This window comes from Scleropages formosus, chromosome 9 (assembly GCF_900964775.1).
Source record: "Scleropages formosus chromosome 9, fSclFor1.1, whole genome shotgun sequence".
Taxonomy (NCBI): Eukaryota; Metazoa; Chordata; class Actinopteri; order Osteoglossiformes; family Osteoglossidae; genus Scleropages; species Scleropages formosus.
Window position 1 is genome coordinate 21,272,621 of NC_041814.1, and position 142,855 is coordinate 21,415,475.

Sequence of the window (142,855 nt, forward strand, 5' to 3'; positions counted from 1 at the left end):
ACCGTGGAACTTTTATTTAGTCTATTTGGTGATTCTTGTCTATCTTGTTTCCTTTTGTCTATTTGGTGAGCAAATTCAAAACAGTATGAGTTGAAGGCAGGCTGAGCGCTAAAAAAATGATATTTTGGGCATTCAAACGGTTCTGCTTACTTAAATTATTGATTAATGTTAATTAGGTCAACTACTACAGTAGCTAGAGCTTCTAGCTCTCATTCATATTTAATATTTGGACTCACGCCTGTAGTAAAATCTTTGAAACACCACAGGGCACAAACAGATAAATGAAATAATATTTTATAAGAAGGCACTTAAAAACAGTAAATAATACAATATTTATAAAGGCAGCTAGGTGGGGATGACAGACATTTGTTTCTGCAATCTGATTAAGAGCACAGATTATATAAAATGTTAATTATATTCAAATGTTAATTGTTATTTGTCTACCAACAAAGAATTGAAAATAAAACGACAAACTTTAGCATGAACACTGATATACAGTTATACATGTCAAATGTGCCTGAGGAATTCGTAGTTTTTATATCTACCCTCGTTTCCTTCAGAGCCCCTGTGTGTTTACCTGTGTACACACGGTAAGTACAGTATGTGGACGCACTAAACTCATACATCAATTCTGTCCTGCGCATTATGTAAATTGGTTCAGGTTCGAAAGCTTCTTGGTTCAATCCCATGCAATTCCGAGCATCTGGCAGCTGAGATCCCACAGGTTCTGGGCCATTTCGTCGTCTCTGGCGGATCTCGCGCAGCTTGCAGGAGCGCAGTCGCTGCGACAAGTCGAGAAGGGGCACCACTTCAGGGACAGTTTTCTCACACGTGGCGTAGATGCTTTGCCAATGCTTTCACCCCGAGTGACTCTTCACTTCCATTCATATGAACTTTACACAGCTGGATGTTCTGCTGGCTCAAGTAACCGTAAGGACCTTGTTCAAAGGTGCGACGGCAGGACCCAGCCTGGGCTTTGAACGAACTAACTATGGACAAAGTTGAGTTACGACATGTCTCAGAGATACACATCTGGGACTACGATCATCTGCTCTTGACAAGTCTGCAAGGGAAACGTGGCGGCCGACGATCTGCGGTACTGTACCTGTAGTACCCTCCGCTCTCCTTCTCCAGCTCTGGTTCCACAGCACAGTAGATGGAGGTCTGCGCGCCCTGTACGGCTGTCTTGGTGAAAGGGCTGAAGACCTTCACGGCCAGCTGCAAGGGTGTGCTCAGGTGCCTCCACAACTCTGACTGCACCACTCCAGGGTGGAGGGAATACGCCGTCACACCCGTTCCTGATGCAGTAACAGAGCGGACACCAATTAAAGCGCTGCCACGCACAGTCTACACGGCACAGCGTGGGTCACTTGCAAACTCTACTGTGCCGACCTGTAAAAAATAAGACTTGTACAAAGTTCTAACAATGTCCGCTCTTTCATTTTATTTAGAGTTGTTTACGGTTCAGCTACTTCTACTTTCTACTGTCATATCACATTTATTCCTAATTTTTCTTCTATTTCCCACACTGCTCTTGCCGCATTCATTTTTTTTGCTGATTTCACTTTTAGTGTATCATTTTAAGGGACGCACTGAAGAGAGATCCAGATCTAAAGCTCTTATCACGATAACATGCTTGTTTAGCTGTCTTGGATCAAGACGTAAAGCGAGACGTGCCTTCTAGCCTCTTGGCCAGCGAGCGGGTATACAGGATGTTGGCCAGCTTGCTCTGTCCATACGCTTTCTTGGCGTCGTAGCTCTTCTCGCTGTTGATGTCGTCCAAGTTGATGGCGCCCCATGTGTGAGCCGTGGACGACACGTTGACAATTCTGGCCGGGGCGGAGCGCTTTATCAGGTCCATCAGCAGGTACGTCAGCAGAAAGTGACCTACGCATTAAGAAGGTCCAAAAATGCCGCCGTCACATGACCTTATTGCAGCCTGTTTATCGTCACCCTCTGTTTCCCTGTTCCATTTTCAATACTTGGTTTACTTTGCAAGTAAAACGCACGGAAGGGGACGGAAGAAGAGCAGACACACCTCGAGTTAGACAGCAGTTCCGTTCCGGAAACCCTCACTAACTAGTTTATGCAAGTCGAAACTGACCCCGCCCTTCATCCGCTAATCACAGCCCGTAGGCTATGCATACATGTGCGTTACTGTACAGTACACAGACATATCAGCGAACATGTTTAACATGTTATTTCTGTCAGTATCTTTCATATGAAGCACATATCGAAAATTAAGTTAAAAAACAATATTTTATTATATTATTGTTCGTTGTTCAATAATATATTAGTAGTGAGTAAGTCCAGTTCAGGGTGTGTGGAGTAACGCAGGTAAGCAACACAAAGTTTTTGTCATTTTTACTACCGAGCTTTTACGATAATTAGCATAAATCCAAGATTACATAAGTCACATATTAGGTAACCAGAAGCGTGTCTGTACGTATTTCATTTCCATGCATAACGGACAGAGTGTTGCGGAATGATATATATTTTCATATGCAATATTTTTTGTATTTTTTTTCTGCTTGTTAATTTTTTTTTTATTTTAAATGTATTTTTACATAAATATATGTTTTTTTGCAAAATTCATTCCCAATCGATTCCAACATATTAGGACATAACGTTTATATAAACAAAGTATATATTACTTATTATAAGTTCCCTTATTATCAGTAATGTGTTATCTATATGTATCCGGAAACGTAATATATATATATATATATCATTATTTATACAATAAGTAAAACTGCTATGAATACACAATAGTACCTAGAAAAATATAAAAAGAAATTATGTATATAAATTACGGCAGGGCACAGTTCTTATGATCGATTTGTTTATTAAAATCTTGTCCCTTCACAAAGAGAAGCAGTGCCACGTTCCTTCTGAAGTACAGAATTTTTAATATCATTAAGGTACTGTGTTAAGGTTAATCAGGGTAACTTCAGCATCTTCAGTTTAACTTCTGATTAATTTTCTGCAAGGGTCAAGAACGGATCCAGCTAATTTTGGCGACAGTCTGCTATTCGCACGTGGATTCCTTCTCATCAGGACTGAATCTCAGCAGCTGACTTTGCAAAGAACACACATACCCATACCTTACCCAAATGGTTGACACCAAACTGCATCTCAAAGCCATCTGCTGTCTTCGAATATGGACACATCATGATTCCAGCATTATTAATAAGTATGTTGATCTGCTTCTCTTCTGGATAAAATATTGGAAGGCATGTATTATTGGGGATATTGTGCACTTAGCAGAGGCTTTTCTCCAAGTATTGTACAAGTATTGTATTGCGCAATGTACTAAGACCAAGAAAGCAACACAAAAAATATTTAAAAAAGGAATATATTAGACAACATACAAAAGAGAAAACACTTTTAGTAAATCACTAAACAATTCAGCTGTATCATACACACACACACACACACACACACATTTTCAGAACCGCTCAGCCCATACGGGGTCACGGAGCCTACCCGGTAACACAGGGCGTAAGGCCGGAGGGGGAGGGGACACACCCAGGACGGGACGCCAGTCCGCCGCAAGGCACCCCAAGCGGGACTTGAACCCCAGACCCACCGGAAAGCAGGACTGTGGTCCAACCCACTGCGCCACCGCACCCCCTCAGCACTGTATCATACATTTACACATAATCTATTTTTTTACAGCTACACAGTAATCTTTGTTCACACTACAGGTACTTCCAAATTTACTTCCTTCCAGTGAAATTCAGTCCCATTTTTCATACTCATTTTATTGCTCCGATAGGTTATGTTCCATATTGACAAACTGAACAGGTATACAGTATATGCGTGAGGAAGGCACCGGCACAACAGAATCATACGGCAGACTTACCCTTATTAATTAATTCGGCAAAGTCCCTGATCGACTTTGTGTCGGATAAATCAAGTTTCATGACAACAACATTCTGGTTTCCAGAATCCTCTGTGATTTCCTTCTTGGCTGCCTCCGCTTTCTCCGCGTCTCTGCAGGCCAGGATGAGCCGGGCGCCTGGGAAACCAATGGGAAATAGATGAGCAGCAGGAGGTCAGACACTGACCTTTGACAGATAACTGAATTCACACAGATTTCCTGGGTTTGTCCGTGGAAGCAAAAACAAAGTTTTGCCCCACAGGATCACGTGTAAATGTTGAGGGGTTTAAAAAACCATGCCGGCGGGGTGCGGTTACCACAGGCATCCATCTGACTTCATAGGTTACGTATTGCGCACGGACAGAGAAGAATGTGGAAGTCGTACGCTTGCGGTCGGCCTGATTGTTGCACAATGAACTTGTTAGTTCACAGTACTTGTGGGTGAGGAACAGCCAAAGAGGCTGAACTGCTATTTGTGCAGTAATTACAGAGTAACACAGCATACATAAACCTAGAGTAGGTCCAGTGTGACACTTTGTCTTCAAAATATCAAATTAAAGCATGATTAAAAAAGCAAATGAGGGCATTGAAACAAGATTACTTGTTTGGATAAATACTTTTTCAGTAAATACATGGAAGAAGAATGATATTAAAATGTAATCTACTGTGATACATTAATTAATTCACTTTAATGAATTTGATGCTATCCTACCAGGTTATGCTGTCAGGATTTCACATCGTATCAAACTGATTCTGAGCTAAGAATCTTTATCTTCTAGCACTTTATCATTTTTTATAACAGAAAACAAACTATTTCAGACTCACCCTTATTAATTAATTCTGCAAAGTCCCTGATCGACTTTGTGTCGGATAAATCAAGTTTCATGACAACAACATTCTGGTTTCCAGAATCCTCTGTGATTTCCTTCTTGGTGCTCCGCTTTACCAGCTTTACAGTGATTTATACAGCAGGGAATTCTTACACCCATCCACTATTAATAAGCGCTTGTCCACTGCAGGGCAGCGGCCCAGAGCCTGTGCCAGAAACACGGGGTGTGGAGCAGGGTACCCCGTCGACCAGCTGCCAGTGAATCACTGGGAACTGCACAGTACAATATTATTTATTGAAAACTTTTAGAGATCATTCATAGTATAAACATTATAATGTTATGTCTAATGGTGGTGGTAATTAAAGTTGTTGAATTGCAGCCTGAAAGTTTTGGCCTGCCTGAAAATGTAATGGTTACAGCTGCTCCCTTTGGACCCAAAGGTTGCAGGTTTGAATCCCACTTTTGGCTGTAGTACTCTTGAGCAAGGTACTTATCCTAAAATGCTAAAGTAAAAACTACCCAGCTCTATAAATGAGTAAAAAATTGCAAGTAACTTAACATTTTAAGTCGCTTTGGAGAGAAGTGTCAGCTAAATGTGAAACATGTTCTTCGTGGATGAATTGTGGGTGATTATTATACGTCTTACCGAGTTCTCAGACATAATGAAGAATGATGTTAAAATTGGATGGGTGGAAGACGGAAACAAAAAAAATCTGTTATATACACTGCCTCTGATGGTTTTCACTAAATGCGTTTTACTTTTCTTGTGGGAAACAGATGAGGTTGAGAAACACGCAGGCTGGTAACACAGATCAGTCGCGTTTGGGGAGAAGTTCAACTTTTTGGAACGTGCAAAAGTGTTTATTTCTGTGATGTATTTTGTTGGCGTCGAAGGGGCAGGCACAGTACCTCTGTGCGCCAGGTCCCTGGCCGTCTCCTTGCCGATGCCTGTGTTCGCCCCAGTGATGATCACCGTCTTGTCATCAAGCCTCGCAGCTGAAGACCATCGGCCGCCCAGCAACTTCCTGACACATGGAAACACATGGAAAATTAATAACACTACTACTGTTAACCTTCAGGTGTGGGACAATGCATCCAAGCCAACTCACAGTGTAAGAGGACCAATTTTTCAGTGATTTATACAGCAGGGAATTCTTACAGGGTTAGTATCTTGATACCACAGCAGGATGGGATTCGAACCAACAACCTTCAGTTGTAGCTACAAGCTAACAGCTCAAAGCACATCAACACCTGCTAATACACCCTCCTACTGTGTGAATTACACATGAAAACTAAACTAAGGCATACAGTATGAGTATATCAATACAATAATTTTTCAAACGTCAATCGCTCCACTGCTGAGATGAAAGCTTTGCTTTCTTTCCCACCTGAGAACATTGCTCATTTTTGTCATGGGAAAATCTTCTCTCCGAGCGGACTCACCTTATTGAAATCATGGTTACAGGTAATGACCGGACCGGACCGGCTCCTCCAGCTGTAGACGCAGAACAAACCGGTTGATCGCTTCGCGTGCGGCTCCGAGTCCGAGCGCTTTCGACGCGGCGAAACAAAGTGTCTGCGCTCCCCGTCAGCCAATCAGAAACGTGCAGATCAGTCGATGAACCAGTCATATTTTAGCGCAGCGTTTCCTGCTGGGGCGGAAAAAACATTCTCCGTTAACCAATCAGGAACGCGAAGAAACTCCACTGGCCAATAGGAATTCCATTTTTTCCACCTCCACTCGCTCACTTTCGCTAACCGCTTGTCCCCGTCTGGGTCGTGGCGGTCCGGAATCCATCCTGGAATTCCTTCCCAGACCGGACATAAGTGAAATCTGGGGTTCGAATCCCTCTTTAGTGGTAATACAACTGTTCTAGTTAAATTACCCCGCTGTGTAAATGAGTGAATAAGCAGGTAGCCGCAGACCGCAAAGGCACTGACTGGAGAAACAAAAGTGTCGGTGAACAACTCGCTGTGACCGCGGCAAACTAGCATCAAGTTCCCGCTTCACTTTTGCTATGTTCTTAGATTCAGACAAAAATAAAGATCCAAGATGACAAATTTTCGTGTAACTCGCGATTTGTTCTTTGCGCTTCCCTGAGCATCAGAATAAGATTTAATTTTCATTGTTAATCTTTAAGATATAAATCCTCTAGGCTAGCGGTATGGTTCAGACATTCACTATTATAACATGCAAGTTATAACACTTAGGGAAACTTTTTTTAAATTTTTATGTGATATATCGATATCCAAGTTCTTTACGGAACCTAAGCGCTAGTAAATCAAGGGACATCTTTATAATGAAGCCTTTACCGATTATGGGCAGTAGAAGTGATTTCGAAACTGAAGGAATTGCCGCCCGCAGCCTTCTGGGGAGCGAAGGAATTCCTCTGGAACGTTCGCGCTGCACTGCGCGTCCTTCACCAGCAGATGTCGCTACTGCATGTTCGAAATTCCGCGATCATTCATTGACATTTATTCCGTCCCCTGACACTTTTCACAGTGCTAACCTACCTCCAATTGTATTTACGCATCTGAACAGCTAGGTAGTTTGTACTGGGGCAATTTAAGGCAAGCACCTTACTCAAGGGTATCACAGCTGGAGATGGGATTTAAACTTGCCACCCGTAGGTCTAGAGACAGCAGCACTAACTACTATGCTACCAGCTGTCCTAGGTGTCTAAATGTGTCGTGATCTTATCCGCAACTGTGCAGTAACATGTTCAGATTTTGAGATTTGCCATTACAGTACTGGGGGAGCGCAAGTGGGTTTGGCCTGTGCCTGCTTTCTGGTGGGTCTGGGGTTCGAGTCCTGCTTGGGGTGCCCTACAGCAGACTGGCGTCCCATCCTGGGTGTGTCGTCTCTCCCTCCGCCCTTGTGCCCTGTGCTGCCGTGTTAGGCTCCGCTTTGCCGCAACCCCGCTTGGGATAAGCGGTTGTAGACGTGTGTGTGTGTGTGCGCACGCATTACAGTACTCTAGCACTTTTGAGCTTGTGAACTATGAAGAGCAGAAATGATAAAACCCATCATTAACTGGTCGTCAATCCTGCATTGATTCCTGTTTCGTGCCTGAAACAAAAAGCAGTATCTGTGGTCTCTTTGTTTACCAAGCAGCTCATATGTATGAACACAATATCATTCTTACGAAATCAGCAGGGGGGTACGGTGGCGCAGTGGGTTGGACCAGGTCCTGCTCGCCAGTGGGTCTAGGGTTCGAGTCCCGCTTGGGGTGCCTTGCGACAAGCTGGCGTCCTGTCCTGGGTGTGTCCCCTCCCCCTCCAGCCTTATGCCCTGCATTGCCGGGTTAGGCTCCGGCTTCCAGCGACCCCGTATGGGACAAGTGGTTCAGAAACTGTGTGTGAAATCAGTGTCTTTTCTCCAGAACTCCCCTCTTATTGAATCCTCTTCTTTCAGATGGAGGGATGGGTAAGGATCATAATTTCCATAAACCATCATTCAGCTTTGGAGTTTGCTGCCGTCGACGTACAAGTGAAAAGAACGCAGCTGAGTTCTTCTTAAAGTTTTTATTAGTGATCAAGTTTTGCAGGAACCGCATGAGCTACGTCTGGAATCATTAAAGCATGTTTGATTTCATGAAAGAGCGCAGACGGCGGGCGGAGGATGACACGGCTCCTGGGCTTTCTCAGCCACCGGAGTCACGGCCTCATCTCCAGCGGATCCCCAGCAGGTGACAACTGACGGCCCAGAGCCTGCGGGCAGCGAGGTCGTCGCTGGCGGCCCTGGAGCACTTCGCCGGGGCGCATTCGCTGCAGGGGGAAACGCATGTCAGGATACGGGGATGTCCAAAACTCACAGTGGATTGAACGTCCTAGTCCGTTGGTCCTTTGGTTGGGCCTACCTGTAGTAACCGCCGGACTCCAGATCTGGGGTGAGGGTGCAGTACAGGGTCGTAAAGGCCCCCTCCACAGGGGTTTTGATCAGGAAGCTGAACGCATTCACCAGGATCTGCAAGGAGCTCTTCATGTGCCTGATCATTTCGGTGTGAACTGCACCCGGATCCACGGCATATACGCTCACCCCCGTTCCTGGCAGGTAACAGGCCACAATACATTTTTGAAAGTCTGACGGTGATTTGGTCGGTCTGCGCTGTTTATAAAAAATCTCAGTGATTCAGTACAATTCCACAGCAGGTACATGAGATTCCGACTGACTGCAGCATATAGCAGTGGGGCTGTACGGCGGAGCAGCAGGTAGCTCTGGTGCATCGCAGTGCCTGGTTCTGTGTTTGGTCTCTCTAAATCTGGCTCAGTGTGTGTGTGTGTGTGTGTGTGTGTGTGTGTGTGTGAGACTGTCCTGTGATAGACTGGTGTCCTGTCCAAGGTATACCCTGTTTAATACCCTATGCATCTACAATAGGCTCTGGATCACCACAACAATACACTGGACAAGTAGTTAGTGAGAATGAATGAATAAATGAATGAATGAATGAATGAATGAATGAACATCTGTGATGCACTCATCTCCTGAAAGCTTGTTAATATGTCAAGAGGCTAAAATCAGGACGGATATAATGACAAACGCGTGCCTTTACCCTTATTGCCCTCAGACTGAGACAAGCATTAGCGGAACTAAAGTTTTTGAGGGTTACTCTGGTCACGATGAAGACATGAGACTCTCACACCGCTGATGCATTTTCAATGGTGAGGAAGTCCAGAGCACCGCAGTGCGTTGCCGAGCGTATCCACTGGGCCTTTTCTTAAAAGAGCTGTTTTGTACCAAGATCTCCGCTGGTGCAACTGTAGCTAACCAGGGAGAAATTGAAATAATTCCCAACTGCCAAATGATCAAATTTTCCATGTATCTGTGTTACTGGAGACAGTGTGGGAGTAAACTGGTCGACGAGTAAATTCAGCGGGAATGTGGAAATGGCCAAGGCTTAGCTGGGTTGGGTCTGGTATATTCTGGCTGTAAAGGAGTTTTTTTAAGGACTTGCATCAAAGTGGCTGTTGTGTCAAGTCCCAAAAAGGACCATGTTGTTGTTACTTGAAGAGCCTTATCCTAAATTAATACAGAGAAAAATACAGCTGTACGAATATGTAAAAAGTTGAGTTGGGAAGTACCTTCTGAGATACTGAATACTGCAGTGTGCCCTACTTGGGCCAGCAGGTGGTATAGTGGTTACAGCTTTTACCTTGCAATCAAAGGGTCTGGGTTCAAGTTCCTTCTTCTGCTGTAATACCCTTGAGCAAGGTGTTTGCCCTGAACTGATGCAGTAAAAATTACCCAGCTGTATAAATGGGTAAACCATTTTAAGTAGAATACCATCTTTGTACTCTATGATGCTTTTGGAGAAAAAAAAATTGAGCATAAGGACTTAATTAGTATTTGGCTACTGCTACTACTGTAGGAATACTAAATACAACAGCAGTAATAATAATAATAATAATATTATTATTGAGGAGAAAAAAAAACAACTAGCATGGTACCCTCCAGCCTCCTGGCCAGCTCTCGGGTGAAGAGGACGTTGGCCAGCTTGCTCTGCACATAGGCCTTCACTGGGTGGTAGCTCCTCTCGCTGTTCAGGTCCTCAAAGTCGATCCGGCCCATGGAGTGCACGAAGGACGAGAGGTTGATCACCCTGGAGGGCGCCGATTGCTTCAGCATGTCCATTAGCAGGAAGGTGAGGAAGAAGTGCCCTGGGCAACAGGAGAGGGAGCATGAAGGCTCTTGGAGAAATCGAGATCTAGCGAGTCATCATATTGAGTGAGGAACGTACTACGCAGGATGGTACTCCGAGTCCACCAACACATTTTTTTAATTTTTTATTTTAATATCTGTCAGTTGAACTGGGCTTCCAACAAGCGTGTACCCTGCTTCATGTGGTCTGCCTCAGGGACAGGCTCCTGACCAGTGCAACCCTGGATAGACCAGTGGTCCTGATGGTACTGATCATGGATGGATGGATGGATGGATGGATGGAGGGACAAACAAATGAACTTTCACATCTTAACAATTCTCTTTTCCATATTTTTTTCCACTTGCACATTTTTGGTTTTGACATAGCAGTTCTTGAGATGGTCTTTCAAACAATTTTTGACTTCAATGTGTACTTACAGTACATTATGTGTGTTACAGTAACTCAGTGTTTCAGAGCTCAGGGCCTGGTGGACCGCAGGGTGTGCGGTTTTCCCCACTGCCACGAGTACTGAGAGTCCATACAGTCAGGGTCAGGGTGATGTTCTCAAGTGCCCCTAGGGTAGACTGAAAACCCACAAACACTGCGACTCACTGGGGTCAGGGCTGAGAGCTTTTACCACAAAGCTTTCCTCCCCAGTACCGAGTTTCATCTCTATCTAGCTGGAAAAATCTCGACGCGCTGTGATCCCACAAATATAGACGGTTTCTTGTAATAATTTCTGCATATATTCACTATTCTGACTCTGCAGTGAGCTGTCAAATAAATTAAAGACTATGGTTAATTTGTTTCATTTTAGAAACGTGGGACTTTGGGGTTCTGTCTTACTTACCTAGGTGGTTCACTCCAAACTGGGTTTCATACCCATCAGCTGTAGTAGAATATGGGCAAATAGCGACTCCAGCATTATTGATGAGAAAGTGCACTGCCTTCTCAGCTGCAGACAAACATACAAGTCATTTACGCATCGCTTGTCCTAAACGGATAGTCCCTCTTTCATTAGTGGCCAAATATGATAAATCGCAAGGTTAAGAATAGGACTGTATGCTGTCATCCAGTTGGCACGCTGATTATTTCTGCATCGTTTCGGCCAGAGCGTTTATAACTAATTTGGACGAATGAAAGATTCATCAGTCTGAACCTGAACGTACCATGAATTTCCACATCTGCGCCAAATGTGTTATCGATAAGGCTCCGGCCGTGTATGAAAGGTAGTTGACGCGCATGCAGTGCGGAAGAGGTCGGGGACGAGAGAAGGCTGGACGAGACCTACTGTTAAAGATGTGTTCCGCAAACTCGCAGATGGACTTGGTGTCGGCAAGGTCCAGTTTGCAGGGGACCACACCAGCGGAGCCAGAGTCCTCGGCGATCTCCCTCGCCGCCTCCTTCGCTTTCCTCACGTCCCTGCAGGCCAGGATCACGCGGGCTCCTGGTGAAGACAGTTGTTCGAGTCCACTCTCGTTCAGCGGACACTTTTCTCCACTGCAACTTACAATGTGAAGCTACTTATAAATATTTACCCATTTACACAGCTGGGTAATTTTACTGGAGCAATTTAGGGTAAGTACCTTGATCAAGGGTACTACAGGTAAAGGTGGGATTTGTATCTGCAACTTTCAAGGGTTCAAAGGTATCAGATCTAAATACCACGCTACCAGCTTCCCACACCACTACTGCCAATCGCATTACAGGCCCATCACTACGGCAAACAGTGTCCATCCTACACTCACCCCTCTTGGCCAGGTCCCTTGCGGTCTCCTTCCCTATACCAGTGTTGGCCCCGGTCACAATTGCCGTCTTCCCATCCAGCCGGACATCAGATGACCATTTCTTGCCGATAAGATTCCTTAAAATGACATTGGGATGTTAATAAATTTTTTTGGGGAAAAAATTTGCTTCGATGCTAGAAATTAAAATTTTTGCTGAATTTTTAATATGCGGACAGCGGAAAGAGAATAGTTTTATGTTCTAAATCAAGGCAACTAAAAGCATTCCCGTTCCATGCATGCTTATATAAATAACTGACATAAATAAGAAGCTGAGAAAATAGCCCCCTAGTGTGAAACTGAAACATTAAACAATGCTGAATACCTTCTGCATATGTTATAATAAAGGTGAAATATGTGAGCCGTCACTGTAAGCCTGCCGCCTTCCATACCTGATGGCGTTCATCTCTGTGTGCCCGCTGACAGTGCTCCGTCCACAAGTATGTCCTGCGGTGCGCGGCCCTGAGCTCGGCGATCCACGGAGGCACCCAGCACCAGTGTGAGATGTGTTCAGCTTTGCGGCTCAGATTAATACTGCTCCCTCAAAGAGGGGAATTGCGCAGTGGAATGAGTGTGCAAATGGCCTGGCAGTTCGGTGGGGAAGGGGCGGGGAAGGCCGGGCCGGGAACGCCAACAGACGTGACATGTGAGTACAGTGTCTGTTTGTGAAAGAATCTTGTCTTTGTGAAGCAGCAAATTTAGTGAGGACCGATAGTGAGGACTGTGATGTCCCATCCGGGGTGATTCTGGGATAGGCTCCACACTGGCGCCACCCTGACCGGGAGAAGCGGTTAATGACAGCGAGTGAGAGCATTACTGAAGACCAGCGCTGTCGCTGAGATCTCGTTAAAACACAAGCAAAATTGGGATAACTTGGCTATAAATTCTCTCACCTCCACATAGGGTGGTGTGTGTCTTCCTTAACCTTGGGTCCTCTACAAGGAGCCTTGGAGTTTGAGGGTTCTACGCAGTATCTTAGCTGTTCCTAGGACTGCATTCTTCTGGACAGAGACTTCAGATGTTTCTCCTGGAATCTGCCGGAGCCCCTCTCCCAGTTTGGGGGTCACAGCCCCAAGTGTGTGTGTGTGTGTGTGTGTGTGTGTGTGTATATCTATATAGTTATTTTTTTATTTCCAACAATGGGTGGTGGAGGTGTAAAAAAGTGCTTTGAATGTGTTTAGTTTTCATGGCGTCCTCTGCCAAGTGTGAATATTTTGGGATACGTTGTTAAAAACCTCCCCCAATAACAGACCTTTATTTCACAGTGTAGCCGCTTCAGCTCCTTTTTTTGCATGTTGACTGAGACTGATCCCAAAGGTGTGATCTTCTGAGAGTTTAATATTTACTTCATGCACATTTTGCAATTAAGTGATTCTATATGTAAAAAATAAATCATTGTTATATATAGTAATTAAATTAGCACTGTAATTAAAAGACACTGATAATTACTGTGGGAGGGCACGGTGGGACACCAAGTAGTGCTGCTGTCTCACAGCGCCTGGGTGGTGCAAGAGCATGAGGGTTGGATCCCTCCTCATTCTCTGTGGAGTTTGCATGTTCTCCCTGTATCTGTGTTGGTGTACTCTGGTTTCCTCCCACAGTTCCAAGACACGCTGTTCAGGGGCACTGGTGACTCTAAATCACCCGTAGTGGGAGTTGTTACAGAGAGAGTGTGTTCCACTGATGTATGGGTGAGTGACTCACTGAAAGTACTGTATATAGCAGTGTAATTCACCTTGGGAGAGTAAGGTGTGGGCTGAGAACTCTACATGGTGTTCACTGGAAGTAGCTTTACAGAAAAATATCTGGTAAATAATTCTACTACATGTGGTGTATGAATTTGTACCCCAGACCAATAACAATTTTAATCTGAATTTATTCAAACTCATTTCATGGATAGATCTATCTATCCATCAATACTTAATTTGGCTCAGCAGGCTGGGGGTGGATTTGCATGGTGATACAGTGGTGTCCGTCCGAACCACTCGCCCCACACGGGGCATGGGGAACCGGAGCCTAACCCGGCACACAGGGCGTAAGGCCGGAGGGGGAGGGGACACACCCAGGACGGGACGCCAGTCCGTCGCAAGGCACCCCAAGCGGGACTCGAACCCCAGACCCACCGAAGAGCGGGACCCGGACCAACCCACTGCGTCACCGCACCCCCATACAGCGGTGTACAAACAACAGTTACTCACAAAAGCGTACGAACGGTGAGAGAACACAGAACAAGTCGTGATAGGCAAGACAGTGGAGTAAATAAATAAATGATTAAATAAATAGATTGAGAATGGGGTGAGTAGTGCTAAAAAGGTAATGTCACCTAACAAATGAGCAAGCTTAACTGTTAGACAGGAGTACATATTCACATTTAACTTGCATTTATTCTCAGTATAATTATGTGTATCTTTTATTTGTAGCAGTTGTCAGAAAATTCGCATCTCTTACCAAAGGTGGCAGAGTTATACATTTTACCTACCTGGTACATAGACGAAAAGTATCCCACAAAAGAAGCCATGGTGACAAGATTACACAACCGCAAGTGATCAAAAATAGGAAAATTTTTAGGAAAATTGAAAAAAAACAACAAATATATATACAGATCATCGGTGATTATAAGTGTCTTATAGTAGATTGCAGTGTATATTGGGTAGCTTATTGTGTCAACGAAGAGCATCATTCACCCGACTTTTATAACAAATAAAATCAAAGTAGAGGCAGTAGGTGGCGTAGTGGTACAAGTTTGTATCCACACTCCTGCTCCAGTCCCTCTGATCAAGGTACTTACCCTGAATTGCTCCGGTCAAAATTACCCAGCTGTATCAATTGGTAAATAACCGTGATTTTTCGTAGGGCGCAATCAAAATGCTGCAAGTAATTTTTGAGAGAACAATAAATAAATAGAGTCGTCCGAATAACAGAACCACCGGAGGCCAGGGCAGCAGCAAAGTTCTCAAGGAGTTTTGGGCTAAAGGGGAAGCAGCCAGTTTCATGCAAACCAGTCATAATTTGTGACTGGCAGAAATACTGAGTTACTCTCTGCCTCCAGTCCCAGTAGACGGTCTGTACATCTTTGATGGCACAATCTGCTTCCAAGTGCACAAAAAAATATTCACGATCCAAACCATGATTGCTTGTTCCTTTTAAAGTGGGAAGTCAGAAGGGCTGCGTGCACATTTTTTTATACCGCTTCAACAGCTGGTAGCCATCTGAGGTCGTCTACGTATACAGCTCTACGCGCATTTCGGACAGTCAAAGCATTTCAAGCTAGAGATGCTTACCGTGTATGCGGTGGCATGAAACGCAAAGAGAAGTGTATGGAAACACGTCCACGTTCACACCTTAAGGTTGCGGAAGGAAACGCATTTAATATAAAACTGATCTCCAACAAGTAAAATTAAATATATTTACATTTATTCATTTAGCTGATGCTTTTCTCCAAAGCAATGACAAAATACACAATGCTTTATTAGAATTCAAACATTTCGTTGAAAATAATCCATGACAAAACTGAGCTCGGCCAGTATGTTGCTGGAGTCACACTGGGCTTTCTTGCTTAAATTCTTACACTTATATTTTATTTCTCACTATACCACACACCTTGTAATGCAGTTCAGGGATTTAAAAGCTGATCTTTCTTCATGACTGAAGGGGAAGCCGATGTTGTTCACGTGACGCTTACGAGAGCCGGGCTTCTCATGAGCTCTCAGTCACTAACACACACTCCTACACGCATTTCTGCAGGCTGCAGTCCAGCCGCTGAAGACCCGTAGTTAAAAAAAAAAAAAAGAAAAAAAAAAAAAAAAAAAAAAAGAAGCACTGCCTCCTCTCACAAATGACAGACACTTTGGAAGGCCTTGCGTCAACTATACATACAGCAAATTTTTAATTTGGAAATTAAACTCTGATACACCAGTCACTGTTGCCTGGTCTCTATGTCCTTTTCAATGTATTTTATGTTATTTCAGAAAATACCAAATTGCATGAAAAACACAAGACTAGTGAGAATGCAAGAACTCGAGCTGCTCGGAGGGTGGGAGGGGTGTGTGGCAGGCCTCCAGTTGTCAGCGGGTATCTCCCAGGGGGCATTTCTTTCCCGTTCCAACTTTAGGGGCTGTCGCTCTGTTAGGTTCCCTCATACCCCTCCATACTGTTAAACGTGTCGTTACTACTTTTCCCGCTCGATGCGTGTCTCTCCGCGCTCTTTTGCGCCATTCCTTGGCCCGACTTCCCCTCTCACCAGAAGAACAAGCTAATACATTTCAATTCCAGTTGGGAATGTACATCACGACACGCTTATTTCAATCTGGAACATTAGTCTGCCTTTTGAACAGGGCTTTTTCAATGCTCCTAAGTGCACACACGCGCACACGCAAAATCTAAGTTTAAACAAATGCATAGCATTTATACGAATACATCAACATACCCTGAACAGAAGAATATCTATATTACAAAAGGAGAGTAAATCCAGGTAGTACTGGCCGCATGCTGTCCTCAGGGCACCGGCTTTAGTTCTTTTTTAAAATTATTTTTACAGCAGTTTGTGCTGGGGCCACTCGTTGCTCTCCTCCTGGACAGGTAAGCTTCTCTGTGTGGCCGGAGGGTACCGGAGCGCCGGGTCTCGCAAGGGGGCGCCGGCGTCGGCTTTGCTCTGCGCCCTGAAGGCCCCGTCGCCAGATTCCTCCTGGACGGGGTTTCCGAAAGCCTCCTCCTGGGTCTCCCCGGCACCCTGGGAGCCCTGGCTGACGTACACGACGATGACGTCCCCGCTGAAGTTCATCACCTGCCCGCTGGAGATGAACGCCGTGTTGTTGTTCCCAGACACGCGGCCTGCAAAATCAGCGAGGCTCGTGAGTGACACCGAAAAAGCAGCCTAGCCGAACCGTCAATAGGTTTGGATTCTTGCAGATGGGGTCCTGCCTATGGGTTCTAGAGCAAAAGATCCAGCTGTCTACACAGACGAAAAGGCAGACGAGTATGGAAAGGACCTTCGGACAAAACTGGAGCAATAGGCACATCTTTCATTTAGCTCCCCATTTACACCCCAGTTCGGCATCTCCTCCTCCTTCGGAGCCCTTCTTAAAGCGTTTGAGGCCTGGAGTTATCGGCGGAGTACGACCACCCCCCACCCCCATTCAGCATTTGAATTCCATGGAAGACAAGACCTCCCAGGTCGTCATGGAAGAAATATTTTGCATATTATATGAAAACACCGCAGCAATGCAAGGCTCTGCTTTTCCTGTGGGAATCGGTCCGGTTCGGAGCGGCTCAGAGAGCATCGGATTGAATTAACCAGTTATTACCCAGTTACATGTGAAAATTCACTGCAACTGAGCATAAAACCGAAAAAGATTTAAAATCTGATCGAGATTCGATTTTAAAGCGGAAAAGGCGAATTCCGATTCGAAGGTCAGCCCCTTATTCCACGGGTCACACCGTGGGTTATTTTTAAACACTTCCGCCTGCACAGCCGTTTCCTTCCACTGATATTTCGACACTCGCCGTCTCTGTTCGACTCCCACTTCCCCAGCCGCACATCCACTTTGGCGCGGGGACCGACGAACCCCCCGAAGGAGCAGGCTCCGCGTCGATGAGCAACGGACCACGCACCCTTTACTCATCTGTCTGTGACTTGCAGCACTTTGCACATCCGTATGTGTATTTTTGGCTTTTTTCTTCCCCCCCCTCGAGAACCTGTAATGCAGACAGCGTTGATGTAATTTCTGCATGTGCTGTCACTGTCCACAGAAACATACCTAAGTCATTAGCAGTCACATGTACCTGTTTACTATTTACTCTGTCACACGCGGATATCCTGTAAGCAGCTCAATTTCTGACCCCCAGATCCAAACTTCAAGGTCCTGCAGATGCAGAAACCTTCAGTCCAGAGCTGCGCACTGTCCCTTTCCACAGGGTACTATACAAACACGTGACTGTTCCGCTGAACCGAGCTGTCAGATATTGGGGGGACTGGAAATATTATCAGTAGTACTCGATGCCATTACATACATACAGGGAAGGACACATCTGGTATTTCTGAACAGCTGCTGCACTGATAAATGAAGATTTCCCTTCTTTAGAGTTTCTGCAAAAAAAAAAAAATATATATTATCTATATATATATTTTGAAATATTATTTTATTTGCAAATGGTCCCCTAAGAATAAACTCATTTATTCACAAAGCAATATGAAATCCATTGTGCCCAGCATCATTGTCGTGATATCGTCAGATTTAGGAATAAAAGCATTTAATGTCTCACGACTCATTGCTCACCGACGGATTCAACCGAAAGAAGCGCAACCTCCGAATCGTCCAAAAACGGGTCTCTCGGCCACCGGCAAACAGACGGAGACCAACGACAGTCGGCCTTCAGCGCCTCTGCTCAGACATCGCCACATTTTTTTCAGATGATATAAACTATGGAGAGAACATGAATCTCGTGCTTCATATGTAGGTGACTGCTGTTCTTTCCACTTTTGACAACAGAGCATTACTAGTCTCATAAATGAAAAGCAAATCCATTTCCACAGATTTACTGGATTTATCATTTTATTAGGATGTCAAGCAAAAGCAAAAACAGAACCACGTTACACCATCACAAGAACCGACATACAGTAACATCTAACTGCTCTTTACATTTACATGTATTCATTCAGCTCACGCTTTTCTCAAAAGCAACTTACAATGTCAAGGTCACAGTTATTACATGCTTCCAATCAGTTCCCCTTTTATACAGCTGGGTAGTTTTACTGAAGCAATTTAGGGTAAGTACCTTGCTCAAGGGTACTACAGCCAGAGGTGGGGATCAAACCTGCAACCTTGGGGTCCAAAGGCAGGAGCACCAACCACTATGCTACCCGATACCCCATACTCTTCGAAATAAGCATACAGCTTTCCAGGATTTACAAGCGAGCTGCACTGCTTTGGGAATTAAACAGCATATTTATAGACGTACAGTCGGATAGGTACAGGAAAATTGCCGTGCTGCACAGTAATACGACGGCTGAGGGCGGGGAGACATTAATTTAAGAGCTCTGAATACATACTGCTTAAATGAGAATGCGGTCCTTTTCAAAGCACTTTGGAATTTGAGTCAAATATCTGCGTCCTGGACATCATCTCCCATTTTGAAGTGTTTACACGCTATAGTTACTTCGTTATCTGTTGTGGTCGTACTAAGATGCCCCGGGGACTTGGCTGGTTACTAAATTACAGGGAGGGACGTCACTGTGGCAGCCTAACTAGCACTGACGGAATACCGGTCCCAAAAACAGAAAATGATCCTGGAACTGCACTATATAAACTGGATGTTTATATAAAGGCAGTCATACAGTTTCCTTCCAAAGGGAAAACAACACCCTCACTTTGCAAAATAACAATAATTCATATCCGAAATTACATACGTATCATTTCACATGAGGTTTAAATTTAACGTCCGAACGCGCGCGAACGGTCCTGTCTCTTAACGTCCGAGTTTTATCCTAAAGGGGAGCAGTGAAGCCCGGCGCTGAAATTTCTGCGCGTCGCTGCATTCGGCGAACATTCCACTCATTTCTCGAGTTCGGGGCTCATTTACGACAACGATACGGCACTCCTTCGCCACAGTCGGCGCAGGGAGGACGAAAGTACTTCGCGGTAATGAAGACCAGGTTCTACAGATACTGTTGGTTCTGAGCAGCCAGTCTGCGATCGCACGGCACACAGTATTTGACAGTAATTATTCCATTCTTATGAGCCATAATACACTCGGACCACATCTCAGCTCCAAGGGACAAGGCAAAAGCAACGGTCTACACGCTCGCTCCTCGTCTTGCTGACGATAACGAGCTTCTCCGCTGCGACCCGAACCTTCGACTTTGAGCATCTCATAGCGAAGTGGCACCTGTGGGAGCACCTGTGGTACAAAATCCCCCCCGATGCGCCACAGTGACTATATTCTTCAATGGCGCTTGAGGAGCAGATTCAAAGAGCAATGAAAAAATTAACGCTAATTATATGAACAGTAGAGCAGTTGCCGGTTTACACGTCGCTACTGAGTGTAAACGTTTTAAGTCTGTGCTCTATCGATTTCGGCGATGGTTTTGTCAGACGTTCTGTGGTCTTCGCCAGGCGGTGGCCCTACGGCCGAGCGAAAGCGATCGAGGATCCGTCACTCACCAGAGGCCATCGGTGTGTCTAAACTTTGCGCGGCGTGCAGCGGCACGGGGTCATTCGAAATCCCGCAAGCGGGCAGCTTTCGCTCGCTGCCACCCTGGGGGGAGCGCCCCGCGTCCTCCTCGCACTCCAGGGACAGCAGGGGCCCCGTGGTGGAGTCCTCGCTGCAGCAGCAGGGCTCGTTCTGTCTGTCGTCCCCGTCCGTTCGGGTGCCGGGCCGTTCTCCGCCACGACCCGTCACTTGAACCCCGGGGTCCCGGCCGGGGTCGCACGACCCTTGCGGTTCCGCCCGGCAGTCCTCGCAGGGGGGCCGCTTCTGCACGGTCTCCGCTCCGCAGGAACAGACCCCGGGGGCCACCGCCTGGCTGCAGTCTTCGTTCTCGCCCACCTCCAAGGGGCCCCTCACGGGGAACGCGCAGCTGCAGGGTGCGGATCCGGAGTACGACGGAGGCTCGCTCTTGGCCTCTGCGGGCGCCAACCTGCAGCTTTCTCCAGCCACGGCGAGCTTGGCGGCCGGGGCACGGTCACCGGGGCCGACGTCCGAGGCGTCGTGGAGGTTCCCCTCGTGTAAAAGGCTGCGGTTCAGAGGCCCGCTGGGGCTGCTGTAAGGCGCCATCTCCTTCATCACACAAGACGCAAAATTAAAGAGGTTGCTCGCATCCACAAATCGCACACGCTTCCTGGACAAAGACGACTAAATTTGCGTTTGCACCCCGGTGGTCTCAATTTAACGGTAATTGTGTTACTACGCAAAGATGCCCACGACAATTTCATGCGCCGCTTTGCCCTGTTCTTCAGAAAATTTCGGAACATGCGATCTTACATAGCTGGGCTCCCTGCTGGAGGACAGCAAAGATGAATCGAACAGCAGTACCCGACTAGTCCTTACCTGCTGCACCCTGCTTTGCTTGAGGTTCTGCACACAGGTCCGTAAGTTTCCTGCAAAGAACCGCAAACAGACTTACGGTCTAGCTCCCTGGGAGGTACGTGTACATCTGCTGTAAGATGCGTGACTACTCATATTGCTACTGTGGTCGCAGTCAAAAGTTTGAGTACGCCTGGTTTGTTCACATTAGGCGTCGGCAAGTCCGCCGGGCAAACGAGCCGACGTGTCTTCTGCAGCAATTCCCAGAGTCGCAGGACACCTGCGGGCCGTTTCGCTCTCACTCTTCCGTCCAGCTCGTCTCATACAGGTACTGCCCAGGTTGCCAGATGTACTCACACTTCACTGGTACTGTATATCCCCAGAATTCACCATTACAATTAATACGGTTCTACTGTAAAACCAACAATGTGGATGAGTCCATTTACCTGAGAGAGGCTTTAACTTCTCCTTGCAGCAAAGCAAGAACAGGACGACCAGCGACACTAAAACTAACAGCGACAGCACAGCGACGACAACCCACAAACTGGAGGCACCTGCAGAAATCGAGAAATTAAGAAAGATGTTAACTGTAACACAGCATCTGCTCAAGTGACCATTAAAGGACCAATTTACATACTACATACAACCGACACGCTACATACATCACGTTCTCAATGTCCTCTAATGAAAGAATTCCTCCATAGCAAATCATATTTGCTTTTTAACATTTTGATTTAGTACTCCATTATTTGCTCATTATTTCACTTTCACACTTACTTAACCGATGTTACTTTTGCATACTAAGCTACTGAAGATAATTTACCCATTGAGCAGGATGGTGAATTGGATAAATTTGGCAATGGATAATTTTTTTTTTTTTTTTTTTTTTTTTAACTGTATTAGTTCAGGGTAAGTACGTTGCTCAAAGGTCCTACAGCAGGAGGTGGGTGTGCAGAACACAGAGACATGCACAACTGTGATTATGAAAATAACTCACATACCAGTAATGATGGCCCCACACTGAGAGTCACTTTTATCGCTGCCGGGCTGTTTTTCAGTTTTTCCGAGGACTTTGCAGCTGTCGAGGGGAGGGAGGTGCACATTTTATTATTTCTCAACGAGCTGGCCTTTTCTATTTTCATCAGCTCCGACTCTCCCGGGCGTCCGTCTGCCCGCTGCAAACGCTACGGCCGATAGGGAACGGTCTTTTCCAGGGGAAGTGGCCCGAGGATTAGTCACAGCACCGCAGTGCGGCGAGTCTGCGGAGGAGCCCGTCGAAGAGCCATGCGTGTGACCTGGAAATAGCACGGGACCGGCGTGTCGCGAGGCTAAGCGCCGAGTGCATCGCAGGCACTTGTTATTCATAAAAAAGCCACTTTGCGAGCAGCGTGTACAATAAACCCACGAGCTGCTCTCTCATGAGCTGCCAAACTCAATTTCAGTTTCCATATTCTCGGCAGAATACAGAAGCAGCACGGCGAATTATGTCGCTCAAAATGGCAACTTGTTCGCAGAAGGTTATGAGAAAGCAACCTATAAAGTTTAAAAAAGCAATTTACTGGACTTCCTAATGGGCTCTAGAACGCAAGCGGAACATGATGACCTCTGTGTATCAACTACACAATGCGCTCTGGTGCTTTAACACTCACGCATTCGCTTTATTGTGAACGGGTGTTTTTGGTGATGCCAAACGGCATGCGTTTCTGCTGCACAGACCCTGCACGTTATTTTGCGTAATAATGTCGGCTCGTTGCGTGAATATGCCATCATTGTGTTTTCGTCTGCCGTATTTTGTGAACGTAAGGCAACGAACATGGACACGTACCTCTAACCTGAAAGCTGTTGATTAAACTTTCGTACGGGATATTTTACTGGGGAAAATCCAGTTACGGCACCCTCAAGAGCACTATGGTATAGCCCTCTTATGGGACCTCCAGCAACCACCAGCTTCAAGTGCATATCCATAATCATTTTCTTACTGCCTGCTCTAAGCTACATGCACACACTGTCTGAACTGCTTGTCCCATACAAGGTCGCAGGGAGCCAGAGCCTATCCCAGCAACACAGGGCATAAGGCTGGAGGGGGAGGGGACACACCTAGCACAGAATGCCAGTCCATTGCAAGGCAGCCCAAGTGGGACTCGAACCCCAGACCCACCAGAGAGCAGGACCTGGTCCAACCCACTGCGCCACCACACCCCCTCTAAGCTACACAATGACAGATTAATAACCGTAAATCGTTGCACAGCCACAGTGTTTTCATGGCTGTGTTGAATAACCAATTTAAATATAATAATGATGAGTTTTTACCACAGCTCAACATTGACAAGTGATAAATAGGATGGGTGGATGGATGGATTTTCTTTACAGTATGATTTCTAGATTCTCTTTTAAAAGCAGTCAGTCAAAACACTTCACAACCAGATGTAACAATTAGACTGAAAAAATCATGTTAGCTTATGTCAAATAGTTGCATGTATTCTAAAAATGTATTATATAACTATGTAGTTTATGTGGTAGCTAACATGCAATTTTGGTGCCTTGATGACGTTGCTTGGCCCTCTATACAGAAGAGAAAGTATACTTACATATTTAAAAATGTGCCCAATATATACACACCGTATACACTATAACAGAAAATGTTTCATTGCATGCATTTAAAGATATTACAAAAATATGCCAAGTTGATTACAGGGATTTAAATAATATAATTAAAATATGCCACATAGAACTTGAGGGGCACTTTCAAATATCTGCAAATATACTAAAAATGTATTTTAAAAATGTGTGCCTTCTACATGAGTCATTTTGGGACATTTCAGGAAGAGTTACAGGTGAAGATGGTATGACGGCCGAACGCCGAACAGTGGAGGTGAAAGAATGTATGCAACTTATGGTTTCTGACAACCCAGGGAGATCTATCTTGGGGTTTGTCTTAGAAACTCTACATTCAAGTTACCATCATCGAAATCTTCAGAAACTGAGTATGGAGGAAAACTCACTCTGTCCAAGGCTTGCAGGGCTCAGTGGAGGAGATGTTGGAGTAATACCCATTTTTGCACGGCAAACAGGTCCCCGTACCCTTGCCCTCTTAAAAAGAGAAAGAAACGCAAATTAATAAAAGACAGCCGACAGCGGAAAGCAGGCCTTCTCAGAAAGAAGGAGGCCGAGCAGTGTTTCTTACCGTTCGTCACAAATCCAAATCCAGGCTGACACTTTTCTATCTTCACACAGAACTCGCAGTTGATGAGTGAGCACTGGTACCCTGGCTTACAGCGGCACGGGACCGCAGCAGTGCGGTTCACCCTGGATTCCTGGATGAAGCCCTTTACTAGGTAGAGGGACAAAGCCAAATTTCAGAAAGCACTTTCTTCGCAGGTCTACTTTAAAATATGTGTGTTTTCCGTTGTATACCCTACATACACATATATATTTATACATACAAACACACACACATACTGTGCACACACCAAAAACATCAATGGAAAATAATACAGTGCTGCTTGAAAGTGTGTGAACCCCTTGTATCCCTTACTTTTACCTCCAAATTGTAATTTAATGAGAAGCAGTCTTTCTCGTGTGACGTTTTGCTTGAGACTTTCATGTCTGCAGCTATGTCTCCTTCTCTCAACGTAATGCATAAATTGTACTTTTGCCGGGATGTGCGTCGCTTTGGACAAAAGCGTCTGCTAAACGAATAAATGCAAATGTAAATGCGCGTAGTAGGTGTGTAATGAGCGATTCGTATGTTGCTTTAGAGGAAATTATGTGTGTAGCAGAAGAGCAGTAGTAGTGCAGGTGCAAAAACAAGGGAACCCCAAGTGTCATTGGTTACACCAAGTAGATACGTAAAATCAGGGGTGTAAATTATAAGCGTTTGTTCATTTTATACGTTTATTTTCAGATTTAGAAGTTAATTTGAATATTTTGCATAAGAATAATGACCATCCCTATAGGGTTCACATACTTTCAGGCGGAACTCCATGTGTATATACTATATGAATGCAAAAGGATGCATGTTTGCTTTTTTTAACTGGGAAATGATAAAAGCAAATGAACTAGCGTAAGAAAATACATACTTATAAAATAAGTTTACAATAAAAAAACTAAACAGCTACACATATGTGCGAGTTCTCATTTTAACCATCAGACCAACAAGGCCTCATGGCAAACTGGAAAAATGCATAAATGAACATTGACCATTTTTTCCAAGTCTCTGAGACATATGGCCAGTATTATGCCTTTCTATCTCTACAGGATATGAAGGACATATGAATGACAGCCTTTGGGTACAACCTGGATCACAGATCTTCTGCAGCAAGCACTTCGACTCATTATTAGCGTACGGTAGGTACTCGTTCTGGCCGCACGGACGGCATTTCGTTTCCTCGTCAGCCGTGCATTGCGCAAACTGGTACGTTCCTAAGAGAGAGAAAGATGATCGTGGCTGTATGAGGAGACAAAGATTTCACACTCATCACACCCATCAGACAGGATGGTTATACCATCCTCATGTCACACTTGTTCGTGGCCTCCATGAGCAGTTACTGATGAAAAACTCAGCATCATCAACAATAACAGCACAGTACCTTTTTAAGTAAAAATATAACAACCACACACACTGTCTGAACCGCTTGTCCCGTACGGAGTCGCGGGGAGCCGGAGCCTAACCCATCAACTCAGGGCGTAAGGCTGGAGGGGGAGGGGACACACCCAGGACGGGACGCCAGTCCGTCGCAAGGCACCCCAAGCGGGACTCGAACCCCAGACCCACCAGAGAGCAGGACTCGGTCCAACCCACCGCGCCCCCCAATATAACAACCATAGATGCATTTTTAATTTATGGAGTAATAAGCATCATTTTGTTCTCAGTGTGTGTGGGCGTGAAGAAGACGTGTTCCTATTTCAGCCCCTTCCTCACTGAGCTCAAGAGCACAGACATGGAAATGTTCGTGAGAAAATACTTGGCCTGGATCCTTCTATTGCAAAACCTTGGCAACGCATTTTATGTATCAGCAGTACTTCTTTTCATATATTCTAAAGAAACACTTGATGTGGGAAATGTGAAGAATTTTGACACTCAAAGCAATTCTTTTTTTCTGCCAAAATATGCAAAGCTTGAGGTGTTCAGAAATTTTATTTATTTCCTGTCATTTCTGTAATTTTTTGGTCAGACAATCACAAGCGTGAGACATAACCATGTACAGAGGTGACGATCTCAAGAAATGTGGAACACGTTAGTTTATGCACTCAACCTCCCCCACCCAAAAAAAAACTGTCAGTACGCTATTTACAAGTATGAATACTTTGCCTATGTACAAACTCAGTTGTATCATTCAGCAAAAAATTAATATACTTGTATAAAAATTATAAAATAATAATAATATAAAATAATAATGATGGGGTGTGGTGGCTCAGCAGGTTTGACCGGGTCTTGCTCTGCGGTGGGTCTGGGGTTCGAGTCCTGCTTGGGGTGCCCTGACGGACTGGCGTCCTATCCTGGGTGTGCCCCTCCTCCTGTGCCCTGTGTTGCTGGGTTAGGCTCTGGTTTGCCATGACCCCACTTGGGACAAGTGGTTTCAGACAGTGTGTGTGATAATAAAATAATAATAGAAAAATGTAAAAAATTAACAACTGTTGAAAAGTGTAACAGGATAATACAGGTATTCCCCAACTACTTTGCTGTCATTGTGCATATTGTCTATTATCACTCAAGAAGCTCGACCTGAAGCTGCTCACCTGGGTCACACCTGCGACAGCATCTGTTATTAGCATACAGTCCCGAGGAGCACGTTGGTCTCGGGGATGCAACCTGAAACAAATTTAAACAGCATAATGATTCACTGATTCCTATAATTAAAACAAACAAGTTAAACACTAATAGATGCAGCAGCATTTCAGTGGTGAACTGATTGCAATGTAATTCCACTTCCCTGTGTTTGTTTTTGCCACCTTTATACCAATGCATATTAAATTGGCTTGTTTAAGTTACAAATTACTATCTCCTCTTGTTGAGCACTGTCTCCCTCCAGAAAACCTGAGGAGGCCGGCCGGTGGTCACAGACGCATCCCATGCTGACTGAAGATGATGACCAACTGCCATGTAGGATGAGACGTACCATGCTGAGCTGAGGATTCAAGCTACCATATAGCAACAATATCATTATTACTCGTAAACTGGCTTAAAATTGTTACTTAATCTAGAATGTCCAGGAGAGGTGGGCAACCACTGGCTCTTGGACCCCCAGAGGTTTTTTTCTCCCTCAATCTTCAGTTGGGAGTTTTTGTTCCTTTCCTCCATGGCCAGTAGGCATACTTATAGCGCTATAAAAGTATTATATTCTGATAGTCGGTAGTCAACTGTCGTCTTTGTTTCTTTATCTGATCCATTTGTTTTTCTTGCCTTATGCCTGTGTTAAAGCGCTGGCACTGCATGGGAAGAGCGCTCTATAAAAATACATTGAATTGAATTGAACTAAATTGATGGTTGCCTATCATAAAATAAAATAAGGCATTGCCAGTAGGCGTGTTGTCTCACTTTGCATATATTTCAGAATAATACGTAAATACTGCATTTATTGTGCAATTTATGTTAAGATTAAATACACATGCATTACAATTTCTGTGTATTGATCTGCGGTGTATTTCAGTATAGAAACTGTTCTAAATGTCTGCACGTATATGATATGTGCGCCAAGCAGGGTGGAGCGACAGTAACAGCGTGTCATTTTCTGATTACTTCACTGCTGATATGGCAAAAAAATTAAAACTGGCTGATGAAACATGCAGTACAACTGTATATATTTACAGAGCCTTTAACGGTTAAGATTCCAGAAAATATACTGTTTGGACACCAGGAACCTTAGATGTTCCTGTTCTCATACCACATTAAAAGCATGTCACAGGTTCTCATACCACATTAAAAGCAGTCCTTATTAATATAATTACATGTTGTTTATTTAACAATCCACAAAGACCAATGACTTGTCAACCCCGACTGTAGATTCTGTTCTTAATCATAGCTGTCTGAAAGCCAGAAGTGGTGCTGGAACGCCAATGACCTTGGGCTGTCTAGTCAGTCATGTTAACTTATCCGCAACGATCACATCACACTTGCAGCCATTACCATCAGCTTTACCTCATAATTACTGGGACAGATGGGAATGTAGTGGTTAGAGTTACTGCCTTAGGACCCAAAGGTTGCAGGTTTGATCCCCACCATTGGTTGTAGGACCCTTGAACAAGGTATTTACCCTCAATTGCTCCAGTAAAATTACCCAGCTGTATAAACATGTAAATAATTGTAACCTTAACACTGTAAGCTGCTTTGGAGAAAAGTGTCATCTTAACTAATAAATGTAAATTAACTATATCTCTTTTCATTATCAATACATTCATTAACATATAAAGATTAAAATTAGTTTTCACTGTACAGACGCATACTTATATTTTAAAATGGTGGTTTCATAAGTCATCTCCATTGACGAACGTTATGGAAATGTAAAAAAAATACCTAATACATGCATCACCCGAGGCTGGTTACTCTGTAGGAAAAGAAATGGATCAAAGTCGCATATTGTGTTTGCGATGCGGTAAACAAAGAAGGGCAAAGCCCTTCTGCATGTCATGGAATTCCAACTTATTTTTCCATCCTGTACGGTGTGTACAGGAAGAGTTGCCTTGGGAAATTTTTGAATACTTTCCGTGTTTTATGCAAATTACTCTCGAGATTCTAAACACACGTGTCAGTGTACTGCTCTGTACAGTTACCGCTGTAATAACGTTGTCCATCGGGCCAAACTGAAATTCTGCCATCCATTCCCCACATTCCATGGAACAATAAAGCGTCTGAGGGTCAGTGTTTAATGAAAAAACCTTTCCTTTAGGCTGGTTTGCATAACATTTGTTTTTCGCTAATTATTTCAATGCGGTACCAATAGCTAGAAATACTATCCCATGTGCACGCAAACTGTCAAAAAATTTTTGCCACAAGAAGTGCCTCGATGTTTCATTTCGCTCTACCCAACATAGATGATTATGTCAAAATACTGCAGTATGTATTTATTTATGAAAACGCTCTATTTGACTTCATTGACCGTTTAGCTTTTCCGTTCATTATCAATTAATTCGATATGGAAGTTTCATCAAGAGCTACTTCCTGCACTCTAATAACATTTCCACACGTTGCCTCTCTGGCTGAGAACGTCCTCCAAACGAACACACACAAAAATGCATATTTGTGCTTCTTGTCTGGTTCCCAGGGCATTTCCAAATAAAGGAAACCAGCAAGACAGCATATGTCTTATTGTTTCTGCTGCCCCAGAACTTCGAGGCCCCATTTTGTGACATACAACGTTTTCATTTGCTAAACATACAAAAGCATGGTGTGTGACGCCCTTAAATTACATGTTCTACATCTCCATGGTGCAACCTCAAGACCCCAGACCACCTTGTAAAACAATCTATTTTAGGAATCAGAAAAAAAAACTCATGCCACGAAACGGGTTGGACGTTGCAAACTGCACAGAGCAAGTTTACCCTGCAGTGAAACAAATTTTAGACCTGATGAAATGTGGAACCACCTGCTTTAATAATCCCCCCTTTCTCAGCTTGTCATTTACTTTCTCACTAACTCTGACGAGACGTCCAATTCTCCAGACTGTTTCGAATATCGCTCAGTAACCTCCAAAACATCTATACTCTTTACTGGATTAGTTTTATTTAGTTTTATCAAAATCATCTGTCTAAATACAGTAAGGATGTCAAAAGGGATTTTCATTACTTTCAGTACTTGGGCCAAACAACATTAATGTCTATAACACTCTGTAATTCATAGCTATACCATTGGATATTGCACTGGACCTGAGTAGATTGGTCCAGAACAGAAGTACAGCAGAGTTCCTTCTGTGTCTCAAACCAGCAACCTATAGGTTACAAGAACACTTGACTTCAATCTTTATACTTCCTGCTGTCCGTCTGTCCGTCCGTCATTAAACACTTGTCCTGCTCAGGGACGCGGTGGTCCGGAGCCTTTCCCGGAAGCACTGAGCATAAAGCTAAGGAGAGACACCTTGGATGGGATGCCAGTCCGTTACGAAAACATATATTTTATCATATTAAAATTATTCGACCCTTACTGATAGACCAGCAGTAACTTCCAGTAGCTGAAGCCAAAAAAAAAAAAAAGAAAAAAATCTCATCCAGCAATCCAGTGTGAAAACAGCCAATGGCTCCAGCCTGGGAAAGCTCAGCAGCACATGCTTCGATGGTTAGATGGACAGATTATTTGCATAACTGCCACAATGGTCTTTTCAACCCTGCCAAACACTGAAACATGAGATACGGTAATAATTATACATCTCACTCTGTTCAGTTTTACTGGAAGCCACACTAGGATTGCTTTTTCACAAGACCCATCTCTTCGCTTAAAGTTATTAAACTTTACATGTCAGCCCCTTCTGAGAGCACAATCTGGCCTCCAAATAAGCATTAAGATAACTAACATTGCACTGATGCCGTTCCCTAAGGCAGCCTAGGATGTTGTTTGTTCACTAAACTACTTATAATGATTTACCCACGTGTAGAGCGCAGCTATGTTTTTTTGACCGGAGCAATTCAGGGTAACCACCTCGCTCCTGGGTACTTAGCAGGGATTTAAACCCGGCACGGAGTTCCCACTATAATTTAAATGTGCGACTCTGTGATTCCACTGCAGGTAGAACAAGAGCTGGAGCTCAGGTACACACCGGCCCGCGATGTCATGTTGGAATGGAACATGAATGGAACATGCCATGGGCTTCGGCACCAACGCACCGAGCCCTGGGACGTGCTCAGGCAGGCTACCGCGGTGAAGCAACATCAGTGGGCACCGTTTCACCGCAGCCACACCAGGTGGGCAGCTGAGGAAGCAGCGATACGAATCACAGCCGAACACATTGCAGGTATATTTGCACAGTACTTATAAATACACTTCATCAATAACTTCTACAACCATAATTATCAAGACTGATGTACACAACGCCTCATTTAACTTCCTCGAAGAGGAACACACATACTACTGTATATAAATAGGTGGCTATATTTACCCTGCTGTATGGGTAAATAAGTGTAAACAGCATGGTACACAAACATGACACACTGGGTCTCCTTGGAGAGAAGCACCAGCTAAATTAATAAATGGTAATAAACATTGTGAGCCACTAAAACACCCGAAAGTCTCATATCTGACTGTGTTTTATTTCCAAACAACATTTTTTGGGCTGAAAGGTTAACAGCTGAAATCCCGAATTCTGTGTCTGCGCACATGTGTGTGTCTGTTGTGGTGAGAGTCAGAGTGTGTGTGTTTCTGTGGGACTGTGTTTAGGTGTGTGTGTTTGTCTAAGAACGTGTCAGGAGAGCAGAGGTAAACAGTGGACGAGCGGAGCAGCGACCAGGACCCACACGGAACACACGGAACGCCGCAGCCATCGCATCTCTCCAACCCGAACACACACACACACACACACACACACACACTTGTCTAGAAACACTGAGAAAAGCCTGGCCGCTGAAATCCCGACCACATCGATGAAATGTGAAAGCAGGAGAAACTGCGTTCGTTTTACAGCCCACAAACCAAAACACACAGCGCTCGAAAGAAAAGTCCCACTGACTGAGTCACTTACTGTCAGCGACCACACACACCTCAGCATATTTAACTTAAGTGCGTCCACGGCAATCACTTATTATTATTATTATTATTATTATTATTATTACTGTTGTTGTTGTTGTTATTTTTCGGGTACTGGAAAATGAGCCGCTCTCTGTAACTAACAGGAACAGACCTAATCATAATCTGTCACAATGTCACAGTAAAAACTAGAGTGTGTGACTGACTGTGCGCGCGTACGTACCTGTGCGCAGGCGGCGATCACCAGGTGTGAGATCCAGGCGCGGGGTATCCGCAGTGTGGAGGATAGCACCCTCATGTCCCCGTGTGCGTGTGCGTGTGCGTGTGTGTGTGTGTGTGTGACAGCGGAGCGGTGCGTCTCACCGCGTGTCCGACCTCGGCGATGATGTTGTCCGCGGAACGCTCGCAGCGGGGTGTCTGTTCCAGCACGCTGCCCGCACGGGTGTGTGTGTGCCAGCGCTGTTATCGCACCGTGCGCCGCGTGCGTATGTGCGTATCTGTGCGAGTGCGTGTGCGCGCCGCTGGCGGTGCCGCATGCCCCCTTCGGCGACCCTCAGCCACTGGCCGCTCCCGTCGACTGCGCGCGCGGGGCAACGCGCGCCAGTTAAAAGACCCACTGGAAAGACAGGGCTTCGCGCGGAGCTCCGCCCACTCCGCCACGCGCGCGCGCATACATCCACACGCAGCGCGTTCGGTTGGGAACACGAGCTACAGGCAGCGTTGACTGAGGCGCTAAAGTCGTTTACGTCCGTTTGTCCTCACGAGTAGTTTGCGTTCGCGATCGACAACCGCACACATGATTTATTCCTTCCTTCCATAATTCCTGTTGAAGGAAACCGGAGCACCTTGAGGACACCCCCACAACATGCAAACTCCACAAATCTGAGCGTTATTCGAACCCCTGGCCGTCGATCGCACGGTCCACCCGCTGCGCCACCGTGCTACCCCGATGCAGGGTCCCGGGGGCCCGTAGCCTATTCTGGAGGCGGGAACAGTGTCGCCCGTCACGGACACATTAAATGTCCATATAAGAAGTGCTGTTGAAAGTTACTATTGCATTCCAGGTACAAACTTATACCAGTATTTGCGTGAACAAATATCTCGAAAAATGCCTGGTTTGTCCACAAGGTAAATTCTTTTCCCGTCCTGGGTGTGTCCCCTCCCCCTCCGGCCTTACGCTCTGTGTTGCCGGGTAGGCTCCGGTTCCCCGCGACCCCGTATGGGACAAGCGGTTCTGAAAATGTGTGTGTGTGTGTAAATTCTTTTTTTTTTTTTTTTTTTTTTTTTTTTTGGGGGGGGGGCAGAGTTTTCCAAGGAAAGTATACGCCTGTGCTTGACAGCTGAGACACCCCGCCTACACACCGAAACACCCACACCCCCATCCATCCCACACGCAGACAAATGCCCATCATACGCACCAAGCCGCACGCGGGCACACACAAACACACACACACACACTGTGACACTCGCTCCCACTTCCTCACCTTGTGCACATGCCCATAATCGTACACATTCACACTCAGATCATAAACACTCTCTTGCTGTTTGCTGGTGCGGCTCCGGATTGTCACGTTTTGAATAACCGTCACCTCAGTTCTGAGCCTCCGGCTCGGGCCAGGAGGATTTTGTTTTTTTTCTTTTCCTCACTCTGCAGTTGGTATTCGCTTAGACCAAGATGCAAATCATTCCTTGCATGTGCAACGAGGGCCTCCTGCTGAGTCCACTTCCAGAACACTGTTTGCGGGACACGGTGAACGAAAGCATCTCACATCATGAGGAAAAATACTGGCTTTTTGGCATTCCCATGAGTTCCAGGGAAAAAGGATATATTTTATATTCAGCTCCAGTTAGAAAACAACTAATCATGCAAAATGTTGCACACTAAAGCCATTTGAACCACAAAGAGAGATATGTTAAAGATATACTGTTCTGTACAGGTTATATCAAAATGATGTTAAACTGGCAGATTTATTAAATCTCTATGCTTCCCTTTGTTTCATTCCACACAGTCCATCATCCATCCCCATGAGAAAAAAGAAATCATTTTGAACGAAAACGCAATGACTATTACCAAGTTCGGGTAAATTTCCTGGTGGATATTGGGCCTGTTTACTGACCTACCTGAAGCATGAGGTTAGGAACTAATCCTGTGATTATGAAGGATGGATTTAATTAGCTGGAGACAGTATTATATTTTCTGGTAGGCCACCTGGAACTTGTTTAACTGTGAAAGAAAGAAAGAAAGAAAGAAAGAGAGAGAGAGAGAGAGAGAGAGAGAGAAAGAAAGAAAGAAAGAAAGAAAGAAAGAAAGAAAAAATCACCAGGGCATGTATGTGATTTCGCAATACTGCTGTGTTCCAGACCATTTCTATGTGCCTAGCTTATATTACTCAATCAAGATTGGAACAAAAATCTGAAATATGACCTAGCATTCCACCCACTGAAAATACAGTTAGGGAGAACTGTTTGTGCAAGAAGGCTGCTTAGACAGAACCGATGATGATGTCACAGCCAGACTGGGCTGTTTGACCAATCAAGAAAGCAATAAACGTTTCGGTTAAATATTTTCATAATTTAATACATGTTTGAAGTGCATGTTTCACTTTCCGCGGGCAGCGGGTTTGGCCGGGTCCCGCTCCCCTCCTGGGTGCGTCCCCTCCCCCTCCAGCCTTGCACCCTGTGTTACGGGGTTAGGCTCCGGTTCGCTGCGACCCCGCTCGGGACAAGCGGTTTCAGATTTTGTGTGTGTGTGTGTGTGTGTGTGTGTGTGTGTCTCACTTTCCATAGAGGGGTGTATACTTTAAAGTTACCTGTGTAAATTCTCTGTGTGTACAATTTGTCTGTTATTTCCATAACAGCTTATTTGGGGTTAATTTTTTTTAGATGTTCACAGACAAAAGCTGACGTCAAATGTGTTTAATAACATGTGCCTACATGTGTTTTCGGTAGTGAATCATCAGCCTTTCTAGCTCAAAGGGACTTACGCATATGGGACATGGTGATATTTCCCAGCATGCATCTGAGCATTTTCTATAACCGCTCTGTTTTGCTGCAGCTGCAAAATGTGTTATGCATCTGTGCCCATTTGTGTTCAACGTCAACTCTGTGTTCGTGATACTTGTTAGCGTGACTTGACTGGGCTTAGAGTAGGAGCTGTCTTGCTCACACATTCCTCAATTCCTCATCATTTAGCTGAGAGTTTTGTCTAAGTCCAGTAAACAGATTAATACTCTGACACAAACAGGTACTGTATGCTTTGGTTACAGCTGGGAGAACAAGTGGCTGTATAATATATCACTTGTCCTGTTTTGATGACAATTTCCTTATTGATGTTCATCAGTTACCTGGAGCTGCCTGTCTATGCATATGAAGAGACAACATCTAATAGCAAACTAAATAAACAAATCTTGCCAAGCTTCTTTTTTTTAAATTTGATAGAAGATTGTTTCAAATATCTCTCAGTTTATTATGTACTTATTAATTGCAATAAATTTGAAATGTTGGCATATGATATTGATAGAAGGTATTGTTATGGGGGGGCACGGTGGCACAGTGGGTTGGACCAGGTCCTGCTCTCTGGTGGGTCTGGGGTTCGAGCCCCGCTTGGGGTGCCTTGCGACAGACTGGTGTCCTGTCCTGGGTGTGTCCCCTCCCCCTCCAACCCTACGCCCTGAGCTGCTGGGTAGGCTCTGGTTCCCCATGACCCCATATGGGACAAGCGGTTCAGAAAGTGTGTGTGTGTGTGTGTGTGTGTGTGTGTGTGTGTCGTTGTGGCTTGGGCTGTTGTTCTGTAATCCGATTAATCGATCCATCCGTTCATCCATCCATTTTCTGTGAAGGTTGCTGTGTGAAGAGGTGCTGCAGCATAGACCATACACTTCCCTTTTCACAGCAAGAAGTTCTTTCCACCTCCACCTGGTAGAACCCCAAGCATTCCGTGGGCAACCAGGCAATGTAGTCTCTCCATTGTGCTTTTGCCCAGTCCTATGGTTTCCCCCATGTCCTTCATCCCATAAGGTTTCCTCCATGTCCTCCATGCCGTGAGGTTTCCACCATGTTGGACATGCCTAGTAGGTGCCCACAAGGTATTCTAACTAGATGCCTGAACCACCATAACTGGGTCATCTGGTGGAAGGGGGACTGAAAGGGACTCTCTGACCACTGAGTCCCACCATCCTGTGGAGAAGCCTAATTTACTCCGCTTGTACCTGTAATCTTTTTTCACTCACTATTTAGAGCTCATGATCATAGGTGTTAAGTATGTAGGCTGAATGGCCGATCGCAGGCTTCATCTTTCTCCTGCTTCACCATTATAGTTCTCTCTACAGCAGCTGCTATACCAAGACGTTGGTCGACCTTGCGATTTGTACATTGATGGGAACCTGGGATCCCCAACGTGGATATGCTCCAAATTCTGCGTCTTAATATCCTGTCCATGAAACCACAAACTGACCAGAAGACAAGATACAGTACACTAATAAACAGGGTTGAACATGCAACTCTTCTACAGATAGGAGCGCAGATGGAATGCAGAAGCAGTCCTGGCTCCGCATCTCCAGCAGCACCTCTACAGAAGGTGCGGGAGGCAATGACCAAACAAGAGAGGTTTTATAGTATAGAGTCCAGTGTCACCACACCAAACTATCCAGTAAGACACCTTGGGATGCAGGATTCAGATCATTATTTCTTCATTATATTTGCTGTGACACCCATTACTGGCTAAGCACAGCTATTAGCGAGCGGTTATTATTCATGTTACACTTTTAACGATCGCAATGCTTTTTTCACTTACCGTAGTTATTAATGTAATTATTCTGCTTTCACTACATCTCCTTTCCAGTTACAGAAAATACTTAGATGCGAGATTTTTTCGTTTTGGTTCTTAGCATGATATATTAAGTGGATGCACACGGCACAAAAGTGTTGGCTATTTAAAAGTTTGCGCTGTAAACATTTATAAAATGAACCATGGACTGAAGCAATTAAATTCCCAGCAGTACCACGCTTAAGGATATGACCACAGCTGCCTTACTGGCACCGGGATCCTCTGCAGCTTTCTGGGAAGAAGTTGTGTTCCTCGAGCATTGGCCGCAACGATGAATGTGAAATAGGTGCGGTAGCTAAACATATTAATTAAACAAATACGTGTTTACTTTTAGTTGTCCGCTTTGTACGAAATTGAGCAAAAGAAAAACGTTGAGAAACAAAGAGACTGTCATCTGCTGAGCTCTTTCTCTTCCCTTGGCTAAACGCCTTATTGTCCACGTACGCTCATTGCTAACGTGCTAATGTGCAACGGAGCAAAGCTTCATTTCAGTTTGCAAAGAACCAGAGAAAGAAGCGTTCGGTCTTCCAACGCAGCACGAGAACATAAGACGGAGAAAACAATTGGAACGATCTGGAATAAAGTGTTTGTACAGCACAAGCCCTCACTTTCACCAAGGCAAAGGCGGAACAAGGCAGAGCAATCTGTGGCAAACCCGAAACTATACCCCAGCAGGGGAGCACAAGTAATGAATTGTGCATTTTCGGGAAATTGAGTGTCCGCCTCCCCCCCAAATAGGCGCTATTTGAATTTGCACACATGGATGCGTCTAAAAGAGGGAAGAAAAACAGAAGCCAAAGTGCGAAGGGTTGGTTGCTATTAAAAAGCCGTAGATCTGCTTTGCTGTGGAAGTGGCCGGGAGCCGGATTCCGCCTCGCAGTTTCAAAGGCCTGACTGGGCTCTTGTACGCAGGTCTAATAAAAACTATGGAAACGTAAAGACGGGTTGGGTTAGAACGTTCCAGCAGCGCCAGGGCTGTTTTCTCTTCCTGGGTTTGGATCGCTCCCCACATTTTCTGACTCATGGCTTTGAGAGATTGTAATGACTAAGCCTCCCACCCCCCCTCCTGCCCTTCGCCCGCTCTTTGTGGCATTTTCATGTACAGCGTGTTCAGTCTGCTGCAGACGCCAGAATCGGGGAGGATGCAGCAAAGCAAATGTTTTTTCAAAGAAAGGCTGGATGGAGACTTCTGACACACCCATCCTGCGGAGGAAAAAAAAAAAAAAAAAAAAAAAAAAAAAAATGTTTACCTTCGATTTCCATCCTAACAGGCCCCGTTGAGTGGCAGAGATTTTAGACATTCAAGGTTTTATTTTAGCCCCATTTGCATATTGTGCAACGCCAAAGAATTTATTTGTACATCTGGTATGCTATCAGCCATAAATGTTAAATATTAAGCTTAAAATGCAAATTTCATTGTTCTTGCTGGGTTCCCGATCAATAATTCACGTCCCTGATGTGATTATACAACTCATTCATCACAATTAGACAGGAAAATAATTGCGCACAGACTGTCCTAGAAACGTGAAGAACAAGAGACTCTTTTCTCCTACTTGTAAACTTTGGACCACTGTACTTTTACCGCTCTGCGAACACAAGAAAACATTGTAACACTCTGGGTCCATTTGCCAAGCATTCCGTTTTATTGCGAGTCTGCTTTAGCACCTGCTGGACTTTGCTGCTGCGCCTGGTTTGGCTCCTGTACACAAAAAAGCACAGTCCCATCACACTCCTTCTATGCAATAAACTGGCTTCCCAAGACTCTGCATTTGACTACAGGCCTCAGAATAACTTTACGCAAACAAATTCCACAGAGATGGAAAACATGAAGAAACAACACAAAAGCTGAGTACTTAAATACACAATTGTTCTGTTTTTTTATTCTTCTTGACATTAATCTCAAATGTACATATTATGGATACCGTTCTAATAAATCAGTGTATTATACAGTTATTTACTTTTACAACATATCCAAGAAAATAGAATAAAGAAACCCAATATAAACAACCACTTTTAGGAAAAAAGAAAATAGATATTTTTATAAGCTGGAAACACTGCAACACAGAACGTGGACCAGACGAGGGAATCTTACAGCTTTCTCTAAAGTGACAACAGTCCTACAAAACAAAAGCATCATTTCGCAAAGCAAATATTACAGAAGAAAAATCAACAGTTATTAAGTGAAGTGCAAATTTCTTTGGAGATTGGAATAAAGATGTAAAAGAAGACATACATAAGAAGCATGACAGACCCTAAGCAAACAAATAACGTAAAGGCAGAAGAAGTTCAAGTAGGATGCACCAGGCAATGGAGGATCATGGGGGGGAAACAAAAAAAAAAAAAATCCTTGGAAGGTCACTTCTTTCTCTGGAAAACATTGGCCAACATGGCACCAGAAGTGGTCAGCTGACCCATCTTGCTTAGGAACTTTGTCTTGGCGTCTTCTCCCACGAGGCTGGCGGCAATTGACATTGAGCTGGGGAGAGAATGAAGGGGAAAGCAAATTTGGCGATCGCAAGCCGGGTACTGCAGAAAGCGTGTGCACTAGGAGCGCCGGCGCTGACGACAGCATAAGATCCTGTCGTGCAGAACTTTACCACAGAGAGGGGTGGCATATAAATACCAGCTAGTTTTGGGTTTAGGAACAGTGCAAACAATTGTTAAAAGTGCAGTGCCAAGAAGACACGAGATAGGTTTCCAAGCAAATACTTGCTCATCCTGAGGAAAAGGCTGCTTATCGATTTAGGGGATGGCCAAATGAGAAATGGATGTCAGAACCGGAATGGATGAGACCGGAGACACTGAGAGCAAACAGCACTGGTCAGGAGTGAAAACTCATCCGATAACCCTTTATGCTGTTTTTACTTTGCCGCTAAAGGTGCAAAGGAGGAAGGCAGGGAGGCAGAGGATAATCCAGGCCTTTGATTTTGTGGTTTTTTTTGTTTAAACTTGGTTCAAGAGACCTCTTTAATGACTGAACAAGTTAATCACTCCCACTAGATGTTTTGCACGAAACAGAGAAATTCACTCTTATGAAATCTAAAGTACACCCTTATTCCAGGAATCCATGCTGTCTCCTGGAGAGAAGTGGAAAAGTGTTCCAGTGAACCTGGGGCTCAAGGTGTTGGGTCATAAGTTGCCTGTTTTCCATTCTTATAATCATAAATAACACAGATTTGACTGAAACAATGAACAAACTGTGAAGAGTTTAAAAAACTAAAATTCGGCTCTATAAATGAATAAATAATTACGAGACAGTGTAAAAACGTAATGTGATAAGCTGCTTTGGAGAAAAATTTCAGTTAAATTAACACTTATTCATTTAGCCAATGTTCTCTCCAAGGTGACTTAGAATGTTAATCTATCTACAATGATTTATCAATTTGTACAGCTGCGTAATTTTTTTTACTGGAGCAGTTTAGCGTTAAGTACCTTGCTCAAGAGTACTACAGCTAGAGGCAGGATTTGAACCTGCAACCTTTGGGTACAAAGGCAGCAGCTCTAACCACTCCGCTACCAGTTTTCAATAGCTATTACTTAAAAAAGAGTTAATAACCGATTTAGCGCGTTATATATAACAACATAATATGTAACTCACATATATGGTACTGACAAGTAGAAGAAGGCCTTACTGCTTGCTGTTTCAATTTATGCAACTACACATTACCAACGTTACTAACTTTCCTTTTAACCATAGATGCAGACACTGCACCCTTCCGCACAATAAAGGCACTTGCGACTGTCACATATGCGTTTGCCACAGTGATGAGGGACGCATCACTCAGTTCCGACAGCACCGTTATTAGGCAGACCAGCTGGGCTTGGGTGCAGACCACACTGGACGCAATCCTAGGCCTGGTGCTATCAACTGTGTCAACTTCTGTGACAAGGACCACACTTGATGCCGGTGGATGCAGCGGTTGGCTGAACTCACAATTACTGTTAAAGGTAAGCGTGGGCACATGGAAACAAATAAGTGTGTTCACCCTGTAGTAGTTAAACAGGAATTTAAATTTAGAGATGCTTAAAGATGTTTTTTGCTGGCGCTCCTCCAAGTCACTATCTGTAGGGGGGGCAACAGGGCTCTTGCAGATCATCCAAGGAGGGAGAAAATTACAGCTTCCAGCTTGATGCGATTTGCCGTAAAAACAGGGCTTTCGCCCCAGCGGTGTGCAATCGTTTCTGGGAAATGTCACAGGACACTGGAGCTGCGGGTGCGATGGTGCGAGTGAGTCGACCTTTGATTTTCAACTCCGCGTAAGCATTTAGACTCCTGGTTGCAACGCGGAGGAATACGAAAGGACGGCTCTCACCCTTGCGGCTCCTGGACACTCCTGTTTTCCACCTTCTGCTCGCATTCTTTAATCATAGAGCTCAAAATAACCTGCAACGAGAGATGCACAAGGTCAGGGGTTTAAATAAAGTGTTGGGCCCAGGATGAGCCTCCAACTCATAGTTTCTTGGAAGGAACCACGTGTTGTGTGCCTGGGCGCCTGATCAGCAGATTCTTAGCTGGCATTGAAAAGAAGTCATTTGATTATTTCACAAGTGTAAAAATATAACCCGTTACATTCATTCATCAAGAAGAGGGAATAATAAGGATGTATTATGATTCAACACACTGCCTTCAAGGAGAGATTATCATCTATGAAGAAATTAAGCATTGCAAAGAAAAAAAAATTACATTAACAAAAATAACTTGAGAAAAATAAGTGGTGAATGACAAAACTGTTCATTTTTATAATTTGAGTATAAATTGCAAAATGACAATGTGTATGCATGTATATCCTGCATGCAAACACTGCAGGACGCAGGCAGTACCGATGCGGACAGGACAACCAACCTCGTGTTCAGGAGAGAGGCTTTCCATGTCGGCCCGTAAACATTTCAAGCCAGGCATGAAGTGATTCACCATCAGTTCCTCCGAAATAACTGGATCATGGAAGTTAAAGGATTGCCAGTAAAATGATTTTACAGACGGTGACACCACATGTTTGGGGGAGAAGGAGCTGCAGTGGAGCCGGGAGAACGCAGAGAAGAATGAAAAATAAAGAGGGAATTTGCATGGCTTATCTGCTGCCAGGAATCTTGTTTTATTTCACGAAGGCAAATGTTAGCAAGTCGGTCCTGCTCAACTCGTATTCACCATGAATATTAAACCTAGGCTCAGACAGTATATGGAGGAAACAGCGCGTTATTCACGGGGCTGAAAACCAATGAAAGATGTTTGTGTGAGTGGAAAGCGGGGTGGGTAGAGGCTGGGAGGGGGTGCACAAAATGACATCAATTTTGGCACGATCAAGATCGTCACTCCATTTTCAAAAAAGCAGATGACACTGGTCTGTTCATTTAGAGGGACAGGATTTCTGTCTCCGCCGTGTTCCGTTCTGTTAACTCACACGGGCTGCATATGTGAGAACCGCAGAGGCTACGCCATCGTCCCTGCGGCTCGGTCGAATCCCTGCGACACAGAGAAGGGCCCCAGATTCTCTGCCCGATGAGCAGTGTGCTGAGCGTCCACGACGTGGGACCTAAGAGGCCTCCCAGCTAAAAAAAAAAAAAAAAAAACTCATCAAGTCGAAAACCTCACACAGCTGTGTGGGGACCAGCGCTGCCAGCGATGAGGGTCACCGAGGGGGCGCCCCGGACTCTGCTATGCTGTGGACGGCCCACGCAGGCCCCAGTGCTGGGAACTGAGACCAGTGGCTGAGTTTTCCGGCCTGGGAACCGCTCTCCCTCATTACTGAAGAACCTCACAGGGTGGTTAGCCGTGCATTTTAACGTCCGCCCTGCAATTTGGAGCACATAAATGCACAGCGTTTATTTTCCCTTTCCTGTAAGGGGATACGCAAACACTTCAAAGCGACACCAACACTTTTTAAAAAAAAAAAAAAAAAAAAAGTGCACGAAAAAATTTCAACCATCATCTCTCCAGACCTTTCATTTAAAATAAGGGAATTAGAAGTTACAGCAGCAGGTGGTCTGCTGGTTAAGGTACTGGTCATTAGATCAAAATGAGTCAAATTCCAGAATTTTTACCTATTTCAGCAAATTCTCAATGTATAAATAGCTAAAAGCGTAAAAATGTCAACTACGTAAACTCAGGAAAAAAGCCTCAGTAAAGCAAATAAAAAATGATGAACATTGATCAAAAATAACACGAACCCTTAAGTTGCTAAGTACATCTAAGACACTAAGAATACGAGACACTGCTTTATAACTGGGAAATCACAGACCCATATAATGTGTATTTATAGAAATGAATTTAGTACATAGCAAATATTTTAAAAATAGCTACTGAATTAGAAGTTGAAATGAATTAATCTTTTTATATGCCTTGATTCCTAATCCCACCTGCTCAGTTCTATTAGACAGCATAGTTAGGGGCAGCAGGTGGCGTGGTGGTTAGTGCTGTTGCCTTACAGTCTAGAAGTTCCTGCTTTGAATTCCCTTCCTGCTGTTGTGCCGTTGATCAAGGTAAAATTACCCTGAACTGGTACAGTAAGAGTACACTGATTTATACGTCAGGGTAAATTTGATTTTCTAACACTGTATGCCACTTTGTGCAGTCAGCAAAATAAAGATTAAAAATAATAATACATATAAACCTAATTCGCGACAAATCGTATTCTGGAATGTTTGATGGGGGTTAACTTGTGAACCCTGACCCTTGACCTCTGGGTTAGAGGCCTCAAGGATACAGCAGCAGGACAGGGCGCTGTAGGCCTCAAAGAGCTGAGTTGCGATGTCCAGTCTCTTGCTCTCGGAGGTTTGCATGTTGTTGCTCAGAGCCAGTTTGTGCAAATGAGGAAGGACAACTGGGAAAAGGAACATGGGGCAGTGTCAGCGCAACCTGGGGCGTCACTACGCATGATTTCAGAAGCACAAGCTCCCGATACAACGCTTCAGTGACACCACGCACAATACTGCAGTAACACCCTATTTATACCAGTTATTTAGTTGCAAAACAAAGAAGCAAAGAGAAGAAGCTCTTCTTCTGTAACCTGTCTGCAGTGTATCACAGCAGATCACTGTTAATTAGTCTTTTCTTCAGTGAACATCTGTGGTAAGGGCATGTAAATAAAGTAAAACTAATCATAAACTGGTTTTCAGAAAAAAACACACACACACACACACACACACACACACACACACACACACACACACACACACACACACACACACACTTTCAGAACCGCTTGTCCCATACGGGGTCGCGGGGAACCGGAGCCTACCCGGCAACACAGGGCGTAAGGCCGGAGGGGGAGGGGACACACCCAGGACGGGACGCCAGTCCGTCACAAGGCACCCCAAGCGGGACTCGAACCCCAGACCCACTGGAGAGCAGGACTGTGGCCCAACCCACTGTGCCACCGCACCCCTCAGAAAAAATATACAAAAAAAATTTCAAAGGAACTACCTTGCATATAATGTATGCTAACACACTACTTTTATTAACTTGTAACAACTCTGTTTCCAGTTGTGTTATGTCATTATGTGAAACGTATCATAAGGACTGCAGGCCTGAAGTTAGAGACAAGGAATTACAACCTCAACGTGGTAATACCTCTGGAATACTCTGTTTACCCTTATTCTAGTTTAAAAAAAGGAAATATAATGAAGTCTACAAAAAATAAATCAATCAGATTTTCACCTATGATTTGATTCAAAAGATATATATTTAATGAACTTCAGTAAAAAAAAAAAAAAACAACATCTCTACGTAATTACTGAGTATTTGTCCTTAAATGCAAATTTTTACAGCAAATAAAACTCAACTGTTAAAATGCATGAAACTGTACAATTGCTTTGGATAACAGCTAAAACAAATAGTATGGCAAAAGCACAGGGAGATGCACAGTGCTGGAGTAAGGAGACAGCGACACTTACACTCATCCCGGAACCTGGGTTCTGTGTTAGGACCCACTCTCCCAAGGGTCCGAATGATCTCCATGTGCAAGGAATGCTGGTCTTGGTACTGGGGGTCCTCCAGAAAGGACGCCAGCTGCATTTTCACCCTTTCCAGAAGCTGAAGAGGAAGCAGATTGTTATGACTCCTTTAAGTAATGTTCAAATGATCAGGTATGCCACTGTGGGGGGGTAACGCACCTCCTTTTGAGTTACTGTCTCCATAATTGTGCCAAATGCAGGAATTGTTGATATCCTCACAGAGCTGAATGAGGGGGGGGGGGGAGAAAAAAAATCATTTTGCCAGTTTGAATGAACTTTTTGAAATACAAAAAGACAACATAAAAGCTCAAACAACAACAAGAACAATATGAACAATAAATGACGCTAAATGGTAGTTTCTATGTTTCTGGTAGCAAGCGAGGATGGATTGTGTGAGGAATGCAGTGGAACTCAGCGATGCGTCAGTAGAACACATCCAAGAGAATGCTGAAGGAAGAGGCTGGTGTTGAAACCCATGTTTGCGTTTCACTCACAATTCGGGACCACTGCACAAGGTTACTAGGGCCGGGGCTACTCGCTTGGCAATTAAGGCTTCGCTCATGCCTCGAAGGATCAGCTGCAACCAGTCAAACGCAAGAGAGAGACGGGTGGGTGAACACAGACACGGGTCACGCAACACTGGGGAGGCTCCCTGACTTTAAAAAGGGTTGTGACGGGATGGCGGGGGTCATGGCCTGGCCCGATGGAGGTCAGGACCCACCCGGAAATGGGATCCGACACCTAACCATGCAGCTGCCCAAGCAAGCGGGTTAGTGAAGGCTCTGCTCAGAAGGAACGTTAGATGGTTTGCATCTCAGACAAGGACCGTCGCCCATGCCTTGGATTCAAAAGGAAGGACTGATCCGCACTTGCGATTTTCAAGTCTAAACTACAGAGGAAGGCTTAACAGAAAGTTACGTACAGTACCAGGCAAAAGTTTGAGCACACCTGTGCAATACTTGTATGGGATAACATCACATATGGGACTGGACAGAAGAGGGAAAGCAAAGCAACCCACAGGTGTCCTGCATCTCGGGGGCTGCTGCAGAAGAGCCGTGAATACATGATGGCTGGTTTCCTGCTCAAACTTGTCAGCTGAACACCGAATATGAAAACAAACTAGCTTCCTGCAGATAAACTCAAACTTTTAAGTGGAACTCTACGTTCAGATTACTGTGTATTCTGAGATTTCTCCACTCGGTGTAACCTTTACTGAGCCACAAAAGGCTCATTTCCAGGGGAAAGAAAAGAATTGCAGCGATCTGTGCTGCTCATATGTATTTCAAGCGAGGAATTATAAATATATTCCTGCTTGAATTTTAAAGCGATTAAAAATAACATTAGTGGAGTGGATGAGTAAATTGCCCGGATAAGTAAAACATACCCTCATAATTTCAAATATAACTAATGTTATATATGATAATAGTGGAGTACTTAAAAGGCCTACAGCACAGACCAAGTTTGGGTGTACTGAATTCCTTCCGGTAGGGCACAGTTCTTATTCCTGCAGTCCGAGAAAATAATCAGAATCGATGAGAGAAAAAAGCTAGATTTCCTTCCTGGGAAGCCAAGGCTAAGGCGAGGTGCGGGATGGAAAGATGCCAGAAGTCCACTTACATTTCCGGGTCGCTGGAGAGAGTGATAAGTGCCGGCACGACTCTCTGAGCTACTAGTGTTTCATTGACCCCCTTCACCAGCAGCTGATGGGCCAGAGCAGGGGGCGACATCACAGCGACGCGCAGAAAGAGCGAGCGCAGCGCCACAGCACGGTGCGGAGAGGAGGACAAAATAAACAACGGTAAAAACCACACGCAGAAAGCAGACACAGGTAACACAAGCAAAAGAGAAGCAAACGTACAGTACACAACATCATAGGGCAAAAAACAACAAGAGAAGCCAAGCAGATACTACTTCTCAAATGCAAGGGGAAGATACTATTTCGCTGGATTCTATAAGCACCTCTGTAGAAACTGACTTGACTTGGGGGTCGGAGCTGTGAGAAAAACAAGGGCCATACTGTAGCGATGAGTCTTACTGGCATGTGTTGTATTTCTAACCCTTAAACTCTATACGTACAGAACATGTTACTTCCAATCAAGTTCCCCGACACTGTGCGTTTCACAAATTCTCGTACACCAATTTTACCTTAGGAAATACTCTTAGAGAGAAGCCAACAGCTCTGACATGAGAGGGAACAGGTCTAAGAAAGGAGCGGGTCCAACATGATCATAGTGGGTATTAGTGAGGTCCTAAACACCTGTTCATCTGAATACATAAACACACTAAAACATATTCTATGTAAAATTGCTTTGGACACACTTTCAGAGTTCATACCATCACTGAAACCCAGTTTGTTTTTAAAATATTTACAAAAACATATGAAACTCAGTGAAACTGTACCATGTGGATCGGGAGTCTATCACACTTCGCAGCGTACACTTAAAATGCTCAGTTTCACTAACTGCAAATTTGGGCCGAACCTCTTACCTCAAACATGCGGGCTGCGGTGCAGCGCACAAGCGCTGAGGTATGAACCACCCCGTACCAGAGCACCGTTAATAGCAGCTCATGGTACGCCGGATTGGCGCTGGAAATGGACACAAGCTCGTTACTCTTAAACCACCCCTCTGGAATGTCATAAAGTCACCAAGGACATGTCCACAAAGGTACATGGAATAAGGTAAGGCAGCACCACACCATGCGTCAAAGTGCAGACCTGCCACTGCTGGATCAACATGTGTTTTAAGTGGAAATTGCGCCCCTACTGGACTACATAGGAATTACTGCAGTGTTGAGAAAGTGCCACTGTAGCCTTTCGTGTCTGCACTTATGCATTTAGCGGATGCAATTCTCCAAAGCGACTTACAGTATTAAGGTTACAATTATTTATCCATTTTACACAGCTGGGTAATTTTACTGGAGCTGCTATTTAGGGTAAGTACCTTGCTCAAGAGTACTAGAGCCAGAGGTGGGGCTCTGACTACTACGCTACCGGACCACCTGACCACCACCGAATGATGTTGCTGGTCCAAAGATATGACAGATCTGATCAGTGACCACTGTTTGGTCGCAGAGGAACCGCTCATGCTGATTTATACCCCAGCTCCACGAAGGATGCCTTCAAGCTGTCCAGAGGTGCATGAGAGAGGGACAGGGTTGTCATGACATCCTCCAAGAAGCCAACTAAAAGCTTGCGGTCTTCTTCCTGTGGGAAAACGGAAACACTAAATACAAAAACAAATCTGAACTGGGTGCATCAAGGCTTCGTAAGGGTACCGGACACGACCCCTACCTGGTTGTAGCAAGTCAGAACTCCCGTTGCATAGATGGGAACGGTGGCCTTTGTCAGAATGCCATTCCCTGCTGTGGTGTCTAAAAAAATCAGTCAGAACACATCATGAGTGTAATTTAGTTAGAGGCTGAGTAATTACAGACCAACGTGCCCTATGACCGGACCCTTTCTTGGAGTGGAAAGGAATGCGTTCTGTAAAACATTTTCATTGAGATAAGGGGTGGAATGTGTTACACGCATCAGTAGAATGCATGGTGGACAACATGACATCACCCAAAAAATATTTGGTTTAAAAAAGTCTAAACATCTCTTTACGAAGTCTGAGAATACTATGGTGCAACCAAATATGTAGCTAATAGAAAAGTAAAATAAAGCATGTTTTGCTATAAATAAAACACATATTTGCCATATTTGTGTACAGTCAAAAAAAGGGCAATGCAGTGGGTCCTTAACTTATGAACACCAGTGGGACTGGAAAGCCTGTTGGTAAATTTTTGTTCCTAATTGGAGCTGTTTTACTGGGTTGGAAAGACATTTTAGTGTATTTATTAACATCAAGCTGGGTGGCATGGTGGAGCAGCAGGTTGTGAGGGTAACTCACAGTACCAGGACTGTGCAATCAAGTGTAGGTTCAGTTCCCTTTCAGTCATCATGAAGTGTGCATGTTATCATTTTGCTTGTGTGGGTTTCCTCCCACAGTCCATAGACAGATGTTTCGGATGGATGGATGGCTCTAAACTACTCACTGTCTGTCTGTCTGTCTGTGTGTGTCTGTGTGTGGTGATTGCCCTGTGATGGACTGGTGTCCCATCCCAGGTATGCCCTGATTTATGTTCTGTGCTTTGAGGACAGGCTCCAGACCACTGTGATCCAGTATTGGACAAAAAATTATAATCAATGTATGATTAATATCAAGCTACATTAAAGTTAGACTAATTGGAGAAGACTGAAAATAAAAATGCATTTTCTTTAAAACCTCCAATTAATGCCAATTGTTGATCAATCAATTCTATAAATATGAGCAAAATTTGTCATTTTGTTACTAATTAACAACAGTCATTGACACCAGACAGGAACGGTAAACACTGCAGAAACAACTGTGACGCTCCTGTTCGATTTGAGTGCACTTTCATGACATCTTTAAATAACATCTAAGTACAGGTTGCATTTGCTCCACAGCAAACAAAAAAAGTAAAAATAAATAAATAAATAAAACTAAACTCAACGTCATGTTTTAAAATTTTTTAACTTGAATGTTTGTAACATCTGAGGGGGTGCGGTGGCGCAGTGGGTTTGGCTGGATCCTGCTCTCTGGTGGGTCCGGGGTTCGAGCCCTGCTTGGGGTGCCTTGTGACCGACTGCCGTCAGGTCCTGGGTGTGTCCCCTCCCCCTCCAGTCTTGTGCCCTGTGTTGCTGGCTTAGGCTCTGGTTCGCCGTGACCCCGCTTGGGACAAGCGGTTTCAGCCAGTGTGTCTGTGTGTGTGTGTGTGTGTGTGTGTGTGTGTGTGTGTGTGTTTGTTTGTAACATGAGGAGTCTGTATATAGTCTGCAAAATATATTCAAACTGGAAGCATTACACCCTGAATACATGACAGTGACAGTAGTCCAGATTTTTCTTATAGTTTTGTGACTGCAGAAGGACTGGAAGAGGAACCTACCACTTCTGATTCTAAAGCATGTTTAAAATTAGCATTCTCACAGCTTACACATCCTGAGTGTGACAAAAGACCTGATAATTGCTAGCAAAAGGCGCCGCCCCCTTCCCTTCCTGACAGTTCCGGAGTACATTGTACTTGCCCACATTCTCTTCTGAAAGCCGGAGGATCTCCTGAAACTGCGGTTTGACCTGAGGAAGTGAAAAAGAACCAAGTTACAGAATGTACTTTTAAGGCTTTGTCCTCCGAAGCACAGTCCTCAGAAAGAGCGTCACGGAATTACACAGGCATGCTGAAATTACCGCACTGTCGTTCAGATCCTTACCTTGGTATTGGTGAAAATTTTCCCAAATGTTCGACACAACCTCCAGAAGAACCTGGAAAATTCATGGACGCAGGTGCTTGACGTGACGTTTATCCGGCTCACAATTTCAATGAGTTGTGGCAGGCTGTAAATTCAAAAAAAAAAAAAAAAAAAATCTTTATTATGTCTGGAATTCCACAAGTGACTCTTAATTTGTATGATTCCAGTGTCCATCAATAGTGTATTGCCTTCAATATTTAACAGGAACACTTGTGTCTATTATGACTATTTATCTACCGTCTAAAACTGCTTTTCAAATGCAAAGTCACAGTGGTCCAGAGTCTAACCTGGAAGCACAGGGCATGCGGAAAAGGACAACCTGGATGGGATGCCAGTCCACTGCAGGGCAAATACACACATCCATTCGCTCACACATTTACGTTCATTCAACTGACGGTTTCCCTAAAGCGACTTACAGTGTTAAACTACTTACAATTTTTTACCCATTTATACAGGTGGGTCATTTTGCTGGAGCATTTTAGGGTAAGTACCTTACCTCAAGGCTATCATAGCTGGAGGTGAGATATGAACCTGCAACCTTTGGATTCAAAAGCAGCAGCAACTCTAACCACTATGCTATCAGCTGCCCGCACATACACACACTAAGGGGAATTTAGGGTCACCAATCCAACTGAGTAGTTAGTTATAAAAAAAATATTTTATTTTTAGGCAAAATATAATTTCAGAATGAAGCATAGCTCAAGAGAAAATATTTCACAGACACATGAATAAGACATAAGACAAACTGGTGGCCCTAAATGCATACAAATAGAGAGAGAGAAAAAAACGATTGGCTGGTGTCAGAATTTACACGTCTGCATGTAGGTCTATCTTAAATTTGCTTGGATTTGTGCACTCGGCAGGCTTGAGGGTCTCGTAAGGTGATGAGCGAGAGCGGGGCGGAACCAAAGGGAGTGTTCGCCGAGGGGCGGGTGAGGAGGCACTCACAGCTGGTTAACCACCCACAGCAGGCTGTCCCAGCCCGTAGTGCCCTCGTGGGCCAGCTGGTGGTCGTACAGCTGCAGCAGCACCGCCAGCTGCTCCCGGCTCCCCACGATGGTGGCCACGTCCTGAAGCGGCGACGCCGGTCGGGGGAATCGCGTCACTGGAGGGGACAAGACCCGTGGGGGGTGGGGGGAGGGTCACTTGAGGGCTCAAAGGACCCGCAGGCCACGAAACTCAACGCACAGTCTAGGCTGGCCTCCATGAACATCATCCAAAGCAACAGATAACATCCAAGTATAGACACCGCACAACGAAAATCCCTTTGAATTCCTTCCACAGACCATGATTCCTAATTACAGGCCCCTACACTCTGGCAGCTCTTAAATATAGAGGCTCATTAGACAGCATTCCCTCTAAACAATGAGCTATGAGCTTTCGGGTAAGCTTTGGAACGTCATGTCTCGTTGTCGACTCTGGCCTCTAGCCACCACTGACCTTCAATGGGCGGCACGTCGCCCTGCAGCCTGGCCCGCTCGGTGAAGGGGGCGCTCTGGAGCACGACGGCAAACAGCGGAGGAATGAGGGACTGCAGAGCAGACAGGAACGTGTGCAGCTTGTGCTCATCCAGCCCATGTTCGCCGTCCTGGGGTGCGCATGCACCAGCAAGAACACGCAGGGAGACACATGGATACACATGGAGACAGCAGGGCATAAAAAAAAGATGAAGAAGACTGAAACCTCAAGACGCTAAGGACATTTAACTTTAGATAAATAGGACTAAAGTACCCCGAATTTATAAATTTGGCCCACAATGGGGGGCACAAAGAACAATGACTTAAAAAGAGGGATGTGATGGATTTCTCACATTCACCTATATTTAACTGCAGAGTTCATTACACTCCAGCAATCGTCTCTAAAGGGGAGGAAGAGAAAGAAGCCCGGGTCTGGGAAGAGCAACCGGTTACTCAGTGTTAGTGCACTGAAAAAATCAGAACAACTGTGTGCTGGGAGGTCCTACAGAGAAACCAAGCGCTTCTCTCTTTGCCTGAGTAAAGGCACACCGATAAATGAGCAGAGTTCTGTTCTACTAACAAAGTCTAGCAAAATATGGATTTTACGATCGGTGTTAATTCTGCAACTTGATGCTTTGTACATTTTTAGCACAGCCCTCTTAGATGAAAGAATCAGAAGTGATTCCGTGAGTACCTTGAGGAGTTTCTCGATGCGGATCAGCAGAGTAGGGATGAGCTGGGACTGAAGGTTTCCCAGCTCCGTTGCCCAGGCGGCGAAGGCCGGGATGAAGACCTGGTGGGTGGCACTCACGACTCTTTCGGAAGGGTCCCCCTGGGACAACAGCATCAGCTCAAAGCCCTGGTGAAGGAAACAAGTCCTGAGTAGTGCAAAATATTGTACTGGCTGTGAGGTGATAAAAGTGACGTTTTTATGACCTGATAAGATAACCTTATCAAGAACTGAACCAGGCACCTGGCTTATCAGCCTGCTTATAAAAAACTGTGTGCAATTGGACTGTAAAAATACGTTTGATCATATTCAGTCATAGTTATAACTTCAGGGAGCCAAGAAAAAAGGTTATAGTGGGTGGGTGGGAGGGACTGTCACCTGAGAATACTTGTCAGGGTCATCAATGTAGCCCATGATGATGCCCAGACTCTTGACCACTGCCTCCCGCACCATGTCGGCCTTGTCCTCTGTCAACATCTGCTGCAGCATGGACAGCACCAGGGAGCTGCGGATCTCCTTCTGGAAGAGCACAGACAGGGTGAGGCCTTTAGCAGGGCACACAGAGGGTGAGACCTCTTTCAAGATAAGGACACAGAGGGTGAGATTTTCTTCTGAAGGTCCCCACACTCTTGAAGGTGCTGGCACTTGAAAAAACACTGCACCCAAAGGTGGTTCACCATTCCAACTGTATGACCAGTTCAACCAACCATCTACTGCTCTCAGTCTCTGAATACACCCTTGGCAAACCTCCCAAGCTTCCAAGGATCAACAGCATTCTTCTCCCCACCTAGAGAGTGGGAACCGAAGAATGAAGTGTGGGCCAGGTAAGAGGGGCCACACAGCGGTGCATGGGACATAGCAAACCCCAAGACATCTCCACACCAAGGCAAATCAGGACAAGGGTAGGTGCAGCGTAGGTGTGACGTACTGTAAACGCAAATGAGTCTCACCGGCAGATAGGGCGCCAAGGCTCCACAGGACTCCGCCACCAGCAGTCTCCGCTCCGGGTACTTGTGGTTGATCTGAAAGGAGAGGGAGACACAACATTGAATTCTCTGTCCACGACGAAACCGCACGTCTGCATTCCTTCACAGCTGTGTTTATGGCCATCTCGCTGGCCCTGTGACCACCGCCCTTCGCTGTTCCCACGCATCTTCCTTTATGAATTCATCACACAAGTGTTTGCAGTTGCTGATGTATGGCTCTTGGAATGTAACCAGTTTCAAGCATCACGGGGTGATTAAAAAAAGAACTGTTTACATTAAAAAAAAAAAAGCATCGTATAGGAAGGGAGGTGTGATGGCGCAGCGGGTTTGGCCGGGCCCTGCTCTCCGGCGGGTCTGGGGTTCGAGTCTTGCTAGGGGTGCCTTGCTACGGACTGGCGTCCTCTCCTGGGTGTGTCCCCTCTCCCTCCAGCCAGTTCGCCGCGACCCCACTCAGGACAAGCGGTTTCAGACTGTGTGTGTGTGTCGTATAGGTTCTGTATAAGAACGAAGACAATGTTTCTGAGAAACAGTGTACAGGTTGCAGAGCAAGGTACTTATCCTAGTTTACGCCAATAAAATTAACCACCTGTACAAATGTGTAAAAAGCTGTAGATAACATTACAAGTTGCTTGGGAGAAAAGGATCAGCTAAAAAAATAAATGTAAATGCATAACTTAACATTGGCCGTTATTTTGGTCACCTCTACTTTACTTGGAACAAAGATATCTTGTGCAATGACACAATGAATCCAACTTACACTGCTACCACGGTCTATAACATAGACCGAAAGCTTAAAAAATCAGCTCTACAGATCCTATAAATACAATGAAAAAGAGGAAACAGGTTATGTATTAATAATAAGCAACAACAGAGAGACACATTTGCCTCTGAAAGTACACATAGCGCTGGGAAATATTTTGTTCTATTGAAAACACATGACAAAGAGCAGTTTAGCTACTGGCACCGGTTGCTGAGTTTGTCCTGGAATGGAACGCTGTTCCTTGTCCAGTTTTTGTCAAAATCAGACAAGAAAAAGGAAAAAATGTCAAGAGAGGCAACCCTGGAGTAACAGCCCTGCGCCTCCTGGCTGTATGAGTGTGACTTTATTACCGGGAAAGCAATGTTTATTTTACTTGGGCAAGTGATTCCTGTAATTCCATAGACTTCTTCCAGGTTCAGCAGTAAATCCACAAAATCTGGGTAAATGTATCTTCATAAAAGAACGTTTCAAGATATTTCATAACATGAAAAACTACATTTTCCAAAGTAGTCTATGTAAAAAAAAGGGAAAAACACGGGTAAAAACATTCTTTTCTCTCGGGAAACCGTATTTCTGAGTTCTAGATCAAAGCCGAAGATATACCCAAATTAATAAATAAAAGCTACAGCCTGCGGTCAGTAAACAGTGGGAAGACATTATCAAAGTAACAGTATTAACAGTAGGCTGCAGGGAACCTGTCTGCGGGGAGGAAGTAAAAAGGTCTGACCTGCTCCCAGCATTGTGGCAGGAGCTCCGCCTCGACTCGTGTCGGACCAACGTGGCGCGCGAACGCCACACAGCCCGTCAAGATCATCTGCCTGGGGACACAGGAGCCGTTCAAACCAAAACCCCAAAGTATTTAAAAAGCATCACAGTTATTTAAAGCAACGTTCTAGTTCGATGTGCAAACAACAGGTATCTGCAGTCAGGTGCTGCTGTGACATTTAGTTTATATGTCTAAGGACACACTGATGTTGAAGAAACTATCACTGGACTCATCACGGTGACTTAAGAGCTGTTGACCTTTGACCCTGCCCTTTCAGAAATCACATTAGTAATACTGCACCACAATCAGAACCTACAATGAAGCTCAAGCAGGTGTGACATTTTAAAATAAACAAGACGACATTAACTCCCCAACTAAATAAACTAACACTGTCATCATGATCTCCCTTAGATGGCAGTCAGATGACTTGTTACTTTTTTTGCAACTTGATGTTTTCTTTGAAAAACTGTTCTAAACAACAGCTGAAACAACAAAACAATCAACCAATGCATTGAAAAGTCACAATTCCTACTCAGCTGCTGCTGAAATGTTCAATTCAAGTCTTAAATATGTAAGTACAGCCTATACAGTTACATAATCACTTGGATATTCTGAAAATGATTAATACAGTCTAAGGAAACTCACAAATGCTGTCACCACTAACAATAGTAATAGCAATAGCAGCAATAATAACTAACGCTGACAGCATTACGTCAAAAGCAAAATTCAGTTGCTTCTCATTTGTCAGAAAGTGGCAGTCTCAATAGTACTTCAATTTTTAACTTTTTAAACCTTCTCTTTCTCCTTATGGCTTGTCTACAACAATCACGAATATGTTTATAGTTCCTGCTTACAAAAAACAAGTGTTGATATTGTCAGACAATGATGGAACTATGACTGTTACTGTAATGCGATCCAGCAACATATTATAAGCCAGCCTGTACACTATCAGTGTGTGTGTGTACGATTCAGGCTGGCTGGCAATGTGATGCCATTCTGCTACGACTCCTGAACCATCTTCCGGTGTGTGAAAATAATGTGACCGAGGCTTAGGCGGGTAAGGCGAGGGCACCTCTGCTCGTCGTCGGGCCTCTTGATGAGATTGAAGAGGATATGCAGTAGCTGGTCGCGTTCCTTGGGCTCCGGATGAAGGCAGGCGGTGCAGAGGATGAGGGGGATCAGCTCCTGGGGAGGGAGGCAGGGGTTCAGAAGCCTGGGGATCAGGAGGCCAGGATGGGGCAGGGTAGGGGGGCAGGCCACAATTATACAACCCCAGGCTAACAAACAGGCGTGGACTTTGAGGATAAAGGGTAGGAAACAATAACGACGACGAAGGCGATGGTGACGACAGCAACAACACAGATGTGACACCTACAACACACAGACCCAAACCAAGCTGAGATGAACTCGAGGATTAGGAACTGAAACATAAATAATGACACTGCTGCCAAAAGGAGTAATGGTGTTTTTCTGGCTCTTTAGTTCCATCAGTTAACTGTGTGAAACTTGGAACGTGAACAAAAGCAAACAAGGCACACAGTTACATCCATCAATATTATCACTGCTGAAGGCCAAAGGATTTCTGAAGCCTTGCAAATAAACAATGGCAGGGGAACTAAATGAAACACAGCTCGTTTGACCACCATGGTCCACATGTTGGTATCATGGAATATTATTTTAATGGCACTGAACTCAGTTAATGTTTAACATGTCAGTGCTTGATCACACAGCATATGGCTGAAGTCTGGTTCTGATTTTTTACCAAGAAATGGACACTTGATCTTTGGAACACATACTGAGTGTTTCTGATGTAAAGAAATAAGGTAAGAAATATAATATTAAACCAATATCTAATGTAGCTTTGTAACTTGTGTTCTCCTGGAATAGGCTCTGGATCATAGCAACCCTGTCCTGGACAAATAGTTAATGGTAATTGAGCGAAATAACTAGTGTACGTCGCATGTCTCCTGCATAAGGAAGATGTAACTTTCTGGACACTCAGACAATGCTTGAGTAACCAGGTCTGATAACAACAACAGTGTAGGGAACACGGGGCAGTGAATGGGGGTGGTCAAATCTGTTCTTTCACAGCTGAGGTTTTCGGATGACACGCTTGCCGTGAGGATGAATGCCTATTGTTCTCACACCTGCTGTGTGCTATCAGTAACCGACCCGACTCATAAAGATTAATGGCCCAGTGAAGGAGCCTTCTTCGCCTCAACTGTCTGCAGACAAAATATCGATAAAAAGTGCCATTGAAGTGTTATTGCCTAGTCCTTATCACTTTACGAAGCTGATCAGAGGAGGTGGCACCTTTCGTGTTGCACGCACCCTCCACCGGTGACTGGAAAACACCATTAAGGAAATGGCAGCGAGAGCTTTCAATGCCTCTGAGTTTCAGGCCTGGAGCCCAACACTGAGTGCCGTGCTAACTTGGGGAAGGACCTTATTGTTCTGACCACCATTAGGTACCCACATACAATAATGTCTTAAATCATGCATAGTGCCACTTAAAAGGTACAGAAGTTTAGAAAGTATTATTATTATTATTATTATTATTATTAGATAGTCCATTAATAAGCTCTTGTCCATTGTAGCGGTTCTGTGGTTAATCCATCCATCAATAATAATAACAAAAAAAGATCACACTGATGGGAACTGCAAATATCTTGCGCCAAGTGTTTGGATGAATTTCTTTGCAATGACATAATGATGATAATAATACATATTATCACTAATAGATGGCACATTGGGGAGCACTGCCATATCACAGTACTTTGGCTGTGGTTGGAATGCAGCTTAGCCTGTGTGCTCCAGTTTCCTCCCACAACCTAAAGATATGCATTTCACGTGAACTGGTGACTCTAAATTGCCCCGAGCATGTAGCGTGAACATTTCGGCATTCCCTGCAATCCAGGGTGTACTCAGATTGGCCTTGTACCCTGTGCTTCAGTGATGGGCTCTGGGCTGCTGTTATCCTAACCTGGACAAACAGATACTGATACTGAGTGAGTAATTAATAAAATTAATTAATGAAAATTAATTAACGAAATGAGCGGCTTGGATAACCATCCCATCACATTTACTATGCCTTTAGAAAGCCTTTGGATCCCTCCACGTTTTCTACACTTTCTTGTGTTGTGGACATATTTATAAATGGATTGCACTGACACTTCTATGTAGTGTAAAATGAAAACATATTTTAAGAATTTTTTTTTACTAATGTACTTAAAAAAAAAAAAAAAAAAACCTGACACTCCTATCTGACGTTTGCCAAATAAGATTTTCTGGGCAGATGAAACAAAAATTCTGAATGCCAAATGCCATCTTAGGCAAAAACAAGGTACCACTCATCACCTGGCAATTTCCATCCCTATAGTGAAGCATGGTGGTGGTAGCATCATGCTGTGGGGAGAGGTGCATGAAGAAAACCTGCTCCAGAGCACATGTAATCTTAGATGACAATGAAAATTCACCTTTCAGCATGCCATTAATTCAATGCACACAGTTAAAACAACACTGAAGTGGCTTCAGAACAGTTCTCTGAAAGTCCTTGAGCAGTTTAACAAAAGCCTAGACTTCAAACCCATAAAAATCTCCCAGAAATGAAATCTGTGGAAAGAAATAAAAATTGCACTTCCCCAATGCACCCCACCATATCCGACAAAGCTCGAAAGGATTTACAAGAAAGAATGGGAAAAAGTGCCCTAATACGGATGTACAAAGCTAGAAGCATGCCCAAGAAGAGCTACATCACCACTTAAGGTGGTCCTACAAAGTACTGAATAAAGGGCCTGAATACTTATGCAAAGGAGAGATCTGTTTTTCATTTTTAATAAATTTGCAAAAATTCCTAAATATGTTTGTCACTTTGTCATTGGGGGTACCGCATGTCGACTGACAGCAAAATTGAAGCAATTCTATCCATTTTCAAATATGACTACCATGACACAAAACATGGAATAAGCGGAAGGGGGTTTGAAAACTTCCTGAAGGTATTGTATACTGTGGTTAATTTGTGAAAACTACACTGAAAATGATAATGCATTCCACTAAACCTTAATATGTGGAAAACACTGGATCAGAAACTGGAAAATACTGGGAGCATACCTTCATTTCATGCCAATATGGTTTATGTGATTCAGCTGCACCATGCTTCAAAACGATAGGTTACTAGTTACCAGCAAGACTGATTAGAGCCAAAGTAAACAAGGGCATGAGGAACAAGGAGAAGGACTGTTGGCGGTTTGAATCGCGCTCTGTTTGTTTGGGTGCGTCCTTCCAATTGTTACCCAACAGGTACAGGCCACCTGCAGCCAGTGACCAACACCTGAACACAATTCCTGGACCAAGAAGAGATGTGTGTGAAAAAGCCGCAGCGAGTGTTTCTGGTTTCAGACCCAGTGCCACAGGAGTTATCTGTGGTCAAAGAATCAAACTGACCCCAGGCTGGGGTGGGGTGGGGTGGATGGGGAAAAACAGGAAGTATGACATCCCTTTTCAAACAATCAGTCCCCTCTTCAAACTCACTTCCTTGAATATGTGCAAACAAGGTTTGTCTAAAGATAATTTCTGCAATAGCATATACTTCATTTACCCCCACCCCCCACAGCTCTCAGCCACATACATCAGAAAAGGTTGCTTATCTGTTCCATTAAACAATCATCTCAGACTCTAAACAATAACCTATTTTTCAGTTTTAGGCATTTCAGATGTCAAAGAGCTCAGGAACATTTGACCAGTTTACAACTATGCCACAGTCGGCACCTTCAACAGCAGCGCTCAAATAAAGTGGCTACTTTTCTCTGTAAACGGGGTTGATGTATTTACATACATAAAGGTACATGCCAGCTGATGATGCTGAACATACACACTAAGTTATAGGCTGCAACACCTTTTATATTTTTGTCAATTTTGGAGGGCAAAGAAAAAAATAGTCAGTCAGTCAATGATTCTCTTTACCTGAGAACACGCCATAAAGGTACAGCTCCTAATAGTATTTTTAACACTATGTCCATGTTCCAAGAACTACTTCCTGGAGAAAAAAAATGTTTCTGGTCACGTTTCATCTATAGAATTGAATGACAAAAGGTAAATTATAAAATTTATAATAATATGTAAGTGGGAGACAACCCCCAAAATCTCCCCCAACCAAGGGAACAGAGAACTTTTAGTGATCCCAGGTCTTGTGACCACAGACGGTGAGACTCAAACCAGGTCCCCTTCATAGGACAAGCGTCAATCTGGACACTGTCGGTCTGGAAGATGTGACTAAAAGCTTGGAACCTAAATCACCTCAGGTGATGTAGTGGCACTATGTCTCCTCACTTTTATCTACACGAATCCAGGCGACCTTAACAACAAACGCTGTTGGGGATCATTTCCGAGATTCAAAACAGTACCTGTGTTTGTCATCATGTCATCGGCAAGATGAGCACTGGATCAACTGGCCTCGTCTAGGTACACACTGGCACACTGACACCTGGAGCCTGTGTGTTACGGCCCCGAGCTGCTACGGGAGATGGGATCCCCCTCTTATTCAACTTAACTCATGCCACTGAACCCAGACTCAAGCTCACAGCTGCCTGCCTCACAGCTGTCCGCTCTCATGTGACAAACGTCATAAGATCTCCCCGAAGTTATTACGCAGATTCTCAAACCACATGCGCCAGAACCCAAGCCACAAAAAAAACTGCACTGCTAGAAAGGGGGAAGCTCCTTCCGCGCACCATTTGTTTCTCTAACGCTTTGGAGGTGCTCCAGGACTGTCTAAACTGTCACTTGTGCTGACAAAAAAAAAAAAAAAAAAAAAAAAAAGAATAGTAACTGTGATATGCAAATGAGCACAGCTGCTATAGGCAGTGCGGGTGCTCCGTTCCAGTTGTGTGGTGCCAAACACAGGAGCTCCTGTGGGGGGGGGGTTGCGGGGTCATGTGATCCTGCAAGCATATGAAGAGCAGGTGAAGGTGTGAATGATCCTTTCAGGAGGTCTGTTTAATGGCACCATTGAAAGCTGCTTTCAGCAAAAATGATTTAAACGCAAACACACCAGAAAAAAAAAAACTGCCACCCATGTGGGAAAGGCTGATACGCAACTGTTTAACATTTACACAAAGCAGCTATAGACGCAAGTAAGCAAACACAAACACGAAATAAATGCCAAGAATGCAGTGAGAGAAACAGAGCTGCATAACTTGTTAAGTCCTCCTGGATAAGACCACGTACGCAGCATGCAACAAACTAATGAACAGATAAACTCTACCTGTAAAGAAAAAAGGTACTGCGCAAGTTTCCTACATGAGCAGGGAGTTCGTTAATGTCTTGACATTTGACATTATGTACGCCTTAAATTTCACCTGTTCTGTTATTCTATCTCAGGTTCTCAAACTTCACCCAAAGTATTTTGTTCCAAAGTCATGGATCACACCTGACTCCAGGTGGTCATACACTAAGAAAACTCAGGGACAAATTATGAGTAAAGTAAAATAAAATACAAGTAGAGTAATTCCTTATGAATGAAAACCCAAATATTAAAGATTAAACCTACTAGAAAATATTAGAAAAACATGGTTTACAACCATTATTATATGGTAAACTTCAATTTTCTTTAGTATAGTGTCATGCAAGCTAATCTGGTTACATTATGGTTATATCTGGTTATATTATGAGCTGCTCATTTACCGATTTTAAAGGATACCACCATATTCTAAATTATTAACTTATTTTTAATTGCATTTCATGCACATTAGCTATTTTCTTTAAATTTATGTTTAGTGCAGAGCAAATGCAACCTGCTTATACAAGCTTAGCCAATGGGTGTCAATAAAAGGCACTCAAACAGAATAGGAATGAGGAACCTACTCCAGTGTTGACAACTTGGACAAAATACAACCTATTGTGATTTTCACTAATTTTAAAGTAATTTTAATTAAAAAGTACTTGAAAAATTTAAACATAGCTTAAAAATATTAAAATAAAGTAACAAAAATGCTGAGATTTTTACAGAAATTAACAAAATGTACAGCATTTGCAGTCATGTCCAGAAATAACACCTAGTCATTATTCATATGTAGTTTTAATCAAATAATCAGTTATTTAACAATTATTATGTATATCTGCTATTAATCATGTGAAAGCCATAAAAGTGCTCCAAAAATTGTGTGCTTGAAGCATGCGTAGAAGTCAGAGCAGAAAAACACTTTTCAGTTACCTCCAAGAGTTTGTCCCAAATATGCAACGATAATATTGTGAGTAAGAATAAGCAGTGGACAGTGAGTCTACCCACTATAAACAGTAATACTGGATACTCTAGCACTGAATTTTTTTTAAGAATTAAATTTTTAATGTTATGAATTTATTGTAATGGAACCATTCTAAACAACATTTTGATCCAAGGTTATGGTTAAGAATTTGGAGACGGCTGTGAGTAATGCAGCAGGAGTGTCAGAGGAATGAGCCAGTGGAGCGCATCCAGCACGGGTGAAAAACAGGAGGGAAGAACATGCAGATGTTCCACTCACCTGGCACAGGTGAACAACCATTCTCTAGGGGCAGAGATGCATGCACCAAAGTAAGAGAAGGATTGGAAAGTGAAGCACAAAAAAATTGGGGGGTGGGGGGGGTGAGGATGAGCAGCATGTGAGAACAGTCAAATTGGTGCACATTCTGAATGGAAGATAGAAAGATAATGAACGGTGGAAATAATGGGCACAGCAACAGGAGCCCGGTGTGAGGTTGCGGCTCACCTCTCGCTTGGCGAGCAGCACGTTGGGGACGATGTGGGGTAGACAGCGGCCAAGCATGAGCGTGACGCTCTCCGCGCTGTCCGCAATGCGGGAAACCTAAGTGGGGAGGGGGGGCAAGAAATATTGGGCACTGAACTGACAAGACAGCAAGGATTGGGCCATAAACACGGCACTCTTCTTGACCTCACAGTAGAAATGTAGTAACAATTTACCATAGCAATACAGTATAATTTATATTAAATACAGTACACTTATTTATACTACCTATATCTCATTTTTCTCAGTCGCAGCATCTTTGTGGCAATGACCCGAACAAAGTTTCAGTGCTTCCTTTGTACCAGGATTCTTAACTCAGTACCACTCTCTTTTCTGAACAAATCAGAGGACGACCATCTTTAGTCCTGAGCAGCGCACCTCTGCAACTGAGCCGCCACAAAGCAATTTATAGAGACCAACAACAGCCCTGCATCTGCCTGCCTGCTAAACTGGGGAACAAATTATTGACAGCTGGCAAAAAGAATAAACTGTAGCCCTCATGCTTATATTGGACAGCGGATCACAAGAGCTTGGTATGTGACAAATTGCTGTGGTATCAGATGGAAATAGAGATCAATCTGTCTCAGTGGTGGAAAATATTTATACATTATGCTACATTTTTTCCTTTACAATAAAATGTGATCAATAGAAAACAAATGCAGCAGATCGGGAAGGAGCGCGAGTTTAGGGGAGTTTATGCTAAAGGTCCTCTCTTTGTCTCTCCACTCGCTTCTTGTCGCAGCCCGTATCAAGTTCAGGACTCTAGTTACGGTCTACAGAGCATCAATGGATCTGCTCTCTGATACCTGCAGGACCTCATCATTCACTACAGCAAGACCACTGTGCTCCTCTCATAACAGGCTCCAAATCAAAACTTGTCTGGTTCTCAGTTTTGGCCCCATTGCAAAGGAATAAACTCCTTGCGTCCCTCAGAACTGCCGAATCCCTCCCAGCATTCAAGAAGAGTCTAGAAACTTGTCTCTTTCAGACCCACTTGTGTCCAAACATTAGAATAGCTCAGTAAACGTGTAGGACACCATACCACGTGGCATGATCATCTATGCATTTCCTACCTGATTCTCAATTCTCTAGGCAGCTGCATGTACAATATGTACCAAGAAAACCTTGGGATCAGACAAACAAGTTGTGCTTTGGTAATCCTGTGTGTGTATCTAAAGTTTTTTGTTTTTAAATACACCTCTGTTTCCTCTTGAGTTGTAGTCTGAAAAATGAACACACGTAAGTGTGAACACGGTGTGCCACTGGCACTTTAACCATTCCCCATCAGGTCGCCAGGTGTCCTTCTGTTAGGTTGTATCCAACGACGGAAGTGTGACCTGCCTCACCTCAGAGCCAAGGCGACTGTCAGGTGACATCCGACAGAACGATAAAAGCGCTTGGTGAAATGCAGGAGAGAGTTTTCTGAAAGGAAAAGAAATAGGTATTTTTCCTTTTGTTTTTATGTATCTGCTGCAGAGGAACCCTCAAGTGAGCATGATCATCATCATAAACATCATCATTCTCAAAAAAAATCATCATCGCAATAGGAACCCAGAAAGATAATAGACATTACAGAACATTACTCTCTATTCCTTTCTACCGAATGACTCTTCCTGTGCGTAAGCAGCTGCAGAGGATGTGCGACCCTGCAACGTGTCCCAATGCAGTCCCCTCCTCTCCTTACCCTGTGTATGTGGTTAAGTCTAAGAATTTCATTGCCATTCCTTGGCTCCCTCTAGTGGCTCATTGAGCGACGCACTAACACACACTGGGAGCGTGCGTTTCAGCACACGCATCTGGGCCGTACAACAGCTCCGCAGAGAACATGTAACTCACGGCTCACAGCTTTTCTCCAGTCCTGTCTCTGCGCTGCACTAACAAAATAATCAGCAGCAGAAGTCAATAAAATGTTAAAATTCTTTGGATAAAGCACCATTACAACAATTATTATATTCAGCTGATGCGTTTCTCCAAAGCAACTTACAGTGATAAGAAACTTACAGTTTTTCACCCATGTACACAGCTGGGTAATTCTAACTGGAGCCAGTCAGGGTGAGCACCTTGCTCAAGGGCACTATAGCAAGAACTGGGATTGAAACCAATGACCTCCATGTCCAATGGCTGCAGCTGTAACCACTCCCACTATCCACTGGCCCATAGTAATAATAATAAAAGATATAGCTGTCTAGCTTTAGCACTAATCCCTTACTGTACCCATGTTAAAGCCCTGTCCCAGGCCTCACCTGTTGGGCTGGTCAAACTCGACCGGTCCCCTGCTTGGGGATATGTGGCTTTTTAACTTTGCATTCGGTTGTGTTGGAGGAGTGGCTGGAGCAGACACTGGAGGACACTGCGTAGCGACAGGGTGCACAGGCTGGGTTGTGGCTGGGACTGAGTCTGTGTCGAAGTCCACCATAGGGCAGTCCGGGACATCGTCTCGTTCTGTGGAGCGACGCATATCCAGGTAATGTCCATTATCCAGAGGGCCAGGGTCTGGCGCTCGCTCTGGCTTGGGGGTTGAACACTCCACTAGCAGGGATGGAGGAGGGATGGAGACGGTCTCCTTTAGGGTCTGAATGTCACTGAAAATGAAGGAAAAGCCGCCACCGTTTCACTGACCTGATTGGTTCACTTTGCCCTCATTGCGTCATTATTGGGAGTTGGGGGGGGCACGTTACATTTACCTTATGCCTTTCTCTAAAGTAAATTACAACGTTAAGACACTTGCAGCGATTTAACCATTTATACAACTGAGTAATTTTTAATGGAGCAATTCAGGGTAAGTACCTTGCTCAAGGGTACTACAGCAGGAAATGGGATTAGAACCTGGAACTTTCAAAAGCAGGAGCTCTAACCTCTACACCACCTTCTGGCCTCTTACTCTTGCAGAAGAGGAAAACGAGCCGATTACGAGAACGGGCAAACTATCAAAGATCCAACTCATTTTTTTTAATCACACTGGGGGCAATAAGAGCACCAGAATTAGAAGTAAAAGTGGTGAAATGAGACACCCAAGCGACCCTTTGCCTGCCTTACCTCTGCAGCTGCCTGATCTGCTCTGCGAGACTCTGCTTCTCAGCGTTTAAAAGACCAATCTTGTATTCGAGCTCCTGAACCACAGCCACCTGCTGAAGTATTAACATACATGGAAAAAGACAAGAACACACTTGTTATTTAAGCACTGTACAGTCACACACAGTAATATATCAGATGACTATTAGGAGACCCTCCTGCAGGTAAACAGATGACTTCTCCCACCTATAAACTGTTTCAGCAAAATAAATGGAATTTAATATACACCAAATTGTACAATGTGCGATTTATACAACTATTTACTGTACTGGATTAAAATCAACCTAGACTGCATGAAGGAAGTAATCTATATAATCTTTATTTAAGACTTCATTTACAATGTCAGGTTCGTACACTAAACTACTCATAATGGTTTACCTCTTTATACAGCTAGATAGTTTTTACTGGAGCCCCTGATCAAGGGTACTGCAGCAGGATGTAGGATTTGAACCTGAAGCCTTCAGTTTGCAAGGTGATGGCCCTAAAAACTACACTACCTGCTACCCTGTAATTTAGTTAAGATTGTGACTGTATTCAATTACAGTAATAATAGTAACTGAGTAAAAATTAATTGTAATATGCAAACTCCTACACTCTAAGTGACTCCTTAATAAGTATCACAGACTTCACTGGAGCATCAGCTGAAGGGGTAATGAAGATGTGTCAAGTGCGCCCACTGTGATGACCTACCTCCGGGAGCTCAGCTTCCTGCACGGGCTTCTGGGTAAGGGTGTTTGATAGCAGCTCCTCGGACTCGACGCCCACGCCGACATCGACCGTGTCCCGGGGCGTGGACTGGCTGGAACCGCAGCTCCGGTACAAGTGGAGGAGGTCAGGGGGCTTTGGGATGTTTAACCCCACATCGTCCCACAACTCAAAGTCCTGTGGACAGAGGCACAGTTCTGCATACATAAAGTCTTAGCCTGGGTTCCTCCTGTTGCACCGTGGAGCAAAGAAACTACTCAGCTGAAAGTATCCACCCACCTAAATGAGCAAGTTTAAGCAACACAAGCCACTTTTGATGTGTCTGCTAAACCTTAATAATGCAAAATAACACAATTTACAGAGCAAAGTTAAAACAAACAAATAAATGTTCTTGTCAAAGATCAGACAATTTAAATTACTGGAAATTCAATTAAAGCATTCTTATTCAAACACAAGGCACCCCAAGCAGGACTCGAACCCCAGACCCGCCAGAGAGCGGGACCTGGCCAAACCTGCTGCGCCACTGCGCACGGGTACATGCAGTCATATTTTAATATGTAAATATGTAGCCGTTACCTGGTCATCATTTTCATCTGAGAACGTGATGGACGAGAGCTTATAATTGTTTTTCAATAAATACTCGTTAACTAGAAAATTTAACGCTCTTTTCTCAAGAGGGCGGATGGGTTCCTGGAAAGGAAAAAAAAGAGCATTACATATTCAAGGGAATAAGAGTGAAAAGGCAAAACCTGTATCAGTTGGTATAGGGGAGAAGAAGAAAAAAAAAAAAAAAAAAAAAACATACCTGAATTTCAGGACTGGATTTGAAGTTCTTCCTCTCCTGCAAGGGAACTTCGCTCTCTGCAAGAAAGAAGGACAGGCATCGGTTGGCCCCCGCCGCACCCACCGGCCCGAGGAGCTCGAGCGCCTCTCAGAGCAGAAGGAACTTGAGTAGTAGTAAAAGTGTAGAGTACGCCACCTGCTGCCTGAGTCAAGTTGGCGCGTAGAGCCTGAATGGTCTCCTTGGCTTTCCGCAGTTCAAACTCCAGGACTGGACAGGGAGTGGGTCAAACACACACAGGCATCCAGCCAAGAAAAGGGAACAAAGAAATAACAAATAATAAAAAATAATAAAAAAATAAAAAAAAAAAAAAAACGAGAAAAAAAAAGGATGGCCATGAAAAACAAAACCGAACTAAAGCAATACTCTCTCTAAGAAGCCGAAACAAAAAGGGAAAGAAAAAAAAAAAAAAAAAAAAAGACAAAACGGAGGAACATGCAAACCATGGACGCATGCAGCAGAAGTTACTGGGGGAGCAGATTGGTGAAAACTTTCCATACTCTTTTATTTTGGGAACACTACGAGCTGTCTGACCAGGGCTCTTTAACTACAAAAATGCGGAGGGGAGACTGAGGCTGCTAAACAGCACATATTAAAGGACGGTGCACCTACTGCACGGTTTCTGCAGCACTTTATGCGCTAAAATGCAAATAAAATAAGCCTATTTGCACATTAAGTAAATATATATAGTAAACACCAAAGGTAAATTATTCATGTTAGTGTCCTGAAGGAGTGAAACGGTACGACCGGTTGCGTTACAAACACTCGAGTTAGAAATATTTTGATATACAAGTAGTCCTCGACCTACGACACGTGCGACTTACAACAACCCGGAGTTACGACGGGTGTCCCGTTAACCTTATTATGTTGTTGTCCATTGCCTAACGATGATCCGGAGTCCACGTGCTGCATGATAACATCGACTGGACTCCCGGCCGCAAGGCACCCGCGTTATTGTTCGGCTCTCACTCAAAGTTTGAGTGTCCAGCAGCAATTGTGTTCTGCTGATAATTTTTGTTCCTAACTCCACTTACTTTACCTTTATTTAAAACGGTTAGTAATTCAAACAGTGAGTGTTGCGGCGGTTCTGAAAACACAAAGTAGGAGAGTATAGATTTAGAAACGAAAGTGAAAATAATAAAGCAACACGAACATACAATTAATACTCTATTTATATTACTATTATTGATTATTATTGCATTTTAGTATTACTTTAATAGGAATAATGTGTGAAATTTGAGAAAAGTATTGAAGCCCTATTATACCTGTAGCGGTGCGATGACGGGATTTGCAACTTATGAAAAGGTCGACTCGCAACTAGGTTGTCGGAATGGAACCCCAATGTAAACCGAGTACCACATGTACAACCTTATTCCAGTTTACTTATTTATTTCCAACTGCAATTTCTTCATTTAGCTAATTCTGGTTTAGTGGAGGAAATGAGACTTGCGGTTGAACACCCAGTACATAGATGCCAGTAAAAGGCATTCATAGAGTGTGGCGCCACCTTCATTCATCTCATTTACACAGTGTTTACAGCTTCTGTCTGGTGATCCTGAATGTCAGCATGATGTGTGACGAGATGATGACCGTATTTATAGGACGAATTGGTCAACGATCGGCACCGACCAGGAGTTTGTGCTGAAAAGATATCATATTTTCAGTGAAAATAAATTTGTTTTTATTTTAATGTAGCTTGAAATTAACAAAAACATTGAAATAAAAAATCTAACAGTTTTTGATTTATTACGTCTCAAATTCTTTATTACATCTCAGATTTTAATGGAATACAAACAGGCAAATAAATCAATTAACCATTAACTGACTAAGTGGTACAAGCGACTCGGGAGTTATGGAAAAAAGAGTCAGAAATACAATTCTGTCTCTGTCTGGGTTTGTAAGCCGAGCAGCCAGTGTATTTGAATTTACCATATACCAATTTTGTGGGTAATTAAAAAAGTAAGTAGTCATTAACAGATTAAATGTATCAAAATCATATTAAAGTAAAAAAGGTTATGGCTTCTGAAAATATGCTCATAAAGGTAGGCAAAAAAAAAAAAAAAAAAAAATTCACCCAGTGAGCCTCTGCACTATGAGTCACAAGTCAACAGGAGCAAGAGTTCAGCAATGATGCTCCATGAAATAATAGTGGAGAAGATCCTGCTACTGCAAAGTTGGAGGAAAAAGTGGAAACACAGCAAAAAAGACAGGAAAAAAAAAAAATACTAGAGGCACACAGAGCAGCCGCAGTACCGGTACAAAGCTACGGATGCGGTATGGGTTCGAGAGAGTGTCGCGGGGCTGAGGGACAGAGGGACAGATCCATGAGCTCTTAAGGCACATGGAGAGGAGGGTGATGAGTGAGCGGCGTGGGGGAGGGGGCTCACTCTTTGCATGGCTGTGCACTGATGATCTGCTGGGTGTCGAACCCTAACCCACTCGGTGCACGCTGAAAAGGGCCTCCTGCGGGTTTCCACCCACCCCTACGCCCCCCTCTGGTTTCAAGTGCTAGCAGTACGACTGGACAGCGATAGCGCCATCAAATGGTCAGGCCATGTCTACAACGGTGCTGCCCCGAATGGCTTGAAAAGCAAATAAAAAAAAGGCATGGAGACCATTTGAGGACAGCTGGAGCAAAAACCCATAAATAAATACACAAAAGCAGATCAAGAATGCACAAAACGCAAATGCAACAAATGGCACAACTTGAAAAAAGAAAAAGGAAAAAAAAAAAAAAAAAAAAAAAAAGAAGTGGCTTGGAGCAGGAGGGCTGCTAACTGGGATGGTGTGTGGTCCAGTATTGGAAACAGAAATACTGCTCTTAAAAAGGATCGGAAAGCCAGATCTCCCGGAGTCAGACAGCCAGGGCGGAAAAAGAGCGAGGGAGGCCGCAGCGTCTTTTTCCGCCAAAGAAAGCCAGATCGAAAGTATGGAAGCACCTCACTGCGTTCAGCTACTGAACCGACACCGTTCTCTCTGCTGCATGTTTCCCATTCCCCTTCGGGCGCCACGCGACACGCCGAGGGCACCTCATATTGGCTTCGCAATGTCATTTTAAGAAATTTACTACGGTACGCGTACATAATAATTCATTACATGAACAACAGTAAGACACGATTAATGATGGCATTGTTAATTCTTTCAAGTTGCTACAATTATTTATATCAGGGAAGTTACCAAAAATAAAACAAGCAATGATACAAAAAATTAAGACACTCACCACAGGAAACTGTTCCACGTACCCTGGTAAAATAGCATGCTAACCTGCACAGAACTAAATCTGGGAGTTGGAATTTGTACACTAGTTGGGTGTTGGAATTTAGTATCTAATCTTACCAGGAAAGAGATGACAAACCCGGGATTCTGTATCATTGTATCCCGAGTTCAGGGAAACAGATACGTGGGGCAAGATATGGCCACGGTATTTAAAAGTTTTACAGCTCCCCCCCAGTGAAGCTTAGCATTGGTTTTAAGAGCATAAAATTAACTAGGTAATGAAACCCATATATAATGTATAAGAATATATATGTGTGTGAATAGATCACAGTTAATGCAGAACATCTGTATTTTCCATTCTAAAGATTTTGCTTCGATTCTTGCAGTAAATGGCAAGAGTTCGGAATTGTAGTGTCGACAGCGATCAAGTCCGAGTTTTCCCCACAAATGCATAAACTGACGGAGGGAAATTGCACACAGTTTAATTTCATCTACAGCGCCATTCTTTGCAAAAGAGCCACTTTTGGGTGTGGCATCCTGACAATTTTCAAATTTCACATTCAGAGCTAATACCCCCAAATCCCTTTTCAAAGGGCAACTACAGATTGAATGTCTTAAAATACTATGAAAACACATTTAATTGTCTCCTGACATGAAAACCAGGAGGGGATGATCCACGTGACTTTTTCATCCTGTTTGGGGTATTAACAGGAGGGGCTCCGATATCGGGGGTCACCGAGAGAGGAGTCCTCAGCTGACCTCCTGCGCCCAGGTGGGGCGCTGACCCAAACGGTTCTACTCACCTGCGACGCGTTCGTCTGACTCCCTGTTTCCATCGTCAGAGTAGCGGGCGAAATCCAGGGAGTCCAAGGTGCTGATGCTTCCGGCTCGGTCTGAAACGGAAGGACAGAGGAGCGCTGACTGGCCTGTCGACGGATGACTGCTCCTCACCGATGACCACAAAAAATTAAATTCTGCTATTCGGAGGCCTCCAGCATGTAGCGGATGACCCACCCTCCTATATTTACTAAACATCCATCCTACTGGAGCTCCAGTGATTTTCTCATCGTTAATGTTTATCTACAAAGGCGCCAATGCCAAAGGGACAGGCAGGCTTTGGGGGGGCGGTTGTGCCGAGGTCCTGACATCTCGTCAAAGCGAGCGTTCTTGCGGTGGAGAATCCTAATTGGCCTGTTGCTCTCAGCAGGACCGCAAAACCAAAAGAAACGAGTGAACCTTTGGCAGTAAGCAAATTATTATTATTCATTCATATACTTGATGCTTTTTTTTTCCAAATGACCTATAGTGTTACACTTGTACACTGAGTTACTTACCAAGATTTACTCATTTATACAGCTGGATAATTTTTACTGGGGTAATTCAGGGTAAGTACTTTGATCAAGGGTACTACAAGAGGAGAGGGGATTCAAACCCAGGTTCTTTGATTGCAAAGCAACAATTCTAATCACTACACCAACTGCTGGCCCGACAGAAAAAGGGATATTTTTATTTCCCAGCATGTATAACTGCTACTCTCGTAGTCTTTGTATGTTATATTGGAAAGGGCTCATCTGCTGCTGATTAAAATTTGAGAAGTTAAAGCCGTTTCCCAAGTTTCTTGGCAGTTGTCTTATTTGTAACTTTGCAATTTCCGCCTTTCTGCTCGTGCGGTACAGAGAGGTAATCTCATGGAAACTGTTTGAAAATGAACACTTCTGTAGCAATCGTGTACAAAAGGCATGTTTCAAACACAAAAGTAAGTTATGGAGCATTTATGACAGTGGGGAGCAGAGAGTAGTGCGGTGGCTACACCTGTCACCATGCAACTGAAGGACCCAGGTTCGAATCCCTGCTCCTGCAGTAGTACCCTTGAGCACAGTACTTAAGCCGAACTGGTAAATTAAAAATTACCCAGCTGAAAATATGGGTAAACCATTGTAAGCAGGGTAACGCACAAATCGAACAAAGTAAGCTGCTTTGGAAAAAGGTGTCAGATAAATAACAGTTCAGGATTATTGGTGATGATGAACTATGGTCACTGTCCATCAGGCAGTGATAAAATCTATTAGAAAAGACAATGCAGTACTTTTTAATAAATTAGCAGGGATCAATTTTTGAACAAACAGGCACTGCTGATTATCGCACATTTTAACGTGCTGTTACCGAAACAGATTATCAGCGCCCAAATGATTACCATACAGCTGAATATATCGCCGAATCCCAGTTCAAACACTCATGGTTTCAGGGCATTATAACAATTTAGGGGCAGCAGGGGGGTTAAGCATTTAGAGCAGTCAAAAGAAAAAAACCTGGGTTCAATTCCCTCTTCCTGCTGCAGTTCCCCTGCTCTACATACTTACCCTGAATTGCTCCAGTAAAAATTAACTAGCCGTGAAAGTGGGTAAATCACGGTAAGTAGCTCAGTATAAACCTCACGCTGCTGATTTGTAGAAGTGCATCAGCTACATAAATAAATGTAACAAGGCTTCAGCATGCAACCTTTGGTTTGTGTAGTGCCAAGTTAAATAAATGATGTATGTCACTCTGACTAATAAACATTACTATTATTCCTTAGTGGGAAACGCACTTAACATGAATGCAGCCTTAATTAATTATTATTATTTTTTTTATAAACACGTGAACATTGTATGATTCAGGGGGCTACAAGTCTAAGGAGGGCAGCGAAAGCCTTCCTGTGGCGTCCCGCGGTGAAACACTGGGCAGCCAAGCGTGATGCCAGGGACGCAAACATAAGAATATGGCCCGACAAGCTACGCCATCGGATTAAAATGGTTTGCAGCACGCCGAGGCGGCCCGGGGAGGGGGCGGAAACGGGGGCAAAGCAGCCACAGCTGGGGCTGATTTCACTCCCGTTTCTTCCCCGGTGCCCAGCAGTAGAGAGACGAGATCGAGGAGGAGAACGAGACAGAGACGAACCTGATCCCAGAGATGACGCTCCCAGCCCCCATGACCCGCACGAAACCTCATCCTACCTGTTCCTTGGTCCCCCTTTTCCATCCCCTTCCTTCTCCCCACTCTAAGGGCAAATAAAAGCCCTCATCAATGGGCAACTGCACCTCTTGTCTCCCGCCTCATCTCTTACACGGTTTTAGCTCCTGCAAAGTACATCTGGCAAAGACAGGACAATAAATATGGAAAGCATGTAGCATAGTCGTTAGACCGTCTGCCTTGCGATCAAGATGTAGGTTCGAATCTCGCTCCTGCTGTAGTACCCTTTATCAAAGCACTTACCCTGAACTGGTCCAGTAAAAATAACTGCACTGTAGAAATCACTATAAAGTACCTTATTATAGTAAAGTTAAACTGACACAAAATTTTAAATGATCAATACATATATGGTGTTGCTGATCAGTGTATGCAACAGTGAGCTGTGGTGCTTGCTTACGGGCCAAAATGCGCCCCAGGTGTAGCCACACTTGCGGAACAAAATTAACCGTGAAGGTGGCGGGGGGGGGGGGGGGGGGGGGGCTGGGCCGCGAGATCGCGAGGGTGAGAGAGCGTCTTCCCCTGGTGCCGATGGCTGTCCTAGGAAAAGGCTCGGTGGATGTCCCATCTGTTCTTCCAGCAGGGGGAGGAAAGCGAGCACGTCTTTGTCACGGAGAACCGGATACGTGGCTCGGCGCCACAGACCGGAGGACACACACGACACCTTGCCTTTGTGAGACCTACCCTACATGGCAACTGTCATACAGAGCGACACAATGCACACACATACTGTACGTTTTGATGACCGCCTTCACTTAGCTTGCACACAAACACACACGCACACACACATTCTGAAACTGCTTATCCCAAGCAGGGTCGCGGTGAGTCGGAGTCTAACCCGGCAACACAGGGCTCAAGGCTGGAGGGGGATGGGACACGCCCAGGATGGGACGCCAGTCCATCGCAAGGCACCCCAAGAGGGACTTGAACCCCAGACCCACCAGAGAGCAGGCACAGGCCAAACCCGCTGTGCCACCGCACCTCCCAACCCCTCACTTAGCTGTCACTTTTAAATATTATTTTATGCAACTGTATAGCATTTACAGCCACCACTGTGATGGAGACTGCATGGACAAATGTGTCAACAAGTTGGTATTTTCTCAGCTCAATTAGAGAAGAACTTCTCTGGCAACCCTACAATCACTTGAACAAAGGTGTCAGCAAAATAAATACACATACACACATAAATAAAATAAAATAAAATAAAATAAAATAAAATAAATAAATACTTTTGACCGCTTGGTGATCCCACTCACAAGGGTTCCAAAAAGAAAAGTCCTCAGTTTCTTGGTTTTGGCTTTGAAGTGCCTTGTGACTGAGCTTCTTCTTTCCCTCAGTTAGATTAATTTACAGTTACATTCAATTTATATTTATTTAGCAGATGCTTTTCTCCAAAGCGACTTCCAATGAACTCTATGTAGTGTTATGAGCCCGCACACCTTATTCACCGTGGTGACTTACACTGCTAGATACACTACTTACAATGGGTCACTCATCCATACATCAGTGGAACACACTATCTGTCACTCACACAGCAAGGTAGGTGAATGTGAACCTGAACAGCATGTCTCTCTCATAACTGCTGAATCCCTTTCAGAATGCAAGGTCCCAAACTCCATCTCTTTCAGAGCCATTTCTCTCTTGATCTCCTAACAGATAGATACATTTTCATAAATTTGCATCACACGATCCGTCACAGTAATCTTTGCATTTCCTCCATTCTATATGCTACTACTCATGCAATGTGTGCCGGAAAAACTGGTGGCATCGGAAAAACTAACTGTGCTATGACAATCGTGTGTCTGTATCTGAAGCTCTTTGTTGCAATGCTCGTTTACGCTGAATTACATTTTGCTTTGGAGAAAAGCATCTGCCAAATTAATACAAATAAATGTATTATTATCTATAATAATAATCATTATCATACTAGTAATATCAAAACCGATAATAAGTACATCTACATTTATTTATTTAGCAGATGCTTTTCTCCAAAGCTACATCCGATGAACTCTGTGTAGTGTTGTCAGCCCACACACCTTATTCACCAAGGTGACTTACACTGCTAGATACACTACTTACAATGGGTCACTTACCAATGCATCAAGTAAAATACTAACGAACAAACAAAAATAATAATAGCTCATTTACAGTTACAAAGTGAGATCCCAGGGTTAAATCTAACACAGCGGACCTGGAACCTAATGGCACAACTGCTATCTCACAAATGAGGGACTTGCGTCAGTATTTACTGAAGGCTGCACCCGGAGATCAGGCGGACAGACCAGGGCAACAAATGCTGACAAGGTTTCCGTGGAAACCGCACCTGATGCCACCACAAAAGCGCGGCCCTGGAAAGCTTCTCTTCTCCAGTTGCAGTTAAGCAAGCCTGGAGTCGAGCGGCAGATGCTCGACTCAGGCGTGACCTGCGGAACAGGTGCGAGTGCGGGGGCAAAGGGGCGGGCCTTTCCGAGTCATTCGGCAGGGTGTGGCTTAATGACGCCTGCTTTCCGGAGTCATGAACATTTCGCTTTCACACCAGTTTGGCAACAATACCTTGACAGAACCCCTAGCCTACTTTCCTACATCAGCAAATTCCTTTAAGACTGCGGTTTCTCAACGCTAAGCAGTCGTGCTCAAACCCCATAAGAGATCATGCAGGTATCTTTGGCATTTTAAAAACATTTCAATGTTGGAAGATTGGAAGTTTATACTAGAATCAAGCTCGATCATGAAGCTCAATCCAGAAATACTATCTAACTTGCTTCCAAGTAACATCTTAGGAAGAATCTTCTTAATAGTACATGAGCACTACTGTTAAATACTGTAACCTTTTGCGCTTGAGCTGTATTTACCCATATCTGTACGCATTAGTATTTTCTTGGTATAAGAAGCGCATGCTTAATAAAAGACATAAACAATAAGAGAACAGCATCTATCAGATTTTACCAACAAAAAAAAGATCATACTCGTGTTCAAAGAAATGACACAATGGCCAGAAATAATGTTACACAAATACTGAACAAATATATTATTCTGGTAAAATCCAAGATTATTTAGCATAAACAAATTACTCATTCATGTGAGGCCAACACAAAAACATAAGAAAACACATCAAATAGCCACTCGACCACATACTGAAACTACTGCACTGTACACAGGACAAAATCAAAACAAATCAGTTCAACCAACCATATGGAAGAGGCAACCTTAAAGGTCCTCTCATAGTTTATATTTCTATTCCTGGTAGCTTGTTCCTCTTCCAAAGACCCAGAAGCTTGACATCCCAGAGATCCCTCACTAGGCTGTGCTAAAGGAGAGACACCCCTGTTTGCCTAATGCGAAAAGACAGCTCTTATTTTGGACCGAGCATCCTGCCGTCATCCCCCAGGTGTGAGCGGAGCCCGCTGACTGCTGCTGGCTGGCAGCGTTCGGTCATGTGGTCGTGCTGAAGGGCAGTGCTCTAACGTCCTACACGCTGATCTTCCCGCTGTGCAAGGGTGCTGCCCCCCAGCTTACTGCTCTGTGCTTAGTGCTGGTGCCATTGAAAGCCTCAATTACCCTTAAATTACACTGAAAGGAAAATCTATATTTAGCACCTGGGCTGCTTGGATGTAGGTTCGAATCCCACTCAGTCAGCGTGGGGTTTGTACGTTCTCCTTGTGTTCACACGGGTTTCCTCCCACAGTCCAAAGACATGCGGTTCGGTGACTCTACCCCAAGTGTGTGTACGTACGAGTGGGTGAATATGCGTGACTGCTCTGTAATGAACGGGCATCACATCCAGGGTGTACTCAACTTAGCCTGGTGCCCAATACTCCGGACCACCGTGACCCCGATTTGAGCAAGTGGTTAAGGATAGCGAGAAAAACTGTGTTGCCAGGGGTATACATTTGTACATGTTTTAAGCTATACAGAAAACAGCTTATTGTAACATGAAATATCACACTTATACAAAGTCCATTTTTTATAATGACGCTATGCTAAAAGTTGTAATTTTTAAAAAAAAAAAAAAAAAAAAATGGATGCGAGTGAAAAAAAGAGAGAATCTGAGTGTATAAAAGTGTAAAGGTGTGGGGGAGAAAAGGGGCTTTTAAGAACTTAAAATGTAAATCTGTAACTGAATTTTATTTTTCCATGTCTGCCACAAGTGAGTGGAAGACCGAACAAAATATCGGATACTTAGTTTTACCTGACGAAGCGGCGAGGATGGAGCCTGAGAACACATGATCACCTTTTCAAACAAGAAGGCTAAACCTGAACAAATGCGGATATTGCATGGTGGTGAGAGATGTTTCAGTGACCGGGGCCATATTCTCAGCAAGGCCACTCAGGCTTTCGAGTTACTGACGTCCAGTTGACTCCGACTCCGTTAGTTACAAGGGTCAGCTGGGCTGCCGGAATCACTAAGTAAAGATATTGGCAAAGAAAGAAGACGACCTCTCCAACGGACACTTTTGCATGAAAGCATGGTTTGGGTTGTTGGGTTTTCTTTAACTTGCATTCAGAGACAGTTTTCTAATATTTCAGTTCAATTAAATTCAATTTATTTTTATAGAGCACCATTCTCACACAGTGACAGAAGATGTTGTCTTAACAGGATAGTAACAGGTTTGTATATTACATTCTTTAATCAGGGGACAGCAGATGATAGTGGTTAGAGTTGCTGTCTTCAGACTAAAAAGACCCAGTTTAAATACCACTTTCTGCTGTAGTACCCTTGAGCAAGGTACTTACAGTAAATTCATACATTCAAATATACGCAACTGCATAAATGGGTGAATTACTGTAAGTAGCTTAACATCATAAATTACTTTTGAGAAAAGTGTCAGCTAAATGAACAAATGCTTAATAAAAAGGTTGAGTTCCTTTTGTATCCTGGTAATAACACTGTTCAAGTTCATGTGACTACAGTCCAAAAAAAGAGGCAAAATTTACATGGGCTGCAGATACACATGGCTTGTTTCATTTATTCATAACCTGCACTATAAACGGGCGGCACAGCGAGTAGCTGCTGCCTGTCTCACAGCGCCTGGGTGGTGCGGGAGAATGTGTGTTCGATCCCTGCTCAGTCTGTGTGGAGTTTACATGTTCTCCCCGTGTCTGCATGGGTTTCCTCCAGGTGCTCTGGTTTCCTCCCACACTCCAAAGACATGCTGTTCAGGTTCCCCCATAGTGTGTAAATGATGGAGAGAGTGTGTTCCACTGATGTATGGATGAGTGGCCCATTGTAAGCAGTGTATCTAGAGGTTTAAGTCACCTTGGTGAATAAGGTGTGTGGGCTGGTAACACTTCATAGAGTTTGTTGGAAGTTGCTGTGGAGAAAAGTGTCTGCTAAATAAATGTAAATGTATATCTCATCTCCTATACTGAGAGATGTTACAAAAAAAACAGCTTTCTGTTAACTCAGCCATATCGAAACAAGACTAAAAGTACAGTATTCAAAGCCATGATATGAAGAACAAAGTGGAATTTATAGAGCTGCTGGTACAGAAGCAAGGCTTTCTTCTTTGGAGCTGATGTTGACAGCTTGGGCCTGTGAAACATCTGAATTTGGGTCATGGTAAAGTATGACTTCACAGGGAAAAACACATCAATGTGACTATAATAAGCAACAGCATAAATAAGAAAAATACAGACTTCGACCTTCCAAACTTTTTAGGTGCATCTCAGGAAATACACGATGTGACAGAAAGTGCAGCTGAAGGCAGTGATGAACAGGCCCTCAAAAGACAACCCAAAGTGGTAAGAGCTCATCTGCTTTGTCCCACACACTCATGAGAGCCTGATAAACTACTTATATAACAACTAGAACGTCTGCGTTCTTCATTGGGGCAGATGAATGCCTCCAATGTCTGAAAACGGGACAGCGAAAGTTCAGAGGAAGGAAGATGACGAGCGGATGCTTTGAGACGACTGAAGGATGACTCTGTCTACTGATTATGAAACACGGGCGGCTACGGTCACGCAGATCCACTCATGGCACATCTGAGAGTTTGAGAAAAGAGAGCAATATAAGAAATGACGATGAACGAAAACCTGGATATCCAGCTCATTTACGATCCGCTGGTTCAACACAACCATGGGTAAGAAAGTTCACTTGAGCTCAGGTCTAACATGGCTAAAACAACCAAAGAGAGAGGAGTAACTTGAAAGATGTTTACAAAAAGATGGTGGTCTGAAGGAAAGTTGAAGAGATGGGCGGGTTGGCATCTACGACAAGGAGCGGCAAACAAGCGGGCAGACGGAAATCATCACCAAAAGACAAGATGAGATGAGACAGGGAGACAGTAGAACGGCCTGCGTCTACTAATAGTCACCTGCTTGGAGCAAGGGTCTTAAATCGTGTCCCAGTTTGGCCTTCATCGGCTGCAAGGAACTGTCTGGCTTTTACATTACGCACAAAGCAAAGTTCGAACTGAAATTTAAAGGCCTGTAAATAATGCCAGAAACTGTTTTGTCTTCCAATTTTGATTTCTTTTTTTTTTTTGCAGGCAGCCTGTTGATTACCTTGGTTCAGACAAACATATACCATCCATCCATCCATCCATCCACCCATCCACCCTAGTCCAGTACAGAGTCACAATGGTCCACACCTTATGCTGGAGATATACAGTGTGAGGCAGGGAACACCCTGGACGGGACACCAATCCACTGCAGAGCTCTAAAATGCCCCATCATCATTTTAATACCAGCACTGCGGCTCAGCTCTGCTGTTTCCCTGCATACACAATAAATGCATTTCTCTGTGGCACGTGTGGTACTCCACTCAGAAAGAGCAGAAAATGTTGTCACAGTGAGTACGAAAGCATATGTTCGTGTCAGCAGCTACTTGTATTTATATTAGCTGTGCAAACAACAGTCAAAAGTTTGAGCACACCTGGGCAACCTGGAAACACTTGTATGAGCAGAACTGGACGGAATAGTGAAAGCACAGCAACCTGTAGGTCTTCCTGCATCGCATGGACCTGCTGCAGAAGAGCTGGAAGGATATGGTGGCTTCTCATGTTCTCCTTCATGTCCCAAATTTTATGTTTACACATTACAACTGATGGCAGACACACTTTTTGACAATATGTAGGCTGACTGCTCCCATCCTCAGAGAGGTGGCCCGGAAACAGGGCATGAGTTCACGCTGCCCCTCCCCTCCTCCCCCGCCTTGCACCTATGACGCCAGACAGAGGGATCTGGAACTTGGCCCACGCGCCGTCTTTGCTCAGCGTTATCTCAGCTCTCTTTCGCTCCTCTGCTAACTCTACTCAGCCAATGGCCATCAATGTTAAATGAGTAAACGATCAAGAAAAAAAAAAAAAAAAAAAAAACATCAAAACAAGGGTGTAGTGTGATATAAACCAGTTTGAGGCTATACCACAGCCACATAAAAGTGAGGAAACACATGTGAGCTGGATGCACAGTATATTAGCTAATGTACCTTCATGTTTGTTCATTTCCCTACAATGGACAAGTGTCCCATCCACGGTGTACCCTGCCTCATACCCTATGCCTCCAGGAGAGACACAAGCAGCTATTCAGAATAAACAAATAGATGGATATGCAGTTAATAATGTTATGGTGCAAGTACGATGCTGGACTAGAAAAGGACTGGGTGGTTTAGCTGGACCAGGTCTGAAGGCAGGAGCATCGGAGGTGTTCATCTCCGACAACCAGGCACCATCACGTCAATAACAGTGCAAGAAAAAGATACATTGTGAACAGGAATGCTGTGAAGCTTCATTTTGAGGATCCTGATTGAAAAACGTGTTATTTTTCCCACAAAGAAATGGGTCCAACAGCCAGAGCTACAGCTAAGTCTTTGCCAAAAATTTAGAACTCGGAGCCGGGTGTGAAGCATCCCTAAATAAACAGCACGCAGGCTGCACCTTGTGGGAGTTACTTTAGCAGCTCTGGCACGTTTAATGCCGTTAAATTCAAATTTATAAAAAAAGTACCGCAGAGCTGTTTGCTGCACGAGGCTTCGAAGGGAAGCCCGCATGACCGTGTCCTTACGGCTTGTGGTAGAAACCCGCGCTTGCTGACGAACACCTTCTCCCGACGCCCCGTTGTCGCGCAGCTGCTCTCGGTTCTCAGCTCGCGTGCCGGATCACGGCAAGACGGCGGGACGTTCGGGCCACGTTGCCCGCGAGCTGTCCAGGAAGCGTATTTGAAAGATTCTGACTAAGACTCAACACAACAGGCGTGTAACTGGAACCATCTGCTGTCCCCTGGCCAAACACCAGGCCCTTCCTTATCGGAGCTGATCGATCATCCCAAAAAGCAGGAGGTCAGCTGTGTGCCGGTGCCTCGACAGCACTCTCTGCAGACAAAGACCATTATCGGCACAGAACCCTTCTCCGAGCGTCCTCAAACCACGTGGCAAAATCACAGAGCCGTAACTGATGTCCGATGCTGCAGTCCTAGAAAGGAAACCGAACAAACAAACAGAAAGGCAAGGCCCTTCAGCAAGACTTCATAAGCTCTTTTGAGGGCAAAAGTGAACGCATCATTAGAGCCCTTATAAAACCCGCACTGGCAATGCCTCCTGCTCATCACACACTTCAAATGTGGAGTTTAAACTGAAGAGCGCTGGCGTCCCCTCGCTGTATGCCCAGTATGGAGAACTGCTTGTGGCCCATCTGTGCGCTGAACCAGACGCACCGCACTGGAAGAAAAACCTTAGCAATGAAACCAAGGATGAAAACGGAGACTGATGTCATATCCTCCTAAGGCTAAACATGGCATGTTTCACATTCATTCAGTCATCACCTGTGCAAATTTATAATCAGAGTTATCACAGGACAACATGATTCATACTTGCAAGAGCACACGTAAGACGTGGGTATGAATTTGGAAGGGATTGGTTTTAAATTATCACAATTATTTATACTCATTCATGCATGTGATGCTCTTGTCCAAACCTCCGATGTGAGGATTTTTTACTAAATTACAGACACTCCTCACTTAACGACCTACCTGTTCGACGACCGCGCGGACTTACGGCCAGCTCTCAGACCACTCGGTATTGTACGCTGTACGAGAACTTTGCTCGTGGAAACGGCAGCGCGGCGTCTCGGCGTCAAGCATCTCATCTCGCATCACCCTTTCTCAGTCTCGGTCTCGTTCCCGCAGTCGGTCAGAGTTCGCTACACTATCGTTCGCAATCTCCAAGACTACATATTTCGTTCGTTCGTCGATTGTATTTTTACGTTCTCTAATATGTAAGAGTTATGCAAATTAAAACAAAGTTATCAAGTTGGAGTTTCCTTTAGACCTTTTCTTTATTCAGAATAAGAAAAACAATTACCTGTATTTACAGTATGGAAACCTAAGTAATGTATATTAGAGCTGATTTCCTCTATTCTGTTTATTACAGTATATAGTACACTACTGTATAAACATTTATAAATACATTAAAAATGTTAGAAATGGTGCAAAGGTGACATTAAAACAATATCTAAAGATGGTTGACACAAACCCACTACCAGTACAGTATTCTTGAAATATCGGTAAGGGGCGTCTCCTCGCTTATCGACCAATTCGCTTAACGACCTAGTCGTAGGAACGGAACTCGGTCGTTAAGTGAGGAGTGTCTGTATCAACAATTATTTCCCAATTTATACAGCTGGGTAATCTTTACTGTATAAACGTGGGTTAAACCACTTGCTAAAGGGTACTACAGCGGGACTGGGGATTTGAACCTGGGTCGTGCAAATTTCAAGGTGACAGCTCTAAGCAGGATGCCACGTACCGCTCCCTGAAAAGTGAAATAACACTTGTATAAGCTTTAAAGGACAAAAATGAATAGATCCTTTGGGAGGGGGGGCACCCCAGAAGTATTTTATCGACTCCTCAACTTGCTTGATTTAACTCCTCTGTGATGAGCATCATGGTTTGACGAAGTCCAGGTAACTAAGTGTTCAGGTGGAAGAAAAACAGTGTACATAGTATGGTGCCAAACACGGGTGTCGAGAGGTATACGCTACGTACATGGTCATTGTTTCACAACACGGGATTAGCGTCCACAAGTGCCTGTAGCACTTCTTACACCTTTCCATATCATATTTCATCTGGCATCAGCAGAGCACAAGGTCAGAACAGAATATACAAAAGGCAGCATGATTTATTTCCAGATGACACTTTCCTCAAAAGCAACTTATAATGCCAGGTTTCTATACCGAGTTACTTACTATGATTTACCAATTTACACAACTGGGCAATTTTTACCGTATCCATTCAGGGTAAATCCTGGCTCTAAGCACTAGGCTACCTCAACTGTAGCATTTCCAGCATGAAAGAAGCCTTATTGTGGCCCATGCTGCTCATGAGCAACTTTGTAAAACAGCATTTGTAGAGGTTCCAGATGAGGCTGAGAGCCAAACTAAGACATTAGGTTTAAAACCTATTGCCAAAATATTTCTCAAGTACGTCCACTCTGTGTATACATGCCTTCAATCACGGTAATTCCTCTACTTATTTCACTAGACAAACTGCAAAATCACGACGGGCAACAACTGGAACAAATCAAAGCAGCACTCATTACCTTCACTGGTAAGTCATTTATTTCAGCTTTTAAGGGTTTCATACGGTAACACACTGCATCTTGTAATGCAGAGTGGGGTTTTTTTTTTTTTTTTTCCCCTCCTAAATGCTCAGTATATTTACTTCAGCTGGCTGAAAAAAAGCACACAAACTGAACTCAGAACACAGCGTGCAGAAAATTACTGTCAAATTACGACAAAGAATCAATATGCAGAACGTGTATTCCTGGCCCTGCGGATCGCTGCAGGCGGTTTAAGGCAATTATATTTGCACCGATAAGTACACAAACATAGTGCTCTGTGTATGTCTGTGTGTGTGTGTGTGTGTGTGTGTGTGTGTAGGTGTACATATTTATCTCAGCTACACTCTGTTCTTCGGGTTTTCAGTTAATTTCATTGAACTGTCACAGCAGCTAATCCTCCATGGTTTACTGACAAATCTGAGCCAGGTTTTAAGAAACTTTGCTGTTCTCTTCACTGTGATGCATGAGGGGGTGAAACGACGAACTGAATGCCGTGGTCTCTCCGACACCTGTCGTAACACACACACACACACACACACACACACACACACACACACACACACTTGGAATAAGGTTTGTAATAACACACCCGTTTTTTATTACTGTGCGCTCTTGAGAAATAGCAGTTCAGCAATCACTCTCACACACACACACACACACACACACACACACACACACACACACCCTTGCACATGCTTGAGTTACATTTGAACCTTCCTCATGGCGTTATCAGAATACAGGTGGCGAGATGGTCGAGAACCTGGGCTTCTGGCACAAGAAGATTATAGGTTGGAGTCGCTATAGGACCAATTCTGAACCCCAACAAAAACTACACTAACCCTAAACATCTCCAGTAAAGCAGTATTTTCTAAGACAGGATCTAAATTATCTTTGGCCTTTGAAAGTGTCAAACACAGGGTTCCTTCTGAGTAAAGAAAAGTGAAGAATATTAGGCAGTGTCTGTATGGAATAATGAAGAGCTGCACTTTGCATCTCGATGTGCATGAGAGGCAAGAGGTAGAGTACTGTCACTGTACAACCTGAAGATTCCTGGTTCGAATCCCTGCTTTTGCTTCAGTACCAATGATCAAGGGACTTACCCTGAACAAAAAAAAATACTCAGCAATATAACGTGTTTAAGCTTTGTATCAAAAATACCTTCTGACACCAGCAGGCGGCATAGCGGTTAGGGCTGTTGCTTTGTAACCTGGAGGTTGCTGGTTCAAATCCCACCGCGTGTCACCATTGACCGGTGTGCTTACCGGTGTGAATGACAGCCTGCTGTATGAAAGGGCAAATCGTGCTGAAGTTGATCATCATCATCATGACATGATCATGTTAGGTCTCCTGTGTCACTCACTGCACACAGGTGTCAGAGTCAGAAGGCTAAAAAAACGCTGCGCGAGACCACGACCATAGTGCCTGGTGAGAAGGTGGACCAGTCGGTGAGACCACGCAGAAGATGATGATGATGATGGCCCAAGTGTCAGTGCTGCTGACTGTCACCGCGGAACACACGTACGGTACGGTACTCACTGAGCTGTCCTCCCGGACCCAGTCCAGGCTCCTTGCACGCGGGCGGAGTTCCGCTCTGCCTCTCGAAGTTGCCCGGGTTCGAGAAGTAGTCCCGTAGCCGGGGCAGCTCCCTGCCCGCCTCCAGCAGCTCCGTGTGGAACTCGAGCGCCGTCAGGATGTACTGGTCCCGGAGGAGCTGCGCGGCGATCGCGTCGGCGGGCACGCGGGGTTCCGCGCCGGCCGGTCCCCCCGCAGCAGCCGCAGCCGCAGCCGCAGCCGCAGCCGCAGCGGCTGCAGCCAGGGCGGCGACACTCTCCACACCGGGACTCGTCCTGCTGCTGCCCGACCCCAGCAGCGCCCCTGGCTCCGAGTCCGCTAGCGGGGAAACCGGTCCGATGGGCTGACCCGGCGCGGCGCGGCTCGGACTGTGCGGGCCGTCGGCCCCATCCGGCCTTCGCTCAGCCTCCTCCTCCGAATCGCTCAGATTAAATGGGTTGACGCTGCTCGCCGCCATTTTTACACTAAAGGGTGCCGCGAGCCAGCAACCGAGCTTGCTAATAATATTTTCACGCGGTCTTCCTGGGTTGCTGTATGCCCCCTCGTGATTGGACAGAACGCAAGGCTGTCACTCTACGATCCGCCCTTTGTTTCTTGATTGACGTGCAGAACCGCGTATGAAACAACAAGAAAGATCTGAGGGGCGCGACAATTCTGACAGCAATGAGCCGAGCACGTCTGTAGGGAGAAACGAACGATGAGAGAACATTATCTATACTAATATATATATATCTATATAACGATACAGTGACGCTATAGCCTCAACCATATAAAAGATGGAAGCTTTCTGCATACTTACGTTTTATGTCAAATATATACTTAAACATACAGTATATTTTCGATAAAACGTAGTAAAAATAATAAGTATCGCACTAACTGATTGTTGTCTTCGGAGCTTCAAAGCAAGTTTAGGTTTTTAAAATCGGTTCCGTGATGGACGTGAGAATATGTAACCGACAGCAATTACAGACAGCACATTACGTTGTGTTACTTTGTTTACCCGGAGAAGGCGTGAAACACGGTGCATTGTGAAACTACATTTCCCATAGATCTGGGGACCGCGGGTTTAAAGGTCAAACAATAAGGAAGTTCAGTGTTAAAATCCATCCAAGCTGCTTAAAAGTTCACGTTACTCTAATTGGTTTTTACACAGGATTGTTTTTTTATTTTAAACGTGTTAAGTTCTTGTCTGCTGAAGCAGTTCTAGTGTCGTTATGGCTTGCTGTGCAGTGAACACGCTCAGCAGCGCTGTCGGCCTTTTCATTCATTTGATTTGTTAAACCAGAGAGTGTAGTTTTTTTTTAATTTAGATTCTGAGGGAAAAATCAGAAGCAGGTAAGATTATTTATAACATTCAGCCGAAAACAATGAATGTTTCGTGCGTATGAACTCAACTTCTGTGGTTGAAACCGCTAAGGTTAATTCATTTAAAACTGCTTGATTGGCTGTAATATCTTATATAATATATACCTGTGCTGTGTGGTTGTTCAGTGACTACGCGTGATTATTGGTATCCCAGCATGCGCTGCGCTTGCTGATTGTTACTGTTGTATTCCCAGTTTGAAACTGGATTAAATGTGAGAATTAGACTTTTGAGCACAATCAATGGAGTTACACTCTACATGTTTCTCTAGTGTAACCCGAGTGATTTAGTTTCTGTACTTGTGGTTTTATATTTACATTTATTTACAGTAGCAGACACTTTTCACCAACTTAGAGTTCCAGTGAACAGTAGTGTTATTAGCCCCACATTTTATTCACCAAGGTGACTTACACTGCTAGATACACTACTTACAATGGGTCACTCATCCATACATCAGTGGAACACACTCTCTCTGTCACTCACACACTATGGAGTATGGGGGAAGCTGAACCGCATGTCTTTGGACTGTGGGAGGAAACCAGAGCATCCGGAGGAAACCCATGCAGGCACGGGGGAGAACATGCAAACTCCACACAGACTGAGTGGGAACTCACGTTCTCTCACACCACCCAGGCACTGTAAGACAGCAGCGCTGCCCCATATTATTAACCATCTACCAAAATCCTAGGTCTAATAATGGGGCTGGTCAGACTGCTCAGTAATCTTTTTGTTGTGTTATACAGTCTGTCTGTGCTTTAGCTGGTCTTGGAAATGAATTAGTCCAACTTGTTGTTAGGGTCTTTTTTTTTGTAATGTGGTTTTGCAAAGCTCTGTGGCATGGATTTCTGGATAACCTACACATCTCTGTTATGTTTACAGGTTGGAACTGCCTTGCTGACATGAACCTGACAGTGTTTTTTGTGGTGGGCTTGCTGGTCCACATTGTGTTCTTCATGTCCATATTTGACATCTACTTCACGTCTCCCCTTGTCCACGGCATGACCCCGCAGCGCGTGCCCCTTGCACCACCTGCCAAGCGCCTTGTACTGTTTGTGGCAGACGGCCTCCGAGCCGACAGCTTGCTGCAGCCCAATGCCAATGGGACGCGCAGGGCTCCTTATATAAGGTACTCTCCTGTTTGTGTATGAGTAGCCCATGATAGAGGTGTCCGGTAAACAGCTGAGGAGTCTCTCTAAGTTCTCTAGATGGCTTTCTCCTGTCTGTTCTTCCTCAATCCTCACTGCTTCCCCCAAAGGTGTTTATATAAAAAAAAAAAAACTTCTGTATTTGCCTTATCAGGAGTTAGTATTTATGTGCCAAAAGATTCAAGCTGAAAGCTGTTTTGCTGAATGTGATAGTGATAATGTTTGGAGATTGCCACTTCTAGTCCTACCCCCTATTATTGCTGTAGTACTCCTGATCAAGGCACGCACCCAGAACTGAGAAACTAAGAACACCCTGCTGAAAATGGGCCCGATACATTTTACGTTACATTTATTCATTTAGCTAGTGCTTTTCTCCATAGTGGCTTACAGTGCTAAGCTACTTATTATTTACCCATTTGTACAGCTTGGTAGTTTTACTGGAGCAATTTTTAGGGTAAGTACCTTGCTCAAGGGAGTTGTAGCTGGGATTTGAACCTATGGCCTTTGAGTGCAAAGGCAGCAGCTCTAACCGCTATGCTTCCAGCTGTCCCATTACTGTAAGTCACTTTGTGTAAAAGCACCAGCTGATCATAATAAGAATGGCTGTGGTACATTCCTGACCTTGGTTTGTCTTCCCATGGTGTCTCAGGAACATAATTGAAGAAATGGGGAGCTGGGGTGTCTCACACACACGAGTTCCTACGGAGTCGCGTCCAGGCCATGTTGCTCTGATCGCGGGGTTTTATGAAGATGTTAGTGCTGTTGCTAGAGGTCAGTAGGAAGCTCTTCTTCTGCCCTTTAAGAGTGCAGCTTGCTTGAAGCTCATGTATGGAAAATCAAGAGATGTTTGGGGTAAGAAGATTATTTGGACTACTAAGCTTTGGGAATTAACACTTTCATTCTTTCAAAGGTTACTTAAATGATGTACCATCTGCTCTTTCTAGTCATCAGAGGAGTCATATATAGATGTTTATAGTCTGAATCAAGTTTGGAGTTCAGTATTTTTAAGCACATTGTATTTGATTATAGGTTGGAAGGAAAATCCTGTGGAGTTTGACTCTGTGTTTAACGAAAGCAGGAATACCTGGTGCTGGGGAAGTCCAGACATCTTGCCCATGTTTGCTAAAGGTAAATTCAGGTCATTTGGCACACTTTTTTTTTTTTTTTTTTCTTCATCATTTGGGCAGAAGGAAGCATAATTAAGGAAACAGAATGAAGTACAATGCCAAAGCCTTTACACTTCACCAGCACGCTACTGTAACAGCTTTGCAACTACACTTGTCTGTGTATCGGTGTTGCAGGTGCCAGCGGGGACCATGTTTACACTCACATGTATTCTGCAGCGATGGAGGATTTTGCTGCCAAGGATGCCTCCAAACTGGACACGTGGGTTTTCGATGAAGTCAAGGTATTGCAGGCTTTGGACGTTCAGACGCTTGTTAGAGATTGACAGTGACCTAGACAGTTGCAGTCACCCAGTAGTGCTGCCTGAAGTGTGTGTTAAAACTTTCTGAACTGCTATAACTGAAGAAATTCATTAGATGCTGTATTAGTCCTTAGCTTCCCATCTGGGGGTGTACCTCCCCTCGGCCTTGCTCCCAGTGACTCTGGGATGGGCTCCGGACCACTGTGACCCTGATCAGGAGAAGCGGTTAATGAAAATTGATGAATGGATGGATATATTCACATTCCTGAGGTCATGATGTTGACATATGCTTGTGTCAACTTAAGCCCTCAAGAGTCCCAGAATTTTAAATTTGAGCATCTTGAGACACCTCTTTTAGGACGTCTTTCCATCCACCGGTTTGCTGCTTCTATTTTAGCGTAAAGCTGGTCAAACCTTTTTATAGTCTCGCAGCTGGAAGAGCACAGAATGCAGTGTCCTGGAAGGAAGGCTTTAGATGTACACTGAAAATGTCTCTCCCTGCGTAGGCTTTCTTCAGCTCCGCCAAAGGAAATGAATCTATGCTTGCAAAGTTACGGCAGGAACAGAATGTGTTTTTCCTGCATCTGCTGGGAATAGACACAAACGGCCATGCACATAGACCCATGTCGAGGTGAGCGAGAGCAACTTGCGTGTCTTAAGCATTACGTCCTTAAAGTATTTTCTGAAAGTGTTTGGAGCTGAAGCCACTTACCTGTTGAAATGTTTTGTTTTTCTTTTTTTAATTTTGCTGTTACAGTGAATATTTAAAAAATGTTGAAATCGTTGACACCGGTGTTGAAGAGGTGGTCTCTATAGTTGAAGACTTCTTTGACAATGACGGGAAAACGGCTTATATTTTTACATCTGACCACGGCATGACTAACTGGGGTGAGACTTGTCTTAAAGATGAATACTGTGCATAAGAATTTTAAATTTCTCAGAAGGGTCTGAAGCTATTGATTGCCAGATTAAAATATCATGTCATATAATTTTTTATTGACCCTTTTTTGAATTTTATGGACGGAAACTTGTCAGCTGCTGAAATTTTATGAGTTAGGAGATGAATTTGTTTTCTTGAATTGATGTCTTTTTACTTGCACTGAACTTAAATTTTAGTATATAGTTGTTATATGTAAATGTTTCTCTTGATGTAGAGCAATGTGTGATGTATTAAAGCTGAGAATGCTGCTTTTGTGTGTCTCTGAATCTCGTTGGTAGGCACCCATGGAGCTGGACACCCTTCTGAAACACTCACCCCTCTGGTGGCTTGGGGGGCTGGGGTCCAGGGGCCGCAGAGGGTCGCCACCCAGCACTTTGACGATCGGTATCTACCAGGTATTCCTGTTGCGGTCAAAGCGCACAGTGTGAGTTGGTGAATCTGACTTGTGACTAGGGGATCCTAGGAAGAGGGAAGTGCTGCAATAAAGACATTCAACCCAAATTGCTTAAATAAATTAATGGTCACTGAGGCCCAAATTCAGGTGTGTATGTATTGCTTTATATATGGCAATATAAGTGTTATATTTCTTGCTGGTTTGGGATGAAAAAACTTCATAAGTGGAATTAAGGATGTTTTATAGGGCAATTTAAAAAAAAAAAAAATCTTTGTGGAATTACTGTATGTGTCTGGTATAGCATATCATCCCTGCTGCCTTCGTAGAACTGTGGTGAAGGTTAGTAGCCCTTTTGTGTTCGAAAACCAGTCCTCTCTGTCTATGGTGGTGTGATGCAGCAAATAACAGGCGAAACTGGAAGAACCAGGTATTGCGTTATATTGCCGTTTAAAAAGAATTTCTGATAAAAGCTTACAAAAAACCTTGCATATACATTACATGACTGATGCCTCAGGGAACAGGTGATGATTTTTATTCCTGTTGCTTTTTGTGATGCTTGGTGAAGCAGAGCAGTAAACAGACTGTCTTGTACTTCCTGGGTTTTATTTATGTTAACTTTTTTTTTTTTTTTTTATTTCATTTCAACATCTTAAAGTGTAGAAATGGTGCAATATTTTTAGAGCAGAATTGGCCTTGCCTTTTGTGATTGTCCTTTTTTCCCCTTTCAGAGTGGCGACTAGAAAATGTGAAAAGATTAGATGTCAGCCAGGTTGGTAATACATGGTTTGGTTTCAGAGATCTTTTGTACAGCTGTAGTATCATTTAGACATTCTTTCCTTCAAAGCCTTTCCTGTCGCTTGAATGTAGAAAAAGTAGTTATGTTTCAGGTTTTGATGCAGAGTCAAACAATGAACCTGTGCTACATGATCCAAAGGTGTATAACTCTGTTTTATTACATTTTCCCAATATAAATGGTTCTTAAATTTTCTTAAGTTCTTATCAAAAGTATATTTGTACAAATGCTATTTCTTTGTCTTGTATTAAGTCATGAATTAGGGACCAGGTTCCATCACTAGAATCCGTTTCACTTTGCAATGCTGTGTTTTGTACCAGATTGATTACTACTTTTTTAAAACCCAGTTGTTTATCAGTATTAATATACATGATTACTGAGATATAATTTTCTCATTGTTCTGTTCCCCCCCCCCCCCCGTTGTGCTCCTTTCAGGCAGACATAGCTCCGTTGATGTCCTCTCTAATTGGAGTGCCCATTCCTCTCAATTCTGTGGTATGAGAGCATCCATATTAAACCATGAAAACAGTGGTACAGTAGTGTGTAAATAGTAGGAAAGGGGGAAAATACACAAATGTATAGTATCCGCTGTCGTACATTTTGTTTTTTTTTTTTTTTTTTTTTGGAAAATGTTTTTGTTATTTACCATCTTGTTGTGACTGCTTTATAGGGCATCCTACCTTTGGAGTACCTCAATAACAGCAAAGTCTTTAAAGCCGAGAGCATGTATGCAAATTCCCTTCAGATTATGGAGCAGTTCAAGGTACAGTGTCTGCTGGTATAATTGTACTTTCACGTGTTTAAAAAAAAAAAAAAATCATAGATGTTCTTAGGTGTTTTGTTATTCCTACAGGTCAAGATGGCTCAGAAGAAAGACACTACATTATCTGTTCTTTTTACTCCATACCAGTAAGAGTTTACTTTAGTTTTTTTAGTCTATATTTAAAATGACCTTTTTTGGATTTCTCAGATTCTAGAAGTAGACAATATTAAGACTAATTTTTTTATTATTATTATTATTATGTTTAAATTGGAAGTAGTTGTCTGTGAGCAGACTTGTTAAATGCAACCTAAGCATTGCTTCTGAAGGTTTTTGTGTGATGGAACGTCATCCGACTTGAACTCGTTACTCCGTGTGGTTTTTTTTTTTTTTTTTTTTTTTTTTTTTTTTTTCTTTCTTCTCCTGAGCAACAAGTTGAAAATGTCACATGCTTATGTTTTGAGTGCACTAAATTGATTTATATATTTAAAACAAGTACTTTCATCAGCTTCATGGTTTTGTTACTTTTGACATTTGATCAGACTGAAATTGAGCTCATTCTTTCAGATTGCTGACTGAATCCAAGCAGCTGGATTTCATTCAGAAAGCGAGATCCCTCATCCAGCAAGGAGAATATGATGAAGCAGTACGTACCACAGCTTCAGTTGTTGTGGTTTATTTCTCAACAAAGTTTATTGCGCAGTTTTCCCCCTTGCGGAGAGTAATTCATCCGATGTCAAGCGAACAATAGGTATTGTATTTAATTGGTGTGGTAGTGTCAGTAAGGCTGCGCTGCCTCAAGTTACGGCTCTTTCTATGCTTTGTGCTCTAGATCAGTGTGTGTCATGCCATGATAGCGCTAGCAACAGAGGGGCTGACCTACTACCACACCTATGACCGCTTCTTCCTGGGCTGCAGCGTGGTCCTGGGCTTTGTGGGCTGGACCTCCTATGTCGTCCTCATCATCCTGAAGACCCACGCTGGCCTACGTAAACCTCGTGCTCCTAGAGATCTGGTGAGGGGGGGGGTATGACGAGTTGTCTCAAAGTCCACGGCTGATGGCTCCTGATGGCCTTATGCAGAAATGGATGCCTGAAGCAGACAGTTTTACAACAAACACTACATGACATTTTTTTCCGGTGTCAGTAATTCATGGCTGAGTTTTGATCTCCTGCCATCTACTTTTATAGACGACAAGCAAGGCTCCTGGGCGAATCTTTTTCTCTGTGGCACTGGGAATCACCCTGTTCCTGCTGGTGCAGGCAAGCCCCTGGACGTACTACATTTACTGCCTGCTTCCAGTGCCTATCTGGTACTCTGTGGTCAAAGAGTAAGTGTACAAAAATGATGCTACATCATGTAAGGTTATGGCTGTCCAGAGCCTGTCCTGGAAACATAGGGTATGAGACAGGATACTCCCTGGACTGGGCATGACTCAATCTTGGGATGATTTCCCACACACACATGGCACAGGAACATGGTAGAACATGCATGCAATTCAACACTGACTAAGCTGCATTTGAATTAACATCTGACTCCACCGCTCAGAAAGTGTGTGGCACCAGCGCTGCCTGCTATGCCACCGTGCTGTCTTATGAATTATTATTTTTACCACTTATTGTTAGCAGTATTGTAGTAATAGCAGCATTAGCAAAAGTAAAATGATAGCACCAGTGATTATTCAGGAAAAACGTATGGCAACTTTGCAGCCCTTTTTAAGTCAGAGGTGCAAGGCTAGTAATCCTCTAAGCTTTTGTTGGAAATCAGGTTCTCTGCCACGCTGTATTGGATTATTGGATTTCCGTGGTTATTCATAGCATACCAGCAATCCTACCGACTAATGTACACAAGCTTACGGATTGCTAGAGCAATTGCTAGAGCGATCCTGCTGCCCCTTTCTTATGTTTAGGGAGAAGTGACATCCATTAGTCTGCTGCAGAGCAGGAGCGTGCGGCACTGCGGCGACATCATCACCCTGTTCTTATCATTTCAAAGGACGCCCTTTATCCAGCAGGAGATGGAAGCATGATTTGTTTGTGAATACTGTGAATGTGCCTGGAGGGCATTCGTGCACTATGACTGATGATAATGCATAAAAGAAAAGGGAATTACTTTTATGTGCAGCAAGGGTTCTGTGAATGCGATGAAGGGCCGGTTTTAAAAGCGCTCTCATTTGTATATCTTCAGCATAGAGCTATGTGGTTATAAAAACTGTTAGATGTGTATGTTGATGTCCTCTGCAAAAATGCAGGGAAAGACAAGTGACATTCTGTGCCTAACGGCTTTTTAGCGTTACCCTGAAAATAAGTGCTTTGAGGTCATTTCTGATGTGGATGCCACTCCAACACACATATATATATATATATATATATATATATATATATATATATATATATATATATATATATATATATATGTATGTATATCTACACACACACCTTGCGTGTGCTGTTTTCCAGGGCTGGAACTCTTTCTGACTTGATAAGCTCCACTCCGTCACTGCCTTTAAGCAAATGTTTTGGGTACTTTCTCCTGGTCATACCTGGCATCGAGCTGCTGGTAAGCACCACTATTCCTGTTCTGTACATTGACTCTGATTTTCTATATCTTCTCATTAGACTTGCATCTGTGAGCGCAGATACAGCTCAGCTGGGTTCCATTGACTTTGCTTGTTCCTCTCTCCAGGTTGTTAGCTTTTTCTACAGGGCTACGTTAACCGTTGGACTCGCCGTGCTCTCTGGGTGGCCACTTTTCTCCCACCTGTACACTAAAACAAAGGTAAATCATTGGCTGAAAGCAGGACCTTTACTCGTCTGAACGCCAGAGGTTCGGTGTGGTCCGGAATTCAAGCAAATGGCTGAATCCAGTGCAGCTGGTGGAAGTTGGCAAAAATAAGATTTTCAGTCCCCCCCAGGAATCAAAATGATCACTTTTGTTTGCAAGACAAATTCTTTTTGTCAGGCCAAGTAGGTCTTAGTTTACAACTTTGTTCACAGCTTTCTTGATATTGAAGGAACAAACATTAACCAGATAACCTTAAAGCTGTGTTTGTTCCATGAAATAACTTACTTTACTTATCAGACACGTTTTGTTTCTTATCCTCAAGGAGTTTTTGGTTATCTTAATTCCATTTTTGTAATACTGTGCCCTTCTTAAAATGGTTGTCCTGAAGTTCTCTATTTAAGATGCACGTTTAAGTTTGTTACATCATTTAGCAGACGCTCTTCTCCAAAGCGACTTCCAGTGAACACTGGTGTCATCAGCGCACACAACTTATTCACCAAGGTGACTTACACTGCTAGATACACTGATGTATGGACGAGTGGCTCATTGTAAATGGTGTCTATAGCAGCGTAAATCACCTTGGACTGAGGTGACACTGATAGAGTAATATTAAAATAATCTGAAGCAATATACAGTTCTGTGCAAAAGTCTTAGGCACTTAGATATTTCACAAAAATATTTGTTTTGGCCAGTTATTTAATGTCTTCGACATTAGTGTCAGTGGGAAAGAGCATATTTTACATTTTCAATCATTACTTTTGCAAGCAGTTACAGTATTACAGTAAGGGTTTTGTGTGTGTGTGTGTGTGTGTGTGTATATATGTGTATGTATGTATATATATATATATATATATATACACACACACACACTCAGTCAGTCAGTCAGTCAGTCAGTAACTGCTTGTCCCAAGCAGGGTTGTGGCAAACTGGAGCCTAACCCAGCAAGAAAGGGTGCAAGGCTGGAGGGGGAGGGGACACCCCCCGGACGGGACACCAGTCCATCGCAAGGCACCCCAAGCAGGACTAGAACCCCAGACCTGCTAGAGAGTGGGACCTGGCCAAGCCTGCCATGCCAAGTGGTTGTTGATGATGGATGATTACTAAGCATTGTAGGAAGTTCATTAATTCAGAGCATTATTTTTGGAAACATTCTCACTTTCCAGTCCCCCACTCCAAGTTCCTAAAACTTTTGCGCAGTACTGTATGTTTGTAGCAAACAAAAGACCTAAAATGAATTTCTGATTCACAGTAACAAAAATCAATGTGGAATAGAAGGTCAGAAGACAATGTGGTAGGGTGCATCTAGTTCTTGTATCAGTCTGGTTGGCCTGTTGACCCTGAATCCTGTTTTTTCTTTTGTTTATTTTTCAGGCCTGGTCATTGGCCTGGACCCTGGTCTGCTTGCTCTTGGCAGCCTTCCCCATGATGCCTGTGGTGGGCAGAGAGCCTAGTGTCACCTTGGTGTAAGACCTTTGGAGGGCCACTTTAAGCTCACCTTATATGGACCAACAGTTCACCCCATAGGGTGATCGCCTGGATGCAGCAGGGACTGCCTTTCTAATTAGACAGTTGTCATTCAGAGGGTTAGGGTCTTTATTAATTTAGAGTCTTTAGATCTTCATTTATGACAAATACTAATTTGCTCAGGTCACAATAGCTTATGAATCTTATGGGTCAACCATTAGTATCTTATGGGTCCATGGCCTGTCGGTGCAGTTTCTAGGGATGATCCCAGCAGTTGGGCAGCAGGTGTCATAGTGGTTACATTTGTTCGTGTAGCAGACACTTTGTTTCTCCCCAGACAACATATATTTTGAGCTGTTTACGGTGATTCACCAATTTATACAGCCAGGGAAGTTTTACTGTATGAATTCACCGTAAGCATCTCGGTCAAGCATAGTACAGCAGTAGATGGGATTTGAACACAGGTCCATGGACTACATGGCTGCACTCCCCAACCTGTTGCATAGAGCTGTCACCTAGTAATCAAAGGACCTGGTTTTCGTCCCACCTCCAAGTACCTGTGAGAAGAGTACTTCGCCTAAATTGCTTGAGTATAAATGTGTGAAATACACCACATTGTATTTTGCTTTGGAGAAAAGTGCTAAACAGATGAATAACAATGTTGTCGTCTTTATACTAACTGATTTCTAATCGTCGCTCTAGCTGCTGCTGTCCTGTACATATTACTGTTGTGTAGCTTCGTAGTCGCTTGCGGCTGAGATTGTTCGACGCTGCGCCGCTGACGCGTCTTCCTCTCGGCCGAACCTTAGGATGTGTGCTGGTGCTCTGACTGTCCTGACCTCGGCCTGCTTCCTATCAGTGTCACGGACACGCGGTCCTGTGCAGAGGAGAGACCGTCAGCTCTGCGCCTGTCAGGTGACACCCCTCTCTAACACCTCAGCAAACCATACTGAACAGCAAGCGTGTCTTTGGACTGTGGGAGGAAGCCAGAGCACCTGGAGGAAACACACACAGACATGGGGAGGACATGCAAACTCCATACAGACTATGCGGGGATCAAGCCCACGTCCTCTCGCGCCACCCAGGCACTGAGAGACAGCAGCACTACTTGCTGTGCAGCTAGTGGTGACGCAGTGGTTACAGCTGTAGCATTAGGGAGACCCAGGTTAGATTTCTAATGCAGTACACTTGGTTGTGGTACTTATCCTGATTTGCACCAGTAAAAATATCCAGCTCTATAAATTTTAACAACAAACAAACATTTTCGGAACCGCTTAATGTACCAACCTATCATTATAAGTCACTTTTTCCAAAGTGTCTGCTAAATGAACAAAAAAAGAATAACAATAGTAAAAGTTTGTTCAAACAGCCGTGTTTTTATATAATGGGAAAATTTCTTGTAATTTATTCATTTACGCTTCGTCTGTGGATATTTCGTAAAATAAAGTACTTCTCCCATGGGTATAGTGGCCAAGTCCTTTACGAAACTTTTATTAGCATTGTTTTGTGCTGCTGTGATTGCAGATGGTGCATGTGGCCCTGTGTGCCTACGTGGTGAGCAGCACCCACAGCAGCCTCAGCCAGAAGCAGGGCCTGCCTTTGTTCAACCAGCTGGTCAGCTGGATGACGCTGGGTGAGATCTCTCGCTCAGACACATGCTGCACCTCTATGTGTGTGTTTTTCAGAATGTTTGGTTTTACGTAATAGGAAAAACTTAATATTATGTGCACTTTTGTGGGTATTTGAAATTAAAATAGCAGAAATTGTAAAAGTTCCTATTTCATGGATCTCAGCCAAGTGGGCAAAATTATGTGAATAGTGTTTTTTTTTTTTTCTCCCCCTCCCGTCATCATGGCCATTTGTTAATTCAGTGTGATCAAAATGATCCATTGGAGTTGTTTAAGTGTCTTGTTTTCCCTGCGTGGCTGTCACCTCTGGTTCCTCGAACTGCGCACCTGTAACAGCTCGCTACCCTGTCTTACAGCCTCATTGTTTGTAGTGCCTCTGATGAGCTCCACCCGCCTCTTCCAGCGCCTGCTGAGCATCTCCCTGTCTCTGGTGTCCACATACCTCCTCCTCAGCACAGGGTAACGTTCACTTCAGCTCAAACACGCACTCCTCCAGTTTTTCGCACTATTGTGGTCTTGGTTTTTCTTTTTGTTTTAAAACTCCCACAAAGTGTGTAGGATTCTTTTTCAAAACCTTTGTCCCCTCTTTGGGGAACTTACTGCAGAACAAACTTTAGGTGGCATGAAAGTACAAATTAACTGCATAGCCTTAATTCATATTCCTACAAAATTCTGGTCAAAGCACAAAAAGAATAGTTGTCAGAGTACATATCGCAGAAGTAATGGGTTTAGTACAAATTAACATTTACATGCATGTTGGGGGCGGGTATTTTTCTCATGAGAAATCCGAAGAGAAATTGATAAACTTTTCTCAATAGTTTCTCTTCCAATTCCCTGTGTGTGGGGAAAATATATAGTTAAAGACCAAAACTGCTGAAAAAATATTAGCATCCTGGCAATGATAGACTTTTGTCCTGTTTCCGTTCTCTGAATAAGTTGAATAATGCTGCTGTTTGCCATGGTGGGTTTTTAATTTTTAATTTTTTTTTTTTTTTTTTTTTTTTAATAGCCACGAAGCCCTCTTTCCTCCAGTCCTATCATTACTGATGTTTGTGTGGATCAACCTGGAGCAGGAGGCTACGCATACTCAAGGTGTCTCCTCAAAAGTGGAGGTCAGGGGGACTTGATCATCTGTTAAAACACACAATATTCTTTACATCTTCTCCCTGCACCTGATCATAGCTGCTCATGTAAGCTGAAAGAGGACTTTGTTTGCAGCTCTCCAGCTTCGATTTCTCTGACAGCATCGACATAACCAAGATCAGGCAACTGAAGCTCGACGACATCAGACGGTCGTACTTCTTTGTATCCTTTGCTCGCCATTGTGATGTCAGCAGTGGACCCTAGGTGGCGCTCCTTTGGCATGCACCTGTCAAGATGGACAAAATTAGAATAATGTGTTCTAATAAGCATGTGAAATTGTAAATTATGCTTAGGTCTTGAATATACATTATCTCCGTATGTATCTCTGCGTGTAAGTTTCTTATAAAAGTATAGCTACCCCCCCACCCGCTTTGTATCTCTTTGTATCTTAAGCCGTTGTTAGTCAATAAGTTAATGTATGATATGAATGATTGCAGAAAACAGTGAGTGCATTTAATCGAAGCATAAAGTTATTTATTTGCAGTTGTTGAGTTCATACTAACAGGGTACAGTTTTTGATACCTTTACACCCACTGTAGATTTTCTTCATTGTAACGGCCTTCTTTGGCACAGGCAACATCGCCTCCATCAACAGGTATAGTGGCAGTGATGCGATTTTTACCTTCCATATTGGACGAGCTTAATTTTTTTCATCAAATGGCAGTTTAAAAGTTGGTCAGACTGATACCGCTTGATCTCCAAAACCCTCCCCTTTGTTGCCGCTCTAGTTTCGACCCTGCTTCAGTTTACTGCTTTTTGACTGTGTTTAACCCTTTCGTCATGGGAGCGCTGCTGATGTGGAAGGTAATACAGCTCTCGCACATGGTCACTTCCTGTTTCTGCTGTTCTCATGTGCGATTTAAGTATAACATTAAAAAGTTAATATTAAAAGAATATAAAAGAGCATATTCATAGTTCCATCTGAGGATTTTTAGTGTCTTTCAGTCTTAGAACTTAAGTTGCCGTTAAAACACAAGTAATGGACACTAACACAAATTACAGGATGGTGTACATTTAATCAGTTCAATATATAATATATGGCTTTTTCAGATGAATTTAAGACTTTGTTGACACTATAATGTCAGTTTTGTGTGAAGCATAAATGGAAATGAAATCGCTTTTCAGGATTTTTGGTTCTTTCCCCCAGGTTTTGATTCCATTCCTCATTGTAATGTGCACGTTTGAGACCATCCAGGTTTCAACACAGCTCTCCTCAAGAAGGTAATCTAAATATCTTAATATGTCACTGACAGTGATTCAGGCTTTTATTGATACAGTTCACGTTCAGTATCTTCAGTGATGAGGCTTCTTAATGCAGCAGCGTAGTTACTAGGTCGGTCACCTTGTGATCTGAAGGTTCATGGTTCAGGTTCCACCTCCTGCTGTAGTACCCTTAATCAAGGTATTTACCCTGAAGTGACAGTGAATATAGACAGTTGTGTAAACTGTTGTGAAGGTGGTTACTAACATTGTATGTTGCTATGTAACATTGCAAGTAAAGGTTATTGATAGAACCAGCTACCTTTTGGGTCTTAACCACTATACTGTACTATAGTGTTTTTCTTTAATCAAAACACTTTGACTGGGGAAGCTTTGCTAATTATCTGAATGTGTTTTTTATATTTCTTTTCAGCCTTTTCCTTATTGTCCTTGTCATCTCTGACCTGATGGCTCTAGTAAGTTGTGAAACGGAGAACTCTGGCCTCGTACTTACTGTTAGACCTTTGAGCACCCCCCTTGGAATTGACCTCCTTCTCCTGTCTGTTTTCAGCATTTCTTCTTCTTAGTTAAAGATTATGGGAGCTGGCTTGACATCGGAACCAGGTTAGAAGTCTCTGCACCTCTGCCATAGCCTTTATAGATTATTAACTTTAAGAATACATGGAGTTGTGCTTTTTCTAGAATTCTTTCCCTTTCTTTGAACACCTGGGAATATCCCAAGATGTAATGCCATCAGGGTACACACCCAATGTGTTTGCAGTTTGTTTCTAACTTGCAAAACAAAGCAGTTGTCAGGAGCCAACATATTCCACAGAAATCATGGTAAGTGTTGTGGAATTTGTGATAACCCCCAAGGACAGGGGTACGCATTTAACCTTTGAATAGGTCCACATTCTGATCCTAACTATGTTCCTGGTTAGCTGTTCTGTCAACATGAAACGGTAAACATACTGTGTTTGGGGACCAGAAGTTGGGTTGAAGGGAAGTTTTACTGAGAAGGTCGTCTCTTTTTTTTTTTTTTTTTGTCATTTTAGCATCAGCCATTATGTCATTGTCATGTCCATGACCATCTTCCTGATGCTGCTCAGCATTGTGTCACACATCCTGACATCCAGAAGAATACATGTTTGCAGGAAGATGAAAATGCACTTCCCGTGACTGCTCCCATCACTGGATCACTGGACAGCTGGATCACTTCGCATTCCCCTCTATGCAGTTTTTAGTAAATTATGTGAATGCATGCATCAGTTTTTCAGGTGGTGGACTGGTGTCCTTTCAGGGTGTACCCTGGCTCATGCGCCATGGTAGTAGGACAGACTCTTGACCACTGTAACCCTGCAATGGACAAGTGATCATTGAATGAATGAATGAACGGACATTGATGTATTGGGCGTAATGTGCACTGAAAGAACTGTACTTGTACAGTTCCTGGTTTTTCGTTAGTACCAAAAACAGGTAAGTGGTGGTGTATGCTTATTTTAAAAGTATTAACAAGGTATATGGGTATATGTCATTGGATTCTGGGATTTTTGTGTAAGCCCCCACAAACTTTTAAAACTAAAAGGAAATGGGCAGGAAAATGAGCCCCCATTTGCTTTCTGTTAATATGGGTCTTAACACGTATATTGTGGGCTTTATACTAAACAGTACTTTATGATGTCATGTTTAATTTATATGTTTCCTGTCACATCAGAATGGGCAGTTTCATGTGTTTAAAATGCCAGTTGTATTAACATTTTAATCTGAGCTGCCCAAATGGTTTAATGCTTTTCAAGAGGTATAGCATATAGGGAGAAAAGGTTTTTTTAGGTGAACTTGGGGTTCTCTTTGCAATACAGTTATAAATTCTATCTTAATATGATGGTTTGGGTCTAGAGTGAATATAAATGTTTTGTTTCTCTTTATCTTGGTCTTTCTTGATAAATGAAATTGACTGAGATGAATTAGTGTTGAGATTTGATGAGAATGAGAAAACAGGTCTGAAGGATATGTCGTGTAACTTGAGCACATGAGATTTGGATCTTTGGATGCTGTAGTAGACAGAGATCATCCCAAGATGAGGTTTGTCATAAAGCTAAAAAGCTGATATAACATATCTGCCCACATTTAAGAAGGGTTTTAAAACTCACCTCTTCCAGACTCGCTTTGCCCATGATCTCTTAAGTTCTTGTAAGGTGTAAATGTTCATGCACTATAACTTTAAGATCATGCCCGGATAAACCTTTGCAGAACTACTCCTGTAATGTAACATAAATGTTAATACTGTATAGCTCAAAAAAAAGATATTACTTGAAAAGTGATCAGAAATCATGGCTATTCAGTTCACGTTTTATGCAGCTCCTTGTGATGAACATTGGTTCATAGGGTGGAAAGAATCAAACTGCACTTAGACGCAGACATGCGATACTTGTCTTTCCGCTGATGTAATGCACAAATGGTATTTTTTTGTGACGTGTATGTCGCTTTGGAGAAAAGTGCTAAATGAATAAGTGTACATTTAAACCGCAACGGCATAGATCTCGTCACCTTAACAGAGTGAAAGAGGCGTGTCCTTGTGGAGACATGAAAACACATCTGCAGGTCGTGTGTAGTTAAAGTAAAACCGGCTGGAGGCATCATAGTCTCTGCTGATCACTTTGAACTGCAGATAGTTTTCTGTGTGGACGCAGCAGGCGAAAGAGGGATGTAAAAAAAAAAAAACTGGGACGGGCTGCATTTAGCAGTTGGGGGGAGTTACCTGTACGAGTTCTCCTGAGCGACTTTCCACGGAGATCTCCGCTTGGCGAGGAAAGGGAAGTGTAACTCGCGAATGTCAAAGCTACTGTGTCACAAACCAGGGCGGAGAATTTCTGAACGACTGACCCTACATGCTGGTCCACACATGGTAAGTCTCACTCTCTACACCCTACAGATGTGCTTAACCAGAGGTGACTAACATATTCAGCCAACAGGGAGCTGTGATTGAGCTGTATATCTCAACTTTTTTTTAAATTTAAATTCTAGGACACATGCCATGAGGTAAGAACTTTACACTTGCAACTACTAGTGTAAGCTTACAGCCACAGCTGTCTGCAGATCATGCATTTTAAGATCTCTTCTTTATATCACATCCTGTTCTAGTTTGAGCAAGAGGGGGGGAAAACCAAGAGAGGGAAAAAAAACAAAAAAAAACCTCAGACCTGTCTTTATTTCCGTGCTTTTGCTTGCTGTGCATCTTGTAGCAAAGGATTAAAAAGTGGCGGGCTGTCTAGCTGGAGACTGAACATTAATACATAAGGTAGAATACAGCAGTGTGTGGGGGTGCTGCTGGAGCATCAACATGTGCGGCCGCAGCCCGACTCCAACTTCGCGATATTTAGGATCATGAGGACGAACATTACCTCATGCTTTGGTGCAATGAGTTGCACGGTTTTTAACGTTAAACACTTTTATACCGATGAAGGTGGTTGTTCAGCCATTGATTCAAATATGCTGCTTATAGACAGGCTTCAATGCCTTTAAGATAAGTTTATATTATTAAAGTAATGGATCAGAGTAATAAAATTAACATCTTTCCAATTGAAATCACTTTATCATTGAAGTGTGCCTCCATAGTTAAATTTAGAAAAACCGAAATAGGCCAGTAAAAGTTCAACCACTGTTTTTTTTGGAAATTGTCATTTTTACATTCACTAGTAAAACTAATAAGTGGCAGCTTTCCTAGACAAATGAACAAATAAAGTAGAAAGGTAAAAAATACGTTTCTGGTGTATTTACATGAAAAATGCTGTTAGCTTTGTATGTAAGAACACACACACATCTTCTGAACCGCTTGTCCACAACATTTTTATATTTATAAATGTATAATTCGTGTGTGTGTGTATATATAATGTATGTGTAAAATTAGTCCTGGTAAAGGTGAAAATTTTATATAAAATGTGTTTAGTTTGTTCATGTATTGACACTTTTATGGTTTCTTCTCTTTAAATGAATTCCAGCTTTTTTTTTTTTTTTTTTAAAAACTTCAATGACTTCTCAGTTATTTTCAAATACCACACCATTTACATGTCCATAAAATACAAATAAGCAGTACTGGTACCACAGCCCATGTACATGTCTGTTAATAATTAACTAGTAATACTAATGATTTTGTCTGAATTGCTCTTTAAAAGCATTAAAGTTCCTCAAGTTTTTTTTCCTTCCCACTTCCTCTTTTTCCTGTGCTACCACCACTTGAAAGAAGGCAGGACAAAACATGGTAATAAACCGACTGGTCAAGAATAAATGGCGGTCAGTTAAATCCACTGAGCACAACTGATGAGCAAGAGGTGTAATTTGTTATGATTTAAAGAAAAGTTTGAAGTAACAAAAAGAGGGCCATAGAAATGTAATGTAATTTTTTTTTTTTTTCCTTTTCTTTTCAAATGAACTTGTCAGAGTAAAAGTGTGGATGCAGGAAAACACTTGAAGTTTTCTTACACTTTTCTTGAAGTTTCCTTAAATACAAGTAACAAGTGATATTTTTTCCATTACTACCCACCACTATAAATTATTACCCATCAGACTGGGGGGAAAAAAAAGGGCCCAGGTATAGGAATGGGGCCACTTGTGGGAAGGGTGATTAGCTGCACTGGGGGGGGGGGGAAAAAAAAGTAATCAACTAAATGAGTAATAAGAAATAGTACAAGCCTTCTGCTCACCTTCCCTGCTGCCTCTCTGCCCTTTCCTGGATCTACTGCTTTCCCCAGCATTCCTCTCAAGCACACGTGCGAAGTACGTCCATACCCATGGGGCAAGAGACATCGCTGCCAAACTCCGAAAGTCGCCCTTCTCCCTTTCAGGGTCTCCAAGTGTGCTGCGCGCTCTCTTTCCGGCCTCGCCGCGTTTCCCTCGTTGACGACCCTCTGGCCGCTGACCCTGCAGTATGACCTCTCCTCACTCCTTTAGGTACAACCTTCACACCTGGAGATTCATGAACTCATGATGGTCCTAAAGATATTACTTGTGACGATCAAAATGATTTTAATAATATAAATATTTTGATGCTGATGCTTGTATTTGAACCATTTATGCAACAGGTTGTCCTCGCTCTATCAATTGCGGGTGAGTAACTTATTAACAGTGAGAACCTATGAGTCCATGTCCTGCACCCTAACCTACAGCTGCAAGCACTGCGTCCTCATTTCTTCTCTGCAACGTGGGGTTTGTGCTTTCCAGCAGCGGCGCAGTGGTGATATCCACACGTCGTCATGCTCCTTCCCGTCTTCTCCATCCCTGTCCTCGAGCTCTGCGGACGGTCGATGCATTCGATACCAGAGGGCTTTGTGAGCTTTGCTGCTCCCGTTCTCATCTCCCTCCTATAAGACCCAGACCTCTGTCACCTTCCTTTAATTCATCGGTTCCTCTTTCTGATCTACTGTAAAGCACAGAACAAGGATAAAAACAGATCAAATTTAATCACTGCTTAATTTGCCTTCTGCTCAAAATGACTTGATCATAATATGAGGCTGAATGTGAAAATGACAGCAGTTATACACAGTAGCCAATGGCTCTTTGACATGCTCGATATTGATAGTGTGTACAGTATTAACCTTGAATTAATTTTTCTTGGTCCAAGGTGACTTGTAATATTAGATAATCAGCTGTACAATGATTTACCCATGTATGCAGTAGGATATACTTACTGTGCTAGTTTAGGGAAAGTACCTTAAGGAAGTGCACTACCAAAATAGAGGAATTTAAACTGGGAACCTTTTAAGTGCAAGACAGTGACCCTTAACGCCACACTACCTGCCAACCCAGTATACAAATCACGCGGCAAACCAAAAAAAAAAAAAAAAAAAAATTGAGGCTTTCCAAAGGAAATGAAAAGGAATTTGCTGGTTTAATGCAAATGACCACAGTTGCTTCTTTATTAAGGCATTTAATTTATTTTTGCTAATCTGACTTGGGTAGTTTCACGATAATGTTTCAAAAGAGGATATGGGTTCAATCTATCCAATTCCCGCTCAGTCTGTGGGGTTTGCATGTTCTCCCCGTGTCTGCGTGGGTTTCCTGCGGGTGCTCTGGTTTCCTCCCACAGTCCAAAGACATGCTGTTCAGGTTCCCCCATGGTGTGCGAGTGTCACAGAGTGTGTGTGTTCCACTGGTGTATGGATGAGTGATGCATTGTAATTAGTGTAAGTCACATTGGTGAATAACGTGTGGGGACTGATAACACTACATAGAACTCGTTAGAAGTTGCTTTTTGGAGAGAAGTGTCTGTTAAATAAGTAAATGTACATGTGTGTTGTATTTGTTAATGAGGGGGCTTTGTTTTCCAGATATTACCACCTTTAGTAACCACTGCCTTCACACCTCCTCCACCTACTGCTTCTGCACACCCACTCGGAGACATCTGTAATCTGCCTGCTGATGGGGCCACATCCTCTTTTCACTTCTGAGGCAACACCGGACTGTAAGCGCACATCGAAGTTGAAGTGTAGTAACGTACAAGAGCGACGCGGTGGCACAGCGAGTTGCGCTGGTGCCTCACGGCCCCTGGGCTGCACGTTTGGGCGTGGGTTCTAGCGAGTAGTTGGCACGTTCTCCCTGTGAATGCAGCTTTTCTCCCTCGGTCCGCAGATATGTTTGCATTTATTCGTTTAGCTGACGCTTTTCTCCAACGCCACTTACAATGTTGAACTACTTTATGATTGTTTACCCATTTATACAGTATGGGTGTCTCACGGGTGATATTACTGACCCTAAATTGCCAGTAGTGTGTGTGTGAGGGTGTGAGAGAGACTACCCTGTGATGGACTGGCGTCCTGTCCAGGGTATCCCCTGCCTTATGCCCTGTGTTTCTGGGATAGGCTCCTGACCAGTGGGAACCAGCGTAAGAGTTGTTAACGAACGATCCAAATAGTAGACACCCTGTTTAACGTGAGCGTTTCTCCTCCGCAGGTCGAAGGGGTTGGAGGATGTCGCTCTGCAACCTAACAGCCGAAAGCTCGTGCAACGCTAGCTTGGCAGAAGAGCCCCACAGGATCGCGCTGCTCACCGTATACAGCGTTGTACTGTTAGGTGGCAGCACTGGCATCGTGCTCATGATCAGCATCCTGAAATCCAGCCTGCGGTCCCTCACCACCATTGCGATGCTCAACATAATAGTCGTGCACCTGCTTTTCCTGTGCACGGTGCCCTTCCGCATGTACTACTACGTCGAGAACCGGTGGCGGCTTTCTCAGGGCTTCTGCAAGGTGGTCAGCGGTACGATCCACGGACACATGCACATCGCCTTCCTCTTCTACACGATCATCCTCTCGATCCGCTACCACACCTTCTACCGGGCCGTGGACCAGCTGGAGTTCTACCGCAAGCTGCATGCGGTGGGGGCCAGCCTCGTAGTGTGGGCGATGGGTCTGGCCATAGGCTTCCCGGTGCTCTTCTTTACGTACAGTTCGAACTCGACCGCGGAGGAGAAGTGTTTCAAATTCGGGAGGCAGCTGGAGCTGGATGTGGGGGTGCGGATCCTGAACTACATCGTCAGCTTTCTGCTCGTCGTCGTGGCCGTCGCCCTCGCCTGCTGCCAGGCGCACATCTTGTGGCGCATCTTCAGGAGGTACGGGGCCACTATGTACACTCAGCAGGAGTTTGGGGCCCAGAAGAAGAGCCTGTGCTTCATGCTCGTGATAATGGTCTGTTTCGTCCCGTACCACGTCTTCCGCATTTACTACGTGAGTCACTCCGCGCACCTTGAAGACGCCAACGAGGTGTTTCTCTCCTTGACTGCGCTCAGCTGCTTGGACACGCTCACTTTCCTCGACCGGGGCATGTTCTGCATCTGAGCTGCTGCCTCCGTGGACGCGGTGACGATCAAATACGTGCAGCAATGCGCTGGCAAAAGTTTTGGTATGATTCTGCATCCAACGTGACCCACGTGCTCTGGATTCGCCGTAGCGCGCGCGGGCTTTTCTAGAAAATGAACGTACGAGTGATTTAAATAGAGTTCTTGCTTCAAGGAATTGTGCACCGACACCGCAGTTCACCGTTTGGACAATCGGTTCTAGTCATATCCATCTCGATGAAATGTGCAAATGGAGAACAGTGTCACTGCAGTCTTCGCAGTCATCTGTGTCATTCTGACATGCTCTGCATCCATCCGTTGTCAACAACCGCTTGTCCGGAGCGGGATCGCGGCGAGCCGGAGCCTTACCTGGCAACGCAGGGCGCGAGGGGGGAGGGGACGCACCCAGGATGGGATGCCAGTCTGTTGCAAGACACCCCAAGCAGCACTCGAACCCCAGACCCACAGCACAGCGGCGCTGGCCGAACCCGCCGCGCCACTGCACCCCTCTGTCGTTCTGTTTATTTGTAATTATAGGAAAATCATATTTTCAAATGTCTTGTTTTGATGTCTAATAAGGGAAATAATAGTTGAGGGATTGGATTTTAATAGAGGGTAGCGTAGTGGTTAGAGCTACTGCTCTTAGAGCCAAAGGTCACAGGTTTGAGTCCCGCCTTGGGCTGTCATACCCCCGGGCAAGCTACTTGCCTTACATTACTCTAGTAAAAATTGCACAACTGTTTGAATGGATAAATAAGTGTAAGTAGATTAAGATTGTGATTTGCTTTTGTTAAAAAAGCACCAGCTCACCCACAATGAATAAATAATCTCTATTTCAAAGTTTGAGGCGCTCAGCCAGTTGCACGTGACTGCCACCTTGTGGTCATGTTGGATCAAGTGCGACACGTGCGCGTGCTGCTGTAACCCAGGGGGGTCAATAAGTCAAACCATTTGCAGATCCTAAGAAAACACTTGTACCAACACAGACATATGGAAATAATCTTGCAGAAATACCGTGTGACCATTTAAAAAAAAATTCTCTCCCAGCGACGCTTCCCACGAAGAGCCTCGGAGAAGGCGAGGTGATGTTAGGATGTTTATCCTTGAATTGTAGTTGGTTGGTGTTGGAAATCTCTGTCCAGGTTTGGCTTATTAACAAAACACGTGGAACTCGATCCCAAAATAATGCTGATCCTGAAGGTGAACGTTTATTTACCTGCTGCTTTTCTTCAAAGCGATTTAAAACGTTAAGCTGCCCACAATTAATGACCTATTGATACAGCTGCGTATGTGTTTTTTGCTGGAATGATGTTAGGGTTACTACCTCCCTCAAGGGTACTGCAGCCCCAGGGTTAGGGTTTTAAACCTCTCACCTTTGGATCCAAGGACAACAGCTGTGTCCACTACGCTATCGGCTACGATGCTGGTTTGTGGCATCGAGGCAGTTTATTAAATTTATGAAAAATGTCTCTCTTGTTGCAATGGTACCGCACAACAGATTTGACCCCAAGCAGCTGCTCAAATCTGTGTATGTGTGGAAAGGGACACCACGTCCGTGTCACTGATACCCACTATGTTCTGCACCCGTTTAACCTCCCGATCAGAGGTCAGGGTTTAGGAGGCACACTACGCAAAATGAAACGCAGAGATTGTCATCGTTGTCGATGACTGTCGGTAACAACCGGGGAGGTGTTGATAGTGTAGTGGTTTGTCTTACTGCCTTTGGACCCCAAAGGTTGCAGGTTTGAATCCCACCTCCAGCTCTAGTGTCCTTGAGCAAAGCACTTACCCTGAATTGCTCCTGTGAAAGTTTCCTAGCCGTATAAATGGCTCATTGCAGGTAGATTCATTTTGTAAGTCGCTTTGGGGAAAAGCATCGGCTCAATGAATAAACGTCAAGATTGTTACAGGCAACGAGGCTCCTGAGCTTTTATTTCGCAGGACAATTTCAGTCGGGAAGCAACGCCACCGTTAGGGTTTTGATGAATCGGAACAAGTTCCAGGGATTCGTCCGTACAAATCTCGGAATCACTCTGGACGAGAGTGTCTGCCACAGAAAGCAAATCGTGGAGATGTACTTCACCTCTAACGTGTACGGTGGGTCGTTCGCTGACTGAATCCCCGTGCAGCTCAACCAGTGTGACATCACCAGGATCAGTCAAAGCATTAACGCCGTCCAACACGTCTCAAACAGTCTGCAGCACAGCCCTGTGGAATTCTTGCATGTCCCCAGCATCATCGGCACGTCCAAGACGAAAATGCAGCCCTCTTTCAGCATCGTTTAAAAAAGGCCTGTGTATCACATCATTGTATCATGTATTAAAGCCGGTACGGTCATTATAAATGGATTGGAAAGCGAGCTGCAAGTTTGCAACGAGGGTGAGGGTGGGGATGGGGGGGATCACAGGAAAGGAGGCTGAAGTTTGCACCTGTCTGCCTCTAACATGGCATTTCTCATCATGCTCATTTTATGTTGTTAGTCATGCCAGTGAGTCACTCAAACTGCAGGCCTTGGTGGTTCGGGTTCCTTTAGTGTGTGTGTGTGTGTGTGTGTGTGTGTGTGTGTGTGTGTGTGTAAAAGAGTAAACACTGGTTCATGTGCCAGTGATCAGCGAGGTGGAAGATCATATGGATTACATTGGCTTCACGATACACTGAGCTAGTGGCAGCTAATCCACCCGGGGACGCAAACCTCGTTGGACGCCAACCCCCCTCCCATCACCCCTCCGCTTTCATTAGCCGCTAATCGGTTAAACGTCTCTCTCGTTTTCCAGCTGCGCGAACCCAGAAAAGAGTCTATAGGCTCCGTGAGGTGCGACGGTGCCCGAAAAGGTGCGCGCTCCCTATTGCAGCAGGTAGCGCAGGACCACCTTAGTCCATAACCCTTCGCCAGCTGCAAAGGGGTCGCAAACACGTCACTCGGCACGACTCGTGGGGAATGATGGCCGGAGCTGCCTCCGACACGGTTCGCTCCAGCGAGTCGGAGGGGTTCGTGGAAAAGCTTTCCTTTCCTCAGACGGTTTCCATGAGATTTGCCGCAGGTTCGCTTACAGTCCCAGGCAAAAGTTTGAGTGCACCTTTGCACCCATTGAATGCAGGAGTGAATCCCAGCTGCAGTTTCCTAAATCCCTGTAGAAGCTGACGTATAAATGGGTAAATAACTGTAGGTAGCTTAACAGTATAAGCTGCTTTCAAGAAAGACGTTACATACAGTTAAATCGCGCTTACTATTAACGTAGCTGCTGCTTTTATTTAATGACGTATAATTCAGAGTGAACGGAAGTGCGTTTCCCAGCAGACACAATTTTTAAAGCACAGTTGTACTGCCTGATGCCACTGTTTTAACCGGTGCACATTATGCAAGTAGCTGCCTATAGCACCAAGCCTGATGAGAAGCACAAAGGTGACCGTGACAGATGCCGTGATGCAAATTGATGGAGATGTTGGGAGATCAGCAGAGAAGTGGGCATGAAAGGTAAGTTTTGAGACCTTTCTTGAATGCTGGAAGAGGATGCAGCAGTTCTGAGGGAGAGAGGGCGTCGCTGCATTCCACCACGTCGGAGCCAAAATCAAGAACCTTTGGATTGTTGATCTTGGAGATGTGGTAAATGGGATCGTCAAAAGGCCGGAGACGTAGAAATGTAACGCTTTGCTAGGATATATGGAGTGATCGCATCTTGCAGTTGCAGATCTCTTGATCATCTTGCAGGCCATAGCCCGAGTTCTGAACTTGATACAAGTAGCTTGACGGTAGAGGCCAGACGGATGGACAGGAGAAAGATGGATGCGAACGGGCGTGACCAGAAGCCATGTAGAGTCGCTCGTTCAGTTTTAGAACTTTTCAGACAGTGGATCTCATATAGGAAGTACCTGCAGAACTGGGTTATGGATTTGATGTGCTGGGAGAAGCAGAGACTTGAGTCGGTCGTTACTCCGAGTCCCTTGAGAGTTCCTGACCAGTGGATGGAGCGGCGGGGTGGTGAAGGATCTCAGTTTAGGAAAGATTAGCAAACTGCAAGAGCGAAGAGCAAGAGCAACGCAAACCACAATTGTTCTCCGTCTGTGGGATCCTCAGCTGATTTCCTGCTCGAACCTGTTCACTGAATGCCTGATGGTGGGGGAGGCAGTTTCCAGCAAGTGGACTCGCCCCATTCACTCGTACCTGCACCGTTGTGGCAAACCCTAATTGTCATTTTTTATTTTAACGGTTGAGGAGTTAGAAATTATACAGTATAACTTTCAAGAAAAATTATTTTAATGAAGGCCGCAATCCTTGACGCGCAAAGCGTTTAATGACTGCGATGCGTCGCTGCCGCGCTAATTTGCGCGAACATTCATCTCCGCCGATGCTGCTCGGCGGTGTCATTAAAATTCCTCATCATCTGCATGACTACTTGCTGGGGTTTATTTGTAGAGCATCAGCAGCTCGTCTCTGAGATAATGAAGCTTCCTTTACAGCGGTTTCATTCAGCTTTACATAACTTTTCCCTTTTATTCTGGGTTTTTTTTTTTTTTTTTTTTAATTATTATTTCTGTTTTTCTTCACGTAAAGACATAGTGAGTCAAGCCTGGTGTTACTCGCACGCATCGGTGAAAGAAATGCGGCTGCCGTGGCCCACGCTGAACTCCGCGAAGCAACAGATCCTTGAGAAAGAAGGAACAAAAGGGTTGGTAACATGAATGAGTCATGATTCCTTATGAAGAACCAGCTGCACGACCATTAAACCTGGCAACAGCGCAAATGGTGAACAAGAACCCCCTGTGGTCAGGTTTTTCCTTCCAGCTTCTGCTAGAGCCACTGAAGAGAAGCACGTCTTGTAAAGATTTGCATTTGCAAATGCAATTAAATCAAAAGCGACGTACGTCTCGGAGAACAATGCAATGAGTACAATAAGTACCTGCTTAAAGCTTTATCCATTATTCCACAATTTCTAATCACGAACATTTACACGCTTATCGTGCTCAGATCATCAGGATATTAGACCTATATCCTTATCCTCTCATCGTGCTCATATCGTCAAGATGTCAGGTTTTTCTTTGCAGTTTATCACGTTCTTTGAAAACTCGATGTACCTATCTATCCGTTCAGCTTTTCAGCGAAGTGTGAAATTTTGTTTGATAACATGTCCTCTACCAGCATGGATTATTCCAGCATGTAAGTGTAGGGGACCAGGTGGTAGTGTAGTGTAGTGTAGTGGTTAGAGCAAGGTACTTCACCTAGTAAGTAGCTCCAGTAAGAATTACCTAGCTGTTTACATGGGTAAATAATTGTAAGTCGCTTTGGAGAAAAGTGTCAGCTAAGTATCTAATAATGTAAATGCAGATGAGGACAAAAATTGCATGGTGCAAAAAAAAAAAAAAAGCATAAACATACTGTATACTGTATGTGAACTTTAAAGACCCAAAATACTATAAATATAGTACAGTGTAGTGAAGTGTTTTTTCCTTCCCTCATTTTCAGTTGAATTAATAATAAGAGTTTGTTCACCCATAGCACTTTTGATGAGAAATTGGCTGAGATTGTAGCATTAACTACAATACAGAACAAAAGCGGGTCTCGGATAGGACGGAAAGGGTACGCTGAGATATTGCGAATACATACGGATACGGAATGCAATACAAGGACAAAAGGTTATGTTTTGTAGGGCTTGTTGTGTAGCACTGTCTAAAAAGTTGGGAAACTGTGTGACAAAATTTCAAATTTATTTGAAATATTATGCATTTCAAATGTTAACTTTTCTATAGTGGCTAAATGTTGCACACTTGAGTCAGCTGTCACATTCCAATGAATTAATGTATTAAAGAGCCCTTTTGCATGCATTTTTCACTTGCTTACTCTATAATTAATAGATGACCGGGAAACCTATCAGCAGCTGGTACTGCCGTGGTTAGAGCCGCTGCTTTTGGTTGCAGGTTCGAATCTGACTTCTGGCTGTCGTACCTTTAAGCAAGGTATTTACTCGAAAAATTACTGAGCTGCATAAATGGGTAAGTAGTTGTAAAAAGATTAACATTGTGAGTCACTTTGGAGAAAGGTGTTGGCTGAATGAGTAAATATACCAAGTGGACAATGACAAGCCTCTGAAGGCTTCTTCTCACTTGGATGAGGAAGTCTCACATTGTCTGAACTGCTTGTCCCATACAGGGTCGCGGCAAACTGGAGCCTAACCCAGCAACACAGGGCATCAAGCTGGAGGGGGAGGGGACACACCCAGGACGGGGCACCAGTCCATCGCAAGGCACCCCAAGCGGGACTCAAACCCCAGACCCACTGGAGAGCAGGACCCAGTCCAACCCACTGTGCCACCACACCCCCCTTGGGTGAGGAAGTTCTCAGTCTAATCTGTTACTCTTCTACAGAAACCGTGTTATTGTTATAAGACCGGGGCATGAAGACAATAATATGATCTGTTCTGATTTGTTCCGAGTTTTCCTAATTTATATTTTCTGCTCAAGGAAAAAAGAGATTAGCTCACCCTACTTTTGTTCCCATGATGTTCTTGTATATGCCGATGTAATACGCAGTGATGAGATTCATATAATTCATTTTTTAAATGAAAAACATTATGAAGCTGATCTTCTGGGGTCAGGAGATTTGTGCTCATTGTCCTGCTCCATGCAGCAGTTGGCCCGACACCTCAGAAGTCAAAAGACGGCTGTGGTGACCTGAGACCGAACGTTCTGCGATTCTTCTCTGCGAACACACTTGGCAAGCTAACCACTTATTAGACAGTTTTCCACGGGTTTTAATCCTCTATGTTCTTGTAGATGTCAGTGACCACACGTATTCTTCGGTTTACAAACCTCATTTATTCCTGGAAATTCGTCTGTTAGCCAGAAATCCAAAAATCAAAATGGAAAATATTATTTACTATGTAAATAATTAATATTTATTATTACTTATGAAAGGGGGGTGTGGAGGAACAGTGGGTTGGACTGGGTCCTGCTCTTGGGTGGGTCTGGGGTTCGAATCCCGCTTGAGGTGCCTTGCGACAGACTGGCGTCCCGTCCTGGGTGTGTCTCCTCCCCCTCCAGCCTCATGCCCTGTGTTGCCGGGTTAGGCTCTGGGTCGCCGCGACCCTGTATGGGACAAGTAGTTCAGAAAATGTGTGTATGTATATTACTTCCGAGGAAAATTCTAACTCTTTACAAGCTGGTGCAAAGTACATCCAAAAAAATCTTAAAAAAACCCAAATACAGTCAGACATATTATTCCCATCTCACCAGAGAAAGCAAATATCAACATTTCTAACTACTGCTGCTGAACAATTACAAATACTGTAGTAAAATACAGTGCACACATACACAATCTTTATGTATCCGTATGTGGTTGTACTGTATGCATTTTAGTTTGTAAAACATATATAGTGAAGAGAAAGGAAGGAATATTAGACAAAAAAGTGACAAATACAAAAAGTCAGTCCTAATTTATGATATGACACAAGCCATAATAAACAGTAAAGTTAACTGGTTAACTAGTTAAAGGAAGTCCCCCAGGGCTGCTGGTAGCATAGTGGTTAGAGCTGTTGCCTCGGACTGGAAGGTCATAGGTTTGAGTCCCACCTCCTGGTGCAGAACCCTTAAGTGCTGTTCTTACTCCTGGATTGAGCTGGTAAAAATGACCCAGCTTCATGAGGAGGTGAGTTGGGTGAAGAAAGTGTCAGCTTAATGAAGAAATATAAGGCAAAACTGGAAGTTGGATGCTTCACATTAGTCTCATTTTTAATACCGTATAGTTTGAACACCGCACTGCAGGTGCCAACTGAAAAGGGGGTTATGACCGAAACGTTTCCTAAATTGCATTTCAGATTTAAACGCATACATTTCACGGGATCCCAAATGCGAAAATGCATAATTGGAATGTTTCCAAATTAAGTAATGGGCATAAACGATCAATTATTTTTTTCATTTAGCCGATGCCTTTCTGTAAGGCAGCTTACAGCATTATCGTGGTATACTCAGCCCTCTACAGTCATTTACCTGTTTTTACAACTGGGGAATTTTTTACTCCAGCTAAGTACCATATCCAGGGTATGACTGCACAGCAAGGTTTTGAACCCAGGTCTTTTGATTATGAGCACACAGCTCTAACCACCGCATCACCTGCTACTTCACACGTTTAGCTTTTTATCCCTACTGGAAAAATACTGTAAAGCACTTTGTGAAAAATACGATGCATCAGATTTGATTGATTGAGCATGTGCCGGTATCTTCAGGTTTCATCTGCTTTGCAGTCCCCGTTGGGGGATCCAAGAATAAACATGAAAAATGGGAAGGGGACACATTTTAGCAGCTCTTTCTGCACTTATATGTGTATAAATAACCACATGACACTAGGAAAATGGTGCCGGGCGGTGATGGAACTACATGAGGCTTTCGGGGGTTTGTTTTACCATGGGTAACTTCGGTCCGGGCAAATCAATCGCACACTCCACCCTCTACATTTTCCATTCTGCTCTAATATAGAATTTATGTAAAAAGAGGGAATAGACATTAGTCTTAACTAGAGTTTGCCGTCAGATAAAAACGATGCCTGGCTCTGCGGAGACCTTTTGTTTTGTCAAAAATCAATTACCGCGAACACTATTTTCAGCCACTGAAGTTATTACTTTGCCAGTATGTAATGTCTTTTTATGGAGGAGAGCGTCTTTATTTTCATCACATTCAGATCATTTCCTTTCAGCCATTGTCACGCCATAGAACTTTTTTAAATGTCTCTTCCCTGCTTTATTTCACTAAGGCTTATAATTAATTAACAAAAACTGCTGCAGTATATATTTAATTTAATTAATTAAAAATCTGAATATTCTGAATAAGATTCTGAGTTTAGTGCACAAAATTGCTAATAGAAATAATAGAAAAAAAGTTGATTTTTCATTGAACATTGTTGTTAAGGTATAGCTGAAATACAATTTACATCATCTTCCATATCTTCAAAAAGACTTCAAGACCCTGCTTGATGTCACAATTCAAATATGAAATATTGTAAACTGGAATTCATTTTTATCTACAACCTGCAAGGTTCTATTGTATCCCTAACTACATGGCAGAGAATGAAACAGCTAAATGTAAATAATATATTTTTATCCCCAGGTCACACAAACCCTTGTTGGTGGATCACATTGTGAAAAAACCCTTCTAAAAACCTTTATCTTAATCTTTAAGAATCTTTATACAAATTTGATTCATTCTTCTTCTTCTTATTATTATAATAATAATAATAATAATAATAATAATAATAGGGAGGTGCGGTGATGCAGGGGCTTGGCCGGGTCCTGCTCTCTGGTGGGTCTGGGATTCGAGTGCCCTGTGATGGACTGGTGTCCCGTCCTGGGTGTGTCCCTCTCCCCTTCCAGCCCTGCGCCCTGTGTTACCGGGTTAGGCTTCGACTCGCCACGACCCCGCTTGGGACGAGTGGTTTTGGACAGAGTGTATAACAATAATAATAACACATAATACATAATACAATACATAATACAATAATACATAAGAAAACAATAAATAAATATTTGAGTCATTTTTCTGTACTTGAAAGAACTGTACAGACAATCAGTTTATTGAACAAGAGGTCAGCAGTTGGTACAAAGCTTTAGGCACTGCTAAAGGTTGTGGATTTCAATCCCATTAGAGGCGGTCTTCCTGTAACCATGACGATGTTTCTTTGTCTGAAATGTGTCAATATGCTTACATCTGTACAGGTTGTAAAGGTATAGTATTTCGCCTGTCTTAACTTTGCATTGAAATGCGTCGATTGTCTGCATCACTCTTTCTTTAAGTCTTTTTAAACACAATACTTTAATGCTTCTGATTATTAGAACTGTCTGGTAGACTTTGGGATTATAGTGCTGCAGAAATTTAAAATGAAATATCCTAAATAACTTACTTTTTATCCAAGCACACAGCAGATTTAAGTACATTGGAGGCACATAAGGCACACTTATATAAGCAATAAAAAAGAGATTAAAACGGACACAGAAATTAAGTAGGAATAATCTAAGCATGCATATCTGCCAAATATTTTACACAGGGTGAGCTTGGCCATGCTATTCTACATAAACAGCCCTGCACATGGAGGAATTCTCATTTACCACAGTAACCTTAGACATAATTTGAATCCCCATCAAGAAAGCTGGTTAAATGCCAAAACATTTTATTTATTTATTCATTATGAGGGGGGCGTGGTGGTACAGTGGGTTGGACCGGGTCCTGCTCTCTGGTGGGTCTGGGGTTCAAGTCCCGCTTGGGGTGCCTTGCGGTGGACTGGTGCCCCGTCCTGGGTGTGTCCCCTCCCCCTGTGGCCTTACGCCCTGAGTTAGCGGGTAGGCTCCGGCTCCCCGCAACCCTCTATGGGACAAGCGGTTCAGAAAATGTGTGTGTGTGTGTGTGTGTGTGTGTGTGTGTGTGTGTGTGTGTGTGTGTATTCATTATGAATGATCACTTGTCCTAATGTAGGGTCACATGATCTGGAGACTATTCCACCAGCATAGAGCGTAAGGCAGGGTACCTCCTCGGGTGGAATTCCAGTCTGTTACAGGGCAATCACACACGCACACACACTGCGAGCAGTTATGATCATCAGTCTGCCTGGAACACCTGTCTTTGGACTGTGGGAGGAAACCAGAGCATCTTGGGGAAACCCATCTATGAACACAAACTTCACACAGACTGGAACAGATTTGGGCCCACATTCCCACCCACAGCACAGAAGCTGTTAGGCACCGGTGTTACTCCCTGCTCCACTCTGGCACCACTGGAGCATTTGAATAGTATAAAATCAGTACACGGGGATGTCTACAACGAGCCTAATTTAAGGCTGTTGAGGAAAGGTAAACGTATGACAGTCACACGCCTTCATATGAAAGTAGCTTCGCTCGTCTGAACGGGAGGGAAGAGCAAGCGGCTTCGAATAAGAACACATATTCTGGGATTATACGGGGAAGAAGAGGATTTATTGGAGCTTACAATAAATGGGAACCGCGGCTTGGAATAAACACGTGGCACTCCCTAATCAGCTCAATAAGACAGTGGCCGCCCGGAACAGGTTCAACTGCGAGCACTTGACGTGACGGCGGCCATACATCGGGAGAAGCTTAATGAAGGCATCCGCAGCGCGGCGCAGCCTGTATTTGTATACAAACCACCGCTTTGGCATTCAAGGCACACAGCCTATTTACAACACTCAACTTTATGTGACAGGCCGGTATTAAGCACTGACGGACTGGTACTGCACACTGCCGAGTGGGAGAATAATTGTTTCCTTTCTTTCGCGTGGTACCAGAGGAAAGGATGCTACAGCCCGGAATTCCAATGAAAGTCGAGGTGCTTAAAGCATTCTCTCGATCTGTGCGGATTGTTAACTAGCGAGGGAACGCTTTCTCCTTTCCCGTGTCCCGTAGTGCTGGCTTTAATCCGCCTTTCAGACGCTGAGCACGGGCCAATGTGCTCTTTTCTATTCTCATTTCAGTCGTGAAAAGGTAAGATAATTTAGTGGTTTGCAGAAGGAAAAAAGTATTATTCCATTTGACCTTCAACAGTGAGCTGATCTGTACCGGGTTTAACTTGACCAGCAGATGTCACCCAAGGCCTGCATGCTGGCAGAACTATACATTTTTTTTTTTTTTGAAAGCCTTAATTTCTGGAATAATCTATAGCCCTCATATTTAGGCTGAGCATCAGACTGTTTCCTGTTAAACTGGTTTATATATTTTTATTTGCGTGCCTATGCCTCAGTGACCCTGATTTCTGGATTCTTTCAACCAGCAGTAGAAGGAAGGTGTGTGTTTGTGTGTCACCTTTGAAAAGCTGAGATTTGATCTAGTGCTGAGATGTTTCTTTTCTTTTTTTTTTTCAACAAAGCATTAACTAAGCTGCCACATTCCAGCCTGATTAAGATTCATCTGTAGACTGAAACTTCTTTAATTTCAGTACAGTGTGTTCTCTCGGCGAAAGTTTGGTTTGGCAACGTATGTCATATCGTTTCTGTTGGATTGAGGGGAATAAAAACAGCATGTGTGTAAGAGCAGTTCACCATTAATGGCATCTTTCAGACTGCAGACCTTGGGAATAAGGGTCAAACATTATAGCCCATTATTTTTCACACATGTTCTCATTATTCTATGGTCGGTCTATCATATCAGCTCTATTTCCAGTAAAAAGTCATTAGATTAATGTAGACCTCTGCTCTTGGGCCACTGCATATGCATTGACCAATAATTCACACACATACATCTGTGTGTTTTTAAACATGGGCGGCTGTGACATACTGGTCCAAGCCAGTGCCTTGGAATCAACAGATCTGGATTGGAATCCCTGCTTGCATTGATCCACAGTTCTTACCCTTATTTAATCCAGTAAAAATTGCGCAGCTGTATAAACTGGTAAATCACTGTAAGTAGCTTAGTGTACAAACCACACATTTTAAGTTGCCTCTGAGAAAGGCCTCAGCAAATTCAATAAATAATAATAACAGCAATATAAGGGTAACTTTCTTTCCTTCTTGTCTGGTCTCCAAGATTTTTTTTTTTTTTTTTAACAATGCAAAATTGAGCTAAAGTCATACTGGCAGTTCAGAGTGGTCTTCACTGACATTAGGAGCTCTGAGCATAATGTCCAGACTGCTCCGGAAAAAATGTTTGTGAAATGTATTTGAATCAAATTAAATTGATGTAGCACGCTGTAATCTTCCTCCATTAAACGTTTAAGTTTTTTGCAATTGTTCCCTAATATCCTTTACATCTTCAATATAAGATTAGTATTTTCTGTGGTGCCACGGTTTCGGTAACCTGCTGAATTATTCACTGAAGCATGACCTTCGGATATCATGTTAGAAAGACCCTGATTATAACAGGAAGCCAAGTGTATAAAAATCATTCAGCTTCAGAGGACATGTTTCACTCCACGGAAATTTGAATAATAATTATGAAATACACACAAATAGGAATCTGAAATGAATCACTGAGTGTACAGTGACTTCCTTTGTGCTCGCAAGAAACTCACTTCTAATTTATGTAAGAAATAATTAGATCTCAAGCCATCTTATTAAGGGGCTGCTTTGCAAATGAAAGGTAAATTATTTTCACTTCACTCGTTTTAATATGTGAGAGGGGAAAAAAAAAAAGAAGCGAACTCGAATCCTGGGTGTGTAATTTAAGGGCACGTCACAAAGATGTCAGAGACTCCAGGTTTATGAGGTATTGTGCGGTGCCTGGTAATGAACTCCTGGACAGCTAATTTCTACAGAAATGACCATGAGTCTTATGAGCCCCACTTAGTGCAAACTGCTGTGGGTTCATACTGTGAGCTAAATACAGGAGTTAAGGAAACTAACAAAATCAGCGCAGTTTTGTGGATACCGGGGTAAACTACTCTATGTCATAGGTATACCGCTAAGGGACATGCCCTCCAAATATCCAAATATCCAAGCCAACCTGTGTATAACTCCACTGAGTACTGCTGATACTACTTTTTTGGTCCCCCAGCACTTGAAAAGTTACTATACTCCACTACCGTACTTCCCGCTCTCTTAATAACTTCTTTCCTCACCGGCAGTCTTATCATGTGCGTATTATTATTACACTGCACTGTGTAATATTCTGTGGATGTACAGTTGTGATCATAAAGGTGGCAGCTTAGTTACAACAGGTGTTTTGGTCAAACAGAGTGTGGGAATAATTATACTTTTTTACCGCACTCAGAATATATTGGAAAAAAAATCAAAATATAGTACCAGTCAGATGTTTGAGTACACCTGGGCAACACCTGTATTGGAAAGCAAAGCACCTCACTGATGTCCTACATCTCTGCACAACCTGCTGCAGTAGAGCTGGGAAGACATGGCACCTCGTTTACTCACCAAACATGGTAACCAGATGTGTCAAGTGATAATAACTACTTTCCAGCAGGTGGATTCACACTTTTCGCTGGTACTGTTTATTTAGCACCTTTTCACACATTTTCCATACGATCGCTTGTGCTGCTGCATCTTCGTTGCCCTCGGTGATAGGGTTTCAACACGCTGATGGAAGTGTTGAAAGTAAAATGTTTAAAACACTTAAAGCATATGTTTATTTATTTTCCCAACAGTATATGCAGGGAAAATGAAAATATATATGTTTCATATGCTGTTTTTCAAACGCCAGCCGGGGTCGTAGCAGCAGTTTATCAAAATTTCAAGACTTTTTCGGTAGTGTAGGCAGAAAAATAAGTGAAATATGTATGTGGATATAGGAAACATACATAATTCACTCAGGTCTATTGATGTATCTTGCCATGGCATTTGTTCATCTGGATCCTTTACAACCATGAACCCCTTTTTATTTGTGGAACTCCAAACTTCCAGCATTTTCCACTTGTTTTTCCCAGGGCCCAGTGGAGTTATCGATAACATCGGCCCGAGACCCTGGGACCACACTCCAGCTGTAATCAAATTACAGATGTTTTTATTCTTAAATCACCTAAAAGGAACAAGGGGCTTCTTTTTGTTTGCAGTATAAATGAGTAAGTAATGAATTAGCAGTAATGAAAACAACACGGCTCACATGTGTTAATCGAAGCGAAGGACAAACGAGTTTCTGGTTCGATTAAGCCACCCGCCTGTTCCGGAAATTAGAAAACTAAAGATATATCATAAAATTGCAAGAACGTATATATTTTTCATTAATCATGAAACTAATGTGAGCAAATCTTTTATTTGTTCAAAATGTGCTTTGTATTTTCTATGCCTTTCTGTGCATCGGCGGGTAATGAATTGTAATTTACCGTTTCCAGAAACAAAATGTGTCTTGAATTATGGTATTTGAGAAAGCGGTACATCTTTCCATTGGGGGGATTCAGGTTGATTTTTAAGAGAGGTCTGTGTGCTCATTGGGCCAGAAAGGGCTGCGCCTGTTTGAGGGAGAAACACTGACTGTTCCCTTGAAATGTGTAACTAAAGAGCCCACCTGGACAAAAGCACTTTGCCATCCTGCGTATCACTTGATACAGCCAAAAGTAACTTTAATCCATTTTTATCCAGTTGCTTGTTGACTTTCTTTTGCTTTAAGATTTCTTTTTTTTTCCCCCCCCAACAATTTTACTCTTTACTTCTTTATTTTTTAATCAAATTATTTCCATCTTTCTCAGCTATGGAACTCCAATTACTGTAATTAAACAGATAATTTCTCTTGCCATTTATAAGCCCCACATTCTTAATTATCTAAAACATGTTAACGTTCTTATGCAGCATAGAGTTCTCCTCTAATTTGATCCAGTGGTGTACTTGTGGAACTCCGTCCTTGAGCAAGACTTAGAGACGTGAATGACATATTTGACACTGTTCCAAACAGGATTATTAGAAGTAAAGATCTTTAACAATGCAGCAAAATTTTTCAGAATTCTTGGTTATTTTGATTTTTGCGCTCTTATGATTAGTTAAAGTTTACCGATCACAAAAACACCACTAGTTCTTCTAGAATGTCGGTTTTAGTTTGGTACTTTACAGCCATTGGAAGATTCGAGAAGACACCAGGATATTCTAGAAAGTACCTAAACTTTCTAGAAAGCATGAGAGCCTAAAATGTGCCGGAATATTCAGTGCTTGGAACCAGGTGTCAAAATTTGCCAAAATTTGCTAATTTCAAGAACATTCAATATTTTAAATGTAGTACTTAATGTGTTCAATCTAACAAAACTGAATGGAAAATGCAAAAAAAATAGACATAGTAAAATTTCTGTTGCACTGTGTAATTATTAGGAAAAATCTGAGAACTCATTTTTGCATTTCATTGAGATCCATATGGTTTTGTCACTAAGCCAGCATTTTTATCAGTGTGCCTCACGCTTTTACCCACTAATGTGGTTGGATATTTTATGAAAGCAATCTACGACTACCATGTAATCGTAAAGTAAGGTTCCTGGTCCCCACCAGTGGTGGCCTCTGCTAGACTCTGCCATGTACTCATTCCCTTTTTGACATCACTTTGGAAACCCCCCCCCAGGTGGTCTTCGCCAAGGCCTGGTAACTTCTAACCAACCTGATACATGGTCAGTGGTCACACATGACAGTCAGCATACATGTACAGGGAATTTTGTTTACGTTTATTTATTTAGCAGATGCTTTTCTCCAAAGCAGCTTCCAGTGGATACTATGTAGTGTCGTCAGCCCACACACCTTATTCACCACGGTGACTTACACTGCTAGATACACTACTTACACTGGGTCACTCATCCATACATCAGTGGAGTACACTCTCTCTGTCACTTACAGGCTATGGGTGACTTAGAGGCACAAATCCACTTGTATAACATGTCTTTGGATTGTGAGAGGAAACCAGAGCACCCGGAGGAAACACACGTAGACACAGGGAGGACATGCAAACTCCATACAGAGTGAGTGGGGATCAAACCAATATCCTCTTGCACCACCCAGGCACTGTGAGACAGCAGCGTTACTTGCTGTGCCACCATGCTGCCCATTCACTCAGAAGAAGCGCTATTGAGAATCAAGGCCATTGTGCCATATTTCTCTCTGGTTTAGCACATTCAAGCAACAGCATACGGAAGGAGGGCAACCTTCATTATGCTCTTTCTACTCCTTCGCTCACTCACGGGCTCATATATTCGCTCACACACCCTTTTATTTATTTACGTATGTATGTTTGCATGTATTTATTTATTTATTTACAGGTGCTCACCTTATGACTTCTGATCAGCCTCCGCACTCTCATCAATCTAATGCACTCTTGCGCCCCCCATATTGCCCGCTTTAATCTTGCTCTCGCTTACATAATTTCATTTTCTTAACCATCTTTAATAAAGGTTTGTTCTCGGTGGAGGATCGCGGCAATCTTTTTCAATATTGTAAATCCTCAGGCCTGGCCTTTCAGACAATGGCTCTTTCTTAAGAGCTGACAAGGTGGTTTGAGATCAGTGCCTTTGTGCGACGGACAGGTACGTCTGTCCCCCGTCAATGGCTAGCTGACGTACCAACACTCACGGGATGAAAAAAACGGGGTATAGATCAGGGCACACAAAAGTATTGCTGTGTTATACAATCACGTATGCCTCTCAGCGGCGTGATTAAATTGGAATGTGAAATACCGAATTCATGGTTTTATTTGCGGTGCAGGAATACTTTAATCACACAATTACAATAAGAGCCTTGTTAATATTCAGTGCTTCTCCGCGTCGTTCTGTTCAGGTGAATTAATTCACCGGGGCAAACTTCGTTGATCCGCTTGCCATTGTGCTCGGTAAAAGCGCTCCTCAATGCTGGCCGCAGTTCCCGAGCCATACTTTCCCGACGAACCTTGCCCAGACATTCCGATTCCGGAGTCCTTCCTTCTCCGACTTCGGAATCGCGCTAGGATAGTCCCTCTATCACTAAATTAAACATTCTTCCAACTCATCAACGTAAAGTGTTAATGCTGATCGTTGCTTTGAGGGCAGCATCCTTTAATGGCAGTGCTGCTGTCGACAGTGGACAGATAATCCGAGGAGTATCTCTTGCAAACCTCTCAGAAGGTGTACATGGATTCTCCACAATGCACTTGCGTTCCATTTCCAACGTTTTATTCCAGAAAGATCCGTCTGGATCCTTCTGCCACAGTGAATTATGCAGGCTGGGGCAAAGGAACTGGACTTTCGCCTGAAAGGGAAATTATTTCAGCCCCAGCCGTGGTACTTCCAGAGAATAATGTGCTTCACCTGAAGGGCTTGCAAAATTCTAAACTGGAAAAAACAGGAATAGGATAAACTACCAGGTATGTAAATCCATCCATCAAGTATCAATATCCACTCTTCCATTTATTTTCCACTTTTCCAGTGCAGGTTTGCAGTCATGTGGAGCCTATCCCAGAAGCACAGAATGTAATTCAGGGTACACCCTGGAGATGATGCTAGTCTATCACAGGGAAATCACACACACACACTCATTTAGTGACACAGTGACAGCGGTTTACAGTCACCAATTCACCTGAAATATGTATCTTTGGATTGTGGGAAGAAACCAGAGCAGCTGGTGAAAACCCACAGAAGAACTCACAGGAGACCATGAAAACTACAGACACATGACGGGACTGGGTTCAAACCCACATCCAAACCTACTGCCCAGGAGCTGTGAGGCACTACATTTCCATTTCCGTTTACATGTATTTATTTAGCAGACGCTTCTCTCAAAAACGACTTCCAATGAACTCTATGTAGTGTTATCAGCCCACACATCTTATTCACCAAGGTGACTTACACTGCTAGATACACCACTTACACTGAGGTACTAATGCTACTCAAGGCACCACCTTGCTGTTTAACAAATTTTAAGAAAAAGTCTTCCTAGAAGTTTGACTAAAGATGTTTGAATGGCTGTCTGAAACTGTAAAATGCACAGATGAATAGTTTTGTCCATTCTAAATACATTGGTGGCATTACAGACACACACACACACACATTGTCTGAAACCGCTTGTCCTGAGTGGGGTCGCAGCAAGGCGGAGCCTAACTCGGCAGATCAGGGTGCAAGGCTGGAGGGGGAGGGGACACAACTAGGACGGGACACCAGTCCATCACAAGGCACCCCAAGCAGGAATCGAACCCCAGACCCGCCAAAAAATGGGACCCGGCCAAACCCACTGCGCTTTGGTGGCATTAGCTGTTGCATATTTATCCTATATATTTCCTGTAACATAAAAATATATTTTTTATTGATTTTACTCTTTATTTGGCTGACACCGTTGTCCAAGACAGCTTACGATGATAAATTTGCACACTAAGGTGCGAACAACGATTTGCCAATTTATACAGCTGGGTAATTTTTACTGTATCAATTCAAGGTAAGTACCTTGATCAAGGGTACTACAGCAGAAGCAGGGGCTTAAATGTAGGTGCTTTGCTTGCAGAGAAATGGCTTTAAAAGCTATGCCACCTGCTGCCTGTATATTCAATTTATTAACTTATATTTACTCTCTTACCTTATTTGCCCTAATTGCCAACCCTTTCACATCAAGGCAGCTCAAACAATGAGATACAAAGATACCGTGATGTATGTGCATCGACTCAGTGAACATTTTCAGTGTTTCCTTTCTTCTCTAATTTACTCAAAATGCATTACAGGTCTCTGAGCACAAGGTCATTGGTATAAATTAATTTTCCAGCTCTTTTGTGAATAATGAACTGTAGTTCTAGGATGTGTTATTAATTATTAGGCACTGTTTTCAGCACAGGCCAAAGAAATATATGAAAGTTATGTTTGATCAAAGCAACCCAATCTAATGTAAATTTAAAACCTGGTTTAGAGGTTTTCCGCTCTGTAATGTTACAAAGGGAAATTATTTTGTGTGGCAGGTTCAAGCCACAGAAGATAATAAACAAATAATTTATGCCCATTGCTTCAGATCAAACGTATTTCTGTTTGTGACACGGAACATCTCTGGAGGAAATAATATTTTCAGGTATTTGTGTGAACATTGTGGTCTGTTGTTGGGTCTGAAAAACTTACCTGCAAGTCTGAAAAAAAGCTTTTAAAGAAAGCGCTGCTCCGTTTTCAGGTTAATACAATTCATTCATTCCAGCAAACCATACAGTCAGCAGCATTTAAAGTGAATAAAATGCGAGGCCCCTTCTGCTAACTTTAAAATTCGGTTAAATGTAGGCGGTACAAAAAAGCAAAGAACAAAAAAGATCCTAACTTGGACAAAATAATGTTTTTTTCCTTTTTCTGACAGAGATGTCTGTTTTTTTTTTCTAGTTTACAATAACAATACATTTAACGTAAGTGTTTTTCCCCCCATCTTTGATGCAATACACAATTTTTCTTAATTTTGAAATGCTGCACTTTTTTGCAAGACCCAATCTTTTGCCCGTGTGCCTTATCGTACAATAACATTTGCAAAGTTCATTTGGTCACGAAACTACACTCTCACTCTTTTGACCTTTATAAGAATGCGCACTGCCAGTCTTGGGCTAACAGACGCTGATGGCCTTGGTCAATTCTGTTACACTGATGTGTACTCAAATGGTCCCCCAGCTATTTAAAATCTCTCCTCAGGAAAAGAGGCTTCAGGATTCGCCTTTGGAATGTCTCAAATTAAAATATGTAGTTTGAGTGGAGAGATGATGGCTGTACTCCATAACTGTCCTTTACTGGGCTGGAGAGTTGAAGGTGAATATGATGAACAAAAAAAGGAAAAAAATGAGGGGGGAAAATAAATAAATAAGTATGTAAATAAATAAATAAATAAATAGCACAACTCCGACATAGAAAGTCCTGTTCTTGAACAGAATTCATGTTGATTTTTCAAATTATTTATTTATTTGACGGATGCTCTTCTCCAAAGCTATTTAAAGCACAGGCTTTGTATACTGAGCTACTTACATTTACATTTATTCATGTAGCAGGTGCTTTTCTCCAAGGCGTCATACAATTCAGAGTAAACTAAAGTGAATTTCAACAGCAAATGGAGAGATACAGAGCCAAACAGACAATTCTTGAAGTACAGCTGACTAGTCCAGTACCTCTGTTTTAATGTCATACGTTACACAAGTAGCTGCATACAGAATTGGTAAGGAATACAGATTTTTGTTTTTTTTTTTTTTTTTTTTTTTTTTTTTACTTTACAGATAATGCAGTGCACAATTCTATAACAGATAAAGGATGAACAGAGAAGTGAGTCCAAAATAAATCTATTTTGAGGTTGTTGGGAGGGATTCAGCAGTACTGAGTGAGAGAGGAAACTCTTTCTACCACATTGGAGGGAAAACTGATTACATCCAGGATTTTGGTTTTGGACCACCAGAGGTCCAAAACTGGAGGGCTACAGTATAGCAGTCTGGTTGAGGGGTGTTAGGTGATCAAGTCTTGTAGAAATTGGGGAGTACATACATTGAAGGGTCTGTAGGGCATAAAAAGAGTCTTGAATTTGACCTGGGTAGCTATAGGAAGTCAACACAGAGAGATGAGGAACGGCAATACATGGGATTGCTTCGGCAGGTCAAACACAATTTGTGGTGCAGCGTTCTGAATCAGCTGGAGAGGTTTGATGGTGGAGGCCAGAAGACCAGACAGGAGAGAGTTGTAGTAGTTCAGACAGGACATCACAATGACCCGGACCAGGAGCTGTGGAAAGTGTGTTGAGCGTTACGCGTGGATCCTGCGGATATTATGCAGGATGTATCCGTAGGACCAGGTTATGGCTTTGATGTTCCTGAAGAAGCAGAGGCTTTCTTGCAATGATTTACCAATTTATACAGCAGGGTCATTTTTACTATATCAGTTCAGGGTAAGTACCTTGATCAAGGGTACTACAGCAGGATGTGTCATTCCGACCTGGTCCTTTGAGTCGAAGATAGCAGCTGTAACCACCATTGCATGTGGAGTCACAAAACAAATTGTCTAAACACCCAGCAGAGAGAATTACAGCTGTATTAACCTATTTTTGCATAGAGACGCACGTAAAAATATCTGTCAAACGGTGCAGCAGTTCGACCGCCGATCTCATTCCTGCAAAAGCGGGAAAACGCAAAAAAACAGTTATGAAGGAAACGGTTTAAAGAGCGACGCAGGTTAAAGCAATCTGTGTAACCGTTGCACCGGTTAAATTACGGTGTGTTGTGCCGCCGAGCACACGCCGCCGCTCTCTGGGTTTTAAATTATGGGCAGATGCCTACAATCGTGAGCGCCCTCCATTGTGGCAGCCGGCTCCTAACGTTCATCAGGCCGAGCTGTCCAATGGGATTACCGTAAGCCTCCGCGGCAGCACTCCGCCAGCCGCTGATCAGAAATTCATATCCTGGGATGCTAGATTGCTCTCTTCATTCTGTCCTTGTGATAGCTGGGATTGCTGTCATGGTGTCAGGCAAAAAAAAAGAAAAAAAAAGAAAAAAAAAATGAAATTAGCATTTCACTGGCCAAATTTTGCTGTCCGGCACATAATCAGAAAAGAAAGTAGATGAATAGTAATTTGGCCTGTCAAAAAATAAAAATGGCTGCGTTGCAGCCGCGGAGCCGTTGAAGACTCCTTGGTCGGGGGGGAGAGCGAGAAAATTTATTGTAATGTCTGCAGTGGCTGAATTGCACTCGGAGACCCATCGCCCATTTTTTTTCTCCGGCGCGTCCTTTCCCGCTCCGAAAGCACAATTCGCCAGATTTCCTTTCCATGTATTTATATATTTTTTATTCATAACTATAATGACTCCCAGACTTCCTTTATGATGCAGGGCGCGGGGTTCGGAAGCCCGGGGAACGCCGACGCATCACGCCGCTGTGCGGGAGACGACTTCAAGGGTGTGTTGAATTAATCACAAAGGGGGGGGGGGGGGGGCAGCTTGGCTGCCCGGGAGGTCATCCCCGTGGCCTCCGAGCATCTCTTTTTTTGGGCTGTGCTTCTCGGGGGCGACGCCAGCATGTGCGCTGCACCGTAATACCCCCTTTCCGGTGCACCGAGTCCAAACGGGGCGCAGAGGCACACGCACCGGCACATGCACACACACCACACACACAGAGTGAGTGGGGCGCTTGAAAAGGAAGGAATCACTCTGGTAAATATACTCAAGCCTTTACTATATGTTTTCCTTTTCATATCCTGTCACGTCTGCAGTCATGCATTCTCGCTAAATGCACGCCGCATTTTCATTTCTCCTCTTTCATCGCCAGAATATTGCGCGTCGAAGCAGTGCTTTCTTTTTCCTTTTTTCCATGTCATCACAAAAAGCCATCTCTGTGGGGTACAATCAGCGTGGTTGTATTTATGTCCCTTGATAGATGTTCTTGGTGTTTGTAAGCCAGTTTTTTTTACTGGTTAAGGCGCCTTTCTCTAATGGGCGGGAGAACAGCTTGGCCTATTTTAGCATAAAGAAGATTATCACTCTTTTAAAGATGCCTCGTAATTCACCTTAAACACGACGGTTCCCTCCGTCTTGGCGGCTAACACGCCGGGAGGCACTGCGACACGCAGCCTTGCCGGTTTACTCGAGTCCTATCTGCTCAGGTTATCCATCATCTTTCATCAACAACAAGGATTTCCCCCATCAGCACACCTGATTGGAGGAGAGGAGGGGTCATTTGCATACGGCGGATGGCGCAACGCGAAACGCTCAAGTGCTCATCAAGAGATGCAAGTCGCAAATTTGGAGCAATGATGTGCTGGAGTCGTGCCGTGGAAGCGGAGATGTTTCTGTCCATTGGAGCGCGATTCCCGGCCTGCCTCTTAATAGCTGTCTCATCTTAATGACATCATCAATTTCCAGTCACACGCGCGCTCGGGCTGATGGCTTCAGCGTTGTTTCAGGGCGCACATTCGCATCAGCAGAAGGGCTTCTGTTGTTGTGTTTCATTCCATTTTACTAATGCCATTTAAAAAAAGATCTGCATGCGTTTGTTTTTCCTTTTGCTCCATGCCGAGGACTTTAATGCTATGTGCATGCCAAATGATACTGAGGACAGTCATGAATATTGTATGAGAAAGCAGAATGAAAGCTGGAATTGTTATTGGGTGTTCTCGTAAAAAATGAGTATTCTCGGTGCATTACTTTACTATAACATCAGCACGAGGAATTTTTTAAAAATAAATGTTTCTGTGGTTTCGTTTGAATTGCGAGTGCAAAAAAAATCCTGTTTCTCTAATAGTTTGGACCAGAGATCCAGAGGCGAATAATGTACATGCCAATAACGTACGATACATTTTCAACCTTTCCACCGGGTGCTTATATCACACTGCATTAATGAAATGTGCTCGGGAACAGTTAATTCTGAGGTTTCGTAAATGTAATATTTTGCATCACAGAACAAAACATATAAAGATACATTGTTTTAGTGATTTTGCCCTGGAGGGAAGACTCCGTAAACCTTTTAAACGTGTAAACGTTTTGCTGAATTTACATGGGCCCTCCTAACATCTGTTTTTGCTTTCGCTGGAACACAAGTTCCGAGGTATCTCTTCTAAGGTACCCTTTTTAAAGTGCATCCGCAAATGCATTTTTTAAGAGGAAACACATGCAAAAATATACGGCAGAGAAACAACAGCAATCACGAGCGAAAGTGGGCAAAATTTCGGAAAACTGCGTTACGAACCGCATACGCTGCTCACGTTAATGCGTTTGCGCTTAAGTGTGAGTAAACAAAAGCGTACCGTTTACTCAGAAATTTAGCTCGATTCAATCACCGTACGAAGAAGACAAAAATAATAAATCATAACGGCGTAAACATGACAAGCATGTCCTAGTGCGCTTCAGAACCGGATCGTAATCTCGGTCGTTTCAGCTGGTTTTACTTCTGCGTGAATCATCGGCTTCTCTGCTTGCCGCGTGCAACGTGTTCGGTCGCCGGCTGTAGGCTGCGATATAAAATGCATAGGTGGAAGAAAGCAAAAAGGAATTTCTTTCCTGCGTGCGTCTGTCGTGCGGCTAATGAAAACAGGGTGTCGGAGGGCCCCTCGCTGCATTTCGTATTAATGACGCGCGGTGGATGTACCGGTTGCCGCGTCCCGGCCCGCACAAACACGCCGCGCTTGTTCCACATGCTCACGAGTCTGGCCTTCGGTGTGTGAATGAATATGGAAATCCTAAATGCCAAACCATGGGAGATTAACCTGGTGTTGAGAAACAGCATTTTGTAGGTATTTTATTTAGCTCGTTATTAAAAGAAAAAAAAAAAAAAATCCCTCTGCCCGGCTGGATGAACTTTCATTGCGGCCTTCTTCCTGACTGCTTCCACATGCCGTGGACAGGCGTCGTGTTTCAAGTCTCGATACTGTACTCGGAGATGCGACAGCGGTTCGTTTTCAGGTCATTCGGCGAATCTTATAACTCCGTAACTGGCCTGCTGCGGCTATGTGGTTAAACATATACATTTTATTCTTTTTCATTACTGGAACGCGTCCGAAATAGCACCCGTTCAGCAGCTATGTTGTATCTGTGTTAAAATCGATTATGTTTTTCAAATGATGTGTGGTCAACAGTGTGTAAAGCACCTACTTTTCCAATTTATTTCTGCGAGGCATTTGAGTTGCAGGCCGACTGTGAATCATTAATCAACATTCTTTTTCCTCCTTTCTGTGTGTATTTTTCAACGTGCGTACAGTGTGTAGTAAGGTGTATAATGAAGTACTCAGCTGAGCAACTAATTTGTTCTTCTGGGTCCTGCATCTCCTCATGTGACCAATAGGTGTCAGTATTTCCTTGAACATGTAGCCCTTGTCACAGTGGCCTCCCAAGAAATTAGCAAAAACAGACCTTGGAATTAATAAATACATTTTAGAACAGTGGACTGTAAACACAGCATTCTTCAGGTCTATTTGCAGAGCATGTTAATGTGACAGTGTGACACGCTCTCTTGAAAAATGTGCATTGTTATGGAGTAGGTTTCTGACTTCACAGCATAAATATTCATTATGGTGAGTGTCCACAAAATTGAATTTGCCCCCCCCACCCACCCTTCGAGAGTAAAGAGCAAAAGTCAAGTTAAAGCCAGTCCATGTTTTGAAAATATTCCTTTCTGCAGCAAATCTGCTTATTGTATTATATGAATAAAAATATTAGGAAGTCACAAAATAATTAAAAATTTCCAAGAAAAAAAAAAAAAACTGCTTATCATCAAAAAAGATAACAGTTGATTAAAATCATTCAGTATCTCCGAGTCCACACTTACTCCGCATCATCAAATCCATTTCTAATTTTATGGGTTTTGGATAGGCTGTACCAAGACTGACCCTTAACTTTGACATATAATGTTCTTAATATCCAGATTAAATTTTCTTTAATCTGTTCTACAACATGTGAAATTATTTTTGCAATCAAGTGAAATGTCCTGATACAAGGCTGATCACTGTTTAGTCTCTAAATTCCGAGCCGCACGGATAGACTACTTTCATGATAGACATGCAATTAGAGAGTGAAAAGCAAGAAAAGCAATAAAGGTGGCATTATATGGTCATAGCACTTAATGAAAGCGGGAGATTAAATGCAGACCGTATTAGAATGGATTAAAAGCAACCATACTGAGACAAAAGATTTGAAAGGCCCACAAAATGCAATGTATTAAAACACATAGTTTCCAGATCCCATTTGCATAATAAAAAAAAAAAATCACTAAATATATAGATGGTACACATGACCACTTAAGACGTCTGAAAGCTGCAGGTACGTCTTTAGACAAAGAAACATCCTTCCCAAGATGTCCGATGTTCGTATCAAGAATTCAGTTTTACAAGGCATTTTATTTCCGAATACAGGCCGTTATGTGAAAGTGGACTGCGGTGGGCTCTTTTCGGGCCCCTGTCGAATCCGTTACTCACCATCTATAAACTTCAGAGAAAAACAGAAAAAAAGAAAAAAAAAAAAAGAAGAAAAAATGGGCAAATGTGCGTTTGCAGATATTTTGTCTTTGGGAAAAGGCCTCTGAAAATAAAAGGCTGGAAAAGGAAATTCTCTAAGAGCGCAGGACAGACACGTCGCTCACACGGTCCACGAATGCAGAATAACCTACGCGATAAGACCAGACCGTACACATGTTCCTGAAAGGTGGTTCTGGAACTTTCTTATCATTTCACATGCATGAACTTTCCATTAATGTCAAGACAATACTCTCGTACAATACATATATCCTTATTAATAGTATTTTAAAATATGTTCCCTACAGATGAGAAATGTGAAGTACCGTTAGTAAGTATAGTACGGTACACATAAAATTTTCTGAGGCGGCATTAATCTGCAGTGTGTATTATACTGCACACGAGACATTATTTGTTCTTTTCCTAGAAACGGTGCCAGTGCCAGACACAGTGAAATAAGCGAAGTTGAAAGCTGTTGTTTTATTCTGCGTGCTGGAATCAGTCAAATGCGGTCAATGGGCCCATCATTTTCGGAATGGAACATATTAAGCATACTATGGATTGTATATTTTAACTAATATTATAAGAAGTGCCTTGACATTGTACATAGCAAATTGAAACCGAAGATTGCTTTCCCACAGACTTTATCTTAAAGCACTAAAACAAGTAGCTGTGACTACAACTGCAGGTATTGATTTTGTAATTTCAGCAAATTAAGAACAAGACAGGAAACCTATTAAACCTTCCTGTGATTGCCATTGGTACTTTTTTGGTGATGCCGGGGTTGACGTTTAAATTAGACCCCTGGCCTTGTTAGGAGTGGCGACTGATTTCCAAGCAGAATGTACCTATTCATGCCGGCGAATTAAAGCAATATATTTTTGCTCATATTGAAATATTGCTCGTACTGAAAAAAGAATAATTCATCATACACAACATATATTGTGGATGTATATTGCCCCAATGAAATGTAATAAATGGTGCATTTTTGCCTCCCTCTGAATTTGGTAATAAAGGAACGAAGGCCAGCTGTACAGCAATAATATCTGTCTCAATATTAAGAGTAATGATAAAATAAAGAATTCTATAACAAGGATTAGTAGGATGTATGATTAAATTACATTTTGTAATATGGAGTAAAATACAGGCAATATGTAATTGCACTGGTGCACAAAACCATGAGAAATTTTAAGATTATTCTTAGTAATTTACTATATTAAATAAAGCATTAAGCAGCAATCTAGACACATATTGCATTGTTTACTTTTGTTTTTAGAACAATCTGGGAACAACTATTGTTGGCCCCATGAAATTATTTACCAGAATTTTAGACTACATAGGTATTATATTTTAGGTACGGAAACATGTTTTAACAGAGATAGCGTAACGTTGTTTTTTATTTTTTTCGAAGGACTGTTCTGATGTTTTCTTATATTTTATGTCATATTTATCAATTATTAAAAGAACTATATGTTTAAAAAAACTAAACAAAATATGTGTGGTTAGGTGATAAGTTTAACTTTCTCTATTACACCACATTTTTTCAAATGACTCCAGAGCATTTCGGAAAATGTGTGCAACACCAGGTGAAAGTGGTTCTTGTGAAGCTCTGGGGAGTATGAGAGCTGATCTGCCCGAGTGCAAATGAATTTGTGTTTTATGCATCAAAGGTGTCGTTGTGAATTGCAGGTTTTACTCGGAGGGTGCAGAAACTGGCAGAGTGGCACTAAATGTGTGCGGGAAAAATCTCAGGCTAATTCACTGATAGCCCCTTGGAAATTATGGCTGCTAATTGTTAGGTAATTAACATGGTGCTGCAATTATGCTGGCCTTAGGGGGTGATTAATGTTTCAACATGTCATATTAGCAGAAAATTGCTTCCAAAAGCTCCTTCTTTATGGGGGATTTGGTGACAGATGGCCAATTGTCAACACCAAAAAAAAAAAATGTTTTGTTTTGCTGAAGTTCAAAATGTGTCAAGAGAGTTGCCTTTTTGAATCAGGCCAGTTAATGAAATGCTAATACACTCTAATTATTTACAGCATCACAGGCTGAATGGAGACATCAAGTGTTCCTGAAAAGATTATGGCACTTCATTCAAAACATGCTTTGTGTAAAAATGTGAGATTTCTGTTTTTCCCTCCAAAATCTTCTCCCCCAGATATCTTAAAGACACAATCATTTATCACACCTCTCTAATGAACTATCTTTCTTTGTTTGCATTTTAAAGCAAGTTATAAACATTAATTTCACATAATATCCTATATTTTGCATTTCCCCTCACACCTTTTCAGAATTTATACAAATTACACTATATAAAGAAAACAGCGCATGATTGAAATGTGCTCAAAACAAACGGCGTAAATCATAAGGTCAGACCTTGGTCAAACTGGCTTCACATCTTTGCAAAATGTCTGCATCTGTTAATATTAATAGCTACCGCTTTACAAAATCAAATATGGCAATATTGCCATGCCTTTGTTAAATATTTCTAGCTTTTATTTATTATGCCTTTGATTGCTGGTTTCCTTTGTTCCTTTAAAGGTCAGCAATGACTGAAAACAGTTAAGTAGGCTGGGCCCTTTTTTTGTAGTTTCCCATTTCCTTTTTTTTCCAGCCATGGAACTTGTCAATATATTTATGAAACCTTTCTGTGGTCTGTTTCTAGCAAGGCTTCAGTCTGACATTGATCAGATAAGCAATGAACTAGCTTTGGCAGTATCCTTAACATTAACACCTCCAGCTAATCGACATGACAGAGTTTTGACCTGACCTAGAAAGTCTGATAGCTTCTCCTTGATTGACAAAGCCACCATCTTTTAAGGTCACATGAACTGGAAACATGAGGTGCCCACGGAATTTACATTTCTTTTTGCAATTAGAATACGAATGCGAGGGTCAGGAGTTTCTTGCGTCTGTAAAGAAATTTAATTTATACAGCTTTGCGCTGCGTACACAATTGTTTAGGAGCAAATAAAAATAATGCACACATGCCACGTTGCTCATCGTTAAAATTATAAAGCATGTGCAATTTTAAAATTAAAATATAACTTAACGATCAAACCAGTGCTGTCATATCTCAGTGCCACCATATTATGTCACCTCTGATAACATGATTATATACAGTAATTTGACGGCAAAGAACAATTTTAGTTAATTAGTGTTATGGTGATTTGATTAAAAAACTGTGTGAATTGGGATATGACTAAATTTGATTATGAAAGTTTATAGTTTAGCGCTGCAATGGATGAACCACCACTCTGTGCTGTTCTATCTCCTTAAATGTCCTTAAAGCATTTAAATATTCCAGTTTACTGAAAGCATTGCCTGCAAAGGTGAAAACAAAAGTTAAAATCCTTGTCCTCATAACTGACTGAAGAGAATGTGGGGGAACCCTGAATGTGAAATGTTTTTTTTAAGAGGAGCTGTGTTTGTGTAAACATGGAATGAGAAACACTTTTCTTGGGCAACTGTTCATAGAAGTCATTGTCAAAGGTGCATCATCGGGGGGGGGCGGCAAGGACGGAGCCTCGGTGCATTCTGGGAATGTCATCTTGAAGTGAAGCAAACAAGCGCATCAGGCCGTTCATAAACCTGGGTACGTTTGATTTTCTGCACACTAATTTTCCACCAGAAGTCAAAAAATCAAAACTAAATATGTCCTTTGAGGTCAGAGTCTGGCTGTTGTGCACGATTGTCCACTCCAGGCTGGTTAGATGTTCAGACTGTTGGCATGAATAAATTTGGGCAGTGTTTTTCAAACTAATTGCTTTCTGCACATGAGGAGTTAAGGGCTCACATACATTAAGAGCTATGAACGGAGATCCAGGGGAGAACGGCATGACTTCACCCCCTGGTCAACTGTAGAATTAACATCAGCTGGCAGCATCATGCTGTGGCCACTTTGTCTGAGGAGACATGTTATTATTTTGATTTGGCCGTGGAAGCACTAAAGTGAACACGCCGGTCCACGGCGGGGCTTGGAAATGGTAAAATTCGAGACTGCAGGTTTTCCCGTCATCTCGGGGGAGAAGTAAATAGAAGCGCAACTTGTTCTTATTCGGTGTGTGAACTTCATCGCTCATTAATGTATCTCACTTTGAATATACACACACACACACACACATTTTCAGAACCGCTTGTCCCATACGGGGTCATATAATAATAATATATGTGTTCTTTGAGGGTTAAGCATGAAATAGGTTTAAAAACAAAAAACAAGGTGACAATGAGTAAATACTGGTAATGAATTCATTTCAGTATTAATTCAGTGCCCATCAGCATTAACAACAAACCATGCTACAGCATTTCTTTAGAATTTGTACTTTGCATTATGTTCATTTTTTAATTTAGTTCAATGTGAAATGCCCCTTTTATATGATAATATCACAAGTGAGTTTTATTCTGCCTGTATTTAAGTCTTCGAGTGCTATATTTGTATTCTGTAGGCTACAGACCAAAAATATTGATTTGGAGAGTCATAAAGTAAATGTGTTGCTGTATATTCTCGAGGGCTTGCTTAGATAATCCCCAATTTCATTAAATTAAAGACTTGCCACGACAGATGGCAAGTATGCAAAATGAGGTTAGTTTGTTAGATTTGAATATTTCCAGTGCTCTTTTACTATTTTTGAATGATCATGTAATTTGCATACTGAAAAAGATTATTTCCCCTTTGAATGTTAAAATGCCAGAGTTATTAAAATGTAGCCGAGATTAAAGTGAACATTCCCCTAGATGTCAAAAAGATTGCAAAAAAAAGGGTCACAATAATCAGTTCTTACATATAATCAGACAAAAATATGGAATATAAATTATGGATTAATACAAAGTTGTGTTTATGGGGCTTCTACAGAAGTTTTATAGTTGAGCGTTCTAAGAAGCTTAAAATATGGTGGTATTTATGCAGGTTACAAATGAAAGCGTTTCAGTTACTTTACAACCTGGATTATGGTGCTGACTTTTTCAAAGAATTTCATGAACACTTCTATTTAATGAGGACTTAGAAAGGGAAATTAAACCATTAAACAAAATTGTCCAAAGGATAGCAAAGAGCACCGTGAGCCCTATGGGCTCACCGGCGCTTTCTAGGCCAACTGGTCTGTTAATCACGGCCGCGTCGGCGCTGGCGAAACGTCACTGCTGCACTCTGTGCATGTGCACCACACCTTCCTCGCCCTGCCGCGCTCGCCCACCCTCACACTTCACTGTCAGCCTAACCAACGAGAAAATGGGAGAGCGGTTGCCCTCCTGCCACCCCCAGCTTGGTCGTGGTCCCTCCTTCTTTCCTCTGCTGGTGGCGGTGACGTCGGACCTCCGAACCGGCGGCCCAGCAGGGACGAGGAGATGAGCAGGAAACGGGGTCAATAATCTACCTGAGCTGCCGCACAACGGGGGACTGAGATGAAGCGCCGCATCGAAATTATTACGATAAGCACTCGAGCACAGCCGATGCATGTCAAAGCGAGGAGGGAAGGAGGATGTCTGCTTTCATAACCCCCTCATTTCAGGGCTGAAGATGACCCTGTAAAAATGCCTTTCAGGTGCTTCCCCCATGGAGAACCCATAGTCTTAAACATCTTTCAACTCATACCTGTGTTTATACTTCAGTCGATATTGTTTTTTTTTTTTTTTTACATATACTGTAAATTCATTTATATACAAAATATTGCACATTTAGTGATTTAAAATATTTTCAAATGAACATTAATATATAGTTGCTGTTACATTCCTTTATTCTGCAAGTTTTTACATGACCTTGAGTTAGTATATGGCCTTTTACATCACTGAAGGCTGTCACTGACAACTTCAGACTGAAAATTCTGACAATAGAAGAAATACAACATTTTTAACAAATCAAACATTTTCATAAACGCGACTGCTTATTACTAAGATAAAGGAATTCAGAAGGAATGATCAAATTTCAACGATTTCGACCAGCCAATCAAATCCCAGGTCTGCAAGTATGATGTTTTTTTTTAATTATTATTTATTTTGTCATTTCCATGCTTATGATTAAATGTAAGAGGTAGACCAAGAAACAAATGAAAAAACTGCAAGCATTGTCAAAAATTTTACATTTAAAAATGCCTTTAAAATGAACAGACTGTCCCTCCTTCATCACTGAGTCATCACTAACCTACAGTCTTCATGTCTTCCGACTGATTTTCACTATCGGTTTCCTCCTGCTGGTTTGTTCAGGCAAATTTAGCAATGATATATCATTATCGTAACTTTTGTAGGAAATCCATAGGATCAATATGTTTGTAGGCTAACTGGGATTTGGATTGCTTACATGCTGAGCTGCCTGTTGTACCACAAGTCAAGTACATTGAGCCACAGGCAGCCAGAGAGCAGCTGAACCCAAGGCTGCTGTTTACTCTTATTCTTCATCCCAGGAAAAGAAATAAGCTGATTGCTGATTGTTTCAGTCCTTTTTTGGAGGTGGTGGTATCAGTGCTTAGTTTTTTCCCCATACTTACATTAAAGGACTTTTGTGTAATGAATCCAGAATTCAGACTTGTGTACTTAAAACAGTAGAACACTACCTGGTTGTCTATTTAGACATGTTTTTTTTTTTTTTTTTTTTTTTTTGTCAACAGTTAACTGGTTAAACATATAACTGTTTATCTCTCCGGTGTACTGTAAACCATGCTTGGAATGTGTTTAGAATTCGTCACCAGCACAGAGAGATATTTTGAAATCTTTGTCATTTAAGCACAGTAAAATACCAAATCAATAATCTTTCCACAACATGTCATTTGGTTTATATAATATTGTGAAGCATTGTAGTTATTTGAAAGAAGTTCATAACACAAGTAACTGCATTTCCTTGTAGACTGCACGGCAAAAATGAAACCATAGTGGGGTTCGTTTGAAAGTACTATGAAGCATAAAGTGCAGGATTAAAATAGAATAAAAAAACAGACAATCAATCAATCAAACAAACAATCAAGCAAGCAAGCAGGCAAAAAAAAACATAGTCATTGTTTATATCGATTTGTTTCACTGTGTCTCTCCCTTTCAGTTGGAAATGTAGTAAAAGATGGTGAAAAGGCCAATTCTGGGATGTGGATTCATCAAAGCGCTGCATTGTCTCACATGCGTGTTTTTGCCTACATTTTCTTGCATAAACGTGTCAACGCTCTATGGTCAATTTGAACGACTTTTGGGCCACTTCCGCGGCAATTAGTGTGCGACAAGCAGGTCAGTGGCGAGTTGGGGCACAGCTGTTGCTGCTTGCAGCAGCAGACACTTCAAGCGGCTGAGCGTCCGGTATTGATTGGTCAGTGTGTGACATCCCCTATGCCGTGTCACCCAAGTGAAAGAAGACTCCAAATTGACCAATAATAAAGTGTTGGAAGTTGTAGCTGCTACCTCCTGGGACCTGGGCATGTGGAGGAAGGGAGGGACCCCTCCTCCCTGACCATCAATCCTCCCTGAAGGCTCAATATAGCACTAAATTAGCCAAAGGGGTAGCTGGACATCTGTTATGGAACTCTTGACATACTCCCCTCTGTGTTTATTAAAATTCTGCTGTTTTATAAGAACATCATACAACATATATAGGAGCAGATCTTAAAGTCTTAAATGCCCTAGCTTGAAGCTAGTACTGTTTTGAAGATACATACAAAATGAAATCCACTACAAGCAAAAAATTTTGGTAGTAGGTTTTAAATGATTCTGTGAGTAAATGATGTGTGTGAGTGACAGAGAGACTGTGTGTTCCACTGATGTATGGATGAGTGACCCGGTGTAAGTAGTGAATCTAGCAGTGTAAGTCACCGCGGTGAATGAGGTGTGTGGGCTCATAACACTACATAGAGTTCATTGGAAGTCGCTTTGGAAAAAAGTGTCTGCTAAATAAATAAATGTAAATGTATGTAAATGTATGTATTATATACACACGTATGTCATACACATGATATAACCAGAACCATTTAAATATGAAATTCAGAAACTACTATAGCCTGACCAATCAGAATTCCTGGTTTTTTATACAAACACACACACGTATATATGGCAGTATATGAAGTGTCTCATGAAATAATTTTTAAACTGTATTTACTACCTGTACACAAATAATACAAAAACTAAAATTGCAATGAGTCATTAAGTTGGGAAAATTCTCTTCCGCTCCCAAAAAACATCGTCAAATGCTTATGGCCCCCGCTGATGATCATCTTAAAGCACTGCTACATCATGACAAAAACTGCCAGTCTTGGTTAGCTATTTTGTCATGACTTTTATACTTATCCAGTTGCATTGTCTTCAAGGTTTATGGGCCACTGATCATTCTGCAGCTCAGGAGATTAACTATCAGACACCAACAAGC

The 142,855-nt window shown here is 43.2% G+C and overlaps 6 protein-coding genes across 17 annotated transcripts; 2 read left to right on the forward strand and 4 right to left on the reverse strand.

Moving 5' to 3' along the window:
• Positions 1-318: 318 nt before the first annotated feature.
• On the reverse strand, positions 319-6,293 carry LOC108935518 (retinol dehydrogenase 12). Of its 3 annotated transcripts, none has more exons than XM_018754207.1 (7): positions 6,157-6,293; positions 5,623-5,738; positions 3,866-4,021; positions 3,110-3,214; positions 1,678-1,887; positions 1,106-1,298; positions 319-782 (listed from the first exon to the last, which is right to left on the reverse strand). In XM_018754207.1, the coding sequence occupies exons 1-7, from the start codon at positions 6,168-6,170 to the stop codon at positions 680-682; spliced, it is 897 nt and encodes a 298-aa protein (XP_018609723.1). In that variant the 5' UTR covers positions 6,171-6,293; the 3' UTR covers positions 319-679. The 3 variants fall into 3 exon arrangements, with proteins under 3 accessions (XP_018609723.1, XP_018609722.1, XP_018609724.1); XM_018754206.1 differs by having other exon boundaries at positions 701-985; XM_018754208.1 differs by lacking the exon at positions 3,110-3,214 and having other exon boundaries at positions 701-985.
• Positions 6,294-8,253: 1,960 nt separating this feature from the next.
• On the reverse strand, positions 8,254-12,787 carry LOC108935520 (retinol dehydrogenase 12). The gene is made up of 7 exons (XM_018754209.2): positions 12,529-12,787; positions 12,101-12,216; positions 11,644-11,799; positions 11,203-11,307; positions 10,162-10,371; positions 8,574-8,760; positions 8,254-8,481 (listed from the first exon to the last, which is right to left on the reverse strand). Exons 1-7 carry the CDS (start codon positions 12,540-12,542, stop codon positions 8,379-8,381), a joined length of 891 nt encoding a protein of 296 aa, XP_018609725.1. The 5' UTR covers positions 12,543-12,787; the 3' UTR covers positions 8,254-8,378.
• A 2,783-nt stretch (positions 12,788-15,570) lies between these two features.
• Positions 15,571-32,415, reverse strand: LOC108935562 (tumor necrosis factor receptor superfamily member 11A-like). The gene is made up of 10 exons (XM_018754290.2): positions 32,050-32,415; positions 26,897-26,969; positions 25,454-25,579; positions 24,342-24,488; positions 24,160-24,247; positions 22,159-22,235; positions 21,604-21,711; positions 21,182-21,231; positions 20,296-20,911; positions 15,571-16,966 (listed from the first exon to the last, which is right to left on the reverse strand). Exons 1-10 carry the CDS (start codon positions 32,122-32,124, stop codon positions 16,668-16,670), a joined length of 1,659 nt encoding a protein of 552 aa, XP_018609806.2. The 5' UTR covers positions 32,125-32,415; the 3' UTR covers positions 15,571-16,667.
• Positions 32,416-38,323: 5,908 nt separating this feature from the next.
• On the reverse strand, positions 38,324-85,954 carry relch (RAB11 binding and LisH domain, coiled-coil and HEAT repeat containing). Of its 6 annotated transcripts, none has more exons than XM_029254717.1 (30): positions 85,324-85,949; positions 71,030-71,119; positions 67,149-67,220; positions 66,975-67,030; positions 66,746-66,859; positions 66,155-66,346; positions 65,429-65,520; positions 64,636-64,974; positions 63,739-63,814; positions 62,357-62,452; positions 62,132-62,155; positions 55,684-55,796; positions 54,573-54,663; positions 53,050-53,121; positions 52,478-52,618; positions 52,064-52,228; positions 51,353-51,500; positions 50,861-51,017; positions 49,874-49,997; positions 49,691-49,739; positions 47,894-47,973; positions 47,700-47,806; positions 47,089-47,188; positions 45,096-45,178; positions 44,761-44,824; positions 44,542-44,680; positions 43,353-43,469; positions 41,495-41,583; positions 40,965-41,035; positions 38,324-39,127 (listed from the first exon to the last, which is right to left on the reverse strand). In XM_029254717.1, exons 1-30 carry the CDS (start codon positions 85,814-85,816, stop codon positions 39,007-39,009), a joined length of 3,675 nt encoding a protein of 1,224 aa, XP_029110550.1. In that variant the 5' UTR covers positions 85,817-85,949; the 3' UTR covers positions 38,324-39,006. The 6 variants fall into 6 exon arrangements, with proteins under 6 accessions (XP_029110550.1, XP_018609493.2, XP_029110552.1 ...); XM_018753977.2 differs by lacking the exon at positions 45,096-45,178 and adding an exon at positions 46,219-46,301 and having other exon boundaries at positions 85,324-85,945; XM_029254719.1 differs by lacking the exon at positions 62,132-62,155 and having other exon boundaries at positions 85,324-85,945.
• A 120-nt stretch (positions 85,955-86,074) lies between these two features.
• pign (phosphatidylinositol glycan anchor biosynthesis, class N) lies at positions 86,075-102,284 on the forward strand. Of its 2 annotated transcripts, XM_018754166.2 has the most exons (29): positions 86,075-86,694; positions 87,602-87,848; positions 88,517-88,638; positions 88,897-88,995; positions 89,169-89,275; positions 89,800-89,924; positions 90,051-90,181; positions 90,512-90,628; positions 91,356-91,396; positions 91,856-91,915; positions 92,091-92,183; positions 92,274-92,329; positions 92,748-92,826; positions 93,013-93,195; positions 93,371-93,510; positions 94,640-94,739; positions 94,866-94,958; positions 96,336-96,427; positions 97,238-97,343; positions 97,953-98,061; positions 98,413-98,515; positions 99,066-99,168; positions 99,275-99,361; positions 99,739-99,794; positions 99,928-100,003; positions 100,347-100,420; positions 100,833-100,875; positions 100,971-101,023; positions 101,455-102,284. In XM_018754166.2, the coding sequence occupies exons 2-29, from the start codon at positions 87,622-87,624 to the stop codon at positions 101,576-101,578; spliced, it is 2,799 nt and encodes a 932-aa protein (XP_018609682.1). In that variant the 5' UTR covers positions 86,075-86,694; positions 87,602-87,621; the 3' UTR covers positions 101,579-102,284. The 2 variants fall into 2 exon arrangements, with proteins under 2 accessions (XP_018609682.1, XP_018609683.1); XM_018754167.2 differs by lacking the exons at positions 86,075-86,694; positions 87,602-87,848 and having other exon boundaries at positions 88,614-88,719.
• A 363-nt stretch (positions 102,285-102,647) lies between these two features.
• On the forward strand, positions 102,648-108,625 carry gpr141 (G protein-coupled receptor 141). Of its 4 annotated transcripts, none has more exons than XM_018753922.2 (5): positions 102,648-103,304; positions 104,640-105,346; positions 105,478-105,502; positions 106,723-106,856; positions 107,345-108,625. In XM_018753922.2, the coding sequence occupies exons 4-5, from the start codon at positions 106,814-106,816 to the stop codon at positions 108,226-108,228; spliced, it is 927 nt and encodes a 308-aa protein (XP_018609438.1). In that variant the 5' UTR covers positions 102,648-103,304; positions 104,640-105,346; positions 105,478-105,502; positions 106,723-106,813; the 3' UTR covers positions 108,229-108,625. The 4 variants fall into 4 exon arrangements, with proteins under 4 accessions (XP_018609438.1, XP_018609439.1, XP_018609442.1 ...); XM_018753923.2 differs by having other exon boundaries at positions 105,148-105,346; XM_018753926.2 differs by lacking the exons at positions 104,640-105,346; positions 105,478-105,502.
• Positions 108,626-142,855: the final 34,230 nt, after the last annotated feature.

What these genes read in the sequence shown, in the direction of transcription:
- LOC108935520 (XM_018754209.2), bottom strand. An exon ending in TGCGGAACACATCTTTAACA is followed by an intron (nt 11,308 to 11,643) that starts GTAGGTCTCGTC and finishes GTTTGTCTGCAG; the next exon opens with CTGAGAAGGCAGTGCACTTT. An exon ending in GAGTCCGGCGGTTACTACAG is followed by an intron (nt 8,482 to 8,573) that starts GTAGGCCCAACC and finishes TTCCCCCTGCAG; the next exon opens with CGAATGCGCCCCGGCGAAGT.
- pign (XM_018754166.2), top strand. Translation starts at nt 87,622, where the DNA reads ATGAACCTGACAGTGTTTTTTGTGGTGGGCTTGCTGGTCCACATTGTG. An exon ending in GTTCTTTTTACTCCATACCA is followed by an intron (nt 92,330 to 92,747) that starts GTAAGAGTTTAC and finishes TCATTCTTTCAG; the next exon opens with ATTGCTGACTGAATCCAAGC. An exon ending in GAGCGCTGCTGATGTGGAAG is followed by an intron (nt 100,004 to 100,346) that starts GTAATACAGCTC and finishes TCTTTCCCCCAG; the next exon opens with GTTTTGATTCCATTCCTCAT.
- LOC108935518 (XM_018754206.1), bottom strand. An exon ending in GCTGGCCAAGAGGCTAGAAG is followed by an intron (nt 1,299 to 1,677) that starts GCACGTCTCGCT and finishes TTACTGCATCAG; the next exon opens with GAACGGGTGTGACGGCGTAT. An exon ending in GAGAGCGGAGGGTACTACAG is followed by an intron (nt 986 to 1,105) that starts GTACAGTACCGC and finishes GTCCATAGTTAG; the next exon opens with TTCGTTCAAAGCCCAGGCTG.
- gpr141 (XM_018753922.2), top strand. Translation starts at nt 106,814, where the DNA reads ATGGGGCCACATCCTCTTTTCACTTCTGAGGCAACACCGGACT. An exon ending in TTCTGAGGCAACACCGGACT is followed by an intron (nt 106,857 to 107,344) that starts GTAAGCGCACAT and finishes TCTCCTCCGCAG; the next exon opens with GTCGAAGGGGTTGGAGGATG.
- LOC108935562 (XM_018754290.2), bottom strand. Translation starts at nt 32,124, where the DNA reads ATGAGGGTGCTATCCTCCACACTGCGGATACCCCGCGCCTGGATCTCA. An exon ending in CTGTCGCAGGTGTGACCCAG is followed by an intron (nt 25,580 to 26,896) that starts GTGAGCAGCTTC and finishes TCTCTCTCTTAG; the next exon opens with GAACGTACCAGTTTGCGCAA. An exon ending in AGACACACCGATGGCCTCTG is followed by an intron (nt 16,967 to 20,295) that starts GTGAGTGACGGA and finishes CTGATTTTGCAG; the next exon opens with GCCGCGTGTCTGGGAACAAC.
- relch (XM_029254717.1), bottom strand. Translation starts at nt 85,816, where the DNA reads ATGGCGGCGAGCAGCGTCAACCCATTTAATCTGAGCGATTCGGAGGAG. An exon ending in AATCCAGTCCTGAAATTCAG is followed by an intron (nt 66,860 to 66,974) that starts GTATGTTTTTTT and finishes TTTCCTTTCCAG; the next exon opens with GAACCCATCCGCCCTCTTGA. An exon ending in ACCCAGGTTCCGGGATGAGT is followed by an intron (nt 43,470 to 44,541) that starts GTAAGTGTCGCT and finishes TCCTTTTCCCAG; the next exon opens with TTGTCCTTCCTCATTTGCAC.